The 144,179-nt window shown below is 41.0% G+C and overlaps 1 protein-coding gene and 2 pseudogenes across 1 annotated transcript; all 3 read left to right on the forward strand.

Annotated features, from left to right (window-relative positions):
- The first annotated feature begins 3,495 nt into the window (after positions 1-3,495).
- On the forward strand, positions 3,496-83,282 carry ITIH5 (inter-alpha-trypsin inhibitor heavy chain 5). The gene is made up of 14 exons (XM_054593925.1): positions 3,496-3,643; positions 14,725-14,769; positions 23,062-23,225; positions 24,086-24,184; positions 27,086-27,336; positions 47,288-47,457; positions 48,161-48,277; positions 70,150-70,318; positions 72,082-72,391; positions 74,767-75,326; positions 77,464-77,517; positions 78,883-78,999; positions 80,879-81,256; positions 82,328-83,282. The coding sequence occupies exons 1-14, from the start codon at positions 3,554-3,556 to the stop codon at positions 82,624-82,626; spliced, it is 2,823 nt and encodes a 940-aa protein (XP_054449900.1). The 5' UTR covers positions 3,496-3,553; the 3' UTR covers positions 82,627-83,282.
- On the forward strand, positions 19,009-19,457 carry LOC129087387 (calmodulin-like; annotated as a pseudogene).
- Positions 46,361-46,654, forward strand: LOC129087117 (protein S100-A10-like; annotated as a pseudogene).
- Positions 83,283-144,179: the final 60,897 nt, after the last annotated feature.

Raw genomic sequence — 144,179 nt, forward strand, 5'->3', positions numbered from 1 at the left:
GAGATAGTCATTGAGGGTAGGACAAAAATCTCAGAGCAAGCGACAGTTCTTCAAATTAAAAGAAGGCTTTATGAAAAAAGAAATACCACAACACCTTTATTTTTCTCCTTTTGCAAGAAGTTGGAGAAAACATTGTCATGAGACACCATTGGTCAGCAGCTTGGCATTTGGGGACACCTGCACTCTCCTTTCCCACCTTTCAGCTCAAGAAAATTCTACAGGTAACTTTCCAAATTTGAACCCCCCCCCCCCCAATATTTTGTGTTGTGATTTCTCCAATGTCAAAGCCTTTTCTGCTCGTATACCCTGTCCTTTCCCTGCCTCCTTGATGTTCTTCCTTCTCTATCTGGCTTCCAAAATCTGATTCATGCAAAGGATAATATCTATTTCTTTCAGAAAGACTTCTCTAATTATTCTAGTCCACAATTAAAATCTCACCCTCTTGTCCACTTAGCATCTCACATGTTTGTTAGTTATACTTTCAGAGCTAAATGGCAAGTTCTTCCATGTCATAGGCCATGCCTAAAACTTTGGTTATATCACAACACTGCTAGCACAGGACAGAATAATGGCAGATACACATTCTCTCATTCATCCAACAAACATACTTCATGTCGACTCTATTCCCGGCCATGTGCCAGAGACTGGAAATACAAAAATGTGTGTGAGATAATCCCTGCCCATGGGGATATCAGAGTCTAATTACACAGATAATTAAAATAAAATATGATGTGTTGCAGTTTGTGAGGAGTTGATAAATTCAACAAATCATCAGTCAGAAGAAGTTAGAAAACTTCATTCTCTGTTTCCTCTTCCACAAATCTTGTCTCTAAATAAAACTCAGTGGTTGGTAAAGACGGTGAAGAGAGGATGTAACTAGACTCCCAAGATATTGTGGGCTCCTGAGAAATCATAGAGCTACAGCCAAAAGGAATTCCTTTCCTTCTCAATCTCTTTGATTCAGAAGGGGAAAAAAGCCAAGGTTGTAAGTAACTATAGCAATTATGCAAAATTGTCAGGGGTCCAAGAGAAACACAAGGTCATATAAGTAGATAAAAAGGTGAGACTGCGGGGTAAAAGAACCCAGAATAGAACAATGGCCTCACAGACACTCAGAGAGGAGCTGAGGTAGGGGAGGATGAGTCTGGGGCGGGGGCCCAGAGGCCTTAGGGAGGGCTTCAGTCTTAGAGCAGCTAGATATAGAAACCAGGGTGCGTCAGGGTTTAAATTCAAGGGAGAGAAAAAGAAAACAAATGTACAAGCTTCCTTTTTCTTTGTCAGTCTCTGCCTTGGCTAGAGTAGCCATGGCTTCAGGCCCATCAATTGGCAGTCTCAAATGGGAGACCAGGATAAAGCTGGTAACTCTAAGGAGTCTGATTCTAAATTTGGGGATCCATGGCCCATCCTTCAGGTACCTGGGGAGAGGTTTCCTTGACAGAGCTGGCACAGAGGGCCTCTCTGACCCAGACAGAGAAGCTCCCCTTCATTCTTGCACTGGCTGCTGAGCCCTGGACTTAGATTTCTGTCAGTGAATGTTTGGGGCCTTGTGAGGCATTTGTCTCTAACTGGTGTGTGGTCCTGGGCAAGGCCCCTTAGGTGTCCTGTTGGAAAAATTAGGATTGAGCAGGATGTCCTTTACGGTCTTTCCCAGACTTGAAGTTCTAGGAGTCTAGTAGTTTCAAATGGAAAAATTAGCTCCTCCTGGACGTTAAATGAGAAACATGGCATCAAAGGATCAGTGTGCGGGGGGACACTTCAGCCCCTTTTTAGGGGACAGTTAATTTTTGTGTCCCTATTTATAAGGTCAATATAAATCATTGCCTAAGCTCAACAGTTTTGGAAAACTTTTTCTGGATCTTACTTTATTATCCCTACCCAGTTTTTTTTAAACATAAATATTTATTAGACAGAGGGGAAGGGAGGGAGAGGAGAGGAACATCAGTATGTGGTTGCCTCTCGTGCGCCCCCTGCTGGGGACCTGGCCTGCAACCCAGGCACATTCCCTGACTGGTAAGTGAACCGTGACTCTTTGGTTCTCAGGCAGATGCTCAATCCACTGAGCCACAACCGTCCAGGGCCTTACCCAGTTTTAAAAGACCACTTCTGCTTGATCATAGAAATGCTCAGATGTCATGTAGAAGTCTAAGCTATTACAGTTTGCAAGTCCTAGGAAGTTAAGAAATTCCCTCAAGCCATGTAGCTTGATAATAGTCAAGTTCAGACAATAGCCCAGTCCTCTCCTTCCATAGCGTAGCCAGCCCAGGCCCCCTCGTTCACACATGCAGATATCACCACTGACTAACACACCCCCTATTTTCGTTTTTCATGTTTCCCCCCTCGTCCTTTCGTCTATGCATTTGTATTTTTACCTAATTACAGTCATTCTGTTGATAATATTATGTAATCTGATTTTATTCTTTATTTTACACTACAAACATTTTTCATAATTTTGTAGACCCTGTGATTACTATTTAATGGCTGCAAAATATTCTACAGGATGGATGTTCCATTTTTTGAGTTAGTCATTTTCCTGTTCTTGGCCCTTGAGGTTGTATTAACCTGTCATTCAGTTCATCTATTTAGATGTGATTGTTCCAACACATAAAAATGTCTTTCAGGCGATTGTCTTGTGGAAGATGAAATAAACAAGCAGCTCAAGCTATCAGATAAAAAGATCATGCCTAGACTCTAAAAGGCCATGCGTAGATGGTTGGTGGGTAGATAATAATCCTTCCTATGACAGAATGGACATATCATCAATAGTTTATAAATAAGATAACAATGACATTTATTTCCATGGTTAATGACCAAAAAAGTAGAAATAGTACATGGTGCCAGTTCTAGCTTCCTCTTTCCTGTCCCTTTATGGCAGAACTGCATAAATGGGGTCAGCAATGTTAGTACTTTTTGCATTAAACTACTACTTAGCATTTCTTAATTTGGCTTCTAAGCACCAGTGCGTGAGTCCAAGAGGAACATGCTGTTCTCCAGGCAGAGGGAAGAAGGTCTTCCGTTGTGTTTAGGCTAGCAGGTGAGGGGCGGATGGGAATTGCAACAGGTGGGCACTGGTTTATACAGCAGGTGAGGGAGGTGGGCTACATACATATTGTCAGTCTGGACTTTCCTCTGTCCTCCTACAAAAATGACGCGAGTCCATGAAGCATATCACACTTTGCAGGGAAGGAAGAAAGTGTTAGGGGACGAGGTTGGCAGCTGTCACATGTGCTGGAGAGGGTTGGGCTGAAGGCGAGGGAGGGATGGGGCGAACTCCGTGGGCGATGAGTTAGGGAGCTTGGCTGAAGGGGACCCTTGGGACAAGTTTTGCTAGCAGCCGGCCGCCTGCAGGATCGCCTCCTAACAGCGGGGAGCTGTTAGGACCAGGGGCGGCGGGGCGGGCGGGGGGCGGGGCGCGCGAAGTAGCTGGGCGAGAGGGTTGGCGAGGAGGTGGGGCCGTGCACTTTTGCTGTCGGAGTCCTGGCGCTGTCCCCCGAGCGCGTCAGCGGCCCGAGCCCAGCGCTGTTCCCTGCCCGTCCTGCGGCATCCCGGCGCCACCATGCTCCTGATTCTGGGGCTGTGCTTGGGGCTGCCGCTCTGCGCGGGGTCGCTGGAAGAGGCGCACAGCTGGGGTGACGCTTCGGAGCAAGTAAGTGGAAATCTGGTGGGACCCAGGGAGGGCCAGGGCGCTGGCTGTTGTCCCTCCCCACGCCTCCTTTGGGCAAGTGGCCACTGGACAAGCTCCTTTGAGCAGTGGTGGCCGCCAGGAAGGGAGATACCACACCATATCCTGTCACTTCTTCCCCCCAACCCCCGCCCCTTTTCTTCTCCGTTCCCCAGCCTCCTGCGAGGGAGCTTCCCTATCGATTTATTGGCCACTTGTGGGAACAGTCTGAATGGTGAAGTTTCCTCCAGAACTGTGCCTGGGGCTTCAGAGTCCTGCAGAACGAAATCTGCTGAGCTCCTATTATCTGCGCAAATTTCTGCTAGTTTTTTGTTGTTGTTGTTGTTGTCATTTCTGAGCCGAAGTCCCCGTTAATGAATTACAAGGGTCTTCTTTAAGAGGCTGCAAGGGGTAGTGTGTTGTTACTGTTCCTCCTAGCTGTTAAGGGAGAAAGCACAATCTAGGGAAAGTTCCAAACTCCTGAAAGCCTTGTTTTTTCCATCTGAAAACTGGTAGAACATGGACATCCCACCAGATGGTCAAGGACCAAGAACCAAATGGCTTCAATTCTCCTAGTTAATATTCTGTGCATCTCCCAGGGTTTGTGTTTTAAATGGCTTGATCTCACAGATGGGTAAAACTTGCAAACATGAAACTTCAGTACAGTGTCTGATGAACGGAGAAGCTTTTTGCCAACTATCAAACAAATTCACAAGAATATCAATATAAAGACCTTATAGGGAGAAATGGCTCTGTCCCAAGCAGATAGTGCATACCTCCTGGTGCTGTTTACATGTATATCACTAAAATTATTTTCAAGCCTTTTCATCTAAAGCAGGTTGGGAGGAAGAGATAAGTGGGCATACTCCCCTCTCCCCCTTTTTCTTACACCTTGGTTTACAGAGTAGATTCAGAAGATGGAATCTGCCTAAACGTCAGATGATCATGTTCTTGTTGACTGCCTCATGGATGTGCTTCCTGCAAAATGGAAGAAATGGCCACTCTCTTGCAGGGTTGTGAGAAGGAATAACCCATAAAAATTCCTGGAGGCTGTGCATGGAGCAGGGAAAGTGTAGGCTGTGGATCCAGAGAGAAAGGCTGCTCTTGGCCATTTACACAGTTGTGTGGCCTAGACAAGGGGTTTAATCTCCTTGCCTCTTCCTTTCCTGTTGATCACAGAGGGAAGTAGATCTCCTTTTGAGAATATTTGTAATGATTCCACTGCTGGCCTGTGCAATGTATTCAGTAGGTACTCAATAAGTGGTAATGTTTTAGTAAGTGGTTAGGGTGTGTGCTTGGTGTCAGGCAGCCTGAGTTTGATTCCTGATTCTGTCACATAGCAGCTCTGTGACTCTGGGGAAGTTACTTGTGGCCTCAATGTCCAATTCTGTTAAATGTGGGAAATAATACACCTAAAGTGCTTGGGACAGTGTCAGCACTTACTGTTGGCACTGGCTGGTAGGCTTGGGCAGCTGAAGTGCTGAGGGGAGGAATTTAGGGTAAAGATCATAAAGCTTTTTGGGGGGATGGAGGAAGGAGAGTGTAGGAAGAACTGAAACAACGATTCTGTGTATGAACTGGGAGGAGGGGTTAAAGCTCTGACATCTGCAAGTCCAAGTAGGGTTCTAACACTCTCTAAACTCTCCCACATAAAACATGAAGGGTTTGGCCCATTTTAGTGGTTTCATACTGTCTACAACCCATGGCCCTATTTATTCATCTTGAAAATGACTAAGTCAGAAAAAAATCCAAGACATGGAGTCTTGTGAAAATGAACAATTTTACCTCTTTATTACTACCCTATTAAAATCTCTATCTATCTATCTATCTATCTATCTATCTATCTATCTATCTATCTATTGTGATGTAGGATTTAAGAGCACAGGTTCCAGAATCAGGCTTTCTGGGTCTGGGTCTGCACTCACTGGAGAGTTAATATCTACAAGCCTCTATGTCCCCATCTCTCAAATGCAGTTAATGGGATGATTTAATTCAAAGGATTTTGAAAATGGAGAAAATTAGTAGTACACTTAACCCTGAGAACAATACTTGGAAATGTACTTTGTGATCTATTTGCAGAATCATGGTCTTCAAATTTATATGTACACTTATTTTTTCTTATGTAACTGAAAACTGTATTGCAGTTTCAGAGAAGTTCTCTTATTTGTCTTTTACCTTTAGTTGGAGGTATTACTAATAACACTTTAGATTCAGATTCCTTTCTGACTTTCCTCCACCTCATTTGTAAACAATATTACTCATAGCAGGACAACTGTGAGCAGTGTTTTTCAAACTTTGGTGCGCAAAAGGGAACTCCAGGAGCGCAGTGAATATTCTCGTTTCTGAGACCTCCACTCACATCAGATCCATTAGGTTGGGTGGGGCCCAGGTGATTCTGAGGATGGTGATCTGTGGACCATACTTAGAATAATGCTACTTTCAGGCTCTTTCAGGAAATTAATATTAAGAGGGAGATTTCTTATATACAATCAGCCTGCTACAAATTTATGTTTTGTAAGTTGCAAGCTGACATGGTTGCATTCCTGTTATTGCAAAAGCAATTTTTAATTTACAAAATAATAACAATCATTAATTATTAGTGGTCTGTAATGTCCCGGAGAGTTTGCTAGGACCTCTATGTAAAAATAATAAGAAGCAATTAAGTCTGTGGTTAAGAGCATTTCACGTGGAGCCAGGCTGTCTGGGTTCAAATCTGGATCCCACCACTAACTGGCTGTGTGTACTTGCGCAAGAAACTTAACCTCTCCCTGGGTCTCAGTGTCATCATCTGCAAGACAGAGTTGTTAATAGTTGTTATCCATAGACAGTACGGGTAGACCTAGGTTCTGAGAGGGGAGTAAAGTTTACACAATTTGCAGGGCCCTCTTGAAGAAAAAAAAATCAATTATGACTACAAAACTAGGTGCTAAAGTGAACATTCATTTAGGATGATAAATGAATCACAACAAATGACACAGCTGAGAAGTTCACAAACATAAACAAGTATCACTTATTGATGAGGAACTGTACAAAGGAGGTTCCCTGAAGCTTATTACATTTTATTAGTGTCTAAATAATAATAAAATATTAACTAAAAATAGTACACCCACTTCTGCTCTTAAGATTGTTGTGAGGATTAAATAAGTTAATTCAGGCAAGCACTTGCCTATAGCAATAGTCACTATTTTTAGTATTTTTGCACAGCCTGGTTAAGTCCCCATTGCTCGGCAAGGAGCCTCAGTGCGCTACTGTACCAGGGAGCATGGACATCCCCGCCAAGGAGTCACATCTGGCGCTGCTGTGTGCACGGCCTGGGTCGGAGCCCAGGTGTGCTGGTACCCAAGGGAGCACTCAGTGCTTCCTCTGAAGACCAAGACACTTGCATATTTACAATCTGATGTCATTTGTTTCAATGCAATTTTCATTTGTAGTCCTTGGTCCATAGATAGTGTTCGATATATGCTGTGGTACCGCATTGATTGTGGAGACACATTTCTAATTTCCTGAATTGAGAATTTCTGGAATTTTTCATAATCTCTCACTCAGAACCAAACCTTAGCATTTGGGAAAACACACAAAACAAAGACAACTGTTTTTTTCTTTTTCTTTTTAAAAACTCTTTGAAGAGTAAGTTAATAAAAGATTTTGTGAGCTCCAGACCACTCAGTAATGTCTCCTTTATGTGCATGGGTGAGATTGCCGAAAGAGAGGCACAGAGCTGAACGGGGAAGGATGATATTGTGGGAGAGAGTCCAGAGATCTGCTCACTCCCTAACCAGCATGCCTTGTTTCTCAGAGGGAGATGAGAGTGAGGGGGCGGGGCCTGGAACCCTGAGGATCAGGAGATGAGTGGTACATGACTGTAGTCTTGCCTACTATGCTTGTCAGTTCCAGTGGGAGGGCCCAACAAGCTTTTTGTATCTAAGGAACCAGAGAGTCTGTTTAAGAAGATGGGGCCGTGGGATGGAGACCTGAGCTTTCTGGGGTAGGACAGTGGGTCCTGAACCTAATTATTTTCCCACAAGCAAGGTCCATCTCCCTTGTTTTTCACAGTTAAAAGAACCAGCAACTTTCCCAAGGCTAGTTGATTTTCTTTTTTAAAGTTGCCTGGAAATTGTTTGGAATTTAAGCTTTAAAATGAAGTTTCTTCTTCCATTACTGAATTTTTAGGCATCCGAATTGCAAATGGTTAATAGCTCAACAACCCAAAGCAAAATTACTCCAAAGGAAGAAAACTTTTGTGCAAGTGATATAGAATTATCCACATGGGGATCTTCCCAGGCTAACTGTCCTTAGCCCGGGTGATAGATGGCACCTTCAGTGAACCTGTAGCTTTCTGTTTTGTTTCAGGTCTTACAACACCCTGAGTTCCTGGATCGTGGATTCAGGATTTTAGAATGCCCTCAGAAGTTGGGGTCAACAGGTAGATGAATTCTCAGTACAGAACCCTCCAGGAACTCATGACCAGTCCCTTGATGGTATGTGGCGGAGCCAAGTGCAGGATCTCTTGGCTGTATTATGGGACCTACAGTCACAAACCCAGTGACAGCTCAGAAGGAAAGTAGAGGGCATGAACCCTGGCTTTCAGTCAGTCTGGGTCATCAAAGCATCCACACTAAAAGGCAATGTACATGTTCTATGTTTGCAGAGTGTCTTTCACTATGGGTGGACTTAGGCTTCACTGCTCTCCTCTCTCCCCCTGCTCTTTCCCATTTATGGACTTTTTAGAATGCTTTCAGGATGTTTCTCTTTTCTTCCGTTCATGATCCAACACTGATGGATCCTGGGAAAAAAATAAATCTCTGTTGCCTAACTTATAAACATTTAAGCAATGCTTGCTATTTTTGACCTATAGTTGGCCTAACTAATGATGGGCTAGTGGGAGGCGGAGGGGGTGTAAAGTCCATATCTACATTCCTTGTGCAAAGGAAACCGTTAGCCACCCTCTACCTCCTGGTAGTGAATGCTGCATGGTCCACCTGAGTTAAAGAGGCAGTGGCAGATCTATGAAACTGATCATTTCTCACATAGTTCCTGTATTGAACTTGATTCTCTTAAATTTCTCCTCCCCTTTCATCCCACTTCAACAGATGTCCTACACATAGCTAGATGTAGCCACTCCTTCATCACAAAACTTCCCATAGCCACTCAAGAACATAGTACATTCTTTTATACATTTCCTTTGTAACTTATAAAAATTACTTGGTCTATTAAATTTTCATGAGTATATTTCTTTCTATTAACTTAGATAGTATGGTCCTTTATGGCAAGGGTCACAGTTTATATTTCTCAATAAATGCTGTGGCCTGGACATCTTCTGTTCTGATGCTGGAGAGATAAGCTCAGCTCAGGAACAGCAAAGAATTCTATTCTATTTGTGCCATCTCCTAAGTCTATGATTTGGGACCCCAGGCAGGTTGGTGGAAGCTCTAAGACTACTATTCATGGAGGTCCTTGACATTAATCTGGAGTCAGTTACTTATCTGTTCTTACACCCCACTCCCAGATTCTTAAAATGCAGTGGGATCAGGAACGCCTGGCTGAAAACAATGATGGTGATGTTGGTGTTATTTCCACTTCAGCTGTGGCTGGCTTGAGGAATCTGTGTATACCGGGAAGTTTTGATTTTAGTTCAGTCTGAGTTTAAATTTGGACTGAAGTGTAGCCATAGGGATCCCCTGAGACATCAGATAGTCATCTCAAAAATGAAAAACCAACTTCTCTTGTTCTGCTTAAAGCTTATTTATTTTCTTGGAAAACCTATTTTACAAAGAAGGAAACTTCAAAGAAACTTTAGATCAATCAGAGAACATAATACCTAAGACGGGCAGAGATTTTCTTCTGACCATAGTTATGTTAAATGGGCCCCAGTCAATTCCACAATTTTAGGTGGAGAAGGCCAGAGACAAATCTGCAGAACTGATGAAGACCTTGTCCAGGATGTTTACTGTGGCTTTTCTTGAACAGTCTCATACATACCACTTCATTTTAGAAGTATAAACTAGTATTCTCTAGTGCTGTTTGGTTCTCATTTGGAGTCAGGGCAGATGTCGACCTAAGTCATATATTATTTTTTTCTCTTCCATGTTCTATAGAATAGGAGGTTCTCTAGTAGCTTATAATGATAATTTACAATAGTATATTTTTTGAGAGGAGGGAAGATCAGGGGGAAGATGGGCATTAAAACAGTTTTTGTTATACTTTTAGTTTACAAATAGAAATACCTTTCTTGTGTTTTCTTTTATTGAAAGTAATAATGACTAATTAACCAAAAACTGAAGTAAGGCAGCCCTGACTCAGTGGATTGAAGTAATGGTGTGGCTCAGTGGATTCGGCCTTGTCCTGCAAACCAGAAGGTCTTCAGTTAGATTCCAAGTCAGGGCACTTGCCTGGGTTGCGGGCCAGGTCCATGCAAGAGGCAACTGATCAACGATTCTCTTGCACATTGATGCCTCTCTTCTTTCTCTCTCCCTTCCCTAAAAATAAATAAATAAAATCTTTTTAAAAAACTGAAGTAATACAGAAAAGTTTAAAGAAAAATAATTCAGCCTCCCAAAGGCAACATCATTAGCATTTTGGTGCACATTCTACACGTATAAACATACTTACAACAATGAGGTCATGCTAGATATAGTGCTTTGTTCCTTGATTTAATTACTTAAACATGTGTCACTAATATATCAGTCAGGATGGGCTAGACTATACTGTGGTAACAACCCTCAAATCTCAACATCTCAAACAACAAACATTTATTTCTTGCTTATGCAACTTGTCCATCTTGGGTTAGCAGTGGAGGAGGTGTGCATGTTGTGGTCACTCGGGGACCTGGACTTGACAGAGCAGCTACCATCTCAAATGCTGCTAATTACTGTGACCTAAAGAAAATACATTTCTGTAGTATCACACACCTGCAATTAAATACTTGGTCCAGTAGTGACAAATGTGACTTACATTTATACCTTATTGGCCAGAACCAGTCACATGGCCCTACCTTGCCACGAGGGGTCTGGGAAATGCAATACATATAGCAGAGAGCTAGAGAAATATTTGGTGAACAGAATTTAAGTCCAGAAAAATGAACATTTATTGATGGCAATAAATATAGATCCATATTATTATGTCTATTAGTCGTATTCTAATTATGTGTGTATCACAATATATTTAACCAAGTCACTTTTAAGGGTAGTTTGTGCAATTTCCAATGATTAAAAATTGTTTTAAAAGTTGTAAAGAATTTTCTCACGCATTCATGTGGTGGGAATATAAAATGTTATAGTCACTTGGAAATCAGTTTGGCAATTTCTTAAAAGTTAAATTTACCATACAACCCAAGGATTCCACTCCCAGGTATCTACCTGAGGGCAATAAAAACATATATCTAACATTAAGACTTGCATGTGAATTTTCACACAAGTTCCACATAATACCCAAATAATAGCCCCTAGGTGGAAATAACCTAAAGTCCACGAGCTGATGAATGGATAAACAAAATCTAATTTATTCATACAATGGAATATTATTCAGACACACAAAAAGAGTGAGGTACTGATGCATACTACAACATCGATGAAAAGAAAAGATTATGCTAAGTGAAAAAAAATCAAGTCATAAAAGACTGCATGTGAATGATTCCTTTTATATGGAATTTCCAGAATAAGCCAATCTACTGAGAGAAAGTCGATTAGTGGTTGCCTAGGGCCAGCAGAAATGCAGGGGTTGTGAGATGACAGTTAAAGGATACAGGGTTCCTTTTGGGATAAATAAAAATGTTTTAAATTGATTGTGGAGATCATTGCACAACTCCACATATATTAAAAGCATTAAATTTTGTACTTTTTAAAAAATTTTATTTTATTTATTATACTATTACAGTTGTCCCAAGTTTTCCCCTTTTTTCCCCCTCTACCCAGCAATCCCCACACCATTGTTAACATCCACAGGTCAAGTGTATAAGTTCTTTGGCTACTCCATATCTAATACTGTACTTTGCATCCCCATGGCTATTCTGTAACTATCTATTTGTACTTCCTAATCCCCTCACTTCTTCACCCATTCCCCCACATCCCCATCCCTTCTAGCAATCATCAAAATGCTCTCCATATCCATGATTCTGTCTCTGTTCTTGTTTGCGTAGTTTGTTTTTTAGAATTCAATTGTTTATAGATATTTATTACCATTTCATTGTTCATAGTTTTGATATTTTTCTCAAATAAGCCCCTTTAACATTTCATATAATAATGGTTTGTTAATGATGAACACCTTTAGTTTTTTCTTGCCTGGGAAGCTCTTTATCTGCCCTTTGATTCTAAATGATCTGTTGGGTAGAGCAACCTGCTTTTCATGACTTTGAATACTTCTTGCCAGTCCCTTCTAGCATGCAACATTTCTTTTGAGAAATCAGCTGACAGTCTTATGGGAACTACCCTGTAGATAACTAACTGCTTTTCTCTTGCTGCTTTTAAGATTCTCTCTTTATCTTGAACCTTTGGCATTTTAATTATGATGTGTCTTGGAGTGGGCCTCTTTGCATCCATCTTGTTTGGGACTCTCTGTGCTTCCTGGGCTTGCATGTCTATTTCTTTCACCAAAGTTTTCTTGCATTATTTTTCAAATAGATTTTCAATTTCTTATTCTTTCTCTTCTCCTTCTGGCACCTCTATGATGCAAATTTTGGAATGCTTGAAGTTGTCCCAGAGGCTGCTCACACTATCTTCATCTTTTTGGATTCTTTTTACTTCTTGTTCTGATTGGTTGTTTTGTGCTTTCTTATGTTCTAAATCATTGATTTGATTCTTGGTTTAATCCACTGTACTGTCATTTCCCTGTAAATTGTTCTTTATTTCAATTAGTGTACCCTTCGTTTCTGCCTGAATCTTTTTTATGCTGTTGGGGTCCTCACTAAGTTCTTTGAGCATCATTGTAACCAGTGTTTTGAACTCTGCATTTGATAGATTGCTTATCTCCATTGTGTTTAGTTCTTTTTCTGGAATTTTGACCTGTTCTTTCATTTGGGCCATGTTTCTTTGTCTGCTCATTTTGGCAGGCCCCCTGTGTTTGTTTCTCTGTATTAGGTAGAGCTTCTATGACTCCCTGTCTTGGTAGCATGGCCTGATATAGCAGGTGTCTTGTAGGGTCCACTGGCACAGCTTTCCCTATCACCCAAGCTGGGTACTCAAGTTGTACCCTTCATGGAGCTTACACCCCTCCCCCCCGCTTGAAGTTGAGCCTCGATTGCCATTGGCAGGTCAACTGGACCCAGGCCAGTCAGCTGCAAAGACTGGTTGTGACCACTGACCTCCAATCTTCACTCTCCATCAGCTGTGCAGGGGCAGGGTGGTTGTGCTCCATCATGATTTGTAGCTCTCTGCTGCGTGCATAGACTCTGGGGTTTCCTGGGTGGTACAGGCCAAGGTCAGCCCCAACCTGTATTCTTCCCAGGACCACCCTGCATGAGCTATAAAGCAATCTTAGATGGCTGCTACTTGCGATGGGCTTGGAGATTCCCAGGTGAAGCCAAACTATGAATCTAGGCTGGCTACTGCTAGTGCTGAGCCTTGGGGCCACTTAGCAAGAGGTACAATGGCTGCGAGCTTAGTGAGGCCTCCTGTTGCTTGTTTGATAAGATTTAGGAAGTTGTGAAGCATGAGTCAAGACCAGCCATACATATGCAAAAATGACAGTTAACAGCTCTGGTGGGCCATAAGCTGGGTTGGACAAAGTCTCAGTGACCTGCAGGGCAAGGCAAACAATGTTTACCAGGTTGATGGAGCCTCAGATATGGCACCCACCTGCTTGCCCTGTGACTCTGTAGGGGGAGGGCTAAGAAAAGGGACAATGACCTCTGCTCACTTTTCTGTGTGGGAGAAAGCTGTATCCTAGCTCCCGCCTTGATGCTAGACACTTAAGTTCCTCCCTGTATGCCACTGGTGCCTTTCAAGCTGCTACCTCGGTGCTGGAGCTCAGAGGAATTGAGTCTGAGTAAGTCTATGTGTGGGTTCCTTAAGGGAAACTGCTTGGCACTACATAAATTTCTAATACTGACTCAATCACTGCTGGTTTTTGCAACCAGAAGTTATGGGAACTTACTTCCTGGCACTGCAGCCCTGGGCTGTGGGATGTGGATGTGGGACCAGCCCTTTCCGCATATCAGCCCCTCCTACCAGTCTGGATGGATGTGGTTTCTTTAATTCCATAGTTGTCAGACTTCCATTCAACTCAATTTATAATGGTTCTGAGTGATGGTTGTTCTATATTTTAGTTGTAATTTTGATGTGGTTGCGTAAGGAGGTGAGCTGTGTGTACCTATGCCACTGTCTTCACTGGAAGAATGCATTTTCAATTATACCTCATAAATCTGTTAAAATAAGATATACATAAGATCTAGGCATATTTTTCAAGTTTTTAATGTTCATTGTGAATTGCCCTCCAGAAAGGACCACTTATTACAGCAACAATAATTCACACTTCAGTTATTTAAACAGTGATTTTCTGTGAGTAAATTCCAACAAGAAGCTACGACTTTTTAATTAGTCCAGAGTGTCTCGTTCATTAGTATAATTTTTGAAAGTGAAGATCTTCTCATCTTCTTGTGATCCTCCTCTTCATGTGGGAAAGTACAGCAAGTCATTCAGAAAAACAAAAGAAAATTCAAGTTTGGTTCAGCTTTGCTTCCAGAGTTTCCTAGAGTTTTGAGTTGAATAATTGAGCAAGACCAAACACGTTTACTTATTGTAATGGAGACAATAGTGAAGAGCTAATTATTTTCAAGCCCAAAATAAAATGAAATAATGCAGATGAAATTTTCATCCTTGTCATTTTATCCTTACTCCTCTAACAGATTTAAAGACACTCAGGCGACGAGGTAGTGTGACATCGTAGGGTCAGCAGTCAATCAGGCCTGGGAGGGATAAATTCAAATTCTGGCCTAGAAGCTTTCTGATTAAAGATCAAAACTGTTTTTCAGGATAGATAGTAATTTTTGTGAATTTGAATTGACTTTAACTTCCTCATGTAACTAACTTCCTTAAAAATAATCTCACAATCATATTTCATGACTTCTCTTTTAGGTTGGACTCAGGGTCCCGAGGCAACCCCGGCTGTTGCAAAGGCTGGTATGTATATTCATTGTACATCTTACATCTGTCCCATATCTAGTCAGCGTATTTTGAACCAGGCACTAACTTTGCTTGCAGCTCCTCCAAAGCTTATGAAGCTGCTTGTAGAGGAATTCTAACATGAAACAGAGTAGGTTTTATAAGGCTTTCTTTAAGTGGATTTTTCTTTCTGGAAAGAAACTTGATTATTTTAGTAGGACTACAAGGACAAAGTATGAAGTTCTAAAGAACTTCTTACTTCTTAAAACACACACACACCCCCCCTCAATTCACCTTTACTTTTTTTTTTTTTATCACATTCTTACACAAAAATAAAGGCTTTCCTTTTAAGCAAACAACTAAAGCAAATGGAGAATTCACATTTTTAAAGTAAAGCTTCATGTGGTACATGTTGGGCAAGGCTCTCAATGCATGTTGGAGATTAATAGATGGGAACTCAGGCATTTATGCAACAAATAATTTTTTGAGTGCTTACTATCTGCCCCACACTGTTGTAGGCACTGGGAATGTAACAATGAACAAAACAGACCAAAGATCCTATCTGTCACACTGCTTCAGTTCTAAAAGTGTGCAGTGATAAAGTAAACAAATAGATTATAAGTATATTAGTAATGGGGAAGGTGACAAATACCACAACAGAGGAACATGGGGGCACCTTACATACATTTGCATCTATGAGATTTCTGATTATTGCTTTCAAACAATGGGATCCTATAATGACAGCTAATGTGCTCCGAGTGCTTACTGTGTGCCAGGCACTGTGTCATAGCTCTATCACCCTTGTAACAATTCTTTGAGGTATTGTACAGATGAGAATACTGAGCTTCAGAGAGATTAACTTGCCTTAAACTACACAGTTGGTAGGAGAGCCAGGATTTGAGTCCTAACAGCCTGGCTTACAAGTCCATGCTCTTAACTTACATACGAAACTGCCTTCTCAACTATATATTTTTTCTATTTATTATTATTTTCACTCAACAATGCCTCATCTGGCCTAGCTCTATGCATTCTTCTACATGGTGAGAAATATTCTATGTTGTTGGCACACCATAATTTATTAAGCATTCCATTTTTTTCCAGGTTTTTCCCTCTATAAACACAGCTGCAAAAAAACAATTCACTGTCATCATTTAACCTACCAATGGAAAGGGCCATGTCAGGCATCTCCTTCAGAGTGGGTATTCTAAAATTTGTTCACTGGATTTGTTTTAAGCAGGTTGGTGAGATATGTAGACATGGAAATGATTATGATCAAGGAGGAAGTTTATACTTACAGATTTGTCAGAATAGGAGGCATAGCGCACCACACAGAGCCACATCGGGGAACATCAGGGTCAGTCAGGAGGCAGATGAAGCAAAGAAGAACACGGACCAGAGCCTTTATTGGGTTTTTGCAGGAAGGAATTAGTAAATAAGCTTAGGATTGCATAGTTTGAATAATTTTGGCTGGCTCTGGGCTATAGTGGTGGTCTCTAGTTGTCAGGGGGGATTTAGGGCAGATGAATATTAGCTGGGTGTGTGAGAGTTTATTAAAGGAGGCGGTTAGAAGTATGGACTCTGGTCTGGTTGGTTGTATATTAAAGATGTGCTCACAGGGGAGTTGTTTGCTAACTATAGGAATTAGCTAGCTCTGGGATCAGGACCCCAAATGCCAGAGCATCAAGAATATAGATAATAAAAAACGATAGTCCATACAGCAGATAGCATGGTGCTGGGAGTCATTACCTCATAGAGAGTTGGTTATACATGTGTCTGTCTCTCTACTCCTTACTCTAAACACCATAGTTTATTTTTTTAAAATATTTTATTTATTTATTTTTCTAGAGAAGGGAAGGAAGGGAGGAAGAGAGGGAGAGAAACATTGATGTGTGAGAGATACATCCATTGGTTGCTTCTTGAATGCCCCCAACTGTGATCAACTGGGAACTGAACCAGAGACCTTTCTGTTCACAGGCTGGCACTCAATCCACTGAGCTACACCAGCCAGGGCACCATGACTTATCTTTTGTAGAAGGTGTACAGAGTGGGTTTTTCTTCTACATAAAGATGCTAATTGTGATATATAAAGGTGATATCTTCCCTCTCACCTAAATGTAATGAAATATTGTTAAATTAGTAGTATTACCACAGTTAGGCAATCCAGAGCTGATATAAAGGGGTAAATTATTTCTCCAAGGTGATAAATACAGATGTCTTGTCAAGGCGGTGCCTCACCTGCAGGTCTTCTGCTTCATGGGATAACAACACGGGTTATGTTGTTTTTCTCAGCCAACTGCCAAGCTTCAGACTTCTCCTTTATAAAGTGAGGGGGAGCTGAGTTAGACGATTTCTAAGGTTCTCCACCAACTTCAAAATTATTTCTCCTAATGATCACTGAAGAACCATGAGACCAGAATAAAATAACAAAAGGTTAATCTTCAGGGAAGGGACCTGACTTCTGCCAAATGCCGATGCACACATTCCTCAGTTATATTTCCAGATGGCATCTTGGTTAATTCAGGACATCCTCTGGGTAACTTGATGTTAAGTGACTCACATGAGTCACACAGAAACGTCTGGTCCCTTGAGAGGCTAATTAAGACACTCCCTGCCTCAAACTGCTTTTCCAACTTGTTAGCTTTTATAGGAAAATAATGAAGAAATTATTATGTCATAAGAAGACTTGATTTTTGCCCCCTATTTTCCAGTGGACATTCCCAAACGAAATGAGTTAAGTATAAAAATGGAAAGCGTGTTGAATTTTTAAGAAGTGTGTGCTGGGAAAAACTGAGGCAACTGTTTTATAGCTTTCCTTTTATGATACAGTTCCATGAACCTCAGCCATTCCAAATTCTGTACTTGGCTTTTGGGGTTGTCCATTTCCTGACAATTTGACATACATGTCCAACATTCTTCTCACAATGTACCCTTCATTCTAATTAAACTGTTCTGTTCTTTGTTCCAGGAATGTGATGTGATTCATTCCTACTTCCATAAATTCTGTGTTTCTAGAATGTTCTTTTTGTTCTCTTTCACCACATACAAATTCTATGTCTGTTTTAAAACTCTTTCTTACTTTTACAGACCTCACTAATTTCTCTTTTGACTGAAATCTGTAAGGACTTAGAGCCAATAAGTTAAAAAAAAAATATCCCTATACCTTGTAGCACTTTCTTCCAATATGATCATAGTGAGTACCTTGAGAGAAGGAACCATATGTAATATTTTTCCCAATCATTCATAGAATTTAGTCTATCATAGTGTTTAATAAATACTAGTTTATTACCATTTTATTTCCTTGGGATATTTATTTTTCTTTAATTATTCAAGAATCAGGAAATTCAATTTAATTCCATAAATGTTTTTGAGTTTTACTCTATGCTGAAAGCTGTGGGGAAAAAAAAAGTAGGCATTGGTCTCTGTTTTCCATGTGTTTACAATCTAGCAGGGGGCAGGGACAAGGGATTGGTAGATGGAGGGAAGTGGGGGACAGATTTGCACACAATTAATTTCAATAGATTATATACCAAGAGTGCAGTAACAGATGGGCAAGGCCTATAACTTCAGAGTCACAGTAGAAGCTTCTATGGGAATATAGTTATAGAAGGAGCCATAAAACTAAAATAGTTTCCTGAAACTTTCCTCAGTCTGTCTTTTGGATCTATACATTATTCCTCCTATTCATGATGTAATATTGTGAGAAATTCTACTATATCCATAACCTCAATTTAAGATAAAAGAAGATACCATAGTATATAGAGGTAAACTTAGTCTTTTATCAGGTGTCTCTAATTTTCACATTTTAAGTTCAATGAAATTATAATTAATAATTATCTCATAAATGACAACAAATCAACATAACATCAAAAATAGTCACCAATGTATCAAGTGAAGAAGATTTTTAATTATTTTAAAAATAGTACCGGGCAAGGACTATCTACTGAAGGCTAAGTATTTGGAATGCTATGCAGCTTGAGCTGTACACTCTTTCCTAAGTTGTGAATTTAAGATTTTTCCTTAATAGTACTTTACTTTTATGTAAAAGAGTTAAGCAGTAGGTTGATAAGAATTTGAGGGGTATTTGTACAGGGAGACTCCTGGCCGCAGCATGGTTGACTCTCAGTGGCAGAGGCCCAGGTGGAGGAGGGCAGCAGCCAGTGCCGGGGACACCCTGCTCCTTAGCACCTTAGCAGCCGCAGAGGCACCCCAACATCACCCTCGATCCTTTGGTTCTGCCTCCCTGTGTTCACACAGTGACTGATCGATCAGCTGATCCAGGAACAGATTGCTGAATTCAAGGAAGCTTTCTCCTTAGTAGAAAAGATGGCGATGGCACCATGACAACAAAGGAAACTGGCACTGTCATGACATCACTGAGTCAGAACCTAAAAGAAACCGAATTGCAGGATATGATCAGTAAAGCGGATGCCGACAGTAAGGGCATCATCGATTCCCTAGAATTTTTGGTTATGACTATTAGAATAATGAAAGATACAGACAGTGAAGAAGAAAGCCACAAGGCATTCAGAGTCTTTGACAAGGATGGCAATGGTTACAGCAGTGTGGCAGAACATCGCCATGTCATGACAAACTTAGGAGAAAAACTAAAAGGTTAAGAAGTAGATGAAATTATCAGAGAAGCAGATATTGATGGGGATGGACAAGTCAACTATGAAGAATTCATACCGGTGATGACTACAAAATAAGACCTACTTTCAACTTTTCCCCCTATAGAAGAATCAAACTGAATCTTTCAGATACCTCTTGTGAAAAAAATAGTAATAATAATTTACTCATTCTTTTTATACAACAAAACTGAATGTCAAGATTACGGTCTGTCTACACACAAACATTCTGTATGTATTGATTGGTGGTCTTCTCTCCTATAGATCAAGCTACACATTAGTTTTACAATATAAATACTTGTACTACCTTAATGATAGGGAAGCTCTTAGTGGACTCCTTACAGAAGACCCACTTGCTAATGATTAATACACTGTTTGAGATGGCCAGTTTTTCATACATACAGCTTGACTATTGAGCACAGTCAAGGATTTGTATTAAAAATGAAAAAACAAATTCAAAACTTATTCAAATGGGTTCTAGTTCAGTTTGTTAGTATAAATTGTCATAGCTGGTTTACTAAAAGCAAACACATTTAAAATTGGTTTACCTCAGGATGTGTGTAGAAAAGTGGGTGATGGATAAACTATCTAGACGTAGCCCCAGTAGCAGGATGGTCCTCTTGTGCGTCCATGTGCCCCGACTCTTGGCAACAATGACACATCCTGGTGGCATGCCCGCATGTGTTGGTTTGGCATTGTCTGCATTGTACTAGAGCAAAATGGGTGTCAGGCTGTCACCATTTTACCAAGGGAGAGTCTTTGGGCCCTCTGTTGGTAAAACCTTATGAACCACGGTTTGGAGCCAGCAGAGGTAGGCTGTGGCTATGGACTTTAGTGCAACATCAACATTTCTGTTTATAAAATTACGATTTACATTCATTCCAAATTGTAAATGATAGTCTTTTTAATTTTTTCCAATAAAAGACCATTAACTTAAAAAATAAAAATTTTTGGAAAATGTCAGAATACAACTACAGTGCAGAATGGGTTCAGCTTAACTTCCTATGTCTTGAATGTTGACAATTTAATGGATGATAACTGAGGTTCACAGGTAAGTTTTGAATTGGCAGCAAAAGCTGAGTTATATTTGGCATGCTTTTGGAGTTCTATATTTTAGTGGCCACCTACCAATGATCACCATGCAAAGCCTTGAATGGCCAGGCTTCTCTGTGAACTCTTCATAATTGACACAGGATTGAAGTCAGAGACTCCAGACTCCCAAGCTGGGTCTATTACCTCTTACCTTTGGTCTACATTGGTAGAGTGAGGGGACTGGACTTGAGGATTTTTTATATTTTGTCTTTATACGGTAACTTCTTTTGGTAGGATTTCAATGGTTTTTCCAATACACACAAATCTAGTTCACAAAACAAAACAAAGAAAACAGGTAAAGATCAGAAATAGCATAGAGTTAAGTGTAACTGACAAAATGACTAGATCTCACTCAAGTGCTAGTCACACTACATTAGGGTTACAAACTATAAAATGTCTTAAGAGATGAGGCAGGTGTTCCAGTTTTATTGCTGCATAAAAATCTTCCCCAAACTCAGTGGCTTTTAGGCCAGAGGTGTTATGGCACCATTTGTGGGACAGGGTTTGGGCAGGGCTCAGTTGAATGAGTCTTCTGGCAGCAGGATGTCGGTGGAGGTTGCTCAGTGCTGTTTAGAAGCAGATGGGCTGATTTGGAAGATTCACTACAGCTTTGTTCATGTGCTGGGCTATTGGGCAGGAAAGGCTGCAGCTGGGCTCCACTGCCACAGCGACTGCAGTGCCTACATACAGCCTCTCCAGCATGGCAGTCTCAGTCTAACATGGTAACTCAGAGCCTCCAGAGAACATGTTCTGAGAGACCTGGACAGATGTGGTGAGGCTCCTGTGACCTGATCTCAGAGTTCCAGGGCATCACTTCCAGTGAGCTCTATAGGTGGAACAAAGTTACTAAGGCCCAGATTCAAAGGAAAGTGAATTAAACTCCAGTTCTCAAAGGCAAGAAAAGCAAAGAATTTGTGACCATTTAAAAATATATATTACTTTTTCTTTCATTCTTTTGTATTATGATAAAATACCCACAACACAAAATTTACCTTAACACTTTAAAGTACACAGTTCAGTGGTATTCAGTACATTCACACTGTGATGCAATGATCATCACCATCCATCTCCATAACTCTTCTCATCTTGCAAAACTGAAACTGTGAAAGGTGGAAAAACTGAGACAACTGTAATAGAGTAAAAGTGATTTAAAAATTAAAAATTAAGAAGATAAACTGAAACTGTGTACCCATTAAACAGCAACTTCCCACTCTCCCTTTCTCCCAAATTCTGAAAAACCACCATTTTAATTTCTGTCTAGTAAATTCATATAAGTGGAACCATACAGTATTTGTCCTTTTGTGTCTGATTTATTTCACTTGGCATAATGTTCTCATGGTTCATTTGTGATATAGCATGTGCCAGAATTTTCTTCCTTTTAAAGGCCGAATAGCATCCTGTTTATGCATATACCACATTTTATTTGTCCATTCATCCACCAATGGATAAATTTTTTGTGAAAAATGCTGCTATAAATATAGGTGTGCTAATTGTGGCCATTTTTAATCTAGTAGAACAGAGGACATCAATGAGTGAAATAGGCTGGGAATAAGGAAAATTTCAGTAAAAACAGTGAAAATTGCCACTTACTCTCAGCCTCAGCATCAATGAGACAGTTCGGATTGGTAGGCCTGGGGAGCTGGGAGTGTGGGCTGTGGGTCTGGTCTAAGGTAGCAACCGCCATTAGTGACAGCAGCTCCTGGTCATGCTGGGATGTGTGGCCAGAGTGGCCCTGCTTCTTGTTTCAAGAAAAATGGGCATTATGGATTTTTATGTAATCTTTCCCAATTTTTATATGGTGTCACCTAAACTTGAAAAACTTTTAAAGATTGTGCAACTCAAATTAAAAAGTCTATAGGCTGTATAATTTGAGATCTCTTCCTAAAACACACCAATCAGTAAAGATATGTAATGATGGATATCAGGGCCCTATCTGTTTAAATAGTGTAGACCAGGGATCAACAAACCTTTTTATTTATTTATTTTAAGGAGCAGATACTGCCCTTATCAAAGGTTTTTAGGATAAATTGAATTAACTTTCATTTTTCTGGGTTCTGATTCCTCGAATACTTTCTTGAGCTCAGTATTGATTCCCATTTTATAATAATGTGATTGTAGTCCAAATGGGAAAGCCCAGAGTACAGTGTCTCTAAGTGGGTATTGAAATTATTTGAAAATGAGAAGGTCCATAGGCATGCTCTGATTTTTGATCAATTTGTTGATCCCATAAATGTGATCTGAACATCTGTAACAGAAAAGTATTACATACTTCACATACTCCTAAAATTCCAATAATTTATTAAGCTACTTAAGCAATGCATAATCTCTGTTAAATTGGAAATCTTAACTGTGTGCATTTGTTACTATTAGGTGAGAAGATTTGCTTCTATGTCATAAACTGGTTGTTCAGCCATGGTTGTTTTACAAGTGGAGGGAGTGAAAAGTGGGAATGTCAGGAAAGACAAAGAAAGAAGAATCACATGTCAAAATCTCCCAAATCAAAGATTATTTCTTAGGGGAAAAAATACCCACATCTATCCCAAATCATGCTTTCACACATCATTGAAAATACTGTGTGTCTTAATTTCAACAGAAAACTAAACCTCTGATGACAGAATTCTCCGTGAAATCTACCATTATTTCTCGCTATGCCTTTACTACGGTTTCCTGCCGAATGATGAATAGAGCTTCTGAGGACCAAGATGCTGAGTTTCTGATGCAGATTCCAGCTGCAGCTTTTATCACCAACTTCACTATGTAGGTGACATTGGTCAGAGACCCCAGAATGACAATATCTATGTAAGGTGGTCAGAGTGAGCCTGAGATAATGTGGCCCCGCTTTTGGCTGTGAGAATTTATTTCCCAGTTGATGGTATATGGGTCAGAAGGCTGATTCTTCTTTCCCTTCCTCTCTCCTTCCCTCCCTTATGCATTCCTCCCTCTCTCTTTTGTGTTCCTACTCCTTTCTATGACCTCTTCTTTTCCTCTTTCTTTCTCTCCTTTCCTCCAGCAAGGCCCGGCACTCTTCAAAGTGATTGTACACTCTTATGAAAAAGACAATGCTGTTCTGCTCCAGAAATTTTATAATAAGTAAACAAGTCAATAAATGAGATAATTTCAGTAGTAGCAAATGCTATAATGATGGCAAACAACTGAGAGGGGATTGTTTATGTAGGGAAGTCAAGGAGGTGGCTCAGAAGAGGCAATGTTTAAGTTGAGATGTGAATGATGAGACAGCGTGAAACCTTTGCTATATTAGTTATGTTTCTTCTTTTCCCAGTGGATGGTCAAGATATGCAAAAGAGGGGAGGTTGTTTGACTTGAATTTTAGGCCTAAGCAAGAGTCAAGTTCATGACATGTCATGGAAGTTTGAACAGATTTCTTAATTACTTCCTGAAGAATCACAGAGGCACTGTGGGCTGGGTCTTACCTTCTGTACCTGTTGAAAATTGCTTTAGAATGAAATGAATGATTCAGAGGTAGTGCCCTGATTTGGAATGTAGGTTCTGCATATCCAAGAGGCAAATAAAATATTTTTTACTATTGTCATGGTTATGAGATCTATGTTTGTATTTGGGAACTGAAAGCTGGTAACACAACTGTCTCTGGTTTTCAGGCTAATTGGTGACAAGGTGTATCAGGGAGAAATTACAGAGAGAGAAAAGAAAAATGATAAGGTAAAAGAGAAAAGGAATAAAACCACAGAAGATAATGGGTAAGTGCCATTTTATTAAGGAATTAAAAATTCGTTTTAGCAAAATGTCAAATTTTCTACTTCTTTGTCTACTTACCTTGATTGCTTTTATTTCTTTAGGTATTTACTTTCTATTTTATCATAATAATAATACATACATTTTTAACAGCATAGTAGAGAAGGATTTATAGTAAAAAAAAGGAACATTTTCACTCCCATTCCCCTGTTCTTACTTTCTAGAAACATCCACTTCTAATATTTCCATAGTTTTTTTGTTGTTTTCTCCCCAATTCTTAATATTCTGATAGTCTTTGTTTTTACAAATTTCTTGATAAAAATCAGATATTACCTATTGATTTTCTGCTGGGAAAACACAGGATTTAGCATAATTGCAATGTTCCCATTCTCCCTCTGCATTCCAAATTTTTACATAATTATTCCTTCTTCTTACATTGGTTTAAGCAATTACACCATCTTAGACTGGACCTATGATCTTTGATGATACTACTTCCTCTCCTGCACTTCACCTTACCTTTCTGTTTCCATTTCCAGTACCTATCTTTTCTTATGTAATCATTTACTATTGCATTGTCAGAGTTAGTAACTGTTAAATTCTGACCTGTTATGATATTTGTATTTTTTGTTTTGTCTGTAAACTGAACCTAAACACCGAAAACCAAGATATAACATTTACTTTTTAATGATACATAAATAACATTAACTGCAGAGCCATCTAGTATACTAAGACTCTCTTTCCCTCTCTACCACCCCATTTGGAAAAAAATGATCCTAGTATCTAGATAAAAATGTTGTGAAATGTTGTGAATGTGTTATTATTCATTAATAAAAGAATATAGTTTTGAGAAAGCTTGTTCTCTGAGATTATCGACTGTCAGAAACTTTGCTGTTGGAGATCCTATTAGAGAGAATGGAACGTGTGGGTCAGGGGTTCACTCCGATGATGAAAAGCAGTCAGGGTCCACAGCTTCAGATAAAGGGTTGTCTGCCACAGAAGTGCACATTTATCTTAATTTTGTAGTTCCTAAGGACAAAGAACCTTGAGTTTGTTTCTCAGTTCAGGCTGATACTAAATGTTTTACACACAGCCCTGGTTTTCTTTGAGCTTCCAAACACTGCTTCATTTAACTTCACCTACACTCCACCCTTCCCCAAATCCTGTAATAACCCTGTGTCTCCTTTGTTTGGCAAGATGCTCCATGATACTTCTGGTATGTATCTCCCTTGCCACAGCAGGTTATTAAATCCTAACTTTGTCTATAAGTGGTCTTTTATCAGATGCTCTTTATCAGGATTATCTTTTCTTATAATTCATAAATTGTTCAGAATCATGACATAGTTTTGTTTAGTTGGATCCCAGAATGTACATTTCTCTTTTCTCCTGGAGTTTCTAATCGATTTTCCTATGAGATAAAACTTAATCTCGTTACAATATCTAGCAAGACACATAACTCATTTGAAATGGTGGCTAAGTGAACAGCTATGACAACGACATTCATGTCATTGTCAAGAGCAACTGGAAGGCATAGCTGACTGGGAGACACATCTGATTTCTGAGCTGTTAAACAGGACAAAATAGGTGTCTCCATACCATGGAAGACTGTCATTGCTTTTCAGTCTTGACACATAATGTTTACCTTGGGATACCTTTTTATTTTTATCTGGGTTGGTTTCATTACTTCTTGTATTCTATATCCTCCTCCTACTTGATTTTCATCCTCACTTTGCTGGAGTATGTTCTGAAGTAACTTCCTTACAATGAGTGTGAGAAAGTCAGACTTTCTGAGACCTTGATTAAAGTGTTGACTGTGTATGGAATTTAAGAATCAGAATAATTTGCCATCCAAATTTTGAAGACATTGCTCCAATGCCTCAAAACATCCAGTATCGCTGATGATGCATTCAATGTGGTCTAATACCATTTCTTTTATTTGTTTTCTCTACTTGGTATTCTGAAATTTTACAGTCATAGGTTTAAGTGTCAGTCATTGTTTTTTTTTTATTGATTCTGCTCAGCTCTCAGTAAAATTTTTTCATTTTAATACCTCTGTCTCTTTTCAGCTCTGGGAAAGAGGAGTATAGGAAGCCTATCATCTTAGCCATTCACTCGTTTACATAAAAAACTTGGAGTTCTCCCTGAAATTGGTCCCCCTTCTCACTCTCATCTGTGGTGACCTGCTGAACCAGAGCCTGGAGTCTTTCTGGGATTCTGCAGATTGTGTGTTTTTCTACTTTATTGCAGTTCCTACCCATGTAGTCCGAGCTGTAGAGTTCTTGGTCTACTGAATTCCTTAAGTCTTGTTTTGAAATGCTCTACCCACTGATGGTTGCCTCTACCACTCTGATTTCTTTGATTTAATCATTTACTCTCTCTGCTACGGTCAGACTGCCACCTTGAATCAGAGAAGTCTCACTCTACATACTGAAAGCATTTAAAATTATTTGTATTTTTATATGCTTTGCAATCCTTTACTTTTTACCCTTTCCTTAACCACATCTGTCAGACTTTACCAAGGTGTAAAAACCTCATACATTAGCTATTTTAAAGTTAAATAAAATGTCTGGTTTATTTGGCCATCCCTGCAAAAAAGAGAATGCAATTTACATCTTGACCCCAGCGCTCTCTTTTCCAGCAGTTCACCTATTTCAGGGTCTCCTTTCCCCATTGTCCCCTTGGGTATGACTCAAGGAGAGGTAGGAGAGTTCAGTAGTGTTTGAATTCTCTCTTCTTTAGTATCCTTTGAAACTTTACAACCTTCCTCTAGTGCAAGCCTTTATTTCTTCCAATGCTAACTTTTACTTCTAATGTCTAAAGACTGTTACAGAGAGTTTGGCCGTGCCCCAAGGGGACTTGAGGGAACCTGGCTTTCTCTCACCCTTTGTTCCTATTTCTTTTCCTTACAGGGAGAAGGGAACTGAAATGTTCAGAGCCTCCACAGTTATTCCCAGCAAGGACAAAGCTGTCTTCCTCCTGAGCTATGAAGAGCTCTTGCAGAGGCGGCTTGGGAAGTATGAGCATGTCATCAGTGTGCGACCCCAGCAACTGGTAGGGAGGCTGACAGTGGAAGTGAATATTCTGGAGAGTTCAGGCATCACATCGCTGGAGGTGCTGCCTCTACACAACAGTAGACAGAAGGGCAGCGGAAGGGCAGAAGGTGAGTGGTGCTTGCTGGGGATGCTCAGATATTCTCGGGTAACTCCGAGCTGGGAGTTGGCTTTAGAGCAATTTATAAAACAAATGACACTTCTTCAACAAAGGCTCTAAGTGTTTTTCAGGAATCTGAATGACTGCAACAAAACAAAGACAGTGCTCTGTCTAAGTTTTTTATAAGTCAACCTTTATCAAGAAATTTGAAAATGTTTAAGTTATTTGACACAGTAATTTCACTTCTGGGAAACTAACCCAGGTGAAATGCCTAAAATATTGGAATTATTATATGCATGAACCCGTTTGATAATATTTATAGTAGGAAAAACATTCCATCATTCTAAATATTCAACCATACAGACATTATTAGTAAAATATTGTTATAAACATGATTCAGCATAGAATCTTAATTCAACCCCTGTGACTGCAAGGAAAGTGGCCCAAGAAGTCTTCTTGTGCAAGAATATTTAGGAATGAGATTGGAAGGGGACTGGACAAATGACTTGACAAATGCAGTAAGAGGATGTTGTGATTTAACATAATGCAAAAATAATCCAGAAACTATTTTGCATGAGAAGTGGTTAACTCTCAAACATTGGAGTGTGTCCTGGTCTGTAAGAGATTCAGGCCTTCCGCTTTGTGTTGATTACAAACATTGAGTTACACCCTCTCAATCCAGATTTAATTGAAATTTTAAAATATTGTCAAAGTATCTGACATTTGGAAATGGCATGAGATACAATACACCATTCTTATGTCATATAAGTGGTCGTGTATATGGTTAATGGATTCTAGTTATTCATGTAAACTATAACCTTGAAAAAATTACCTAGGTTATGTAAGACTCAACCTGCACATCTGCAAATCAGGACTGATAACTACCTCAAAGGGTCATTGGGAAGTGTTAGTGTGTATGAAGTGTCTGACCAAAGGAAAAGCTTAATAATTATTAAGTATTGCTATTATCATTATCATCTTATATTTACTTTTTTCTTTGCAAATCAACGCTCATTAGATCATAAATGTGATTTTGAAGGCAGGTCTTAGCCTGATTAACCTTTATCTCCTTAAAATGCCTTTTAAAGAGTAGTTAGCTAAGTAACTACAAATTAGAGAAAAAAGAATATATACACATGCTCATGTACATACATACAGGGTCTGGCACAAATAACGCCCCTTCTTTATGAGCTGGTAATCTATACCAAATATTTTATTACAAAATCATAAACATGTAATTCTGTAACATGACCAAATCACACTCAAGCACACCATATGGCATTTTAGATGAAATGTTCAAATTGCTGTCCATCTCATGCGAGATATTCACATACCCTACCAGCCACACTCAATGGTGTTACTTCTGCCAGACCCTGTATATATATACTAAAACTAATAACAAAGAATGTTCTTCAATTTCATTGATTCCTAGTCATAATTTAAAGGGATGTTTTCATATGTACAACTGTGAGAAGGAGATGTTTCTGAGGCAAGATTCTTTGAGAGTTTGTCAGATTTCAGAGAGGGCAGAGCAGCTGTGCCATGTGCCTGGAGTGAATGCCCAGGGCTCAATAGATGTGCCCAGCCCCTCGACAGGAAATTCTGAGGGTCATGCTGCAGTCATGAGATGTATGTGGTTTTGCCTCCTTTCAGAACTGCTGTAACTCTTCAGAGGTGTATGCAATTTGTAGTGTATGTGTTATGCTTAGAGAGGGTATGAATCCAATTCTTGGACTGAAAAGTTGATTACTGTTTATATTCAGGGCCTGAAAGGATCTCAGAGGAATTTTTCCAGACCATTGATCTCTTGGGACCTGTTTATTTTTAAGAAAATTGTTTTTCTAGCTCTTTGTAGCAGAGCAGTTATTTTTCCTCCAGAGCATGGAAGTTTCAGAAGCATATACCCAGGCCAGGTGCAGGGGACAGATTGCTTTTTTGCTCCTCATTCCCATGTTTCAGAGTTCAGCTGTTATTGTTCCTGCAAAATGGAAGCCTCAGAAGGAGAGGCACACATGTTGTGATTTTGTCTGGACACTTGTGCTTCCAAAAGAAATCTGGGGTAGAGATCAAACTTTAGACTTGGCTCTGTACCAACATGAGCTGTAATTGCGTGAATGTGGACCCACGCCAGTACATTCTTCTGTTAGAGCTGGCTGTGTTCAGAAGTCAGACTTCTGGAGTTTCTCTAAGCAAATCTCAGACCACTGGACCCATTTTCATCTTTAAGGAAGTAATCCTAGATAAGGATTACTCTGTGCTAATATACTAGACTGGGCATTTTGCATGAATCATTATCTCATTCGATCTTTATAATAACCCTGTTAGGGAGCTTTTTGTAAAATACTTCAGGTGTGCGTTCAAATTTTCAGTCTCTCCTTCATTATATAAAAATACCCAAATAAATAAATAAATAAATAAATAAATAAATAAATAAATTAAAAGACTAAAAGCAGTATCACCTATCTTTGCCTTGGTTTACTTTCCTGCTGTGTGAGGATTGGGCCCATGCCATTGAATCATAAATTAACAGGCTCCTTTTCAATCTATGAGCTAATTTTGCGAGATGTAATTTGAAAACCAAAGTGTTACAATTTCTGGATTATTAAAATGTTAGCTCATATACTCAGGACACATGTAACTCATGGTTCAGAATCTAAAAGATGACAAACTGACTTCCAGCCAAGATGGAGGTGTAAGTAGATACACTTTGCCTCCTGACACAACCAAAAGAAGGACAATAACAAATTTAAAAACAAAAAATAATTGGAACTGCCAGAAGATAGAACTGTATGAAAGTCTGACAACCAAGGAGTTAAAGAAGAAATATTGATCTGGACTGGTAAGAGGGGTGGAGATGAGCAACCTGGGCAGAGAGGACGTGTGGCAAGGCGGCAGCTGCCAGACTGGGCAGTCCCACATTCATGTGCAGATAAACTGAGAGGAACAGCTGGGGAGCAAGAAAGACCATGCAATCCAGGGTTCCAGTGTGGGAAGAGAAAGCCTCAGAACCTCTGGCTGTTAAAACCTGTGGGGGATGTGGCAGCGGAAGAAACTCCCAGCCTCACAAGACAGTTTGTTGGAGAGACCCACAGGGTCCTAGAATGTATACAAACCCACCCCAGGAATCAGCACTAGAAGGGCCCAATTTGCCTGTGGGTAGCAGAGGAAGTGACTGGAGGCCAGCAGAGAGCTGAGTAAGTGGCATTGTTCCCTCTCAGACCCCTCCTCCACATACAGCATCAAAAGCAGCAACCTGGGTTGCCCCACCCTGGCGAATACCTAAGACTCCGCCCCTCCCAATGTAACAGACTGTTGAGACAAAGAAATATGGCCCAAATGAAAGAACAGATCAAAGCTCCAAAAATAGAACTAAGCGATGAAGAGATAGCCAACCTATCAGATGCACAGTTCAAAACACTGATAATCAGGATGCTCACAGAAATGGTTCAGTATGGTTGCAAAATAGAGGAAAAAGTGAAGGCTATGCAAAGTGAAATAAAGAAAAATATATACAGGGAACCAACAGTAAAAGGAAGGAAACCAGGACTCAAATAAATGATTTGGTGCAGAAGGAAGAGATAAACATTAAACCAGAAAAGAATGAAGAAACAAGAATTTAAAAAAATGAGGAGAGGCTTAGGAACCTCGGGGACAACTTTAAAGATTCCAACATTTGAATCATAGGGGTGCCAGAAGGAGAAGAGGAAGAGCAAGAAATTGAAAACTTATTTGAATGAATAATGAAGGAGAACTTCCCCAATCTGATGAAGGAAATAGACTTCCAGGAGATCTAGGAAACTCAGAGAGTCCCAAAGAAGCTGGACCCAAGGAAGCACACACCAAGGCACATCATAATTATATTACCCAAGATTGAAGATAAGGAGAGAATTTTAAAAGCAGCAAGAGAGAAGGAGAGAGTTACTTACAGAGGAGTTCCCATAAGACTATCAGCTGATTTCTCAAAAGAAACCATACAGGCAAGAAGAGGCTGGAAAGAAGTATTCAAAGTCATGAAAGGCAAGGACTTACAACCACGATTACTCTATCCAGCAAAGCTATCATTTAGAATGGAAGGGCAGACATAGTGCTTCCCAGATAAGGTCAAGTTAAAGGAGTTCATCATCACCAAGCACTTAATTATGTGAAATGTTAAAGGGACTTATCTAAGAAAAAGAAGATGATCAAAAATATGAATAGTAAAATGACAACAAACCCACAACTATCAACAACTGAACCTAAACAAACAAACAAACAAAGCAGACAACTAGAACAGAAATAGAATCACAGAAATGGAGATCAGAGGGGAGACAGAGAGGGGAGAATGGGGCAAAAGGTGCAGGGAATAAGAAGCATAAATAGTAAGTACAAAAGACACAGGGGGAGGTTAAGAATAGTATAAGAAATGGAGAAGCCAAAGGACGTACATGTATGACCCGTGGACATGAAGTAAGGGGAGGGAATGCTGGTGGGAGGGGGATGCAGAGAAAAAGGGAATAAAGGGGAGAAAAAAATGGGACAACTCTTATGGCATAATCAATAACATATAAAAAAAAAAGATGACAAACTAGTGTACAGTGAAAGACAAGATTCCCTCTCCTGCTCACCAATCCCCCAGTTCCTCTCCCCTAAATGTTTTGGTAATTTATGGGCTCAATGAAAAGAATATTTGAAATTCAGACTTTCCTAGAACATCCTTGGGATGTGATATCATGTGAAGGCATACCGAGATAGATAGTTCACCTGTGCGATTGGTTCAAGGCTGCTTATTTCATTCTCTGTGTTAAAACTTCAAACTTCCTATTGTCCCATGAGGCTGAAATTACTTCCCCTTTCGTGAGTACAAACTTTTTTTTTGACAGAAAAAAAAGTCATTTGTAAAGAGATCCCTGATGGATAGGAATAAATAAAATAGATAAAGTAAGAAATAAGGTACCTTATCTGTTTTATTTATTCCCTTTTGCTTTATATCGATGACTCTCAAACTTGGCTATGCCTTTATAGACACCTGGAGAGATTTAAAAAAAAAAAAAAGAAATATAGATGACTGAGTTCTACATTAAACACTTGAATTAGAATTTGTCGCCCTGGCTGGTGTGGCTCAGTGGATTGAGTGCTGGCCTATGAACCAAAGGGTCACTGGTTCAAATTCCCAGCCAGGGCACATGCCTGGGTTGCAGGCCAGGTTCCCAGTAGGGAGCACTTGAGAGGCAACCACACATTGACGTTTCTCTTGCTTTCTTTCTCCCTCCCTCCCTCTCTGTAAAAATAAATAAATTATAAAATTTATATATTTATATATAAATATTTTTATATAGAAATAAAAATTTATATATATAAAATTCTTTATATATATAAAGAATTTGTTGAGGTAGACCAAGGTAGCTGTATATTTTGGGATGTGATATTCTATGAATTATATGAGAAACTAAGAATTTATATAGAGGAACTATATGAGTGCTTTTAACATGTTAATTTATTTGTAAAACTAGTACTGAATTTTTTTTTACCACTAAACAGGCATGGTATCATGTATGACTTTCATAGTTTATTAGAGCGCAGTTTTTCTGAGGTTCAGTTTATATAAAATGTGCTCATTTTAGGTGTCCAGTTCACTGATTTTTAGTGCATTTGTAGAGTGGTGTAACCATCATCACAATTTAATTTTAGAACATTTCTATCATCCCACAAAAATCCTTGTATATCGTTGTAGTCACTCCCTGTTCCCACCCCAACCCCAGGCAACTACTAACCCACTTTCTGACTCTAAAGATTTCACATAGCTCTATTTTTAAAAGCTCCCCAGGTATTCTGATACTCAGTAAATGTTGGGAACCCTTATTTTGGACTTTCCAGCAGAATTTAGAGACATTAAATATGTCAGAATCTTGATCTACAGAAGCAGCTTTTAAATTAAAAAAAGATTATTTCTTTAATTTCACAAGCCACCAGAATAACTTTTGATCCTTATTAAAATGTGTATTGTTCCTCTTTTTACCAACATTTTTTTACTACTGGATACAGGCCAACATAGAATTACTCATACAGTTGGTGTGAAGTAACCTTGTCCCATGTCCAACTTTTGCTCATCAGCATAGAAAGTTGAGATGGAAAGGTACCAACAGGCTGTTTCTATCAGGCTAGTGTATCTTTCTAATACAGCCTCAAGCTCATTAAACTAGTTATCTCATCTTCTTTTGGAAAAGACAAACATGATTATTCGATGCGTTTTGGTGTCAAAAGAAGTTCTCTTCTTTCCTCAGTTCCCACCATGGCTCCCTGGACCTGCGGGAATTGTTCTCCTGCTCTTCCCCTGCCTCTGTGAGAGAAGGTGCTCTCACCTCTTGAAGCCTGGCTTAGTGTTTGCCTTCGTCCTGTCTTTTTCACACAGCCTGACTCCTTGTTTTCAAGCATTACTTGGCGTTAGTTCCCTTTTGTTCTGGAAACTTTCCCTGGGCTGCTGACTTTGTTTCCAAGCCTCCCAGCTGGAGTCCCCAACAAATCTTAACTCATCAATCTCTGTAAAAACTGAGGGACCCATGTGATGTTACCCTAACTTGACATTAAAAGGAAATTTTAGTTTCAGGAATGAGGAGACTTTCATAACTGTCTTGATGTACTTTCAGTGTCCAGTTCATCATTGAGGGGTACTCCACACTCAAGAACACAAAAGAAAAGACAGAGAGTATCAGCTTGGTTCTTAAAAAAAAATTCTGAAAAGACAACCTACAGAATGGGAGAAAATATTTGCAACTTATACATCTGGTAAAAGTATGGTGTCCAGAATATATATAAAATTCTTACAGCTCAAACACAAAAAATATAAATAACCCAATTAAAACATGGGCAAAGGACTTGGATAGACATTTCTTCAAAGCAAATATACAAATGGCCAATAAGTATATGAAAAGATATTCAAGACCATCAGTCATTAGGGAAGTGCAAATAAAAAACACAATGAAATATGACTTCAAACTCACTAGGATGGCTATAATAATAATAATAATAATAATAATAATAATAAAAAGAAACAAATGGAAATGAGTTTTTAGCAAAAATGTGGGGAAACTGAGACTCATGTATATTGCTGATGGGAAGGTAAAATGATGTAGAAACTATGGAAAACAGTTAAATGGTTCCTCAAAATGTTAAACAGAGATTTACCACATGACCTAGCAAATTTTCTTAGCATACGCACAAAAGAATTGAAAACAAGCAGCCCATGTGCTCATTAGTAGATGAGTGAATATAAAAGCCGTGGTACATTTGCACAATGAAATACTATGTTGGCTGTAAAAAGGAGGAAATCTTACTTTTAGCAACAGCATGGATAGACGTGAAGAGTATTATGCTAGGTGAAATGAGCCAGTCAGTAAAGGGCAAATACCATGTGATTTCACGCGTATGTAGAATCTAATGAACAAAATAAACTAACAAACAAAATAGAAACAGACTCATAGAGGGGAAGGGGATAGGTAAAAAAAGGTGAATAGATTAAGCAAAAAGAAAAAATACCCCCATAGACACAAATAGTATTGTGATTACCAGAGGAAAAAGGAGGTGGGGGGAGGCAAGAGAGGGTAAATCGAGGATAAGAGGTGATGGAAGGAAACTTGACTTGGGGTGGTGAACACATAATGTACAGATGATTATTATAGTATTGTACCCCTGAAACCTATATAATTTATTAACCAATGTCACCCCAATAAATTTAATTTTAAAGAACAAAAACTGTTACAGTTTTTTGAGCTATTGCAATAGGGAATATTAGCTTAGAGATCCAAGTGATAGAAGATGGGATGAGTACTGGTTTTGTTATAGATACCTGGATATCTGTTGTTGTTGTAGATTTTCAAAATGCCTAATGTGTTGCTCCATAAGCACATTTATTTGCATTTCATGATCATGACAATGTAGTTTCTGATGTCTATTCTGAATGCTTGTTTGCTGCTCTGTAACACATTGTACGATAACTGTTTATCAGTCTTCTGGAACTTATTGAATAATTCTATAACAGAATTGACCTTTGCTTTCAAATCACTCTGCACCTAAGACAATAAAAACATCAAAAGATAAAAAAAAGAAGAAAACAGATATTCAAATACTTGCACACAAATGTTCATAGCTGTTCCATTTACAATAGCTGGAAGGTCCAAGCAGTCCAAATGTCCATCAGTAGATGAATAGATAAACAAATTGTGGTATATCCATACAATAGATTATTAGTCACCCGTTCAAAGGAATGAAGTACTGATATATGCTACAACATGGATGAATCATGAAAGAAGCCAGACTCACAAGATTCCATATTTATGATCCATTGATATGAAGTGTCCAGAATGGACAGATAGGTTCATTGAGATGGAAAGCAGATTGGTGATTGCCAGGGCCTGATCAAAGAAGGGATGGGGAGTGACTCCCTAATTGTTACAGAGTTTTCTTTGGGGGAGATAAATTTGTTTTAAAACTGAATAGAGGGGATGGTTGCACGACATCATGAATGTACTAAATGCCACTGAATTGTACACTTCTGATTGATTAATTTTATGTTATGTGAATTGTATACATCCAAGTGGTTAGTCTTATGTTATTTGAATTTTACCTCAAAAACATAAAATGATAAAACTTACATTTTAGGTTGTCAGAATCCCACTTCTTCAAGTGCCCTGGAAGTAATGTTCGCTGTGCTCTCCAGCAATTAGCTATTCATCATTTACATGCCTAGGAAGGCAAATAGTAAGGCCAGGTGGAACTCAACCTATGGCTTGCTTTTTAATCGTTATCACTCCTGTGTAAGCTTCCTATAAAATGTTAGCCTTCAGGTAATCTTTAAGACAGAGGAAGCTTAATTAGAAAGAAGAGAACTAAAAATAGTTTCCTTTCCTTTTATGTTAGAAGACGGGGCTGGTGACACTGCAGCTGTCTTTGAAAACAAGTTAATGGGTCCTACAAGGTCAAGTCACCTCTGACTCGAGTCCAGCACAATGTCTTGTATTTCAGTAGATGCCCAAGAAATTAAATTAATTTACCTTCAAATTAAATCTGTTTTAAAATCTTACATTTTTCTTTGTTTGATCTGTTAGCCTCATGACTATGCCTTTTTTTTTTGAAGGTTTTTAAGGATTGTATTCTAGGCACCTAAGATGGAGTCTGTCATAGAACAGGTGCTACCTAAAGATTCATGAGATGAACTTAGGAATAATAGTTGTTGGCAATGGAAAGGCTGTTAGGTTTTCAACATTTTCCTTGTTTAAATTTGTTAATTTTACCAGTTCTTGGGTGTAGATATTATTTTGTTTTGAAGTGGGTATGAGAAGACATAATTTGGTTCCAGAAGACTGGTTACAAAAATCTAGATCTCATCTTCCTTTGCTACAATTGCAGGATAAACGATAGGTTGCTCAGCTAAATTTGAATTTCAGATAAACAATATGTTCCATGCAATATCTGTGATATACTAAAAAAAAACAAACCCATTTGTTATTTATCTGAAATTCAATTTTAACTGAGCATCCTGTCTCTTTGCTAAATCTGGCATCTCTGCCCTATTAAAGGGCTGCATTGAGACTGATTGTTCACCCCAGTTCCAGTTCCCTGCTGCTGTGTTCTCTCCGAACCCCTCCCCCGCCCAAATCCAGTGTCCATGCTGCAACTGGAAGGGCATGGCCCTGTTTGGCCTCTGTGTGTTTGCCAGGAAACAATCTGGTTGTCATGTAGGATTTCCAGCATTGTTTGGTGCAGAAATTATTCAGGTATGAATCATTTGGCTCCACAGTTGGTTTTGTTTGGTATGGTTTTTAATGCCGACATGAGAACCCATTTTATCTTGTTTGTTCCGACATTGGCTGTAGTTAGGTCAGGGCCAGCTGTGAGCAGGATGACTCAGAGAGACCGAGGAGGGTGGCTCTCTCTCTATAACTTGACATTGATGAGCAACCTACTCTTCTCTGGGAGACCTCTCTGTTTCTTCCTTTTTCTTGCAGTCTTAGTTTGGTGAGTGAGATGGGATGTTGTCCAGGCCTCTGGCACTGTCCGCTACAGTTGTAGCCAAAACCAGTGGTGGGTCCAGGGCATATGACATGGGTTACTGAGAGCATCTACCACATCTACCAAAACACTTTCAAGGTGATCCCTTCAAGGAGCTCCTCTATCCATCCACCCAACTGCATGCCAATGTGTTGAGTCATCTCCATGTTAAATGTAAGACAAGCTTGTCTAGAGTTCTCACGCTGTTCCTGGCATTATGCTGGATGCTTGGAACCTAAAAATACAAAGATATGTTCACTGCCCTTGAAGAACTAAGAGTTGGCAATTTTTTAAAATTAAAAATGTTTTTAATTATGATTAAAAACACACAACATTAAATTTACTATCTTAAACATCCACTTCTGGGAATGTATCCTAAGGATCCCAAAAAGCTAATTAGAAAGAATATATGCACCCCTATGTTCATAGTGACATCATTTACAATAACCAAAGTCTGGAAATAGCCCAAGTGCCCATCAGTAGATGAGTGGATCAAAAAAGCTCTGCTATTTATGGGATGGAGTTCTATGTGGCTCTAAAAAAGGATGAACTCTTAACCTTTGTGACTGCATGGATGGACCTGCAGAATATTAATGCTAAGTGAAGTAAGCCAGTCAGAGAAAGACAAATTTCATATAATCTCACTCATATGTGGAATCTAATTTATGAAACAAACTGATGAGCAAAATAAAACCAGAGGCATGGATATATAGAACAGAATGACAGATCTCACAGAGGGGACTGGAAGAGATTAGCCAAAAAACATATATACATATATGAGAGAGGAACCAAAAAAATAATAAAATAAAATATTAAATAAATATTATACGCTTATTTATAATAAACACAAAATAAGAAATTGTATACTTATTCTTACATGTTTAAACTTCAGTCACCTTGAAAGTATTTTCTATTTGATGCAATACACCTATCAGGAAGTTTCTTTCCATTGCTCAAAGCAGTTTTGAACTTGTCAATTTTGATGCTTTTTAGTGTTTTGTGGTTTTTTTGTTTGACTTCTTTCACATTGGCAAAATGTTTCCCTTTGGGTAATTTTTCATTAAAGGAAACAAAAACAAATCACTTGGGGGTGAGATCGAGTGAATAAGAAGGGCAGGGCACAGGGGTCATGCCATTTTTTGATTAAAAGCTGCTGAACACTCAGTGTGGTATGGGCAACTGTGCTCATAAATCACTCATCATGAAATGGGCAAACATGTGGAGTCTTCAAAAAAATGCACTGAAGCCAAACTCAGCCTCTCACAACAATGCCAGCTGGTACACTGATACAGGTGAGTTCCTATAACACTCTCCTAGCAGGGGAAGCCTGTAGTACAAGGGGCTCGTTCTCCAGAAGAGAATTCCAGGTTTTTTGAGGTCCCCCTTTATATGCATAGCCCATAGACACAGATAACAATGTGGTGAAGAATAGGAGCAAGGGCAGGGGCCAGGGGGAGAGGGACAAAAGTGGGGAACCAGGGGACATCTGTAATAGTGTCCAAAATAAATAAATAAACAAATAAATAAATAACCATTTCTTAAAAAATATTTTTATTTTAAAACATTTTAAAATTACAATTTACATCTGATATGATTTTGTATTAGCTTTGGTTGTATAGCATAGTGGTTAACCAATCATATACTTTGCAAACTGTTCTCCTGGCATTTCCAGTACCCAGCGGGCACCATAATTATTACAATATTATTGACTACATTTCCTATGCTGTACTTTACATACTCATGACTACTTTGTAACTTCCAATCTGTGCTTCTCACTTCCTTCACCTCCCTGTTAGCCATTTCTAAGTTCAGTAATGTTATTTATTCACATTGTTATGCAACCAGTCTACAGAACTTTTTTGTCTTCCCAAACTGAAACTCTATATCCATTCAACAACTTCCTGTTCCTCCTTCCCTTGGCCCCTGGCAGCCACCACTCTATTTTGTGTCTCTGTGAGCTTGACTACTCTGAGAACCTCATATAAGTGGAATCACATAGTATTTGCTTTTTATGAATGGCTTATTTCACTTAGCATAACGTGCTCAAGGTTTATTCATAATGTGGCATGTGACAGAATTTCCTTCCTTTTATGGCTGAGTAACATTGCATGGTATATATAGACAATATTTTGTTCATCTATTTATCAATTGAAGGACACTTGGGTTGCTTCCACTTCTTGGCTATTGTGTATTATGCTACTATGAACATGGTATGTGGGATCGTTGAAATCCTGCTTTTAATTCTATTGGGTATATACCCCAAAAGTGGAGTTGCTGGATCACATGATAGTTCTATTTTTAATTCTTTGAGAAACTGCCATACTGTTTTCCATATTGCAATAACATTTTACATTTACAACAGCGCACGAGTTTTTCATATTCTCACCAACAACTTGTTATTTTCTGGGTTTTTTAAATATTTATAGTACTCACCCTAATGGATGTGTAGAGTTGACAAATTTGAATAATAAAAAGAGAAAACCCTCTGTAAGGGTGACTCTGTAAAACAATACCCATGTTCTCTAAATAATTGGGCCATGTTTTGCCTACATGCATGAGGACAATGTAGAGGAATTTAACAGAAATCTCTCAATCTTTTACTCTGCTGCTATAGTACTGCTTTTGGGGGGCTTCCATTCGGTTCGGTTTTCAGTGCTTAGAGCAGCAGCTTCAAGTATTTGAGGGCTTCAATGGACACAAAATGGTGTTTGGGAGAGAAATGTGTGTTTTTAGGGGTTAACTGCTTTTAGAATATGTGAGGTAGTTACATTGCTTTCATGCATATTTCCCTGAAGAAGTCAATCAAATAGGGAAAACAGATCTAGTAATGCATTATTTTAGCAAAATAGAGCATTGTGTTAGTGAAGAAAACTAATTGCTAAGAAATCTGGCCCTGCCCAGTGTAGCTCAGTTAGTTGGGCATTGTCCCACAAAGCAAAAGGTCACCAGTTCAATTCCTGATCAGGGCACATGCCTGGAGTTTGTATTCAGTTCCTGATTGGGGCATGTACAAGAGGCAACTGATTGATCTTTCTCTCCTTCTCTTTCTTCTTCCCTTTCCTCTTTCTAAAAATAAATAAATAGAATCTTAAAATAAAAGAAATCTGGGCAAGCACCACAACTATAAAGTGATAAAGTTGAATTTGAACTACTTCAGCTGTAAATTTACATTATTATTCTATGCTATATGTTGCTGTCATATCTATATGGTGCTATATTCCTAAAGGATCTAAAATACCAAATATCAATAAAGGGAAGAAAATCCTCTTTCAAGAAGAAAACTATATATCATAAGAGACTTATGAAGGTATTTAATGAAATTCTCTCTCATCTTCATTGCTTCAACTTTTCCACTTTCTTTTTCCTGATACCTAGCTAGTATTTTTTTTAATTGAGGTATAAAGGAATTTAACATTATATTAGTTTTAGGTAAATAACATAATGAATTGATATTTGTATACATTATAAAATGGTTACCATGGTAAGTCATTACCACACAGTGTTACAGATTTTTTTTTTTGTGATGAGAACTTTTAGGATCTACTTTCTTAGTAACTTTCAAATATGCAATACAGTATTATTAACTATAATCACCATGCTGTACATTACATCCCCACCACTTTTTCTTTTAATATTCTGCTGATTTGCTTGAATTATGTCTTTATTGCTATCATCAGAGGGTATTTGCCCAATTATTCACAGTATTTTTGACAGCTGTGTATTTAAAAGACCGCCCCACTGAAGCCCAGGTGAGCAGGTTACATAATCAAACATAGACGATTTAGGCTCTTTTCCAAGGGGAAATGAGCAGGCAGTGTTTTTTTGGAAATCTTTTTGTAAAATCACCAGGTGTTGGCTGCTTTTCTCCAACTGTAGGCAACCCCAAGGTCCACAGGAAACAGAAGTCAGGAAACCCCCCCTGTCATTTGACCCCAAGGGGAGTATCTTCCAGCTGATGTCCTTGTGTGTGGTTCTTTGTGTCTAAATCTTGTCACTTTTAGACATTTTACATAGCAGTTGGCTTCTTTTTCCCCATGTGGTTGTTTAGAAAGAGAATGTTTACTTGTTAATAACACCCATGTTCCAGGACAAAACTAAGGACATATGTTTTGTTCTCTTCGCCATTTATACAAATGGTGTAATATGAAGTGCCTTGTCATTACAAGACAGAATCAACAGGAGGAATGTTTAATAACACTTGTATACATACTTCTTAACCTATGTTGACTCCTTGGATAATCTGGTGAAAGCTATAGACACTCTCTCCAGAAAAAATAAACATGTATGCTTTCATGCAAAGTTATATATGTAATTTTAGGGGGCTATTGGAAAGATACTAACTGCATTATACTTTATAAAGCTTATTCTCTATATAAACATTCTTAAATTCCTGTTATGAATGTTTATTATGATGTACCGTTTTCCCCTCCAAATAATGATTATTTGTGCTCTCAGGGGTATAGAGAAATCTGTTATGGCACAAATTTAAATTGTATGTTACCAAAGAGTATTTTAAACTCATGAGTTGCCTTTCATCCTAGACAGAGAGGACAAGAAGCTACTTCTGAAGAGAAAGAGACTGGGAGCTAATATGTGTTCAGTGCTGACTGTGTGCCAGGCACTAAGCTCAGTTCCTTACATATGTGATCTCACTTAATTCTGACAATAATTCTATGATGTGATTTACTGCAATTTAAGAGCCTTGGAACTGAGGTTTAGAGATACAAAGTCAGTCATTTGGAGTTTGTCACACCGTTGAGCTCACTTTCTTCGATATTATGTGGCTTCTAAAATAATACATACTTCTTATTATAAAATCCTGGGCTTTAGACAGAAAGAGACCATCATGGGGATGTTGGCGACCTGAGAAGTAGGGATTCACCGAGGACACACTAGAGACAGATGTGTGCCACTGAAGGTTGTCTTGCCTGAGACCACCAAAGCCTGGATTAAAACAGGAAGATGACTTTAGAAGACTCAGCATCCTAATTCAGAGTAATGGCCACATTCCTGTCCCTAACCAAGTTGCTGTGGAGGAGAGAAAACCAACAGGAGGAAAAGATATGTGGGTTTTCATTAGAGAAGTAGGTCAGATTCTCAGTCTTTTGGTCTGCTCCCAACCTCTTCCTTTGCACTCTTCATTATCTTTAGAACATATCCTGTGACAGCTGAGGGCCGTGCTAATAAAGCTCATCGTGCTTATGAACTATTTTGTGGAAGTCAGCAACATGAGTTCCAATTCACAGTAAGGAAAATCTGAATAGTCTTATTCTGCTTTGGAATTTTGGTCAGTAATGGTGAGGCAGCCTATGCTAACCCCATTGATTTAAAGATTTATTTCCTCCTCTCATAAAAAGAGGATTTTTGTTTTCTACAGAGATTATTCTGGAATACTTTCCAGCCAACTTGTTTCTTTCTTTCTTTTTCTTTCTTTCTTTTTTTTTTTTTTTTTAAGTAAGAAGTGGAAAATGCACTGGCTCACATTGACTATTTGGTACATAATGGGTAGAAGTCAGTCTCAGTAGCTAGGCCTCTTGGTGAGTGACCAAATTAGGAATCAACCCACGATTTGGGCATATAAAATAAGCCCATTTAGAGGAATCTCATGAATTTTCATCATGGACTAGCAAACATCAGAGGTCAATAGGAAACCAAAATAATAATACACTATCCTTTCTCATGGATTATATCAAAGAGCCTAGTCAAATGAATTACGAAGAGAGAAATTACATTTTTTCATCTTCAGTGCTTTTTATTCAACCATGAATGGTATTAATTTAGCGTGGTTGTAAACCATCCTAAACTCAGTGAGAGATCTGAAACAAGAAAAAGTAGGTACATGCTGACAGCATAGAGTCAAATCTAATTACAGGAATGTCAACGTTAGTGCTGCCCAATTGCATACATCAAAAGCACATGACCGTTGTCTCTGTGCAGGAACTAGAATCATTTGGAAAACATGCTAAAATATAGCCTTCAAAGTCCCACCTCCAGAGCTTCTGATTCAGAGTTTCTAGGTGGGCCTAAGAATTTATGTTTCTAATAAGTTCTCAGGAAATGCTGTTGTTGCTGGCCCAATACCCCATCATGAATGGGTTGGCTCATGAATGAGTTGTGAAAGTGGTCTCTGCCAACAGGACATCTTCCTTAGAGCTTTTACTTATGCTGCCTGGAAAGTGCTTCTTGGTGACTCTATCCCTAATGCGAGTTCTGCCAGCTGGAATTACTCTAAATATACCTAATCTATTTTGCTATCCAACTCCCAATGACTTTAAACTTTTAAAAAATTGGGAAATACCTAGGATATAGTATATACATCTTATGTGTACAGCTTGATGAATTTTTACATATGTGTATACCCGTACAGCTACTTCCAGGTCAAGACACAGGGTGTTTCTACCACCCCAAAATGCTCCCTTATACTCTTTCCCAGTCAGTCTTCCCCCTCCCAAGGGTAATCAGTATTCTACTCCAATTTCTATGAATAAGTTATGCTGCTTTTAAGTTTTATGTAAAAGGAAGCATAGAGACTATATACTCTTTTATGTTATGTTTTACTCAAAATGACTGTGAGATTCAACCATGTTGTAAATAGCAGTAGTTCTTTCCTTTTCATTGTCTATAGTATTCCAAGTTTGGCATGTTGAATCGTCTTACATTTAATTTCCTGGCCTTTCTTCTATTTTTTTATGTATTTTAGGTTCATAATATTAGCTAGCATGACTGCATACTATGAATCAGAATGGTGCTAAGTACATTGCACCACTTAATCTTTTCAATAGTGTGAGCTTGGTAGTCCATTAATCCATTTTATAGATGAGATAACCCAGGCTCAGTAACTTGCCCAAAGTCACATAGATAATAAGAGGCAGAGCCAGTACTGAACACAGGTCCTTCTCATTCATTTATGATCCTGAGTTCTTAGCTAGTGTGTTACCATGCCTTGCACTCTTGGTGCTTTATCAATAATCACCAAAGAAATGAAAGATTGACTCAGGAGAACAAGCGAGTTTCCTTCTACTTCAAGGATCTTTCCATTTTCAGCCTCCTTTCCTTCTTCCTGTCTACTGGTTCTAAGGCATCATCAAACAGGCTGGTGAATTAGAGGATGGCATTTGACGACGTGCCATCGAGATTTTCCTAACTCCTTCTTCAGATGAGCAAATCTGTTGGAAACATGTGATCCTCCATGTAATTGTCGTTCTACAGCAATAAACTTTTCCTATCTGCTAGCTCTCTGGTTACTTCCCAAATTTCTGCCTCAATAAGTGCAAATAATAGAAGACTCAGTTTTGCTCTTTGGTTCCTGCTCAAGTTACACCTAAATTGTTTCTGAAAAACAATTGTCTGTTCCGTTGAAGGAAATGTTTAAACTTCCTTTGATTTTAATGTTTAATAAAACTTTAGCAGAAGGAAATATATTCTTAAATACAAATTACCACAGGTAATTATGTTTCATTTCCTTTTTTATTTTGCTAATTAGGGATGGAAAATTGCCAGTCAGCTTTCTCCATGGTATCAACTTGAATGGGTTTAAAAAGATAATCAGATGCTTTGCGGAAGTTTTAAACCTGGTTTTGAGTCAGTATCTGGATGAAAAGTCCCTGAATATACTGATATGTATGAATCCTCCACTTTATTTTCATATTCTTTATTGTGTAAGCAGATCTCAAAAATTTGGATTTTTGCTGCTGAGTATAAAGACATGGTGGTGTTTGGATTTGTAAAGGTGGGTAGTCTGCGCAGTGACTCTTTGTGTTCTAACAGGAAGTAAAGGTCGGGAGTAAAAAATGGGGTGGCTTTGCTTAAAGTCATGTCACTAACTTTTCTTAAATCACATAAAATACATTTATCTGTTTATCTTTCTGGAATTCTAATTTACATTCTAAGACTCATGCTCGGGAAAACTTTGGGACAGTTTTGTGTTGTTTTTTTTAAGAGCCATAAACTTTCTGGACAAACAGTATGGTAGGGCAACCAAATGATTGATGGGGGAAAGGTATTCTTTACGGAAGAATTCCACATGGAAGTAATGATAGAATCAGGAACCACCCCTTTAAAACTCTAATGAAATAGTGGATCTAAACAAACATTACCAGCAATTGATAAAACTATTAAGTGAAAAATTGATGAGGACTGCAACATGGGTGATCAGATTGACAATACCAGAGCCCACCATCAATCTTTCCACCACTAAAAGAAGACAAGTAGATATTACATACCTTCTGATGTGATAAAGCAAGCAAGTACTCAGCATCACCTATGAAGTGTTCTTGCAAATAGCATTGAGCCTGAGTCTAACCAAGCCTTCAGCTCTACTTACCAGAACACCAAGAAATACAGGGGATTGAGCTGTGGTTCTTAGCCTTGACTGCACAATGGGCTCACATGGGGAATTTTAAAGTCCTGATGCACAGGCTGTGTCCCAGACCAATTAAATGAGCTCTTGGCCTGGGAATCAGTATTTTTTTCTAGTTCTCCTAGATGTTACATACAGTAGAAGCCAAAGCTGGAAACCAGGGGAATAGAGGAGCAAATTAAAAGTCAGGACAAGAAAACAATCATGAAATGTAGACTGTGAGAAACTTTGTAGGACAAATTACCAGTGTTTTACAACACATATATGTAGTGGTAGAGAAAAAGGGGGGGAGTGGGTGACACAGATTAAAAGAGACTTAAGACATAAACGAAGTGTTATGTGAGGACTTTGTTTTGATCCTGATTCCAACAAACCAACCATTCCAAGATATTTTCCTTAAGAATTAGAAAAATTTAAATAGAGTCTGATTATTCAACCATGGCAAGTCATTGGGCATTAATTTTGTTACTTGTGATAATGGTTTTGTGTTTATGCTAAAAAATGGTTCTTATCGTTAGAGATTCATACTGAAGTATTTATGGATGAAATATGATGCCTGGGATTTGTTTTTAAAATACTCTAGCAAGTCACTGGCTACACGTCCCAGCCAGCCTAGCGATCCTGCCATGCCTCCGGCTGAGAGCTTACCAAAATGCCGTCTCAAATGGAACATGCCATGGAAACCATCATGTTCACATTTCACAGATTTTCTGGGGATAAAGGCTACCTAACAAAGGAGGACCTGAGAGTACTCATGGAAAAGGAGTTCCCTGGATTTTTGGAAGATCAAAAAGACCCTCTGGCCATAGACAAAATAATGAGAGACCTGGACCAATGCCGAGATGGCTAAGTTGGCTTCCAGAGCTTCTTTTCGCTAATTGCGGGGTTCATCATCACGTGCAATGACTATTTTGTAGCACACATGAAGCAGAAGGGAAAGAAGTAGGCCGGTGAGCAGTTACTTTGTCCCTGATAAAGAGTTCTCCCAAAGGGTCACTTAAGGAATCTCTGTCCCGCAGCTTCCTGCTGTATAAGGATTTCATGAGCAGATTGAGTCCTTTAGAAAATGTGCAAATAAAATTCCACCTGTTTGACAAGAGAAACAAAAACCAATTAAAGCCAGATAAACTTTTGATTGTTATATTGCTTGTATCCTCTTGCCCTCAATAAACAAATTTCTTTTTTAGTTCATAAAAAAATTAAAATTTAAAAAATTAAAAAAAATACTCTAGCAAAAAAATAGTGAGGTGATACATAAAAACAGATACAAAAAACTGGTAAAACGTTGATAATTATTAAAGTTGGGTGATGGCAGATGGGAGTTTATTTTACTATTCTCTCTACTTTTGTGTGTTTAAAAAGCTCTCATACTAAAAGATTGAAAAGGAGGCATAAAGGTGAACTATATGCTAACATCTCATGCACTGTGATACATTATCAATATGAAGCCTAAGAAGTTTATATGGAAATAAACTTGCAATACAATGAAGTCTAACCCTCTGTGTCCCTGCAAAACAATTCTTTTTTTTTAAGAAAAATATTTATATATTCTGTTATTATGTTTATATCTCGTATGCAGACAATGCTGGGCCGCCTCCTTCTACTCTTATCAACCAAAATGAAACTTTTGCCAAAATCATTTTTAAGCCTAGTGTAGTGCAACAAGCCAGGATTGCACAAAATGGCATTTTGGGAGATTTCATCATGAGATACGATGTCAAGAGGGAACAGAGCATTGGAGACATCCAGGTAAGGGTCTTTCATGTTAGTTGCTTGATACTTTTAGTTAGATTCAGAACTGGGGATTCTAATACCTAAGGCAGAGGGAGCTGTCTGACTTTTAGGAAATTCGTTTTAACCCAAAATGTGTCTCCAAGGAGACCAGTGGTATTCTCTAGGTGGAAGCTGAGGGTATATATTTCCTGCTTCAGTAATCTGGAGAGCAAATGAAATCTACAATTTTCCCTGTGGTGTGTTAGATGATGTTAGAATTTTAGTTCTTCTTCCATTTTAATTAAGAGAGACTGGTGCCTGGCTCATTTCCCTTTAGGCTTTATTGCTCCAGAGACAGGATGGGAATATTAAAATGTATTAATTTGCACCCAGAATGTAGACAGCCTTCTTGACATCTCAATTTGTAAGATGTTTGGTAAAAAAACAGATAATTAAGGAGGCAGGATTCTCAAGTGGCAGAAGGGGATGGGTAATTTAAATTGAATCAGTCCCCATAGTTGATAAAATTTTAAGGTATGATTTTACCCCTTATACAGATTAAATTAGCAATTCATTCTCTTGGAAGGATCAGGACCATGAATACCTTTGCTCTGGGTATGGAATCTGACCCTGTTTCATGCTACCTTTGATTTTTAGAAGTTCCATATAGTGTTCATTTTAATTAATTTTTCTACCTATCCTGGGTACTACCATTTACACTTTCTTTTCCCTCCAACAGGTTCTAAATGGTTATTTTGTGCACTACTTTGCCCCCAAAGACCTTCCTCCGTTACCCAAGAATGTGGTATTTGTGCTGGACAGCAGTGCCTCCATGGTAGGAACCAAACTCCGGCAGGTGAGTGAGTGACAGGTGCCCATTTTTTCCTCTCTCACTTTTGCCTGGGACAATGGTGTGGATAAAATTCAACTGAGGCCAAATGTCTGCTTTGCCATCCAGCTGTGGCTGCCTGCAGAAGGCCTTCCTGACCTGATTAAGTTAAACCACAGACAGAAACTATCATTTCAGCATGGTGGGTGCAGAGAGCAGAGGGACATGCTGTAGGAGCATCTTGAAATAAAGGAGGCTGCAGAGTGGACGATGTCAGTGAGACAGGACTATACCAAGAGAGCCACTCAACACCACCATTGTTGATGGAATAATTCTGTTCAGCAATGATGTCCTTTGAGAAAAATGGAATAGATTTATTGGCAGCTCCCTGGGGCTATTCTTAGAAAAAAGGACCTGTATCTCAATAATTCAAGACTGATATTTTCACAGCCTTAGGATGAATCTTAAAATTCTAGGAATGGGAGCAAGCTCAAGGGTACATGTAGTCTATACTGAAAATTTTAATTTACCTTGAAAATACAACTATATACTTTTTTAAAAAACAAACCATTGGAAAGGCTATTCCTTATCTTACTCTGGTATCCCAAATATCAGAAATTTGCATTTATAATATATTTTCAACTCATAGAACAGAAAACAGAAAGAGCTACTGGCTGCCGGACCAATTAATATCTCTACATTTATCAAAAACTTAGATCTCAGATTTTTTAAACTCATATCTATTTTTATCAAATAATAATAAATATAATGAGTAAAATAGTATCTTGAACCTCATGAGAACCTTCTATTCCACCTGTTTCCATTCCTGGGTCCATCCCTACAGGCAGCTGAAATTGATTCTAACTGATAACCAATGTACATATTTTCTCTATTATCACTTATAAATGGCTTCTTTGGCCATTGATGGTTTTAAAAGTATGTAGTATAATATATTGATCTCTTCACAGCATTTGATTTTTCTTTATCCCAAAGTAGTAAAACAAAATACCAAAATGTAATATAAAGATTGGGTTTAACTATTTTCTTTCAGAGGATAGACAAATATAATTTATAACCAATAGAGGAGGAAGATAACCTCATCTGGAAGTCAGTTTCTTGTAGTTCTTCAACATCACATTCTTGTACAGAATTCAGCCCACCAATGCCTCCACTTTTATCGCTTTGCTTTCCTTTCGCATATCTACCCTTCCATCTGGGGTTACCTTTCTTTCGCTTGAAGAACACTAATAGGTATCTTTTTAAAATATAGATCTACTGGTAAAGAATAATTTCAGCATTTGTCTAGAAGTTATTGATCTCACTCTCATTTTTTAAGGATACTTTTACTGGTATGGAATTCTAAGTTGGCAGCGGTTTTCTTTCGGTCCATTAAAGATAGATTCCACAGTCTCCTCTCCTGGCTTCCATTGTTGCTGTTGCAGTTATATGTTTAATTATTGTTCTTTTAAAGGTAACTTTTATTATCAACTGCTTTTAACATTTTCCTTTTTGTCTTTAGTTTTCTTACTGAAGTTTCCAGGACTTCATGAATTTGAGGATTCATGGGAAAATCCCCAGCCATATTTCTGAAATTGCTTCGTCTTAATTTTTCCTTCTGGGATTCCAGTGTTAGATTTCTCTCTCCATATGCTCTGTTTTCCATGCTCTTTTCTATTTATTCCAACTTTTGCCTTTCCATATTTTCACTTATAAATGGCTTCCAAACCTGTCAGTTCACAAATTCTTTCTTCAGGTATGGTTGATCTACTGTTAGATTAATTGAGTGATTTTAGTTACTACAAATTTTTAGTTCTAGGATTTTCATTTTTTCTCCCCAAATCTGCTCTGTTACTTTTCAGAATTTTCAGTTATTTTTCAAATTTTTATTGATTAAAAAAATTTTCTCAGGAACAGTACATGTAGTTATTCTAAAGTCTGTATGCTATTATTTTAAACTCTGGAGCTGCTTAGGAGATGTTTTTATTGTTTCTTATCTTCTCTCCTTCTGTGACTGGTTATCTTTGCTTGCATGATGGACATTATATTGTAAAAATTGTTTGGAGAAATATTTTGAGGCCTAAGATGATATTCTATGCCTCCAGAAAAAGTTTTGGTTTGTTTCTGTTGAGTATCTGAGGAAATTATAATCTGGGATTATTTTAGCCCATTTTCAGGGCTTGAGGTTTTTCTGGGTGGCTCAGGTGGCTCAAAGCTAGATTGAGCCTATCATTGGTGGTCTCTGTACCTCAGCTTTCAGATTCCTAAACCACTAAATGCTCAGACCTTCAGATACCTTTTTGGCCTTGGCAAAAATCCCTTAGACAAAGGTGATCCTAGATGCTGAGCCCAACTCTTCTATTTTATCTTCTCTCACATGTTTTTTCTTATTATTTTTGTTAACTCTCTGCTACCTCAAGATTTTAAAAAGTTGACATTTTGTTTAGCTTTTTCAGTTGTTCTCAGTGGGAAGGGTGAGTACAAATTACCTGTAGGTTTTCTTTATGAGCACCATTTTCTGAAGTTTTATCCACTCATAGTGAAGCAGTCTTTTGTACTGGTTGATTATTTATTGATGTTTGAGAGGTCTTACAGCCTTTCCATATTTACAAAGTGTGTTGAATTTCTTTGCTTTATGTACCCCAAGTTCTTAAGTGTCATTGTTGGCCAAGTTGTTTTTGTGCCTTTGTTAGCTAGATAATAGATGTTGACAGAAAAATAATCATGGATTCGTTTGAGACCACTCTTGGTCACAGAATACAGTGTTAATTAGGTCTTGCATCTGATCCAGCATGAGAATTCCATTTGGATTTTGAATCAATTAACAGCTACTGAGTGGGTACCATCTACTAGACTTTCCCATGTATCTCATTAAATTTCTATGCACCTCTAAAGCTTCAGATTTTCTTTTTCTTTTCTTTCAGACAATGAGCTTAATAAGGGCAGTGTTTGGGTTTTCTCTGGGGAAAAAAAACATAACTTGAAGATATCGATGATTAAAGTTACTGCAACCAATCAGAACTCCTGTTAACCACCAAATATTTTGTATTTGGACATTTTTATTTACCATCATATTGTGAATACCTCCAACATTGTTAAATGTTTTTTAAAAACCTGATTTTAATGGCCATAGAGCAGCATTATTTAACAGAAACTTCTATGAGAATGGGATGTACTATATCTATGCTATTCAATATGGTAGCCACTAGTCATGTGTGGCTGTTAGCACTTGAAATGTGACTAATGTAACTGAGAAACTGCATTTTACATTTTATTTAACTTTAATACAGTTGAATTTAAATAGTCACATGTGGCTGCTGGTTACCCTGTTGGACTGTAAAACTGAAGAACATTTACTCACTCCACCATCCCTGAGAGACTTTGAAGTTATTTCTATATTTTGCTGTTATAAATAGCATTGGGATGTTGACCTTTATGTAGAAATCCTTAACCACATGTTCAATCATTTTCTTAAGTTAATTGTTAGGAGTAGGGCAAAGATTATCAATTCATTTGTTGTTTTTACATGTGTTACAAAAACATTTTTTGGAAGGGCTATACCAATTTATAACTTTTAAAACTGTTACCACACTAAGAATTCCAAATGAAGTAAGCAGTTAAAAGTAACCAATGACCCACACTCCAAAATATGTAAGAAAATATAGGTGTATCTTTAAATGGTTTTAAAGTATGAAAGGCCTCTTTCTAAGCCTAAAAGCAATGAAAGTAACTAAAAGGGAAAAAAACTTAATAACTTTACCTATATAAAGATTATAAACTTTTGTTTCAAGTTAAAACAATAAAAGTGAACAAAGGATGGAAAAAATTATGCAGCAAAAACTTTTCTTTAATATATAAAGAGCTATGTAAAAAGCAACAGGAGTTTATCCTTAATATATAAAGAGCTATTCTAAATCAATAAAAAATAATCCCTTATAAGAAAATGGTCAAAGAATAGGAAGCCATTTACCAAAGAGAAATAGGAAGATTCAGTAAGATTATGAAAAAGAGTCAAATGTATTAGCAACTAAATAAATGCAAATTTAAAAAGTACTATTCTCATCTTCATATTGTCAAACTTTAAATAATGTAAATTACTTCTAATGACAATTTCTATAGTATGCATTTGTAGAACTCAACAAAATATTTACATTATCTCCCAATAAATGTTAAAAAAACACCAAAATGGTAAAATGTGTGGTCAGTTTCACTGCTTCTTCATAAAAAGGCATTAGTCACTCAAAGGCCACAGCAGCTTAAAGGACTCAGTTCTTTAGGTGCCTGAGTCACTTCAGGGTTTAACCTCAAACCCAGACTATACCAGTGCACAGAGTCTTCTTCCTCTTCTGATGGGAGAACTATCAAGAATTTTCTTACTAAATAACCCTCAGAGAGACAAGTCTCATCCCAAGTTGGATAGAGAAAACCAGTGAACTAAGTTGAAGTCTCCTAGATTTAGCATTAATGATAAAATAATTTGAGTAAGTCTTAAAAATATGGCATGGGATATTTTCAATATGTTAGACATTATGTTAAAGGTATTACACAAGTTATTGAATAAAAGGATATTTAGTCTTTGTAATGATTTTCTTGTCATCCTCCTTTTACTGATGCAAAAGCTGAGGGTTTGCAAAGGTATATAAGTCAGCTAGTACATGGCAGAAGGAGGCTTCAAAGCCAGGTCTGACTCTGAAGTCCATAAATCAAACCACAATGCTGTGGTGTCTCAGTACAAATGACGGTGTGATGAAGCAGTGCTCTGTATGTGATGATAGAAGTGCAAATGGGTACAGGGTCAGTGCAGTTTGACATTTCAAAACCCAATTGACAAGGCTGCATTTCAGAAGGAGGGATTCCCTTGCATTTTGCAAGAGCAATGTAATGATAGATGCCACTCCTTTGTTATTCTCCCCTCTTCCTTCATTCTTGGACATTAAAATTCCATTCCTTGCTAGGCACTTAAAGTCTGGCATGCATTCTGCTGGCCTCTAAGCTACAGCATGGCCTCGTTCCACGAGAACTATCCAAGAACAGCCAAACACATGTCAGAAGCCTCTACACAATTTCTAATGCTCATTGCTGCCTTGAGTGGTTTTGAAAACTGCTGACTATTTTAGCAGCTCTCAGCTTCTCTAAGGCCACAGCACTGAGTGAAAAGCTTAGTCGGCTCTTTAAGACTCTCATATGCGATATCATGTCCACTGGTGAAGAGGAAAATTACCCCTAAGCACAGGGCTTTTGCAATGTGTCAATGAAATTGACAACATTGGACAATAGTCACAAGTCCTCTCCAATTCTATGAAGGATCACTCACTGTTACACTGGATGTTCTTGGCTCTGCTCATCTCTGAAATACTGCACGGTGCTCGTCATGGTGTAGATCACAGATGGTGTTTAACAATTACTTGAACAATTGATTTATAAAGAATTGTAAAGGTTATTTAACCTTAAAAATGTATACTCAGTACCTGGAAGCACCCAAAGCTGTGTGCGTCTGACATTTTCTGGTTCTGGTCATAATCTCAATGGGAGTGTGAGTCTGGAAGCCAGATTTAACCAGCTGGGGGACAGATATCTCCCCCTGCCCCACCACCACTACACACACACACACACACACACACACACACACACACACACACACACACGTTGCTGACACTTGGCTTGATTGTTTTCTCTCCCATGTGCCTTTACTGACAAATGTGTTGAGAGATGCCTCTGTTGCTAGATCAAGCAAGGTTCCTGCCTCTCAATTTGAGTTTGGGAAACTCAGTGAGAGGGGAATTGGGAAGAGCAACAAAAAAATGTAATCAGGGCAGCCCTTTTTCTTGTTAGTTGCATGCTCAAAGCGTTGGCACCAGCAAACACACATGTCCTCAGGAATATTGAGGAGAATATGTGTCTATTGAATACATTTTTCCTTGATCAAGACCTATGGGTTCTTCTCTTTCTTTGTCCTAATCTGTATAATTAGATGTACTGCTTTTACCTTCATATTAAGGTTCCTGGCTAAGGGTCCCTCTTTGGCAACCCAGTAGTAACTGATGTATCATTTACAAGATGCCTTTATGCTATAACTTTCATAGATTCATTTTCATAATTTTCTATCCTCTGCCAATCCTAGAATCCCATGTAAGTTTTTGGAGGTTGCCTTCCTTTCTCCATATAATTTAGTCAACAGTTTCAGAGGGTAAAGAACAAGCATCATGTTTCTTTTTTTTAAGTATTTAAAAACTTTATTTTTATTATTTATGCTATTACAGTTGTTCCTGCTTTTTCTCCCTTTTCCCACCTCCACCCAACCCCATCCTCTCCCCTCCCTAAACCAATCCCCAAGTCATTGTAACTGTCCATGGGTTGTGCATAAATGTTCTTTGGTTAATCCCTTCACCGTCTTTCATCCTATCCCCCCACCATCCTTTCTGGCAGCTGTCAGTCTGCTTTATGTATCTAAACTTCTGTTACTCTTTTGTTCATTAGTTTATTGTGTTCATTAGATTCCACATGTAACTGAGATCATGTGCCATTTGCCTTTCACTGACTGGCTTAATTCACTTAGCATAATATTCTCCAGGTCCATCCATCCATGCTGTTGCAAATTGTCATAGTTTCTTCTTTTTTACTGCTGCATAGTATTCCATTGTGTAAATATAACACAGCTTTTTTATCCACTCACCTACTGATGGGCACTGTTTCCAAATTTTGGCTATTGTAAGTAGCACTGCTATAAACATAGGAGTGCATATATTTTTTCATATTGATGTTTCAGAATTCTTAGGATATATTCCCAGAAGTGGAATTGCTGGGTCAAAAGGCAGTTCCATTTTTAATTTTTTGCGGAAATTCCATATGGCTTTACACAGTGGCTGCACCAGTCTGCATTCCATCCAAGAGTGCACTCGAGTTCTCTTTTCTCCACAACTTCCCCAGCACTTATTTGTTGGTTGATTTATTGATGGTAGCCATTCTGACAGGTGATATCTCATTGAGGTTTTAATTTGCATGTTTCTAATGGTTAGTGATGCTGAGCATTTTTTCGTATATATATAGGCCCTCTAAATGTCCTCTTTGGAGAAGTGTCTATTGAGGTCTTTTATCCATTCCCTCATTGCGTTGTCTTCCTGGTGTTGAGTTGTATTAGTTCTTTGTATATTTTGGAGATTAAACCCTTACCAGATGTATCATTGTCAAATATGTTCTTCCATATAGTGGGTTCCCTTTTCTTTTTGTTGATGGTTTCTTTTGCTGTGAAGAAGTTTTTAATTTAATGTAGTCCCATTTGTTTATTTCCTCTTTTATTTCTAGTGTCTTAGGAGATACATCAGCAAAAGTACTGCTATGCAGGATATCTAAGACTTTACTGCCTATGTTTTCTTCTAAGATTTTTATGGTTTTGTGACTTACATTTAAGTTTTTTTATCCATTTTGAGTTTATTCTGGTGTATGGTGTAGGTTGGTTGTCTAGTTTTATTATTTTGCATGTACCAGTCCAGTTCTCCCAACACCATTTATAAAAGAGACTATCTTTGATCCATTGTATGCTCGTGTCACCTTTGTCAAATATAAATTGATCATACAGGCATGGGTTTATTCCTGGGCTCTCTGTTTTGTTCCATTGTTCTATGTGTCTGTTCCTGTGCAAGTACCAGGCTCTTTTTATTACAGTGGCTTTATAGCATAGTTTGGTATCAGAAATTGTGATACCTGCAGCTTTGTTCTTCTTTTGCAAGATTTCTGAGGCTATTCAGGGTCTTTTTTGGTTGCATATAAATTTTTGGAATATTTGTTATAGTTCTCTGAAATATGCCATTGGTGTTTTAATAGGAATTGTGTTGAATGTATAGATTGCTTTGGGTAGAATGGACATTTTAATGAAGGCATCATGTTTCTTATCTGTACCTGCCAAATTGAAATGAGGGGACATGGGAACTGGATTGGAGACGTGGCATCTGGACACTGCTGTACTTCATTCACTGGCTTATTTCATGCTTTAGGACATTAGTTTCTTATTCACTGTCCAAAACTGGGCTTTCAAGAGCTATTTGATATGTTATATGTAACTTGACAGGCAAGCAGTCTATAAACTCCACGCACTTGGGCACCCTCTTGTTTTTTATCATTATGGTACATATTTCCAGATCCTACACAGTACATGACACATAATACAATAGATAATGATTTTTGCTAAAAAAAAAAGTACTGGTACATCAACATTAAATGTAATATACATTTTTAAGGCATGGTAGCTACTACCATTGAGCAACAAGCACTCTAAAGGTTTGACATACATTCTTCTTGTAGTCTTTAAGCAATCCAATGAAACATCATCTGGACAAGATATCCCACTTTATAAATGAGAATCCGATGAGCAGGAAGGTGACACAATTATGCTGAAATTCACGAAGTTATAGGTAGAAAACTCCGTAGTCAAGCCCAGTCTCCCCGACTGGAAAGTTCTTCACCATAACATTCTTCACTGTTGGACCATAACATAACTTCAGACCACCTCTTAAGCTCTCAGGCTCTACCTGTTCTTATGCCAAATGACATAATGTGGAAAGCTGCCTATCTCAGGTGAGTGCCCTGAGAGGCCTCAGCCTGCCGCTTGGCGTTGTGAAAAACCAATGGAGCTGTTCTGCACTGATGCATAGAATTAACTGTCAGTATTTTATCATTTAACTTTGAGCACCTTGGGCATGTGTGGGGACACAGACTTCTTTCCACTTGACGACTTGGATTGGAGAGGCTGAATGCAAACGTGGTGATGGCACAGGTGTAGAATGAAAATTAGGTGGGTGACTATGAAATCTAATGGCAGAGTCACCCCAGCTGTCCTCTTCCAGAACATGTGACTCTGCCACATTTTCAAAGGGAGGATGTTGGAAAGTAGGGTATGGAGGAAGTAGCTTTTTTTTTTTTAATAAAGTTCATGTTTAATAGTCTTTGGAGACAAGTTGATCTGATGCCAGAACCCATTCAGCTTGAAGTGGCCATGAGTAGTATTCGAATGTTGATTTACAACCCAAGTCTCTTTACTATTCAAGGCAACATACAGCCCTAAACTCTGGCATCAAAACAGCAACAAACAAATTAGCATTATCCTTAAAAAACTCAAACATCCGCACCTAAAGCCTGACAGAAAAAGGCATTGCAGTGTACTCCAGGACAGCCTAAAATATAAAACTGGATTTGCATATTTAAATGGAGTGCAGCTTTTAAGTGATGGAGACCAAAAGGAGGCAGCCTGAGGCCCGCGGAGCCACCTGGAAGATGCTAGACAATGACAACAGAATCTGGAAGGGCCTCAGGGAGTTGTGATCTGGTCAGGAGGCAAAAACTCCTGAAACAAATGAAGGAGTTTACCAGAGGAGGGATGCAAACATAACAAATGAAATTGTGTCTAACACATTTGGAGGCAAGCCCTATATGGCTATTGTACAAATAAAAATGGACAATGTAAGTTTTGGGCACTCCTGGTTTACCTTTTTGGGTCACAGACCTCAGGCGCCTCTGACAGCATGGCTCCAGTTGATAACAGAAACATCTAGCTTCCCCTTCCCGGATTTCTACAGCAGGGCCAGCAGGCCTTTTCTAAAAGGACAGACAGTAAATATCTTAAGCTTTGCAGGCTAGATGGTCTCTGTCATCACTATACAACTCTGCCACTATAGCACAAAGGCAGCCATAACAATTGGAAAAGAAATGAGTGTGTTGTGTTCCAGTAAAACTGTATTTATTAACAAGGGGCAGTGGCCTGGATTTGACCCCCAGGCCATAGTCGGCTAACCAGAATGGTTTGCTGGTCTAGAGTGATGGCTGTTTGGTATATGCATAGAGACCATTTTAGTTGATAATATTTGTTTTCATCTACTGAGCTGCTCTTGTCTAAATATTGCCACTAGCAGACGTGTTTTAGAAATACATTGCAAAATGGGGATCTGGGACTTGGGGCAGTGAACAGCAGGCAATAGGGAAAACTGCTGTTTTTTGACGCTGACTCAGAATATGAGGAAATAAATGATAGACATAGGACATATTTTTTTCCAAGGCCACCAATGAAAACCTGCATTTTTTGTTTAAAAGAGCTTGCTCTTTAACGGTTATAATATAGATGATTTAAAATAAGTTGGAGGTACTCATTCAAAATTTTTTGTTGGAACAGTTAAGGTTTACCCAAATGGGATCATGTTTAAAAAATTTTGAGGATCTCTGAATGGAGGCTTTCTGTGGCTCTCATAGAAAGAAGAAGTGAACAACATAGAGCTTGAGTGCTCCTGCGTTATCTGTTCAGGTTGCAGACCTTGTTTTCAGCTTCTGCAACCCTTGAAGAGCCTTGCTTCCCCTTTCAAATGGCTTCCTAATTTTGCACTCAAGTCTGGAATGGAGATCGGCAAACTTTCCCTGTACAGGGCTGGATAAGGCCCCAAAGGAAGCTTTTGCTACAAGTAACAACGAGATAAACACTTAAGTCAAAGAGAACCGAATGAGATAAGGAATGTGGATATGCTTATCAGAGTGTCCGAGAGCAGCGTCATTCCTGGGATGGCATCCCCTTGGCCGGCTGATTGAAACTGCAGCTATAGGTGAGATTCCTAAGGGCTGCCGCGCCTGATATCACTGCCACTCTTCTCTTCTTCAGGACAACTGACTCTCCTTCAGGATCCCATCTTGGCTTTCAATCCAGACTTGAGATTCTCAAAGAATGCAATATATATTGATTACATACCATGGAAAGGCACTAGGCATAGGAAATAGGAAGATAAATAAAAGACCCAGCCTTACTTTCAGGAGGTCCAGAGGAGAAGGAAAGTTGGGTGAAAATCATGTGCAAAGTGCTGCTGTAATAGAGGTATAGTCAAGGCACATTTGGAGTGTTGTTAAGTTGTTTGTATGGGTGGAGTAGGGGATACTGAATGTTATCAGAAGAGGGAATAGTTGAGTGAGTTTCACTTTCGAAGTTAGCTAAGTGGGTGGAGTGAGAAGGAGGAGAGAGGTGGCTAGCATGTGCAAAACCATGGAGACAGGAGAAAAAGACATACAAGAAAATCATCACATTTAAGTCACTTTAATTAAGGACATTAGGACTTTTCTGGGGAAAGACACATGGAACACTCACATGTTAATGAAATCCAACATGTCACAGAGAGGGCGGGAAGAACTTTAGGGAGGGGAAAGAGCCCAACGTAGTCAGTAAAAGATGTACAATGGAGGTGACATAGGAACTGGTTCTTGAAGATGGAATACACTATTCTTGGCAGGAAATGAGGGAGTGAATTCTTGGTTGTAGAAAAACACGAAGAAAGATACAAAACAAGAGTGAATATGTTATAGCTGGAAAGTTCTAGTAATAATTGGATTAGATAACTTGAAAACCATCCTGATGCAGACATTCAGAGAGGCAGGTACATTGTAAAATCTTTCAAGTGCATGGCTAAGCTGGTAAGCAAGTAAGAGAGCAGCACAAATTCTAAGAGTGAAAAGGAAACAGAGAAGTAAAGTGCTGAACGCCTCAACAAAGTGATGGTTTCCCCCAGAGAGATGCCCATCTCCCTGTCCTAGGGCCTGCGGTTTTAATGCCCATGTGGAATGAGGAAGAGAGCTTCCCAAGAAGTGCCCTAGAAGTAGGGAGTTCATTCTGAGACCTTTGCATAAAGCTGGTTCCTTTGAAGGACTGCACCTTCAGTGCACTAGTGGGCAGAAGACAACTCCTGCCTGTCTCTATTCTGGACCCTCAAACTGTCCAGATCAATCTCCTACCACAAATAAGAATGGAGTGTAACCAAAACTCAAAAGAAAAAGTAACCAAAGATCCTTCCCAAATGCCAACAATTAAGTTCATCTGGCTTTAGAATTTCTTTTCTCCTGCAATAAAAGACTTACTTTTCAGACTCACAGTGTCTTGAAGAGTACGAGAAGATGGAAAGAGACAGATATTATCACTCTCCCCATCTGATGGAGGGTGACCCTGCTTCCTCTAAATATTTTCTTATATATACAATCTACAGGTACTGATACGCTATGTTGACTTCTTTCATAATTGTTTCCTATCTCCTATTTAGTGTGACTTTTTCACAACCCCCTTTTTTCTGTTATATTCTTGATGCTTGTCAAGGCACATCCCTGGGGGTTTACAGTGAGTGACATAAGATGCACTTACACCAGGGAAACAAAAATCATGAGAATTCATACATAAGGGAAAGTTGAATGGGTAAAAGGACAGTCAGAGAGTCAGTTACCAAAAAAAATTCTGTCAAAATGAAACAGGCAGGGCTCCAGAATCCAAATATGCCGTTGAGTAATGTGGACTTCAGACTGCAGACCAGGCACTGAGGACCAACAACTCAATCACGTTAGTCAGTAGAAGCGACAAAATATGGATGAAGGACGCCAGTTGCAAAGGAGACCTGTAAACCCAGGTGAACTTCTCTTGGTCAGCATCCTCTTATGTACTTCCTGTTAGAGCATGAAGCCGTACCTGCAGATGACTGCCTAGAGCCTACAGATTGAAGTGCTGAGGCTGTACTCTTGGCTCTGTTCTAGAATGAGAAGCATGAGACCAACATTGGGGGCAAATTCAGGTTATGTACTAATCTCCCACATGAAAAGAAGTAAAAAGGAGATTGTTTTGAGTCTTGTGTTGTCTACACATCAAGCATGAAAAAAATGGATGTGCTTCTTATGTTATAAAGAATCAAAGATGTGTTACTGGCAAAGAGCTTTTTAGAAAAATGTACAATGATATTATTAGGTACTTGTGTGATACATTTGTCAAAGCAAAGTCAAAATATTAGGTAATGAATCTTCACATTAGCCAGAATGGTAACATGAGGGAGAGTTTGCCTCTCAAGTTAGAATAATGTTATGCAAACACAAAGATTAATGAAATTTAGTTATGCTTACATTGCAAAAGATGTTCTAATATATAACTTATTCAGGCTTTTTCTAAAAGTAAGGTTGAATTCAGCCAGAATTTAGTCTTTAACATTCCCTTTTAAAACAAATCCTGAAGTAATACTGGTATTTAGATCTGAACCTTTACTAAAAAGGTGCTTATTTTTACTTGAAGAAAGAACTATTTTATATTTTTATACAGATTGGGTAAACATATGAAAGTAGGTCATCAGAACCAGAATTGCAATATATTCTAGTACAGTGCTGCATTAAAATAACATTTGAAATTACAATTGAAACAGAAAATAAAATTATAATAGCTTTAAAATAATATGTTTTGAATACAGAAGCCCTATGATTTTGCTTAATTTAGGAAATACGCTCTTTATAATTTGCAAACATTAAAACGTAGAAACTAAAGAAACAGTGTTTTCTATATTTAGTTCTAGGTGAAATTTTGAGCTAATATAAATCATTTGCTGAACTGTTTTAAAATATCAGAATATATAATGACTTCTATCCCAAATTTTCCATGAATGTAAAGAAAGCTTCTTAATTTCTGCTCTTTCTTCAAAAAGAACATTTTGATCTACAGCAGAGCTCTTTTTCAGGAGAAAAAGAGTTTCTTTGTCTTTCCACAAGATTCCTCAAATTTGAGTGAGGCACCTCTTTTGGATACTTTGTATATTATGGTATAGTTGTTTTTTTTATTTTTAATGTAAATTCTCTGACATGGTTCATTTCAGGAGATTTTTACAGCAGTAGCAACAAGAGGGACCTGGGCGCTGGGTGGGTGTTATGGCTGAGTCCCTTCAGGAGCGCACACAAGCTCAGGAAGTATAATTGCTCTGTAGTCAGTGGAGTAACATTATTTTTTAAGGTTTTGGTTTCTTTTCTGAAGCCAATCTGTTGCTAGATTTTTTAAAAAAATGTAACAATGATAGAGACATGATATATTGGAGTAATGGCCTTTTTCACTCAATTTATCACCTTGCTCCTAAAGTTGGAATTTTCAAAAAAAAAGTCTATGTGATGGGTGAGTCACAATAAGCTTTCAGAAAACTTTCTTTCCAATTACTGAAAGACTTACAGCATGTAGATATAAGGTTCTGCTACAGTTTACAGAATAGATTTTTGTGATACTGAAATGTTATGATCTTGAAATACTTGTGTAATCAATACCCACAGAGCCCAGGGTGACTTGGGGCAGCACCTTGTTTGGATGCCTGTGGAACATGTGGAGAGATGCCGGGATGGAGGGCGTATCACTCTCCTCAATGTGGACTTCGGTAGTTTAAGGTTGCAGTGAGGTTCTGATATTGCAGACTTGGATAGAGTCACAGGCTATTTTTTTTCTCCCCATCTGTCACTTCAAATAGAATGACTACAGTGCCATCCTACCACCTAGGAGCAGGATGTGCTGGGCACGGAGGGCTCCCCTACTGGCATCAGGAAGGACTACAGGCTAACGGGAGGACAATGTGTATGTCCCTCTCCCTTCCTCCCACCAGCGTCCATTATCTCTGCCCACCTAGGAAAAGGAGAAGGCTGAGCCACAGCTCAGGTTAATGTTGGGCGTATTCCCTTTCCCAATATCGTCTCAGAAACTTAGGATTGTTTTCATGGTCTGTATCTGTTGATCACTATTCTCCTTCATGGCTCAGATCAGACTTTCAGAAGGTCTTAGATTTCATTATTGGATTATTTTAAGCTTTTCATCACAGGCGATTTTTCTCTTGGATTCATTTAAAAGGACTGTGCGAATCAATGAAAGAGAAAATGTCAACTCCATGGTAAACATTTTAGAATGAGACAAGTGCTAGAACTGCTTAGGAGAACAGCACATCCGTTCTGCTGAAAACATGGGATGGCTCACATGTAATACCCTTGAACTTGAGTTTCTTCTATGATGTCATGGGTTTCCCATGTATTAGGCCCAACAACCCAGAGTTTGTGGTACAAAAGCCTTTTGTGTCAGAGTGTGGTTTGACGAAGATGCAGATGCAGAAACATTTGAGAAACGCTGCATCAAACGGGTACCCCGACGGAAGTGGTAGCAAGGAGTGGGCAGGCAGCTGAGTAGTTAATGGGCTCCGTTCACAGTCCAGTCTGGGAGTCTTGTTATGTGATGCTGCTCCACTTGGGAAATGTTCCACAGTCCTTTCCAACAGTGGAGTGCTTACCCCCTTGAAGGCTGTGCCAAGAGCCTGCAGCTGCTTGGGCTCAGTCAGTTTTTTTGGGAATGGGGAGAGGGAGGCAGGGGAAAGTACCCTCTCCTGTCCCAGTACAGCTTAATTCAGGGGCCCAAAGTGCCCAGGACAGCTGTCTCCCGGACACCCCCTTTCCTGGGAGTAGCACTTTAAGAGGCTGCATGAGTACAGAGTGGAGAGAGGACTGTGTCTCCAGGGCCCAGCTCTGCTCCTTCCTATAGACACCATCGGAGGAGACTACTTCATTTTCTTTCCTGAGGATCCACTAGAGCAAGGAGAGACGCTGCCAGCCCTATTGAATGAATGGAGTACCTGAAACAGAGAATTTATTTTTGTTTGTTTATATCCTGCCTTGTTCCTGAAAACATTTAAATAGCGATTAAAAGACTTACTTAATAATAAACCTAAGGCAGAGCTGAAATTAACTTCTAAGGCATTGTTTTTAAAGGGGATACTTTTTTTCTCCTTGTAACCCAAGGAAAGTATATATAAGAAGAAGAATTCATCACTGTAAAATAATTTTAAGCAGAGAAGTATCCCTATTATTTGTGATTATAAACAGACAGGATTAAAAGGACTCTTGTGTAATGCCTGTATTCAGGCCAAGGTACCTCTTTACTCCCTAAATAGTAAAAGAAATACGCGTAGGTCCTTTTCATTTATTAGTTGCATTTGCGTACCTTTTTTTCTCCCTCAGTCCAAACATAATTTGGATGTTGTAAAATCCCTTCTGATGACACATACGGACCAGTTCTTGCAGATTGCTCTCCTGGGCGGACGGGTGGTATGTGGTACCTGATGCCTGGGATTGGTGCTTTCAGGACTGGCTCATACACAGAGGAGACCCGCTCAGTCTCTTCGGCCTCTTGCTGGCTGATGTCTTTAAGGATTCTGTTTTCTTCCTCAGCTGGGCCCTTATGTACAAATTATTCTTCTTTTCCAAGGCACAGGGTTTGGTTTTCCTGTTTCGTCCCCATCACCTTCTCTCCCCAAGATTCACTAACTCCTCCTGGACAGGCTTTCCACATAGCAGTTGGATGCAGTGGCCTAAACCTGTCTCCCACATAAGCGCTCTCCTTGTCCCCACATAAAGGTGAGTGAGGCCGGTGACTTCCTGGAACCTATTCTTATGGTTCCAAAGAGTGAATGTAACCTTCCAATGTCAAACATGTAGCCCTCCTCAGTAATCAGACCCTGACCCCCAATTTTATTAACTTCCCTTTAACGCTATACAGTACATATAATCATAAATCTTATATGCCTATTTTCAAACATCTTCAAGGAACACATTTCCACAGACTCCTGCAATTATGTATTAACAAGTTAATTTCAGGGTCTCACTATTCCAAGTGGGGTATTTCGGGGCTGCTTGTCACCAGCAGGCCAACTTCTTCTGAAAGTGCAAGGCCACTAGGTGGAGCTTTGGGGATAGGGGAAGAAATCCAAGGGACATGGCGTGCCGGGGTATCCAGTATCTTTTCCTTCAGTTCAGGTTAGTTGGAGAGGGCGTTGTGGGCATAGGGGTGACCAGCTCACTTCATCACCTTCACCTGTAGAGTCTACAGCTACCATCCTGGGTTTGGGAGGGACCTTAAGGGGATGTAGTTCAACCCCTCATGGGATGCCCCTTTGCCTTCAGTGTAGTTCAATCCTAAATCCAACTAGGATTACACATTCTCTGCCTTTCTGGGCTTCCTCTGATCTTCCTGGAATGTCCTAACTCTGTTCTCTGGACTGTACTCTTGGAAAATATTTGACTCGGTTTCTGTTAATCTTAAGCATGTAAACACAGCACATTGAAATATCAGCTTAAGCCCACTCCCATTTACTCTTCTATCTGGACACTCAACTTCTGCTTACCTGTCAAACCTGCAACAGCATGCAGAGCTGCTGGGGCCTTCAGCCCATCCATCTCAGGAGAGTAGGAGCCTGGGAAGGGTGAGTGGGTGGTGGTGACTGCAAGTGTCAGTGGCAGCTTCTGTCTAGGCCCTTTGGGATGAAGGGTGGGAAGCCATCCAGAAGGCCCTAATGTAACTGGAAAAGGAGTGACTGTGAGCCTGTTGGCTTGCCTTTCCCGGTTCATGTGAGGTTAAGTTTGCAGCTGTGGCCTTACAAGGTCATAAGGAACCTGTAGTTACTGAGCTAAGGGGAGGAGGGTGGAGAGGCTTGAACAACTGCTCCTACAGCAGAACATCTATCACAATCAGGAAAAAAAAAAAATCAGCAAGGAGCAAACTGACCCTTCTTGAGGTCTTTAGCATACTACATGAGGATCCTTAAGGATGCCAGCAGCCAAACAAACAACAATCTTCTGACAAGTTTCCCCTTGTCCCAGCGTGTGCCCTGGGTTCCTGGCCAGCTCCAAGCTCAAACAGGGAGCAGTGGGAATATTTCCAAGCGCCTGCCTCGGAGCTGGGCTCCCAGTGGTGTTATCTCAGGGACGGCCACTGCTTGCTGTTGTCTTGCCACAGCTGTGGGCCATCAGACTTTCCAGAGGTCCAGACCCTACGACTGGGAGTGATGCCTGATGCTCATACTGGGGATGCACAGGCTCTAACTTGAAGGGAGGGTGAGGAGACAAAGTGTTGCCAGCTGCCTGGAAAATGCCATCAGCATCAACACTTAGGGCACTCCACCCACATCTGTTTATTATAGTTATCAGATTTGTTTATTTTCACTTGAACACTATCCACCAGTCAGCTCTAGGATTCTTACACATCATTGTTCTCAGTATTATCTGCCCTAGGTTCTCTAGGACAGGGGCTGTGTCTCTAACTTCCTTCGTGTTTACTCAGTAGAATTCTACCTCTCTCTCATTTACTCATTTACCAGATACCTACCGAAACCCTACAACGTGTAAAATACCATGTCGGGAGGGTGGGGAAGGGCAGGGGGATAGCTGCCTTGGGAAGCTTCCCCTGTCTGGTGTGACAGATAGATGACTTACTCAGGAAGTTTTCATCAAGCATCTGTCATGCAGCCAGGCACTGCTGGGTCTTAAAATACAGTGACAAAATGGGAAAAGGCCCTGTACACAGAAGCACAGGATTGAGTTGGATAGATAAGTAAATGCACAAATATGTAATTCCATTCTCTCTGTGAATGTGGTGAAGGCAAAGAACAGGGTGCCATGCTTGAGAGAAGAGCAGCATGTGGGTGAGGAGGTAAGAAAGGCTCCCTTGGGACATGGTGTGTAAGCCCAGAACTAAATGTTGAGAAGGGTTGAAAATGAAACTCTGGCAGCAATGTGAGGACAGGCTAAATCTTTTAGAAAGCAGAAGCCCTTTGTCACACTAATTCCATGTAAGGAATTTATCCTAAGAAAACAGCAGTGAGCACACAGATGTGTGAATACTGAGTCTCATGGAAGTACTGCTTAAATGCTTAAAAATATTTAATTATGGTATATGCATATGGTAGAATATAGTGCTACCATTAACATGATTAGACATTTATGTATGGGCATGAACACTGTATATGATATAGTAAATTAAAATCTTATAGCATGATATATGAGCCCATTTTACTTAGATTACATACATGGGAAAGTTTCTGAAAGGCTGTGTGGTACAACATTTTAATAGTGGCTGTCTCACCTTGGCCAGGGAGCTCAGTTGGTTAGAGTGTCATCCTGATATGCCAAGGCTGTGGGGTTCAATACCCGGTCAGGGCACATACAAGAATCAACCAGTGAATGCATAAATAAGTGGAACAATAAAATCTCTCTCTTTCTCCCCCCTTCCTCTATTTCAAATCAATAAGTAAAATTTTTTAAAAAATGGTGCCTATCTCTAAGTGAGGGGTATTTTGTAAGTCTTATATGTTTTTTCCCTGATCTTTTTTTAAGTGAATTTTTTGCATTAAGAAAAAATACACAAATAAAGAAACATAATCCATTGCCAATCTAGGGCAGAGGGGACCCAAGCTGAGATTACAGTCACAAGAATCTTTAGGGAGAGAAGGACTTACAAAAAGAGGAGGAACTGCCAGCCCCAGATGACCTAAGGACATGAGGCTTAGGGAGAGGAGCGAGAAGAAGGTGCAACATGATGTCTGGTTTCTAACCTGGATCACTGGGTAGCTGGAGGTGCCATTCTCTAGGACAGGGAACAGGAGACAAGAAAAGGTTTGGGTAGAAAAGCAAAGCTTCTGATCTTCAGCATAACGAATCTGAGTGCCTGCGGGACATAACAGATGGATCTGGATCTCACAAAAGTGGTGCGCTCTAGAGAGACGTGTGGAAGTCAGTCATCCAATGACTGGCTAAGGGAGGGTATACAGTGTTCAGGGGTGCTGATTCTGTCAGCACCCCAGGCTGGTCTGAGAGGAAGGTGCCAGTAACGGCAAGGAGAACCGTTCAGAACGGAGGGCACCCAGCGTGGTTCCGGGAAGCCAGAGTTGCAGAGCTTCACAGATCCTTTTTAAAATGGCTTCCAAATCAGGCTGACAAAATTGGGGTGTGGATTCTGCTTATTTTCACAAGATCCTTGGACATATTTCTTGAAGGTGGGAGTTAGGGTTGGGAGAAGACAGGAAACTCAGCTGCCAGTGAGTCTGGCCTCTGAACAACCCGGTGTGATGGGTCAGAAGGAGGGAGGGCCCAGCACCAGAGAAGAGAGGATCCTGAGAGAAGAGGAGGATTCCTAGACTCTGAATGCAAGTAAGGCCCACTGTCACCATTCTTTCTCATGGAAAAACCAGGGGCAGTTGGGAGGGCGGTGCAACCCTCCGTAGGATGAGAGGATGAATTTAATGAAACACGTTCATTGTTCTCAGCTCCGGGTGGATGCCCTCTGCAAGGATGTTATAGGAAATGAATCCATTAGTTGCTGCCAGAAACCAGTGAAAGAAACAAAGAAATAAACAGAGCCCGTCAATACTCAGGGACCTGGAAGGAATCCCAAAATGAGCTGCACATTATAAGGGTTATAACTCAGAACACACTCAGCGCCAGCAGTCTTGGGGCTGAGATTCCACTGCTGTTGGTGTAAGTGTTGGCCCTGGAGTCTGACTTCCTGGTTTTCATGCAGGCTTCCACGGGACATGATGCTTAACCCTTTCATTCCTTAGTCACTTTGCCTGTAAAATGGGAATATTGATAGTCACTTTACATAAGGTGGGTTGTGAGGATTAAATGGGTCCCTCACCTCAACATATGAAAAGCTCTGGCATTGGGCGTAATACCTGGGGGAGAAGAAGGCCCCCGGGAAATGTTAGCTGCCAATGTCCTTGTCATTACGCTACTATTGATACCATGACAATCCACTGCTTTCTCAACCTGGGAATGAAGGATGGGGAAATTGAGGCATAGCTTCATTCATTCAGTAAAGGTCTATAAGGAGAATGTTAAGCAAACACCCATTTGCTCAAGCTAGAAATTCTGTAAGTTTACTGAGAGAATGCAATATACAGATTTAAAAATAAATATATCAGATTGGTTTTCTAGAGTGGATTTTGAGGATCCTATGAAATTTAAGGGTTGGATGGTTAGATGTTTGAGCAGTTGGATACAAGATTGAAGAGTATAAGGAGAGGAAGGGGGAACATTCAGAAGGGAAAAGAAGTTGTGGCTATTTCAGTTAGAGAGGTAGAAAGCACAGCGTAAGGGGAGAGTATTGCCTGAAGCTGGTTATAAAACAAAAGCTAACAGTCATAGAATCTAGAAAAAGACCTACAAAATATTTTCAGCGTAATCATATAGTTCCTTAGCACACCTCATTCTGCGATCACTGCTTCAGGCTCTACTGTTTCTCGTTGACTCTGCCACCTCCCACCTCCTGGCAAGTAAGAGGAAACATGTATATATAATTTACTGTATGCCTTGCCCTATTATGAATACTTTCTATGTAGTAACTGATTTAATCCTTGTGACAACCTGATGAAGTAGCACTATTATTGTCCTACTTTTACAAGTGGGATAACTTAGGCACAGTGAGAAAAGAAAGATAATGATAGAACTTACTACCCAGAGCCACACAGAGAGGAACTGACAGATCCAGGGTCACACCCAGACCGCCTGCTCTGAAGTCTATGCTCTTAATCACTGTAAGAGGTGCCAGATGTCACTGTTAAGGCAATTATGTAGTGAGTGTTCCTTACTTCATATGATGCATTTCTTTAAATGTCTAACAACATTGCTGTTTAGAGAAGACAGTGCTTTCTTTCAATACATAGTTGGTTATTTTAGAAACTCTTGTCCACATTCCTAGTATTTTTCTGTTTTCAGTTTCACATGGTCTTTTTCTTCTTTCCACAAACTGTGTCTTTTTTTCCATGCCTCTTACTCACTCAGTGCCTCCAGGCTCACTCACGTCACCTCTTTGCTTTGCTTGAACCATTGCATGGATCTTCCTTGCTTCTTTGCAGAATGCCCTCTCTGCCTTTCAAGTCATCCAGTTCCTTTAAGCCTTGTGCTCAAACTCTTGCTTCTCTGTGAAGTCTTCTAAAGTTACTCTAGGCCAGTTGTTTCACTTTTTAAAAAATCCTATGATAGTTATTATTTGTACTTCTAATCTCCTAATTCATTCATTCATTCATTCATTCATTCACTAAACCTCTCTAGTACCTCTTGGGTACTGGGAGTTTACAAAGATGAGTGGAAGCTGCCTACAAAGAGCTTACAATATAGTAAAGAAAAGGGAAATAAAGCAAATAATCATATCTTGGACATTTATGCAGTACCCTTTACATAATAGGCACTTAATTTTAACCCTGACATCATTCCTGGTGTGCAGGAATTCTAAGCTAAGGGACATGTGGACTAATGCAATTGATATAACTGGTTTTGGTTTTGTGCTTGCCTAGACCAAAGATGCCCTCTTCACAATCCTACATGACCTCCGACCCCAGGATCACTTCAGCATCATTGGATTTTCCAACCGGATCAAAGTGTGGAAGGACCATTTGGTGTCAGTTACTCCCAACAATATCAGAGATGGCAAAGTCTACATTCATCACATGTCACCCACCGGAGGTAAATATGAGTCCTTCTTTTCACATTAGCTTTGACGTGATAATAAGTGAGTAGCTAAATTTTCTGCCAAGAGACAAGGATTTGAATGCTGAAGCTATCACAGGAAAGGAGATAACAGCCAAGAGCTTTCCCAGAAGCTTATGTTTCTCTGAACACCAATTCTGTAAATTCTCCTCTTCCAGGCCCCCGAGCTAAGATGGTCAAATAAGTTATGGGGGGAAATACCTGATAGGGTTTGGAGCCTTTCCTGGCTTATCTCACGGATCCCGAGCAATGAAGCCGTTTTTGTAAATTGTTTTAGGGTGTGGAATTAAAGCCAAATAGAAGAGTTAGTTTTGTGTGCTCAAATCTTAGCACCCTAGGAAGCAGCAGGTGGAACTGCCCAGCTGCACCCTTAGTCCCTTCGGCATGGCTGAAACAGTGTGCAGAGCAGGAATCCCAGGGGGCCGGGAGACACCGTGGATGGAAGGAGTGATGGGTCTCAGTTTCTGCCTGCCTAGCTTGGGAACGGTGCCCAGGTAAGTGTGCAAAGGAGGGAAAGGTCATAAAGAACTTTAAGAAAATTAGAGTATCAGAAAAGTATGCTAATGTTATACAGCTGTGCTAGATGTAAGTTCCTTCAACTCAGGACTTTGGTCTTACTCTTGCTGTCAACTTGATCATGACTACAGTAACACATGATAGGTGCTCAATGTTGGAGTGTTTATGGGCACTGATCCTGACCCCTCCCCACTTTATTAAAGGCCATTTATGGAGACACCATCTCTTGTTTTTGCCTCAATTACTGTGCTTTGGTGGCCACCTGGAAACATATAAAACACCCAACAGTCTTCTCGCATCTGAGATTTTTCATCTTTCTTATATTCATCATTTCCTATCCAAGACAAAGCTCTGATTTCCCACATGAGTTTCATTTGGAACCTTATCTTTCTTAGACTGAGCTTGAACGTACAATGGGATTCCCTACCAGCGTCTACAACAGTGAGATTTAGGAACTGTTTTACTAGTTGATGGGAGAAATAATGGATTGGATTTAATATAGTATTATACCATTGATCATTGACCTATGGCAGGAAGTGACAAGGTTGTTAAGTCCTCTCGAGAGAAGAAACTCTTACTCATCTTTGTATATCCCCTAGTTCCTAACATAGCCCCTGACATATAGTGTATGCTCAACAAATACTTGCTAATTGCATTTATTTTAATGCTATTGGCTTCGGTTAGAATGTTATGGGGAAGTGAGGATAAAGCTTTAGCAAACAATTGATGTGTATTATGTTCTTTTGGAATCCAAACCTTATAAACCTATGGTTTCCTTTATTGTTTTTCTTGGCACTTCATTGCTCCAACCTCTGTAGGTGGACAGAAAAATTAATCTGCTTCTCTCAAAGACATATAACATCAGGGTTGGGGGCATAGATTCTGAAACCAGATTGCCTGGATTTGAACCCAACCCCACCATCCACAATTCATTTATTTTCCCTAGGCCTCAGTTTCCTCATCTGTACACTGGAGATAATAATGGAGTTGATAGTAGGATGAAATGAGTTAAACTAATTAAAGTATTCAACAAACACTTGCCAAGTTTCTAGACAGGCTGTGTAGCCTAGAATCACCCCACATGCTTGGGGTCTTCTTCCCCTCATTCCCAGTGTCACTCTTGCTAATTCTTGAACGATCGTGAATGAACCACAACCATGAGTGTGCAGCCAGGGGAAGGAGGTGAGCGCAAGATTGAGCCGTCCTGTTCTGGTGTTCCACAGGCACAGACATCGATGGGGCCCTGCAGAGGGCCATCAGGCTGCTCAACAATTATGTGGCCCACAATGACATTGAAGATCGCAGCGTATCCCTCATCATCTTCCTGACGGATGGGAAACCCACAGTTGGCGAGACCCACACCCTCAAGATTCTCAACAACACGAAGGAGGCTGCCCGGGGCCAAATCTGCATCTTCACCATTGGCATTGGGAATGATGTGGACTTCAAGCTGCTGGAGAAACTGTCGCTGGAGAACTGTGGCCTCACACGGCGTGTTCATGAGGAGGAGGATGCGGGCTCACAGCTCATTGGGTTCGTTCGTCTTCTTGGGCCAATAATTGGAGGTTCTCAGAAGGGGATGGAAGGTAGGGTTTTATGAGGGACTCAGAAATGAGGATGGTTTGCTGCACCTTCATCTCAAGGCTACTGGAAATGACCATAACTCATTACACTGGGAGACATCATGTTGGGTTTTTAAATCCATTAGGCAGGTCTATCTGTAAATTCCAGTCCTGCTTTGTGACTTTAGGCAAGATTTTAAATTCCCTCATTACAAAGTGAGATTTATGTTCAGTTGACAGAATTTAATGGGAAAACCTTTATAAAGTATTGGCAGAATGATTGTCATGTGTTAGGTGTTCAATTAGCTCTTCTGGTTATAATTGTCTTCTTGACATTTCTAAGCACTTTCTGGTATAGTCACTCTAATTCTGACCTGTGCAGTAGCTAAGATAAGCAACTGTTGAGTAGTACTGATAATTAAAATGATCATATTTTTTTCTTTGAAAGTAAAAAGACCAATTGACACTAGTCACTGATTACACACACACACACACACACACACATTTAAGGTGAAGAAGAAACTAGAACTTAGGTCTTCTAATTCAGTTCAGTGCTTTCCTTTGATAGCATGATGACAAACATGGGGTATAACTTTGCTCTTGACTCAGTGATGTGCTGACTCCCAGTTCAGTATTATTGCTTTAGTCCACTTTGTGGCATATACAGTAGATACTTAAAAGGAACAGTGAGCTCTAGGTACATTTATGGGTGTTTCATAGCCATAATCAAAAAGCATACATCAATGATCAATCTAACTGGGGGTCTCTTTGATGGGCAATAAAGATAGGTCCTAGGGATAGAGCTAGTCACCATTGTTTCCCCAGCGTTTTTGTCAAAGATTTAAATAAAACACAGATTAGCTTCCCACATTTTCAAAATCATTCAAAATTATGTTTGATTTAACTTAATGCATTAATAAAATATGTGTTTCATAAGCAAAAACAAAGTACATTGAAACAAATCGACTGCACTACTAAAAGTATTGTCACTACCCAACATTTATTGAGAACTTACGATATGACAGACATTTTTATAAGCATCATTTCATGTGATACCCATGGAAGTCCTAGGTGTGGGTGTACTAGGGTAAAGACTAAATGCCACGCAGATGACTCTGTCTTGTAACAGTCTGGCAGGCTCAGTTCTGCTTCATGAAGTAGGTCATTCAGAGAAATCGGGTTCCTTCCATTTCACTGCTCTGCACCCATTAGATGTTGTCTTTAACTCCAAGGCTGAAATGAGGTCACAATTGCCTCTGTATTTCAGCACTAAAAGTAGGAAAAGAAAAGAAAGCCAGAGCAAGCCATTTTATTTCAAGCAAGCATTGCAGAAGGTACACATAACTTCCACTTATGTTCCATTGGGGAGAACATGGCCGTATTTGATCACAGTAGAGGCTGAGAAATGCAGTTTGTAGCTGGATGGGCATCACCAAGTTAAAACTGAATTATTATGAAAGAAGGGGAGATTGGGTCTGGGGAAACAGCTAACAGTTTACCAAAGTAGTTATTGTTAACGTTCCAACTTTATAGAGGAGGAAACTGAAGTTCAGAGAGGTTAAGTTATGTGTCCCAAGACATACAGTAGCAAGGAAGTAGCTGAGCTAGAAGTCTAACTCCACAGCCTATGCCCCCTAGATCTTTGGGAAGGTATTTTAATTGCCTCTTTACTCAGAAACTAGCAACCGTGTGACATAAGTAGGAGAAAAGCTAATGCAAGCAAATGCTGCATTACTCAAAAGCATAGTGGCAAAGTCAAGGTCAAATTTCTCAAGTATAATGTGCTAATTGAAGTACATTGGCAATAGGTATTTGGTTCTAAGAAAAAGGTTTTGAGATGCCCTTTGAGAAACTTGGGTGTGTACAGAGGAAAGTTACCCAGAGTGGTTAGGGAACCTTGCAATTTTATCACCTGAAGAATAGTTAATGAAACGGGATTGATTAGATTGAACAAAAGATGACTCCTAGGAGCAATGTTTGTCAATGTCCTAAACAGCTGTTATGATGAAGATAGATTAGGCTAATTCATGCTGGGCTGCTCCAGAAGCAAATGTGAGTGGGTGGAAATTGCAGGGAGAAGATTGTGATCTATTATGAGGTTCCTCCTCCTCCTCAGAGCAGTTGAAAGAGAGGAGGAATATGAGACAGTGAGTTCTCTGTCACCAGTGGTGTTCAAGCTACTCCTGCATAACCTCCTATGAGAAATGTTCTGCTGCGTAGATGTTGGACTTGATTGCTCCTAAGGTCAGGTTCACCCCTCCCACAGCCCGCAATTTCCTTTAGGTCCTGCCTGCAGTCAGGGCTAGGCTCTGACTCACATTATCTCTTTCTCTCTCTCCATTCCAGGTTCTACGATGAGATCAGGACCCCTCTGCTCTCTGACATCCGTATCGATTACCCACCGAGCCTTGTGGAGCAGGCTACCAGAACCCTCTTCCCCAACTACTTCAATGGCTCAGAGATCATCATTGCTGGGAAGCTGGTGGACAGAAAGATGGATAGATTGCACGTGGAAGTCACAGCCAGCAACAGTAAGAAATTTGTTGTACTGAAGACAGACATCCCTGTAGAGCCCCAAAAGGCAGGGAATGATGTCTCAGGACACACCAGACCCAAGGGTGATGGCGAGGAAGACCCCAATCACCTCGAGCGTCTTTGGAGCTACCTGACCATGAAGGAGCTGCTGAACTCCTGGCTACAGAGTGACGACAAGCAGGAGAAGGAACAACTGAGGCAGAAGGCCCAAACTCTGGCTGTGAACTCTCGCTTCCTCACCCCATTCACCTCCATGAAGTTGAAGAAACCTGCACTGCAGACAAAGAAGCTAGAGGACAGCTATGGCATGTCCGCTGCAACAGGGCCTGAAACAGTGATGCAGGACCTGCAAGCCTCCCACTTGCAGTCAGGTAACCAAATTCCGGGGATGGTTGGATATAGGAGCCTAACATATCCTTTCTACCTCGTTCTCAGGCCAAGGTCATCTTGGTAGTAGTCTGTTTTTACTTTGTTGTTTTACAATTTTTATAAGTAATCACCCCCACATGCCACTCCCAGTTTTCAGTGAGTGTGTTTAGTTGTTGTGTCTGATTTGTTATAAACTGTGGATCTCTGTACGGAAATTGGAAAAGGAGGCAGTTGTCTCAGGAATGCTGCTTGGTGAAGTTGGTCTGTCAATCAGTCATCAGTATGGAGTGCTTAACATTCACCAGGCATTATTGAAGACACCAAAATGAATAAACAAATATATATACAAATGTTCATTTTAAAATGCCTTTCCACATTTTTAAGTACTTTGGAGTTATGTCATTTGATGTGTACACTGGATTTTATTTTACTGAGAATATAGGTGAGGACTAATTTCTGGATTCTTGAGAGAATTCACCCTTTCCATAATTATCGCTCAGACTCTAAACAGCAACTGTCATGATTAATCTCAGTGCCATTTTGACAGGGGAATGAGTAGCAACGAGAACAGAAAAAAGAAAGGGAAGGTAGTTTAACCAAAGCAGAGGATTATGTTCTCAGTAATAGCTGTTTATGGAAAATGGCATCTTTTTAATGTATAACATTTTCATTAAATTTCTGTCAAGTTCACATCTCCTAAGTAGGGGAAACTGATGTTACCTCAGGACCTACAAATGCTGTCCCATTTATTCTTCACACTCTAAACTCTGAGAAGCCCCTGGGGTGGGGAAGAGAACATAAGTTTAGGATCCAGACAGAACTGAGGTTCAGCTCACCAACCGTCCTGACCAGCTGTGTGGCTTGGGGCAGGCTTCTGTCCCTCTGAGTTTCTATTCCCTCACCTGTAAAATAATTCCCCTGAAGGGCCATTGCAAGGATTAAATGTGTAAAGTCCTTGGCACACATGAGTGTTCTAGATGTTAGATACCCTTTCCCTTGAGGAACATAGATCTAAAAATTTATTGAAAGTTCAGACCCTGACGGAGAGGTTAAAACTGAAGCATTGCCTTTTTAGAAAGAGTGAAGCTTGTGTTAGGAAAACGAGTGCAATTTTAGTTCTGGTAAAAAAACAAGTTGTGTGATGCTATGAAATAACCATTTGAAGAAATGACCAACTGATAGCTCAAAACAGTAGTTTGGAACAGGATTTTCCTGAAGTGTTAGTACTCAAGACAATCTTTCTTTGCTTAAAGCTCTGATGATCTTTAAAATTTAAGTTTTGGTTTTTCTAAATGTCTGTGGCAGCTGCTACTCCCCGCAGCTTCTCACAGCAGCCGTGCAGATTGAGAAGGTGCTTCCTCTCTGTGGTCTGCCTGATTCGGCTGGTGTCCCGCTGAGTGTCCCGGAAAAGACATGGCCCCAGAGGCACATTGAGACAGTTTGATCTTTAATTTCTGTGAGGGGCAAAAAGCAGTGAAGAGAAGCATGATCTTTTAATACGAACAATTTGGAATAAGATACTAATTTTATTTTATTTATAGAAATTAATTTACTTTCAGGTTATTCCTTAATTGATTATTTTGCCGGCTGCTTTCTGAATTGTGTTCACACACATAGCGACAGACCTTGGATTCTAATTTATTTTTACATTTTTGCATTTTTCTGGGCTTTTCAAAATTATGGTACAAAAACATGCAACATTAAAATTTACCATCTTACCCATTTTTAAGTGTACAGTTCAGTAGTGTTAAGTATATTGATGATGTGAAACAGATCTCCAGAACTTTTTCATCTAGCAAATCTGAAACTCTGGATCTGTTAAACAAGTGTACATTTTCCCCTTCTCCCATAACTAGACCTTAACTATGATGGAATATTCTCCTCCATTATGTACACAGAAATTACAGACAACAAGAATATTACTTAATTTATAAAAGAATAAAATAATTAAGCCTCTATATGTTAGACCTTCATTTGTGTGTTGTGGGGCCAACTCCCTCTTTAAAACAGATGATTTTCTCAGTTGCAAAAAATGTATCTGAAAGCTACATTTACTCATCTCAACCCTCTCCTCTCTGTACCACTCACTTCATCTCTTTAATGAATAATAGTAATTGTTCCTTTCCTTGTCCTTTTTAGGACCTGCTCTCAAGAAACCATACAACCCAAGAATTAGAGTCTCCAAAACATCAGGTAAAGAACACAATGTATGTGATTTGGGAGTTGGTATGTTTAGAAAGTGGACAACCAGAAATTCCCTGAAACCAGTTAAAATACCAGCTCATATTAGAAATGTGACACCAGGTCCCATATTTTCTTAGCTCACGCCAGCAGCATGAGGCAGTTCTGGGAACTGGGACCATCATTAAACCATTATATAAACACCTTGGCTAATAGTCCTGAGGAGGCTGGCAACAGCCCTGATTGAAGGATGGATAACACTCATATTCTCCCCATTACGGACTTTAAAAGACATTTGTTTTAGAGACAGAAGTATGCGTGCTTCCTCTTTCTGGTGTTACAAATATCTGTGACATTCAGGTTTTAAAAAAATGATTGTTATTATTTCTTTAATCCTTGGTTTAGAGGGAAAATACCATAAAATTTCCATTGGCCAATTTTCTGGAATTATATAAAAATCCAGATGGAATAACAACAAAAGGACGGGGTTGGAGTTTTATAATGTACACATCTCTTTATAAGTCTTGCAGCTGATGTGCCGGATGTGCAAGTTCATAAAATGAGAGACACCCTCACGGTTAGCTGTGCAGACAGGAAACACAGTCTCCAATGGAGAGAATGTAATTCCTTTGAACACACACAAGCTTTAATGCAGGAAAATTTTCCTCTTGGTCCTACATGGAGTGAAGACTTTCAGACCGCTCCTCTATTTTTTAGAATAAGCAACAGCTTTCCTTTTAGAGGGACTTGGACAATTTGAGGACAAATGATGTGGTATGAGTCCAAGAAACTCTCAAGGAACTGTCACAGAGCTCTGTTCCTGTTGACTCTGTGTCCTTCACTTGCCACCAGCTCTCCATCAGGTTTGGTCATTATTCCAGTCAGACAAGAGTTGTGTACATCTGGCGCTATGAATGCCCCTAGTGCCATGACACTTTGGTCATAGGAGACGAAATGTTCTCCTCCATAGCTCTTCACTTGGGTAATCAAAGGAGAAAGGAAAGGATTGGCATCATGTGGGGAATTGAAGAAAGTGGACTCAGCCATAGTGGGGGTATCTGGCAATAATTCTCCTTTCCGTTTTCCACTTGCCTCCCAAAGCTTAGTTGCCTGTGGTTGGCTGAGGTGTGATGAAAGGGAGCATTATATATGAATTTAAGGGACCTGAGTTCAAATATTTGCTTTACCATCTACTAATTGGATAACTGTGGTGAGTCGTTCACCTCCCAGTCATCCTCCTCATTTAGACATTCAGGATCATTGACAGGATCAAATAAATAATACATGAGAAAAAGAAATAAGAGTACTTACACATGGAAGGCACTCAATAAATGTCTTTTCTTTCTGTTTCCCTCCCATTTCTTCCTGCTCTGGCAGCGGATGGAGACCCCCATTTTGTTGTGGATTTCCCCTTGAACAAGCTCACTGTCTGCTTCAACATTGATGGACAGCCTGGGGACATCCTAAGGCTGGTCTCTGATCATGCAGACTCTGGTAAGTTCTGCCCTCTGTAGTGGCCTTGGGCAAGAGCAAGTTAGACATCCTGTTTCCTCTGTTCCTAAGATGGATGTCCAGGTGTGTAAGGGGCACATCATAGATGCTCAATGAGAATCATTGATGAGTAATTAAAGCAAGTAGACTGTGTGCTGGACTTGGAGGCAGGAATATGTGCACTAGAAACCCTGCTGTCTGACCAAACTCATGTTGTGGCCTTGGATACTCAACCAGAGAGCTCCTGCGATCTCCCTTGTAAAACAGAGTGACACTCGCTGTGCCAGCCTCACAGCACTATATGAATTCATAACATTATGGTTATTATGTCTTTCCAATGGAAAACTGTGATGGTGGGATGTGCTGAGCTCATTTATCTCAGTTCTTCGGTGATTGAGGTGTTAAGCCTGATGTTAATTCCTCAGCTCCGTGCGCAGAGAACATGAATGTGAGAAGGGTTCCGATCCCCTTTGGTCTGTAGAGGGACCATGTAAAAGAGATTGGTATATAAAAAGCTCCTCTCAGTACACATAGGTACCAGTGCCTCAGGGATGACCATGTGGACAGCCACACAGTCTGACTTGGTGAGGACAAGCCTTGCAGTGGACGTTCTGGCACTTCTCCGTTCTGAGAAAATGAATTTCTTAGAAGGCTAGGTGACAGAGGGCCCCACGGCAAGATGGCACAGATGATGTTATTATGTAATGTTTTGTTGTGGGCTCCTTACCTTAGCATGCTCTCTTGCAGGACTGCATAGGCTTAGAGAAAAATCTTGGCTTGTCTGTAACTCAAAGGGCTCCAGAGTGACTGTATCCTTCCCTGGGGGTGCCCACCCCTCTCAGAGCTGTTCTGTCATTTCTGTATTCAGTGTGGTGTCCGTGATGGGAAGCTCAGAAGAAGATGCCTGGAGCCTTGAAGTGGAAGTACCTGACCTCTGCTCACGCTGGGGTTTTTCCTTTCCCTAACACTTTGTCCCAGAGAAAGGAGTTTTCCCCTGGAACATCCAAGGAGTTTTAAGTCAAGATGCATGGAAAGATTGTCCTTAAAGCAGAGAAAACAAGAGTTGATTACATGGCAATCTTTTATTAATGCAAATTGCCTCTTTGGCTGAGAACAAATACACTTAATGCACATAACCTAATTCAGCCCCAAACATCTGGTGTAGAATTGCCATCTGTTCGGACAGCACAGATTGCGAGAAGCCTGGCTCACAGGCCTTGCTCAAATCTAGAGGAGTTCCAGTTGTGTTCATGGTGGTGAGGGAAAAAGAAAGGGGTTCTATTTGTTGGCCATTGACAGCTTGTGTATATGCTGCCTCCTGTAATCCTCACTACAGTCCTGTAGGTTCCATTCCCCCTTTTTACAGACGAGAACATTGAGGCTTAGAGTTTTAAAGTGACTTTTCCAGAGATGCACACCTGGAAAGCGGAGGAACTTAAGCTTTTGGACTAAGCATAATCCTAATCTTTGCATTATGCCACACCGCTCAGTGGCATCACAGAGTCTCAAAATCAGGATCGGTGGCACTTGGTAGATGAGAAATATGTCTCTTTGTCCCTACAACTAGAGTGAAGGAAAATACTAGAGTGAACACAAACACATAAACCCTTTCTATGACATCTTGACCCAAATCTACATAATCCTTCTCCTCCCCCAAGATATTCATCAAACAGGGGAAGAAATTTCCTCATAACTTCATACATTTACTCATTTCTTCACTCATTCAATAGACACTGAGTGACCTCTACTCCCAAGTCAAAGTTCGTGGTGCAAGAGATACAAAGATGAGGCCAGAGGAGGAAGGAAATTCTGATCAGACGCCTTTAGCATGAAGGTGGGGATAGTTTTTCTAACCACTGCTCTCTTCTCCTTTGTCTTTGAGGTGTGACAGTGAATGGAGCATTAATTGGAGCCCCTGCTCCTCCCAACGGCCACAAGAAACAACGCACTTACTTCCGCACCATCACCATCCTTGTCAATAAGCCCAAGAGGTCATACCTCGAGATTACACCACACAGAGTCATCTTGGATGGAGAAGACAGGCTGGTCCTCCCCTGCAATCAGAGCATGGTAGTGGGGAGTCAGGGACTGGAGGTGTCAGTGTCTGCCAATGCCAATGTCACTGTCACCATCCAGGACACCATTGCCTTCGTCGTCCTCATTCACCTCTACAAAAAACCAGCCCCCTACCAGAGAGACCACCTGGGTTTCTACATCTCCAGTAGCAAAGGCCTTTCTGGCAACTGCCATGGACTGTTAGGTAAGCAGCTGCTCTTCCTGAGGTGAGAGGAGAGCAATCAGCTCCTGGCGTCCTGGAAGTGAAGCTGGTGTCGCCAATCACTTTAGGTTGATTGAGAACTTCAGTGGGAAGGTGATCTTTACACATGTCACAAAAATTGTGTGTCTTGCCTCTTCATGACTTTCAGGGATGGGGCTGGGCTTTATAAACTAATTCTTGCTGGCTTTCTGGGAAAGCAAGCAAAGAAGTTGGGAGAAATCCTCTGGCTTCTTACTCTCAGCAAGAAAATACAAAGAAAGGGCAGTTCCCAGCCCAACACCTGGTGTGACATGGCGTTTCTTCCACAGGAGTCACCCACACTGTGTGAGCAGCAGGTGATCCACTCAGGATGGCTTTCTTTGACGTGCAGTCTCATGTGGGCCCCTTGCCCACAAGTAAAGAGCCAGAGCCGCCAGGGCTCGATTTAGAAAGCAGGATTTCCTGGCACTTGAGCTGAACATGTTTCTGTATTGTCTGCTGGCTAAGCATGCGCTCCCTCTAACAGATGCAGACCAGTGTCCTTGTCCTCAGCGATGCCCTCATTTGACCTGGAGAATTCTGATGATATTTCTCAGAAACAAACTGAACTGACTGTTTTCCATACCCTCCCTCAGTCCTCAAACTTTGTAGTATGGAGAGTGCTACAACGAGACGGAAAGAGGGGGAGGCTTGACTCTTCCCTATTTATCTGCCCACTTTCTTGCCCTTCTAGCTCAGTAAGAGACTGTGGTTATCTCTGTGTGCTGGTTAGGGAGCTTTCCGGTCTTAGTAAGTGATCAGCTTCCAGATGTGGAGGCTGCTACCTATAAAACCTCAGGTCTCTTCTCTCCATTCACCCCCAAACACGTGTTCCATCACTTATGCTGGAGAAGGTGTGAGTGTGTCCTGACAGTGGCCAGCTAGGAGTGCGGTCACTGACATCATGAATTCCCCTTCCTCTGGGTACCACCTGTGCATTTGCTGGTCACCAGTGGCCTAAATTGAAGTTAGATTTTTTCCTACATGTTGTGACTTGCACTTGACTTAGACCTGATGCTTTTCTTGTCCATTCAGGTCAGTTCCTGAACCAGGATGCCAGACTCACAGAGGAGCATGCCGGGCCCAGCAAAAACACTACTGGTCCTTTACTCCCAAAGGCAGGCGAGATGTCTGGAACTGTCCTGAAGGTGAAAGGACATCAGGTCCCGGTAGTCTGGAAACAGAGGAAAATCTACAATGGGGAGGAGCAGGTCGACTGCTGGTTTGCCAGGAACGCAGCCCAGCTGCTCGATGGGGAGTACAAGGATTACCTGGCAGCCCATCCTTTTGACTCAGAGACTACCTTTGGCCTGGGAATATCCAGGGGACTTTGACACTAGCAGCTTTAATGTAAGAGTGCCTGACAGGGAAATGGCCTTCGGGAACACTGTGGTGTGGTTCTTGTTGCTGGCCTGTGCCTGGTCTCTTGGCAGTAAGCTGCAACCCTTGGCCTGCCCCTGCTGGCCTGTAGGTCTGATGTCGTCTTGAGCAAAGGGTAGGATCATGAAGCTGAAGTGACATGTTGTTTCCCCTGCTTCCTCCTCCTGCCAAGGTTTCCTTATGTACTATAGAGAAAGATGGTAGCTCCAAAAGGGGAAAGGCCATGATTAAAAGCAAGAAGTCTATGTCTTGTACCGACTGGCTTGTCCATCTCACGGCCCACCATAAAGTAACTTTGATGAAGGAAGATTGTTGTAAAATTTGTCTTCTCTGTGGAAAAAGCCAAGTTTGGGCACACTGCTTTTCACTTTGTAAGTGCTTAGGAATCTTTTCTTTTCATACCACTGCATTCTCCAGATGTGTGGCCCGCCTCTGCTTCAGAGGATCCTTTGATGGAGCCCAGACCACGAGTCATGCAATAGCCTGTAGAGTTGATCATTATAAACAATTAAGTCTTTTCTAGGAGAAGATTTTCTCCTGCTGTGATATCTTGCTCTTGAAAATTAGTTTTCATTTTTATTAAAAAATGATTAAAAATAGAAAATCTACATCCCAGCTACCCACGTCTTTCTAATGGGTTTTGTAAAACACTTTTACTTTGCCAATGAATATTCTCCTATTTATTCTAGTAAGCTGAATGCTAATAATAAAGAGGACAACTCCACATGAATGTTTTTAACTAGGATGTCTCGGTGCTGGATGAATGGAAAAGCTTTTACTAGGCACTCATCAGCCTTCATCATGATCATGGCTTTCTTTGTCCAGGAGGTGATAAGTTAGGCTCTTCCAGGACTGGACTGGGAGGTAGACACAACATAGGGAGAGTCTGACAGGTGACATACAGGAATCAACCTTCATGTTCTCAGCAGGAAGGGCGCACCTGCTTACAGAGTCTAAGGAGCCTTTCCACACCTCAAATAGGCAAAGCCAGGAAATCAGCACGAGTGAGGAGCTCTGGTTCCAGAATGTGGACATATCTAATCCCATAAGGAAAAGGTTAAAATTGAGAACAAGTGCTTCAAGAGTCACTGACTATCAACCTTCTCATTGTGGGTACCCTCTTTGTAGCCCATTCATATATCAAGGGATGCGTGGCTGCTGGTGGCATCGGAGCCTCACTTCCTTCCCTCCTCACCAGTTCTTGCTTTTTGTTCAGTTTGGTCTTCTCAGGACCACTGAGGTTGAGTAAGTCTGATCCTCATGGAGTAAGGGGCATGGTCAAGACACAGATGGATGCAGGGAGCACTTGTGTCAAACAGCAGAGATAGATTTGGGTCAGAGAAATAAAATATTTTGATGTGAGACTGAATGAAATAAAGGCCTTTGTGCTGGCTTCACAGGAGGTTTTTCCCAGTCAGGACTGACTCCAGAGCAGACTTTCATGAGAAATGAAAGCACACTTAGCAGTTGGAGGGAAATCAGAGCTACAAAAATTGTTTATCATACTTACCCTCCCGTGGGAACCATTTGAACAGCAAAATGACCTCCACATGTTCCTGTTGGACCAGGAGATTAAGTTAGTGACCGGGGACTTTTCAGTCCTCTCTCACCCTCAGTCTCTCTCCTCTTTGTGAAACCACTAGGCCATGGCCTGCCGGCTGTGTTATTTTTGACTCCTATCATCTCAGACTAGTGGCCTGTTTTCGTGCCAGCGTGTGAAGACACCTGCCCCGACGGACAGATGCTTCCATATTTCAGAGCTCAGAGGAAGATGAGGAGCATGAACCAGGGCCAGCTAGTGAGTGGCCAGGCTCCACGGGGACCTTCCTGTCATACAGTTGCAACCCCAGCTGGGTAGATGTCCCTTGAGCCAAGAACCTGCTGTGTTAACCCTCGGGGTGGTGATCTGTGTTCCAGGTGTAGGTCTCAGAGCTGTAGTGAGGGGGCTACTGCTAGGTGTTCCCCCTTACTACTGCTTTTGTAATAGCAGTGAAGAGTATTCCAGTGAGCAACCCATTGCTTACTCTCCTACTTAGGAAAAAAAAATTTTTTTAAAGCATCAAGATTGAGCTTTCATTTTAAAGTTTTTACTTGAGATAAATCCACTTTTCTTTCTCCTCTTCAGTTGCACATCTGTTTTTATTGATAAAAGTATTTACCATTAAATTTTCTCTCTTCAGCTAGAGACTGTGATATATGCGAGCTCGAAAGTCCACACCCGTGTTATAGTTAAGACCTTTTAATTTGATTGAAAAATGTAATATTTTCTGTTGGCCATGTGTTGTGAATAGCAAGCTATTTAGAAGTCAGTGCAGAACAAAGGAGGGCCTCTCTTCTCCTTTGGTAGGGAAACTGAGGCAGGGTACAGGTAGGTGATTTTTCCCATGTTATGTAAAAGACTCAGAGGGGGACCAGGCTGAATGGCCAGAACTCCTTCTGTTTGCTTTAACACATTTCTACCATCTGGGCAATAATTTATTTTCCTTGAGCATTGATAAATTGAGCGAGGGTAACTAAATGAGAAGTTGAATGAGATTGAGAAATATGTTGCAATTAGAGGAGATAAATCTCATGCTGTCATCACAGCTAATGTGAAAGAGTCATAACAATTGATTAAGATCTTCAAAGTTTTCATCTCTGGGTTCCCATTCCCTCCCACATCTAAAAAGAAAGGCTTCTGATGGGTCATCTTGATTCAAAATTTTACATTCTCCAAATAAATGGACTGAATGCTCTCTACCTATCCACGCTGGGTGGTTTATCTTCTTCCCTTTGATTTTTCCATGACTTACTACCTCAGACTTGAGGGAGTGTGTGTTTGGGAGGATCAGCCATCTTGACACATTGTCACAGCTGGGCAGTTGTGAGGAAGGCCTCACAACTGCGAAGAGCACCTCTTTGTTTCTATCAGGAATAACATTAAATCTTTCATTGAATCATGTACCCTCATAGGTCGATTAGGAACAAGATTAATCCCTTTAAATTCATCTCTTGTCCAAACTGAATGCTATGGACTGAATGTTTGTGTCCCTCAAAATTCATATGCTGAAGCCTAAATCGCCCAGTGTGATGACATTGGGAGGTGGGGCTTTGGGAGGTCATGAGGTCATGAGGGTGGAGCCCTCATGAAGGGGGTTAGTATCCTTATAAAAGAGACCCCAGAAGCTGCCTCTCCCCTTCCACTGTGTGATAATACAGGTAAAAGGTGTCATCTGTGAACCAGGAGGTGGACTCTCGTTCTCACTAGACACCAAATCTGCCAGTGTGTTTGTTGATCTTAAGCTTTCAGCCTCCAGAACTGTGAGAAATGAATGTGCATTGTTTAAGCCGCCCAGTCTATGGCATTCTTGATATAGCAGCCTGAGCTGAATAAGACACTGAATTCTTTTCGTTTCTTCAAGCTACACAGAATGTATACAAATAATGCTGTCATTAAATTTGAAGAACTCTTGGAACCAGAAGAACTTGATCCACCTAAAATAAACAGCACATAAAGTAACACAGCTAAACAAACCCTTAGAAATGTAACTTTAAATATTTATTTTAGTCAGTTTAAAATAATAAGTAGGATACAAGATGGTTCACATTCAAGAGACATTTTCCTTAAACAAAAATTTATATGAGACTGACATCTAAAAATAAACAACATATTGGCATGTTTATGTTTTGAGGGAAAACAGAATTAAGGCTCTAGAGAATAAGACTTGATGATTGTAATTGTACTGATTGTTTGTAGTAATCTATGAATTACATAAAATATATGTAAATGGAATAGTGAGTGACATTGGAAGAATAATATTAAAACACATGAATTACTATGGAGAACAGCAAATGTACAGTAGCCATTCCTGACCTTTATATAAAACTTCTATCGACCTGGCAAAAAAACTTCTCATAAGTAGAGAAGTGTCTTAGACCTCTCAGTACCCTATTTTCTGGAACTCTGGTATCTCAAAGCTTTGATCACTTTCTTATTGGGTCGCTCATTCATACACACTGGCCACCATCTTGTTTGGGAATTTTTCCATTTGGCTCTGGGTCATTTTTCTTCCTAAGGGGCATCTGCAGCCTGTGGTCTGGCATCCCATCTCCAGTTCTGAGTAGTCCTGTAGGTCAGGCTCAGATTCTGACTGGCCTATGTTAAGTTCTGAATGGAGCAGCACCTGATTAGAGCCAAACCAGACAGAGCATGAGTGAGACAGCTTTGGGAGGCTGTGTTAAACACAAGTGAATTCCTGACCTCAAGCGTACAAAGATGACCTCTTTGGGTTTGGGCGTCTTCACCTATAAAACAAAGGGACTGAATGAGATAACTTCTTAGGTCTTGTGATTTGTACCCTCTATTTGCAGACAAAGATAATTCCTGAACTTCCAAGTAATAAATGCAAAATGACCCATTCAGTGACTCCAGTGTATTTTGAGACCCAGTTTTCCGAAGCTATGGATTCAGAGAGAAACAATGTGCATGCCTCCACAGTTCACAGTTTCAACGAAGAGGCAGAATGAATACAAAGACTGACACAGAGTGTGGGAAATCCTGTGAGAGAACTTAGAAGAGGGCTGTTATCTGAGCACAGACAGGCGTAGCTATGAAGGTTGAAAGGAGGTTGGGAACCACCCCCAAGATGCAGAGCGTTAAGCTGCAAGGAAGAAAAGTCCGTACAGAGGCAACCACATGATTACTTCCTCTAAAATGTTTAACATCTGCGAACATCTTCCAAATTGAAGCAGTCTTCTTTCTCTGCTCAGTTGCAAACAGTGCACATAGTAGATCAGTGGTTACTGAAAACCCACAGTGGATAACGCATGGGAGGACCCCAGGTTTCTCCCTCCCTTGACCCTGTCCCAGCTCTGTCTTCATCACCTGCTTCCTTTACTCCCATTCCCGGGACATGGAAAATGCCTAGAGAAAGTCACAGGGCTCCCCAAGGGGTCCATTCAGTCAGCAGGGCTCCCACTAGCCTTGAGCAAACCTAATTCTTATTTTCCCCAGAATGCATTGGTCTCAATGTTTTCTAGACCACCTCCCCCCACCCCGAACGCACTCGCAGTTTTCCACAGGAAGTTGTCTCCTATTTTGCTGAGAAAACAGGAGTTCCCTTTTCATTGTCTCATGTCAAGGTGGCTCTATCATCACATGATTTTGTTATCTTCATACCTCTTTCTTCCAAGTATAACTGTCTACCTTCCTTCCAGTACCCCTCCATTCTCACTTCCTCTGGGCAGTTGCCTGAATTATTCCTTTTCATTCTAGAATCTCTCAGCTCTTGTTCCTTACCAGGTTCTTCCCTCTTGATTTCAAATATCATTCCAGAAGTCTCTTCTGGTCTGAAACTACTGTCCCTGCTCAGGCTCCCTTGGGCTTCTATCTTCCCTCCTGTATATCTATGTCGGGCTTGCTGTGACGGATGGTATTTGAATGCTAATTTTTCTTTCCTAACCTCCTACACGGTGGCTTAACTCAACAGATTCAGCTTCTGTCTTTACCACGCTAACGGAACTGTATGTCAGATGTCATGTTACTATTCTGAGGTCCAGTTCCAGCTATGAGTGTCTTCAATCTCACTGCATGCTGATATTGGCCTCTTCCTCTTTTAAAGCTCTGGATCCTTTTGCTTCTTGATTTAAAAAATGTTTTTATTTTCTAGTCTCCTCTGCTTTCCTCCTTCCAACCTGAAGACTTACTCTAAGGTTCATCCCTGGTCCTCTACACTTTCCACCGGGCACTGTCTCCCTTAGCGATCTCACCCGGCTCAGGGCCCATCCTGGGCTCTGCAGAGGAGACGCCAGCCCACAAATCTGCAGGGCTGACTTCTGGTCTCGGGACCCCTCCCTTTAGTCATCCCGGCATCCTCTCAAGCTCAGGAACAAAAGCAAATGTTACGTCTTCAAAGTGCCTATATTTTTATTATAAGTATTTGGAATTTGTGATCTCAGGAGATAGGAAGAAGATCCAGCACAGTCCTTTTTTATTTTGATTGTTGCAAATAAAGGTGAAAATATCTGTGTGTGTGTGTGTGTGTGTGTGTGTGTGTGTGTGGTGGGTACATTTCGTAGGCCAACTTAAAATTAATTTCTATTGACACAGCATTCTTTTTGAAAATTCTCTGTTGATCATACTATTTTCTCAAAACAACAGCTGTGTTTGTGTAAGAAAAGGTTCAGTGTCCTGATTGCTCACTGGGAATTTCTTGTTATATAAAATGAAAATCACATGCACTAAGTTTATTTATATATCATTAAGTCACTTCTTTTTACAAATAATTATTTTCAAAATGTATCAGGACAACATAGAAAACTCAATACTTGAGATACTTGAATGTGAATGAATGCATGAGTGGTACACATACACTCTTTTTTCCTGTTAAATTTCCTACTGGAAGCCTGCCTCGCATTTCCAGGATCTTTCAGCCGTGAAGGTAACATAAGCTCCATCAATGTTATAGAATGCTGAAACCCAGATTCTATTCTGAAATTTCACATGGAGTGTTACAAAAGAAACAAAACTTTCTAGGGGAAGGCAGAAACAGCTCAAAGTCTGAAGACTCATCGCAGCTATAAAGTGAATTTGTTTTTGAAAAAGGCTTAGAACATTCCAGGGACATTCTAGAAACTGAAAATTCTCCTGGAATACTCCAGAAACCAAAAGGTTTCTTATACAACTGGGAGACAACTATTTATTTTTTCAATCTCTTCATCTGCCTTCCTGTAAAACAAAAATGGGACACTTTGAGAACTTGTGATGAAAACACAGTATAAAACTTTGTATGTTATTAAATGACAATAGCATGTGAAATTGTTCATGCAATTTTCCCATGTAAGAAAATACTTTAACACAAATATATTCAGTTATTCATTCATTTAACTAATATTTAGTTGTCACTAACTATGTGGAGGGACCAGAGTGCTCTCCCTCCCCAGCCCTGGAGATAATGTTTCATGACTCTCAGAAAAGAGAGTCAGCAGTGTGCCCTTACAAAGGCTCAGATAAAATGTGGGGGAAAGGGGTTTAAAAAGGAAGAGACTTTCAGCCTGGGGTAGAAGACATGCTGGCATTGAATCTAGGTTTCACAGAACTGGTAAGGTTGGTGAAGAAAAATGTGTAGGAGTATTTTATCTAAAAACATATTTATTCTTAATTAACAAACACCATAAGGAAAGGAAAATAAATTGTATAGAAAAACTAAAAGTTAGCAATATAGATGTCTTGCTCTCATCGCAGAGCTCTGTGAGCTCAGGCTGGCCTGGCCACAGCTCCTTGGCCCTCCTCAGGATACTGGGATGCTTTGGACAAATGGTGGGCAAGGTGTGGCTTCTACTGAGACTGCCACAGACCGCTGGCCCCTGAGCCCAGGACCCCACCTGTGTATGTCAGCTGACTATCACAGGGCAAAGGAGAAAAGATGGCGATGGGTGTCCCCAGGGGCAGCCACTCCAGCGTTGCTTTTTCTCCTCTAAAAGCAGGTGTCCACTGTATGGAGTGTTGGGCTTTTGGCCTCTGGTCTGGGCCCAGAATGCACAGGGAATTCTGCCGGGGTGGAGGCCACATCTTTCTCCTGTTCCCTTAGAAGCAGCATCCTAGGAAATAGCTCTCTGTAGCAAATCATTGCTCTAAGGACATGGACACACATCTGGAGAGCTCAGCCAGGGAAGAGGGTGCTAACCCCAACCTAGTTACATACACAGAAATGGAGAGAGACAGAACTCACGTGAACATTCACTGGCTAATGTCACTTGTCATCCTTGGGAGATGCCCAGACAATGCGGCTACTGACATGATTAATGAGCTGCTGGCCCGCACCTGGCAGAGAGGTACTCTGGCTGGGAAGGCGGGAGCGAGATGAACTTCCCTTTTTCTCTGTCAGACACCCAGCGCTGGGCTGGGGTGACTGCCCTTGTTTCTGCGGAGGAGATAAGCAAGTTCCTAAGACAGCTCAGGCATCTGTCAGGGAGTAAGAAAGGAAAGAGGGGAGCATAGACTTAGATCTGGGGCCACAGCCACAGGAGGAGGGGAGGTGCTGCACAGAATCGACTGCCCGAAAGGAAATGCATCCTAAGTCACTGTCCGACCTTATTTGCACGTCCTCCAGCTCCACAGCTCAGGTGAATGAAGTAAAACTGAATTATGAACTGCCCATATTTGGAAAAAGGAACAGATTTCTAAGGTTCTGGGAGGTTCTGCTGGCCATTGCTTTTATTACCTAGGGAGGGCAGGCACACCTTCTGTCCTTTGTCCCTTCTTTCTTTCATGCTCTTTTTCTGTGGCTCCCTCACCCATGACCTGAGAGCCTAAGGGAGTTTCGGGCCTATCAGCTCTGCTTACCAGCTCTGCCGACCTGCTGGTGGTGCATGTCCACCAGCCCAGCTGTTCCCACTCCAGGCACCTGGGTCCTAGACTTCAGAGAAAGAGTGACTAGGGAAGGAACTGGGAGAAGTAAGGGTGCAACTTCCTCAGCATTACAAAGGGCCAAAAGGGATCTTGACAGGTCATGGCATCTATTTTTTTCTTTTGCTTTACTTTTATGAATTTATTTCATAAACTCACATACATTTACAAGGTTATGTATGCAGGCTGTTTATATTTTCTAACTGGGCAGGTTGTGCAATGGTTTATGGCTATGAAAAGCCAAGTAAACCTGCACATATTAATATAGAGCTCTAACATATAAAAGCAAGTTGCAGAATAGTATGTCTGGAATGATCCTACTAGATTACAACACCTTGATGCCTAATATCTCTCAAGTCAGGGACACTTTTGAGCACCGGATAAAATATGAAATCTAAAATATAATCTCTCACTTTCTCTTTAAAAAAACAAAAACAAAAACTAACCCAAAGGTTAATCTCTTACTAAATCATTCCAAAGCAGAAGGTCTTTTGCTGCCATATTTACATAGCACACAACCAGACTCAAACCCAAAACCTCTGTGCTGAGATTTAAGCCCAATTCATCTGCTAGAGTCCTTGAGTGACCCTCACTACCCTGGTTTACTCCCAACTGCCCATCCCTTTTGGGGAGCAGAGCCTAATTCTAGTCCTAATAACTAGAAAGGTTTTTGCTGCTGTTGTTGTTGTTGTTGTTGTCCCCTCTCCCCCAATTCTCCCTTTTCTCCGCAGGATTTTAACATTAAGACTAAAGCATTTTCCAAGACCTCCCTGCAAGGTCAGGCTGAAGCAAGCTTATTCTTTCCTGTTTCTGGGGTCACAGTGGCAGCTAAGACCCGGGACCCGCTGATGACCGCAGTCTGCCCAACCCGGCCTGAGTTACAGGTCCCAGCTGGGCTCACTCCCAGGAGCGAAGGCCCTGGCGCCCCTCTGCCCGGGGCCTGCTAGGATTACAGCTGAGTGTCCCCAAAAGAAAGGGGAGAAACGATCCGCGGGTGCAGTAAGGCCAGCGTGTCCCCACGCGGTGGGTCCCGGGTTGCTGTAGCGCGGAGCCTGCCGGAAAGAATGGGGCTTATTATGTGTGGGGCGAAGAAGGGAGGGCTAGCGAGGTGTTAGGTAGAGAAAATGGTTGAAATTCAAGTCGCCCCTATGCTGGCAGCCCGGCGCCTGCTGTTAGACAGTCCGATGAACTCTGATAAACCCGAAGGCACTTTCCCCACACAGGCGTGATCCGCCAGGGGGAAACTCTAGCACCCCGTGGAGAGTGGGGGCGCCGGCAGGGTGCGGGCGGAGGGGCTCCCGGCAGCCAGGGCGGGGCTTCCCGCACTCACCGAGGGGCAGGCGGAGGCCAGCGGCACGGTGGGGTCCTCAGGGGAAGGCGCACAGCTGGGAGGGGGATCTGCTGCTGGGGCCGGCGCGGGAAGAAGCAGAGGGAGGGAGCCAGGCAGCAAGGAGGGCCCAAGTCCACCGGGGCTGTGGATCAAAACAGGCTGGGGACCGAGGAGCCTCCGGGGAAAGGGCCTTCGCCAAACCCTCGTAGACCAGCCCGTGACAAGTCTTTCCCTGGGGCGCAGCGCCAGCCAGCCTCACAAACACCCTGCAGCTCAGGAGTGTTCAGCTCAAGCCTCGATGGTCTATTGTTTGAGTTGGCTTCTGATGCCATGAGACGGCCGGGTGCTATCCGATGCTAGGGTTTGGGGGAAGGTGCCAATCGTAGGTGCAGAGGAAACCTCCTCGCGTTTCTATCTTTCCGCTCTGCTGGAAATGAAGAGTGTGATTCCCTGGTCCGTGTGCCAGGGAGAGAGTTAGGATGTGCCTCTCCTGAGAATGGGGATGAATGCCGCACTTCTGCACTGAGTGCTGTGGGAGACACTTTATCCCCACACGTTGTTCCTTCTGCGATAGGGCGGACCTAACTTTTGTTTGCTAATCAGCAAGGAGGAAATCGATCTAGCCTGGTATTGAAATAGAGGAAAGTGCGATGGGGTAGGAACAGCGGACTGAACCTCTGCCACCTGTGCCTACCTCAGGACCCACCTGGCCTCTCCCTTTCTACTGTTTAAATGAAGACACTGAACCTTGTCTCAGTTTTGTTCAAGTAGCTGGGAGTTTTGATGCCTCCATGAAACTGCTGTTTGTTTCTCATACGTTAGCGCTGAGACTTCCTGGTTTCTCTGTATGGTGGTGTTGTCAGCTCTGGCTGCCCTAACAAAATACAGACCGGATGGCTAACAAAACAGATGTTTATTTCTCACCATTCTGAGGCTGGAAATCCAAGATCAAAGTGCTGTCCAATTCAGTTCCTGGTAAAAGATAGAGAGCCTTCTAGTGTCTTTTCTTATAAGGACTCCAACCCCATTGAATTAGGACTCTACACTTACAACCTCGTTCAGCTTTAATGCCAACTTACTCCAAACATAGGGGGCCTGAGCACAGGTTCTGCTTGGTTTTCTCAGCCCAGCAAGTGGGTTATCACTATTAAGCTCTGACCCCACGAGTTAAGAGGGGAGGGAGGCTGTGTGCACACCTTGGGCAAGAATAGCTGCCTTCACTCAGGTGAGGGCATTGCTGTGATCTGGCCTCGCAGGCACAGCCAGGCATGCAGCCCGGGCTGCTCCCAGACTTGGGGCCCCTCCAGAGCAAGGAACCTAGTTTTAGGGATTTATTATCTGCCAGTGATTGTCTCAATCACCGCTTTACTTTTTAGGAATAGAAACTGAGGCCCAGAGAAATAGAGTGGCACAAGCTTGTCACACAGGGGCAGAACTTGAACTTGGCACTCCCAACACTAGTCTAGCCTTCATCTAATTTCGGGAGAACCCCAGTCTTCTCTGATGGGCAATCATTCCTTCCTCAGCATTGTTAAGCCTTCTCCAACTCGCCCTGGACTCCACTTGGACCCCTCTAGGGTCCATTAGACAGACTCACACCCAGCAAAAGGGGCAATTGTTCACTGGTGGTGGGAGGAAAAATTGGTGCCATCTCTCTGAAGAGCACCTTGGCAGTAAGCATCACCTTAAACGCGTGTGTACTTCTTGACTCAGCGTCCTGCTTCAAGGGATGCTGTCTATGGATATCAAGATACGGGCAGGAGATTCATGGACAACAATTTAGCCAAACTAGAAACGCCTCAGGTTTCTAGCCAGAGGGGGTTGGTGACATTGATCATGATGTATTTATATGCAGGCATCTTATGATGCAAGAATATTTAATGACACAAGAGAATGTTCACATATATATATTTAATGAAAAACAAAACCATATATAAATCATAAAAAAGAAGACAGGAAGAAATGTGCCAGAAAAATAATAGTGGTTATCTTTCGGTGATAGGATTATAATGATTATTATATCCTCTTTTAAACTTAATAGTATCCAATGTTTCCACACTGAATATATATGTAAACTTTCTATAATAAATACAGAAGTCACAGATACAATTGCACACTTTCTGTACCCAGATGCCTCACATAACGCATGTTAACTCAGCTAAAGATCGTGTTTAAAGCCGCATGGTCACCTGTACTCAATACTCTTCCTGCTTTGTGACTAGTAGACTGCCCACCCCCCGCCTGCATTGAAAACTGTCAGTATTGTTTGTCTTTTTTTACATCTACATGATCAAGTTGTCTGCCATCCAGAACACAATGAACTCAAAAAAACAGAAAACCATGTAGATTATCATTATTATTATTAGAGATAGAAAATAATTTTGAACAAAACCCTGACATGAGATTGTGAAAGATGGGGAAGCACGTGTCTGTACAAGGTCTTGGTAGGGAAAGGGGGAAATGGCGACAGAGTGGACTTGTGTTCTGCGTTCGGTGTGCTTCCAGCTCTCTCTCCTGTGGCCAGGCTCACTCCCAGGCCCCCGACCTCTTGCTCCTGGTCATCTGATGATGTGCCCCTAGTGAAAGAAGATGAAGGAAAGGTAAGAAAGGAATGTAGGAACAATTTGTAAGATTAAAACTACTTGGGGAGAAGGGAAGTGATGGTGGGTATGGTGTGGGCTCACAGCAACGTGAATGAACCAAAAATACCTAAATGTTCCAAGTAGCTAAAGGGTCTTTCTGTTTCTAACTGATGCATTTGGGGTTGATATAAATAAACGTTATTTTCCATTTCCAGTCATTTGAACTGAGTCCATGACAGCACTAGCTGTCTTAGTCTAAACTTCCCATTATGACTCCTTAAATTGGAGCTGAATCTGAAGAACAGGAAGCGCCACAACCACATTCAAGTCACCAGAATTTCCAAGCGGTTTGCAGAAAGCTGGGATAGACTATTCCCTGAGGGGAATAGTTTGAAAAGCGAGCAAAGGGAAACTCCTGTGTGGAACTTCTGAGGTGCAGACCTCATGCAGTGTACCCTCTGCCCTCTAGACATGTTCAGTTGTTCTCTTATAACTTAAAGGATGTTAGTTTGTTTCTTTCCGGTTTCCTTGGGGGAAATCCAAATCTTTGAGATTACTTCCTTTGCCAAGGGCGACACAGTACTGTTGGTCCCTCCCCATCCTGAGCTGGTGGGCTCCAAGACTCGGTTCTTGTGCTGACTCACATACCTCACTGTGCTATCTATTTTGTTCTCAGAAACCCTTTGAGATGCACTCATGTTGACAGAGAAAGACACAGTATGCATCACTAGGACCAGCTCCAACTAAGGGTCTAAGATGTAGTCCAACAAAGCCTTCTGGGGCTGGAGAGAGAGTAAGATCACCCCACAACAATGGAGTAGAATCCATTTAGCATCTTTGTTGTGGACAGTCTGGCAACCTTCTCACAGGAGAGCTGAAATCCTCTGTGCTCTTACCTGTTACCAGGATGCATGGAGGAAAATGAATATTAAGTGTATAGCTCACAATTATATGTGACCAAGGAAAGAGTGATGCTGGGCGACAGTGAATTGAAGTCAAGTAGTGGCAACTGTCAATTATTTGTGGCAATGAAAGCACAGAGACAAATCTTTATCTTTGCCTTTTATTTGACTGCAGTGTTTAAATTTCAGAAGACATTAATAAGCAACAGCAATTCTAAGCATAACTTTATAATACAAAGGTCAAATAACGCATTATTGGGCACAATTTTTCTTCTACTTTTCATGTTTAGCTATAAGGCCATAGAAAGTAAAAACACCCAAATAAAGATGGCAAAACAGTTAGGTTTTGGTAAATTACCTTTCCCAACAGTTAAAAGTACTTTCAAACAAGTATTTGCTCTAGCACTGATAAACTACTGAGAATATTTGAATTCCAATAAAAAAAAACTAACAGTGAAATTGATAATGACCATTGATAATGGTCAGTTCTACCCACCAATCTAAATCAATGTTTGAATTTTTTTCCTGTACTACACAGAAGTAGGTGGAGTTTTTGCTGGATAGGGATAGAAGAGCTGAAGCTGAAATAGCAGCCATGACTATTGAGAGACCATGAAGCCAAAATTTAAATATGTTTAAATCAAATCTTTTTCACTGTTCTTGCAAAAATAGAAAATTAAGAATACACAATTTTTATAATTCCCCATCTCAGACAGCTAGGCATAGCATATCAGCTTGTAAAGAAGTTTGAGGGAAATAAAGTATAAAATGATATTTTGTCTCTTGGAGCTGACAATCCAACAGACAAGGAACTACTTGTAGCCATTGTAGCTAGAGGTCATTAGGGAATGTTTTGTGGGAACAGTGAAGATGAAGTTCTAGTAACTAATGAATAGATTTTATGACAGAAATAAGGACATTCTAAGAACTGAAAGTACAAAAAAGCCTTGAAAGCTATGAAATTCCCCCAGCCTCAAGGGAACTCTACCAAGGTTTAATTTCTGCCCTAATATGTGTTTTGCCAAAACTGCTTCAGGGTGAGTACAAACGACTGGCTCATGTCCCCCCAGAGGACCAGAGATATGACTCTAATGTCCAAGGTAGGTTGAATCCCTATAATTAGTGCTTGAGTAGCCAAGAGTTGGCCAGATCCAATCCTTCTGGTGCCAAACAGCACCCCTCTCTCAAACATCAACTCACAGAACTGCCAGATATGTCCCTTGAATTCTTATCGTGCCCCAACTGAGGAGAAGCAGAACAAGGCTGGTGGCCACCTCTCCAACACCACGGTCAGCAGGTTCAGAAGGTCCTGCTCAGTCCGGGCCTTGTTTAGGAAAGCTCACCTGGGAGGACAGAAAGAACCCAGTGGGCACCGCTGACTAGGGCCCAATGACTAATATCTCCCTGGGGTCTCCATGGGGATTACAGCAGGCCATTCAGTGAAGCTGGACGGTGAGTTCAAAGCTCAGCTTGTCACCGAGACATCACTACTCCCCGGCTTTGGAACTTTAATGATCGGCGCCACCTGGTGTCCCCCACTGACATTCCGCTTTTACAGTCAGCAGAAATAGTGGAATAGAAAACAATTCTTGCCCATTTGCTCAGCAAGTGAACTCTAAGTGTGATCACTTCCTGTTTCCCTCAGTGTTAGAATACTTTGTTAGGGTGATACCTCGGGAACCACTTTTTTCCCGTTGCTGCTGCTTATCCCCAGAATCTGATTCAGGCGACTTCCTCGTAGACCCCACAACTCTCCATGCATCTCTCTGTTTTGTTTTTGTTGTTGTTTTTTTTTATTTTAAATCAAACTACACAAGCCCCAGAGGACAGTGATTCTTTGTCTTCCTGGCTCCAGTGTGTCGCATGGTATCTGATACATGGGAGGCAATGAATACTCACCAAGTGGACGGAAGAGCATACAGGGAGGGACCATGAGACTGCGGTAGGACTGATTTTAACGCTGATTAGTTCTCTTTCCAGAACCATGTTTCTTACACCAAGGAGAGAAGCAGTGTATTGATCAAGGGGGGCCTGCTTGACCTTGCTTCTTTGTCTTCTGTTTTCCACCTTTCTCCAACTTTCCTCTACATAATCTGCCACCACGCGACCCACATTATTATGCTTGGATAGCATTGTTTCTCAAACAGAAGAATGCACACCACCATTTGTTTAGGTTTTATATAGGCATGCAAATCAATAATATGGGATCTCATAGAGAAAAAGTTATTCCCTGTTCAATTCTCTTTCAATCCTCCTGATTCTGATGAGAGAGAGAGAGACAGAGAGAGAAGTCTCCAGGTCATGTTACTGTTTTTAACACCTCTCGAATATCCATTTTAACAAGGAAATCACAGGAAACCATCATAGGCAAGACCATCAGCAGGCAAATGATATCCATCTATAACTGAAAGTTTAATTATCCCCACCACAGAAAGGAAATGATCACTATGTGACAGGATAGAGGTGTTAGCTAATGCTACAATGGCACTCACATTGCAATATATAAATGTATCGAATCAATGTGTTGTACACTTTAGACTTACACAAAGTCACATGTCAATATATTTCAATAAAAAATTAAAAAAGTTTTTATTTCCAAACCAGTAAGACCAATCTGTTTACAGTGGTGATTGAAGTTTTTTTCTTTTGTTTTTGTTTTTTTTTTTTTTGCAAAGTAAACACATGAACTGTACCAAGGCAACCAAAAGGAGAGTATTAAGTAAATCATTGTAAAGGCAGCACAGTTACGGCAAGAAAAACAGGAAAGCGGCATATGGTATATGAATGATGTATTCGGAAACACTTGGATAACAGACATCTTTCCCTCCTCTCACCCCATCTCTGCACATCCCCACGGGGTCTGCCCCTCCAGGCCCTACTTGCTCTCTTCAAGAAGGTTAGGAAACCTGGGGAAGATCTAGGCAGAGGGGGGCGGTGCTCGGATGGATGCTTCTCCCATCAACATGCCGTTTCTGCATGATATCCCCGCACTGACTAGGCAAGCCTGTGCACCACTGTCAACAATTCAACCCCTAATTTGTTTTCCCTGGGGCTCCTCCACTCTGCAGCGAAGCCTGTGAGGCAGGCTCAGCTTCATGGAGTCTCATTCATCAGAAACCACTCTAAGGCTAACAAGCAGGCCTCTGCCTGGGTCGCATGTGGCAGATCGGGTATCTGGTGGCTGCCGGGCAGGCCAGCACCAACACAGAAACATGTGGTGACTAAAGGTCTCAGGAAAGAACCAGGGTGTCCATTATCCTAGGCTTTCTGGGTAATGCAATCTGAAAATCAATTCTCATTACATACAAGTGATACGAATACCTCTGACAGGTTACATCTTAAGTGATAATTAAAAGCATATTTCCTGACGCTTAGCTGCTATGAAATGCATCCCTATTTATGCCACAGAGGGGGTCTCATGCTAAGACCCCATGGACAGTCATTAGCTCCCCCAGGAAACCTCATAGTTCCTGGAGTGTCATTCATTATTCTAATCTGATTTTCTTTACTCAAGTGAAATAGAACCTGGCACTGGCGCTCTCTCTCTGCAACTCCAGCAACAGTCCTTAAAAAGCAATTAACATGATCATGAACCAGGGAGTGAAGACTGATTGTGCATGATACAGTCTTCAGCACAATTTGTGGATGGAGTTTATTAATCATTAATAGCATCCCACTAAGTTTTATAAACCTCTCTCAATTAATAAAAGGAGACAGGGCAGCTAAGATGTGAAACCCTTTACTTGAGGTGTCACAATGAGGCCCTAGAGTGAGAAGGGAGGCTGACAGGAGCCTCCGACTTTCAGAAAAGCATGAGAATTTTTACAACGGCTGATACTAGTTACTAATTTGGCCTCTGTTGAATTTTCTCTCAAAAACCGCTTATTAGAAAAAAGTAGGAATGTTTGATATCTCTTCCTTCTGAACTGGACTTACAAATCATTAAAACACACCATTAAGACATAGGAATAAGCAATCAGGTCAAGAAAACAAAGAAAACGTCCGTTATTGTACGTTGTTTTTCTTTCCTGGGATTTCCGTTGCAAAGCGCCACAAACTGGGTGGCTTAAAACGATTCAAATTTATTGCCTCGCATTTCTAGAGGCTAAAAGTCTGAAACTGAGGTGGTCGCTTGGAGGCCTGAGAGCAGAGCCTCCGCCTGGTGCCTTCCAGTTTCTGGAATGTGGCAGCATCGCTCCCATCTCTGCTTCTGTCTTCACATGGCTGTCTTCTCTATGTCTCTGTCTTTTCATCTTTTTATAAGGACATGAAATATACTGGACTAAGGACCGCACCCAGTTCCAATATGACTTTATCTTAACTAAGTATATCTTCAGTGACTCTATTTTTAAATCAGGTCACATTCTGAAAGGCTGGGGGTCAGGACATCAATGTATCTCCTGGGGGGGACACAATAAACTCTTAAGATACATAAAAAGAGAGATTAGTCAATAAATGATGCTTGAATAACTTGCTGACCATTACAGAGAAAAATGAATTCCTTAATTCCTTACTTCTTATGCTGAAATACCAAAGGGATCTAAGCTTTAAATGTGAAAAAACCAAAGTATTAGAATCATAGCAGCCAACACATAAAACACATGTTCAGGCATGGGTTGAAGAGCTGTACACCCATCAGAACCGAAACCTCACAACAATTCTGCTGTTATTTCCATTTTACAGCAGAGGAAACTGAGGCACAGAGACGTTAAATAATTTTCCTAAGATCAGATACCTGGTAAGCAATAGAGCTGGGCTTCAAACCCTGGCAGTTGGTTTCCAGAGTCTGTGTTCTTAAACGTATATGATTTATACAATCTTGGAGGAAGGCCATTCTAGTGTCCATTTTTCACTTTATGCTCTTACATGGTATTACAAATTTTTAGAATAGATACGTATTATTTTTAATTAATTAGAAAATTATTGGATCTCTCTCCTTTGTTCTTTTTCCTGCCCACCACTGCCTTCCTCCCACTTGTTCCCTCCCCTACCAGGGCCTAATCCGACTGCTAATGTGCCAGAGATTTGTAACTCAAATAATACAGTAGCTCCTATAATGGAATGTTTGTGTTAGAACTACACCCTTATTTCTATATCCTTCTGGAATCTGTCTTCCTTGGTGCTGAAACAAGTAACTATTTCTGATTTGGTCAAGTACACATTTTCTTTCACAGTTCTGAAGACAGCTGCTTGGGCTTTTCTCCAAACCGGTCTTCTCAAGCATGAAAGTGCTTGTGAATCACCAGGAGAATTTGTTGAACAGTAGATTCTGGTTTTGAGTGGGGAGGAGGGATGAACCTGAGATTCTCCACTTCCAGCAAGCTGCCAGGGGTGGCCCAGGCTGATGAGCTTGGACCACATGGTCGGTCCCAAGGGTGCCCCGCCTTTTGGCGTCTCTGGGCCACACTGGAAGAAGAAGAGTTGTCTTGGATCCCACATTAAATATATTGCAACACGTAATCACACACAAAAAATCTCATAATGTTTTAAGTAAATTGACGATTTTGTGTTGGGTCACATTCATAGCCATCCTGGGCTGCATGTGGCCCGCCGGCCACAGGTTGGACACCCCTAAACCTTTTCCTTCTCCCCCTAGTTTACTTTGTACTTCTATTTCCCTCTGAAAATCAAGACCACAAAACTTGAACTAGAAAGACTGAGGCTAAAATCTCCTAAGAATCTGTCCCAAAACCTCCTCTTGGGAGCATGCCCATGGAAAAAGAAAACGAGGGTGGTGATAAGAGCTTTCTTGATCAACTTGTGGAAACTTGGCACTCAGAAGCTTCCATGTGGAGGGCAGGACTCAAAGAGGGGGATTCCCCCAATGTTGGGCATGTGCCCAAAGGAGCCCGATGGCCAAAAAATGACACACTACTCCACTGATAGCTGGGGAGCTTTGTTCCTTCATTCACTCCAGAATTTTATTGTGTATCTGCTACGTGTGAGTCCCTGTACCAGACACAGGTTAATTTTGTTAGTAACAGTGGAGAGAGAGATGGTGTAGGGTCTTGAGTCCTCTCTTCTTCTGGGAACACAAAGTGCTTTAAATATAGTGTCTTTTTCCTTTTTATACCCATCAAGTTTAAATTAGGTTTCTGAATTACTTTGTGTTCTTTTGCAGAAAAGGCTAAAATCTCGAGGCTGTGGAAGCTGTTGGCCACGGCCTGTGCCCTTGCCATCAGCGCACTGCCTCCTCCTCGCCTTTTGTTCCCTCTCATTTTCCTCTCCGCGGCTACCTGCATCTCCCAGACACAAGGATGCCTGCAGCTCAGGCACTCTTTGCACCCTGCAAACTCACAAAACTAATGGAAAGCAAAGGAGGTAGACTGTATTCACTCCCTGCTGAGGCACTACGTGTCTTCCTCCCGGGCCATCCCCGTTAGACCTCAGGATGGTGCTCCTGTCCGTGCCTGGTTCTAGCCAGAGTTAAACTTTCACAGGCAGAAGTCAGAATACCAATCCCAAAAGGTCCTTGATCACTTTCCAGGCTGAATAGCATCATGCAGGGCAAACTACCCAAGCTGGCTTGCCCAGGCTGTGGGAAGGCCGTGTTGTGGAAACACTGCATGGTGCCATGGCAACAGCACAGGAGCAGCCCCCATGCCTTCAGGGTGGCCGGACGTGTGTCTCAGACATGACTGCAAAGGACCAGCCACAGTCAGAATCCACCTTATTTTAGGGAAGAATTCTGCCTTCATGTCCTTTGGATAATGAATGACTGCAGATTCCAAGGACCATACCTGTAGATACAGTCATGGGAAACAAAGAAAAAAGAAAGCACCATGGCCGATTTTGGTTCAGCTTTTACCTGAATATAACATACAGTTCTGTCCTTATATAAGGAGGAGAATTTATCTCAAACTTTTATTCTGTTCAATTGTACATGTTATTATTTAGGCAATACAGAGAAATTGTAATATTACATAGAGCACATTTTGACATGAAAACTGCACATTATATTCTAAATCAGAGAGAAATAAATTTGGGGTTCTTATCCCCTGGATAAGCGACGGGACCCTGTCATCCCTCTACAACGCATTCCGGCTTAAACCGCTCTCCGCTCCTCAGGCCCTTCCTTTCTTTCCTCCAGGGCCCACTCCTGCTGAGCACGCCTCAGGGTCTGCTTCGCCCTTCTAATCAGGACACATTCTTCAAGTTCTTGGGGCTGGAGGGAGAGTCTGCCTGCCCCCTCTGCCAAGGACATTACTGAAGACAGCTGGGAGCAGACTTCTTAAGCAAAGAGATGGGAGAAGAACAAATACAAAGTCCCACTGGGCTTTTCAGATTAAGAAAGATACATAACCTTCAATCAGTAGAGAAAACACAGCTTCAGAAGTCAATGGAAACTGCCTGTGAAAAATCGTAAGACTTACATTAGATAGAGCTGGAGCATTTTGGTGGAAGGACTTTTAAACTCCTTCTTAAACAGATTAATGCCAAGACTCACCATCCCTTACTTCCCTAACTCTAACCAATATTAACTTGACCTGATAGTGAGCTTATCCCCGCCTACTCTCAGTTTTTGGAACAACTTGAAATAGTCATTTCTTCTGCCCTTTCACCATCTGCTCTTCTCCCACACAAAGGGAGAAAGTGAGGAGGGCCCAACCAAATTCCATTCCTCCTGACCCTTCCCAGCTGCTTTTATCTTTAACCACCCCCAGGGCTAAATGCCTCCGTTCTTTCATACTGGATTCTGGGCAACCATGAAGCAATTCCTTTTGTCCCCAGAGGTACAAAACCATGGTGGCACAAAGATCCAAAAAAACGAGAGGACAAATGTGACTTTTTTTTTTTTTTTGTCTTTGAAGGGCAACCCAGCAGTTAAGTGAGATGTCACATTTTTAAATAGGTAATAAGGCTGCAATTTTCTTCCATGTTGACATGTTACCCATGGAGACGAACGATGCAGTGATATAATGAATGTAGACTCTAATTGAGAACTCTTCTTTTTTTTTTTTTACTGAATGCTCTCTCTGTATAAGGCAGTGTAAGAGGTGCCAAGAGGTTACTATCTAGGTGAGAGGTAAACATACAAGAAAATAAACTCACCACAGAAGGAGGTGCATGGAGGGCTCTGTCGGTGACAGAGAGAGAGTAAAAGTTCAGAGAAGGGGCGGGTATTGTGAACTGGGGCAGCCAAGAGCGGCATGGGTGTGGGTGTGGCCGAGCCCTGATAGGTGGTAGGCTAGCCTGCGTCAAGGCTTTGAGAGATGGCAGTGTCTCTACGGTTGAAAACTCACTGGATGAAAATGGCACTGGATGCAGGGGTCCACGGTCCTCCTGTTCCTTCCTGCCTGTAGAGCTGTAGTTGATGAATTCATTCATTCCTCTTTCATTCTTCTATACGTTCAACAGATGCTTGAGCAGATGTCCTGGGCACAGGACCTAAGGTGGCCCTATTTTGTGACACTTCTGTGGAGTATAAAGAAGTACATGCCACGGTCCCTTCCTCTGAGGAGCACACATGGTTAAATTGACACGATTAGGACCTTAGTTCTTAGGGTTGTTCCGCCCAGAGTACCAGGAGGCCTGTGTGGAGAGCATGTTAAGAGCTGAGGAGGAGCTGATAAACATCAGAAGGGCTTAATTATTAGAAAATACAAACTAAAACAGGATGGAGACAAGGAAAAAGAGGTGGGGGAAATAAACTTTACATTTAGCACACACTTCTGATAAGAAAACAGTTCAAACTAGTATATTAAAATAGAATTTTTACCAAGTAAGCTGTGGTAAATTTTCTCAAATTTCTGTCACAAAATGTAAATTTTCTGGTCTGGCGATAAAGAAGGAATGTCTAACAAGCTATTGCAAGACGTTTCAGCCATTCTGAGAACCTTGTTGCCCCCTTGTGGGACTGTTTGAGAAAGTAAAACTGAGGGAGTAGATTGGACTATAATTCAAATATACACCTCAAAGATATTTCAATGGGAGTGAATTTAAATTAGCATTTGGCATATTTCACAACCCACTTGAGCTAGCTCAAATAGGATGTCATGAACCAAGGCTGAGAATTACTTACAAGCAACTGTCCTGTTGATAGTGTTGGAGTTGTGGAATATAGGCTGGAAAGAAACTTAGGGAATTTGAGCTACGAAATGAAGTCAAATTGGAGTTGCATGAGGAGAAGCAGCTTGCTGCCCCAGGACTCATAATTACTGTGCTCCACAGAGCAAAACACTTAACGTGTCTGACCTTCCATTTTCTTCACCTGAAAAAAAAAAAAGAACCTCAAGGGTTGTCATGAAGACCAAAGATTACAACACATATGAAAATATTTCAAAATATAAAACACCATACAAAGTGAATGATTCTTAATTATGTACTTATATCAGTGCCTGCCTACCCTAAAGTCTTGCTCAACGGTCAAGACAGTTGATCTGGTCACTGCCAGTGGGAGAACCAGAGATGTTCTCTCAGAGAGAAGGCATTTGGCTGAAATTTTGAAACTATAAAGTTGGCCACATTATATTGATTTGGGGAAGTGGACATAAATGAGGAGACTTTTACATCATTCACTAGGAAAGATAGAAACTTAAGACCATTCATTTCAGAAACCCCTGTGAACACCCATGAACTAGGACTAAGAGAATCTTTTATGTAAGTTCTTGTTAGCATCTGACCTTGATTTTTATTACTATTTTTTAGTAGCCTAAACAGTCATGCTCATGCTGGAGATATTTTTTCCCCCACATCTAGGACAGAATTTAAATCAAGTTGTTCACCTTACACTAAAACCAGTAACAGTAACAGCAATACTTTATCTTTGATTTCCAAGAATATTTGTGCATAAACTTAGAAGAGTTACTCTGATTTCACGGGCATATCTTTGCACACACTCGCAGATTCTGCAGCCTGGCTTCCACACACCTATTCCAACCTCCTTCTGGGGCGCTTTCCCATCTGCAAGGAGGAGTGGGGACACATTTGTTAGACTCTCTTGCAACTGGGCACAGGATGGTTAATTTTATGTGTCAGCTTGGCTGGGACACGTGAGTGCCCAGATATGTGGTCAAACATTATTCTGGATGTTCCTGTGTGTTTTATGAGGCTAACCTTTAAATTGGTGGACTTTAAATAAAGTGGATTGCTCTCCATAATGTGAGTGGGTCTCATTCAATCAGTTGAAAATATAACAACAGGCTTACCCTCCTCTTGGCAAAGGAAAGTCTGCCAGCAGGATGCCTTTTGTGCAACATCAGCTTTTCTTGGGTGTCCAGCCAGCCAACCCACCCTGCAGATTTTGGATTTGCCAAGCTCTCCTCATCATGTGAGCCAATTTCTTAATATAAGTCTCTTACTACATGTATACACATCTTATTGGTTCTGTTTCTCTGGAGAACCTTGACAAACACAGGGCACTTATTGAGACTTCTGTTCCACCAAAGAGAAGCGCTCGCTCAAGACCCGAATGTCTAATTGATGTAGAGGAGAGAGAGACAGGGCACCAAGGTCTGTGTTGTGCTGTGCGGACACAGCAGAAACCTGGACTCCCAGCCCTGCAGGGGCAATGGCAGGTGGATTTTTGATGATGACAGAATCACAGCTCCTTGGTAGATTATTTCTGTGGTATGACTTTGAGAGTAGGTCCTGGAAACTCAGCCTAGAGTTTCTTCAATTTCTCAGTCTTGCCAATGATTCTGGGAGACACTTAATGCCCCGTAACAAGTCCTTCTCTGCTTAAACTAACGGGAGCAGATTCTGCTCTTCTGCAAGTGAGCCTTGGCCATTGTGGAGCATTGGTCATTTTAGCTCTTGAAACTTCTGTTGTTAGCTGAACACAGGAGAGGCAGTGATCTGGCAAAGGACTTTCTATGAAGGCCCACATATGTGAGGGATATTAAGCTGAAAGCTCTGAGTAAACAGAAACTCCTCGGCACTGTCCCTTCCTATGATGCAGAGTCTCAATTTGATGTCCATGCTGGAGTTTACCTTCAGACGCCAACAGGAATAATCCCATCATCCCACTACCCAGGACGCTGATTTCACGCCAGACCATAGGGGTAGCATTTCCAGGGTGGTATCCAAGATAAAATTCATCGGGTCATTAAGCAAAGAGGGCAGGAAAGAGGAGCAGCTAAACTGACATGTGCAGGCTTTGCCCATCAAAACAAACCCACCAGTGAGTCTTCATAGTGGGAGATGTGGCTTCTATTTAACTGGCCGAAAAACATTTAAGGCTTTATTTGGCAGCCGGTTTGTACTGGAGTCCTTCCCACAATTCATTCCCTGACTAAAGAACACAGGCACCATCATTTTTACAAGAGGAAGGCATGGTCTCTGCCCTCTTGGAGACAATGGTCTGCAAAGTAGTAAGGATTTCAGGAGGCCACGATATTATCCTCCACCATTTTATTCACTGTACAATATTTTCATAGTTTCTTACAACAGAAAGGAGATGAATAAAATTTGTATTATTTACTCGTGTCCCACTGGCAATTACTCCGTCCCCAGGGCTATTGGTCTTTTCTAGAAGATGTATCATAAGGGCTAGGCCAGCAATGCTGCAACACAGGCCCAGTAGGAAATACACTCCACACAGAAGGCGTCAAGGCACGCGTGTCTCCCTGCTCCCACCCATATATCACACACCCTTGGAGCTATGCCTCCCCCAGGGCATGCTTCCACATGTTAACTGCACTGCAGCCGTTGAGAGCTTTTCTTTCTTAAATTTTTAATAGTTTATTTTCTTTAACCTCAGTTTCTCAACTGTACAATTTATGTTTTGGGCCAGAGATTTCCTTGCCATGAAGAGATAGATCTTTTCCAAATCAGGGTCCGCGCATGGCACCATTCCATCCAGAATAATTCCGACAAAACAAATGGGGTTCGACTCCTGCTCTCCTTCCTCCTCTAGAGTTGCACCAGATTGTGCCCTCTGCTCCCGTCACAGTGTCTGCCTCTTAGTCCCTCCCCAACCTTCAGGTCCCAGGCCCAGTTGTCCCCTCCTCTTCACAGGACTCACAGCACCCACCACCTTTCTCCTTCACAGCATTCGTCAAGGCTAGGGTTTTATATTTGCTCGTTACAATTCTTTAACATCTCTGTCCCCCACTGAGGTGTAAGCTGCATGAAAACCAGTGCTGGCTTTTCTCCCCCTTCTATCCCTGGTCCCCAGCACAGAGCCTGGCTCATAGTAGGTACAAAGGAGAGATTTGCTGAATGAGCAAATGAATGAAAGAGTGAATTTAAAAAGGGACAAGTGCTGAGTAACTGATTATAATTAGGAATAAACAGGAACGGATGGGCCCGGCATATGCGTCCGACAGGACAGGAGCATCAGATGGATGTGTTGTTTACGAAGCTGCAAGTGAAGAGCAAAGGCTAATTAATTTCTGTGCATCCTAAACCCAGCACAGTGTCTGATATGTAGTTGTCTGTACCAATCAATATCTGTTGTATTGAACGCTATTGTGCCAGCTTGTCTTATTTCTGACAACCACTATCTCTCCAATAGCCTTCAAAGAAACTGACTGATCCATTTCCACAGGTCAAGACAAAATGCAGTGCAGCATATCCAGTGAAAATGGATTGAGCTGTTTTCCCAAATATGTGTTCATTTAATATTAAATGCTATTAATCAACTAAATAAGGTCTGAAGAAAAGGAAAAGCTTATCATCATGACATCAGGTTTTCCTGCTTAAAAAGAGCCATGGTGACAAAGAAAGACTGAATATCAATTAAAGATTCACTTAACACTGCTAATTGCTAGCTAAATCTGTGTAACAATTAGTAATAAGTATATATATATTTATATACAGAAGTCAATTAATTCTACTTACAAGGATAATGGCATGTTTTAGAGAGAGAATCTGCAGGAGCCTATTCTCTAAGAACTGATAGGGGAATGTTAACAAAGTGCATAAAAGGGCTCCTATTATATGTTTCAAGGTCTCATAGAACTGCGAAATAAGGTGTTTTAAGTTCATTTTAAAAATTTATTTTCTTTAGAGAGAAGGGAAGGGAGGGAGAAAAAGAGGGAGAGAAACAACAACGTGTGAGAGAAACATCGATCGATTGTCTTTCATGTGCCCCCAACCTTGGACCTGGTCTGCAGCCCAACCGTGTGCTCTGACTGGGAATTGACCTGGCGACCTTTCAGTCGGCAGGAAGATGCCCAACCCACTGATCCACACCGGTTAGGGCGAGAAATGGGTTTTTAAAAATGCTACAGTTTCATCATACCATTCTAGGTGACATTGTTCCGTTCCATGTCAGACATTTCCAAATGCATTCACTAGCATAGTTGTCCCAATGACTCCAATGGAAGAATTAAATTCCCATATTTATATTTTATTTAATTTTACAATAATTCAAAAGTAATTGTGATATCTTATTTTTGCAAAATGATGAAATAATGTAAAATTTAATAAATGTCCTCAGACTAATCAGCAGGAAAGTAAATAAAGTAGGAATTTGGACACATCGATATGCCCAATCAATGGTATTTTAAAAATAAACTGAAGTTAAAGAAAGTATTTCTGAAATAGTTTTGTGCTTTTGGGGTTTTTTTTTTGTTTGCTCATTTCTAAAAGTTTATTTTTTTTCCATTACCATTTAGTCCCCCTCTAACACCCTCCCTCCAGCAGTCACCACACTGTTGTCCATCTCCCTGAGTCCTTTTTCCTTTCTGCTCAGTCCTTCCACTACTAACCCCCTGTGCCCGTTAGCTGTCATTCTGCTCTCCATCCATGAGTCTTTCCCCATTTTCCTTGTTATTCCAGTTTGCTCATTAGATTCTACATATGAGTGAAATCATAGGGTATTTGTCTTTCTCTGACTGGCTATTTCACTTAGCGTAATGTTCTCCAAGTCCATCCATGCTTGTCACAAATGGTAAAACTTTTCTTCTTTTTTACCCTTTGTGACAGCATATGACTATGGTCAAGTAGTTTTCCACTATGTAATTGTCCCATAGTTGTCTTATCCACTACTGATGGACACTTGGGGTGCTTCCATATCTTTGTGATTGTAAATAACAACTATAATAAACATAGTGGTGCTTATGTTCCTTCAAATTAATGTTTTGGGTCTCTATGGATATATATTCTCAGAAGTGGGATAGCCGGGTTGAAAGACAGATCCATTTTTAATTTTTTGAGGTATCTCCACACTGCTTTCCACAGTGGCTGCACCAGTCTGCATTCCCAAAAATAAAGCAAAAGGGTTCCCCTTTCTCCACATCTTCACCAGCACTTGTTGTTTGTTGATTTATTGGTGATAGCCATTCTGACAGATATGAGGTGATATCTCATTGTGGTTTTAATTTGCATTTCTCTGATGATTAGTGACATTGAGCATCTTTTCATATGTCTATTGGCCATCTGTATGTCCTCTTTGGAGAAGTGTCTATCCAGGTCCTTTGCCCATTTTTTAATTGGGTATATATATATTTTTTTGGTCTTGAGTTTTCTAAGCTCTTTACAAATTTTGGATATTAACTCCTTACCAGATGTATCAGTGAATATGTTCTCCCACTCTGTGGGTTACCTTTTTATTTTGCTGATGTTTTTCTTTGCTGTGGAAATTTTTTTTTTGATGTAGGCCTATTTATTTATTTTTACTTTTGTTTCTCTTACTTGGGGAAATATATCCAATAAAAAATGGCTATGAACAATGTCCGAGATTTTGTTGCTTATTTTGCTTCTAGGATTTTTATGGTTTCAGATTTAACATTTAGGTTTAATCCATTTTGAATTTATTCTTGTGTGTAGTGAAAGAAGGTAGTCTAGTTTCATTTTTCTGCTTGCATGTGTCCAATTTCCCCAGCACCATTTATTGAATAAACTATCTTTAGTCCATTCTATGTCCTTGCTTTCTCTGTCACATATTAATTGACTAAAGGTGTAGGTTTATTTCTGGACTCTCCATTCTGTTCCATGGGTCTATGTGTCTGTTTTTATGCCAGTACCATGCTGTTTTGATTACTGAAATAGTTTTGTGCTTTCTGGATAAATGTTTGGTTTATCTCATTTGACTTTCATGTGTGTTCAGGAATAAGAACAACTTACTTTGTGTAAGATGTTATTTTATAAACTAAGAAAAAATACCACAAAATGGGTGATGTTTGGAATATTGAGAAGCAAAAAGCGACATGATTACAAGTCATCAGTAGAGAAAAAACTCTCTGGAAACTGGTCAAATCTATCATATTCTTTAGTTCCACATTAAAATGGTCAAATCAGACCACATTCTCCATGATGTCTTTCCTTCTTTAGTTCCTTAAAGTGTTCCACTAGAGGAGAAGGAAAGAGAAAAATCAGAATTCCACCACAGTGTTTTCAGATTCAGCGAGGTAAGAAAAGTCATAGACAAGGATGTAAAGAAGAAAGACCTGGACCTGCACCCTCTAACTGTGTACACTTTTTTCTTATTGTTATTAATCACAAAACCAAAACCTTTGAAGCAATCTCCATTTTCCCCCGAGGGGGCATTTGCATAACCTCCCTGTTACTGAGGGTCTCCCTGGGGCCTGATCCGTTTCAGTAAAAATATTTGAAGCATGTGGCATTGTAATTAAGTGGGCCCATTGTATCTAAACCAATCCATAAAACAACAAATCTGTTGTTTGGGGATCCCTTTTACAAAGCAGAAGGGCTAGGGGGACCTGGTCTTAATTAATCATTCTTATTTTTAAAGTGGCTTATTCAGGACAAGTATACAGACCTTAGGGATGCATAAATCACTGGATGTGTCTAAGACCGTTAGAGAAATTTGTAAGAGCATTTTCTAATGTCAGCTCAAGCTGAATATTTTAATTTCTGAACAAAAGACATTTGACGGGAGGGCATAGCTCTATCAGTTACGCCTTCCCATCAAAGTAGCCCATCTTCCTCCAACAGTGTTCTGTGGAGGTCTCCTAAGACTTCTGACATTCAAAGACAGAGTAAGGGCTGTACTTCTCGTTCTGCCTCTGTATGCTTAGTCTGCGCTGCCGCCAGCATTTACAGAGGAAGGCCCTGCTGCTCCTGCAGAGCTGCCCAGTTCCTCCACGGACGGAGCCAGGGGCTGCCCCAACACTTCCCCGTGTCTGCAGCGCCTAAGTTATCTCCAACTGGAGGAGGAATCTGTAACTCATTTTACCAAAGATATGTAAACAACTCACTTTGTAACATTATAGAATTTCTCTATGAGGTAAACGAATACATTATTACTGTCTTTTGTTTGGGTTACCTTTATAATTATGAAAAATGAACTGGAGTATAAAGTATCTCTAACTATCTGTCCACCTATCCATCTATCTAAGTGATCTATCAATCATCTACCCATCTACCTATGTATCTATCTCTATCTCTATCACCTCCTGGGTTAAATAAAATGAACCTAGTCGCCTGCTTCTTCCAGTGACAAGTTAGACTGGAAACCCCCACCCCGTGCTGCACTGGCTGCGCACACTCACCCCTCATTTCCCCACAGCCTTCCCTCGCCTCCAACTTAAAAAATAAAAACAGATTTGGAAAGCTACCTAAACGAGTGCTTCTAGAAAACTTGGACTGAAGTCTGCCAAATGAATGTAACAAATATCGCTAAGGCACCTCACTCACGTAGCTGAAAGCAGGAGATGCGGAGGACAGGGCCCGTGGCATCGGACCACCTGAATGGAGGCGGCACAAGAATGGAGAGGAGTGGTTATTTGCCCGGGTTCCTCTCCTAAGTCTGTCCGAGGTGCCTCCCTGAGGAGCTAAGATGCATCGCCATCTTAACGCTGATATTAATGCAAATGGACACGCTGCAAGGTGGTCTAGGGAGAGCTGTCACCCTGCATCTCATCAGCTTGATGGCCTGGCACCAGGGAGCACCCCTTCCTCAGCCTCCAAGAGCCCACTGCCCCGACTTCCAGTCTGGAGGGGTGGTCACAGGCACAGATGGGTCTGGCCAGTCATAGCTCATCAAGGACAAGTGTGGTTTTTTGTGGATCTGAAATAGTCCCTACACATCCCCATACATATATATGCAATTTTAGAAGAAACTTGAAAAATAAAAGGAAAACTATAAAAGAAACAAAGTGGCAGACAGTTCTGGTCAGAGGTCAGGAATCGGGTAAAAAAGCAAGAACTTGGTAAGAGAGTCAAGGAAGAAATGAAGAGCTAATCGGCTGCTGGGGTCCAGGCGGGGGAGGGACAGGACTCTGGCTTCCCCTCCTGGCAAAAGCCACCAGGGCACCTCCACGTGGCTTCACTGCGCCTGCCGCGGCCCTCAGAGCTCAGGCCAAGGAAAGACCTTGACACTCGAGCACCGGTCACGAAAAGTGACATCAAATGTTTCTGAAAGTGACTTTATGACTTCCAGATGCCGGACTCTCTTCCAGACATATGGGAACAGAGTCTGCTCTGCTCTCACTCCGGGAGAAAACACCCAGCCCGGCCAAATTTTCCTCTCCTGGTGTGCAATCGATGGGAGAGAGCACACAGATTTAAGACCCATTTTCTAGGCAATGGGATCTTAACGTCGTTCTTTGATGCCGCCTGTCCACCTCTAGAAAAATCACTGCCCAGGCTTTTTACAAAATCCCCTCGCATCTATCGCTTCCTTCCTGCAAGCTGAGCCTTGCTGCTAAAAAACTGGGACCTTCGTAGGCGTCTTGTATTCAAAGGGATCTTTATTTTACTTCTTTTTAAAAATCCATAAGTTATTTCTAAGGAAATCTTGCCCCCTAGCTTTTAAATCTCAAAATTGGATTCAACCCAGTGGAAGACGCGCACAATGGCAGATAAACAGATGCATAGCACCATCTAGTGGATTATTGCCATACTGCAAACTAGATCAAATTTTTCAAAACGAGGAGAAAACTGACAAAAACATGGACATATTTTTTCACTATCAATGTTTTTCTCATTTCACGTCTCTGAAGTAGAGCTACTTTCTGTTGCATCATATATGTGTGCATCCTCTCTCCATAAATGAGGAGGAGGACTCAGAGTGCAGCTCCTTGTCACTTACTAAGATAACATGATACATCTCTAATAGATCTTTTTTAAATTCTCACTTGAGGATATGTTTATTGATTTTAGAGAGAGAGGAAGGGAGAGATATACATATACATATATATATATATGTATATATAAATAAAAATATTGATGTGAGAGAGAAACATCCATCGGGGTCCCATGTGCACCCCAATCGGGGATAGAACCTGCCACCCAGGTATGTGCCCTGATGGGGGAATCAAACCCACAACCTCTCCAATAGATTTTTAAAATTCACTCATTTGTCATAAAATTATAAAGTACCCAAGTGTCATCTTCCCAGTAATTGCCATTGAGGATAAGGGAGGTCAGAGAGCACAGAAAGGTCATATATGGCTGACATGGGCCCAAATGAATCCATCTAGTAACCCATTGGTTCATCAGGAACTTACAAAGACAGTTGCGACCTGTGATTGCCAGGCTGGGTCTGAAGTGGTACAAAGAGGAGCAGGTAGCTGCTGAGAGACATCTGGCCTTCCTGCTGTGTATCTGATTCAATCATTTACTAAATCTCATTAATTTTTTTTAACTGAATACAAGATGTGATTCATTCTCAAGCTTAAAAGTACACTGTAGGAGCTGGAAATTAAAAAAAAAAAAATGCAACCACTTTATAACCCAAACAGGAAGGGACAGTGAGAATGAGTCTTTTAGGGAACGGCCACTTCCAGATATCAAAGACCCTCAATTTCACCCCCATCCATTAGTGACTGCTCCCCTTTTTTATTTCCCTTGAACTTTGGAACCAGAGGTACTCAGGTAACTGTGTTGAAGTTGTAGTTATTTTTATCTTGTTTCCTCTTTTGCAGCTTAGACTCATTTTTGTAGTTAATAAATTTAAGACTATAACAATGTGACTATACCTAACACTACTGAATTATACACTTAAGATGGTTAAAATGGTAAATTTTACATTATGTGTTTTGAAACACAATATTTAAAATTATATATCTACTAGGTTCTGGAAACTTTAAAAATAGTACAGGAAAAAATACCCTATGTGTGAATAACAGAAAATTCCTAGTCTAAACAACAAAGTGAACTTGACCTTTTCCCACTTCCTCTAGCTTTGCACATTCTTCAGGTAGGACATATACTGAATAATTAAATACATTGGCCTCTGATTCCTGTGTAGCAGGAACCCCAGAATTGAGCTGTGTGCCTGGTTGATCCGCCTGTTTCTGGGGGCTCTCAGGGGGATGTGGGCAGGGACTGCTTTCCAGAAGGAGCCTAAACACATTTGCTGTGCTGTCTCCTCAGATATTCTGGACTGTTCTTCTCCTGATCTCATAACTGCCTCCTTCTCACCATTTGGGACTTGGATTAAATGTCATCTCCTCGGAGAGACCTTCTTTGACTTCTTATCTAGCATGGATCTCTCTTTACCCACCACTCTGCGCAACTCTCCACCACAGTATCGTGTTTAATTGTCTTCACAAAATTTTATCATCATTTCCAATTATCTTTGCACTTATTGTCAAGCTGCCTACATGGGAAAGTACGTTCCAGAACTGCTCCTGTCCACCAGGGTCCCCACTGCATCCTCACTCCTTGGAACACTGCCTCAGCTTCATACAGTGCTGGTGTGCAGGCAGAACTGAAGGGAAGCTGACCTTGCAAAAATGCAGGCACATTGACCCTTTGATCCAGAAATCCCACTTTTGGGCATTAATTCTACAGGTTCAATTGCACAAGTACAATAACATGCACATAAAAGTATTCACAGTGATATTGCATTACAATAACAAAAGATTAAAAACAATCCATGCCCAGCAATAGAAAACCACATGAGGAAAGTCTGGTACATACAGCAATGGAATACTATACAGCTATTAAAAATATTGAGGGAGATAAGTATGGAGAGATCCTGGTATAAAACAGTAATACATAAAGTGCTTTCTTATATATTTGTATTTGCTTACAAGTAAAAAAAGTAATGATTATCACCAGCAGGGAGAACCTTCTCAATTTATATATTGTTCATCTAATTTTGAACTTTAAGTTGTATAAATATATTATACATAAAACTATGCACCTGGCACATGGCAGATGCTCAGCTAATTATGTTGAAAAAGAGAATGAATTAGTGACTGAACATATGAATTTTATAAGACAAGTGACTAGACGGGTTGGGGCCTCTAGGATCGCCCACTGTTAGAACTGCAACCTCACTCTGCCCGAGGGAATGAGGGTTACTCATTACTCAATGTTCTGGAGAGTGTCCCTAACGGAGGACCTTATGATGGTAGACGTGGGTCCAAGTCCACACCTGTGGGTGAGGATGGTCCTTAAAGTCAAAGAGGGGGACTACTAGACACACATTCATTCATTGTTCGTTCACTCACTTGGGAAATGCTTGCTGGTTCTGACTTGGTGAAAGGTCCTGCACTGAGTACTGTGGCCCTAAGGAGGATGGGGCAGATGTGGTCTCATCCTCAGGGAACTTACCGTCGAAGGCAGACTGGGATCTCAGGGATGTTCTGAGCCAGCACACCTCCATCTGACCTCTAGCCTGCCCAGCTCTCTTTTGGGCGAGTGTCCTAGGGACAAAATATCCGTGTGAAGTGAGTACAGAGCAGTGGGACTTTGTCCCCCTAGAACAGGGCACTCTAACTCCTGGGGGCCAGGATCTCCCACTCTCACTTAATTTCTTTGTGAGAAAAAGAAACATCCAGGTCATTGGAACAGACTGGAAGGAAGCCACAGTGACTATGCTGGGGAGCTCGGAGCAGCAGTGAGGAAACGAGGCTGTGGTTTCCCGGGGGCTCCCAGCATCCTGGGGGCTGGGCCCTGTGGTGACATGAACACCCACTGCTGTCGACATCTACGAAAAGCCTGTAAAGGCCCTGCCCCCACGATCCTCTGCTGTGCCTAAGGGTGGGATTTTTGAGTGTGACAGTCCCGTGGTCTTTCCAGATGTGGAAGTTTGTTTGTTGTAACCTGATTGAGCTCACAAGATGACAAACTGGGCAATATCCGTGACAAATGTCTTGACCTTGAATCTTCCAAAAATAAAAGAAATCTATCTGTTTGGATGAAAACTGACCTTCTGTCAAAGACTTGTGCTTGCGATTCATTTTATACCAATAAGATGGTAGCCTTTCCTGTGATCTTGCTTCTGAAGTTCATTTATGGAAACAGACTTACAAAGAACTTGGAAGTAAAGCAAGAACATGGGTATAAAAAGTGGCCCAGGAAGAGATGATTTTCTGCATGAAGTTGCAGTTAGGCTTAAAATTCAGATAGAGCAAATTTAATTTTAAAAGCATCTGTTTTTTATCTAAAGTAACTATTTTGGTGACTCATAGCCCAAGGAAATTATCAAAATCAATAAAAATATTTTCAGTAGGAATTTACCACCTACAGTTTTCAGATACTTTTATCCTTTTACGTCTTTATGAAACCCTGGGAGGAGACCTTACCTTCCACATTTTCAGGGCACAGTGCTCACAAGGGAGGGAGCGAGAACTTGAACTCCATCCCCTGGCACCAAATCGGCACTTTCCGCCGCACAGCAGGCACCTCACAACGGTACCTCTTATCCGTGACTCTCCTCCCCCTCATTACACTTACTCATGGAAAGGTCAACATGCGTAAGTACTTAGAACTTTGATCTTGACCTGCTATAGATGTGCCAGGCATTACTCCGGGCAATGGAAAGGTAAAAGTGAAAAGTAACTGACCTTCTGCTGTTTTTACCCGACTATCGTAATCCTTCAGTGGATCACTCTCACTGCGAAGATGCATGTCCTAGGGGCAGAGAATTTCTCTGTCTCATTGGCCATGGAGCCACCGCCTAGAACAAAAGTAGATGCCAAATAAATAAACAACCCCCACCAGGCCCCCAAGAATGACTTGGGAACGATACAATAGAAGATGGGTGGCAGTTACATAGAGCAGGGAAGAAAGGAAAGACATGAGGAAAGAGACTTTTGAAAGCGTTTCTTGACACTCTGCTGCTTTATACCCCAGCTCATTTCAAAAGTAAAGACATTGGTAGCCTAGAGAGCAATGAAATCATTTAACTTTCAAGACAACCCTCAGAAATATATTGTTTGGGATGAAAAAAAAAAAATAGGCTCAGAGAGGCTATATGGTTTGCCCAAAGCCAAACACGCGGCGTGCACTTAGCAAGACTGATCCAGTGCCTTTCGACTAAACCCAGTGTCCACTGCACTGCTTCTCACCGTTTCTCTGCCAGGGACTCTTGGGACAGAATGTTAGAGCTCCTGGGAGCAGAGGATGAGAAAGCAGAGGACCCTGCCTAAGGATCTTATTGTTAGGTAAGTCGAAAACTGATTTATACTGGAGGCCCTTCAGCCAGGATTGTGGGCAGGATAAAATGCAAGGCTCTGAGGGCCCCATCCCCAAGTTTATTAAGTACCACAGCTAATTGACCTGACAGCAGGTCACTTCACACCATTTTGCCAATGGCAAGTGACAGGTTAGTGTCTGGCTGGTGATACAGTAATTGAGTGCGATAAGATGGCAAAGAGGCAAGAAGCTAATGATGTGTTGCCTTGTTAAGCAGAGCTTACCATGCCTCATTAGGTTTAAAAGAGTTATCAAGACAGAGTAATTATCAGAGACGGTCAAACTGTTGTATTAAAAGATAAAAAAGCCAGTATCAAAGAGAAATAATTAACTGCTTAATAGGGCAGCTGAGGAGCGGCTTGGTCTAGGAATCAGACTGAGAGGCTGTGTGGGGGCGGGGGGGGGGTGTCTCAGCTGGGTGGGGCCTCATGCAAGATGAGTCATTTTGGGCGCTATGATTTTTAGTTTCTTTTTTTATTGTGGTAAAATGCACACACCATAAAATGCACCGTCTTCATCATTTGTAAATGTTCAGTTCAGCGGCATTAAATACATTCCCATCATTACCACTACCATCCCTCTCCAGAACTTGTTCATGTTGCTCAATTGAAACTGTCCGCAAGGAACAGGAACTCTCCCTTCCCACTCAGACCTCCGCCCCTGGAAACCGCCCTTGTACGTCCTGTGTTTATGAGTTGGACTACACCAAATACCTCATATAAGTGAAACCATACAATTCGTGTTATTTTGGGTGCTGGTTTATTTCCCTTAGCATGATATCCTCCAGGTTCGCGTGGTACATGTCAGAATTTTCTTCCTTTATAAGGCTCAATAATCTTCCATTGTTTGCATTGATCACATTTTGCTTATCCATCGTCTGCTGATGAATGCTTGGGTTGCTTCCCCCCTTTTTCCTTTTTGTGAATAACGCTGCTACAAACATGAGTGCACAGATGTCTCTTCAAAGTTCTGCCTTCAATTCTTTGGGGTACATATTCAGAAATGCAGAATCAAATGTTAGTTCTATGTTTAAGTTTTGGAGGGGCTGCGAATTCTTTTCTAGAGCAGCTGCACCATTTCGCGTTCCCACCAGGAGCACAAAAGCGTTCCAATTTCTCCACATCCTCCCCAACTCTTGTTATTCTCTGCTTTTTAATACTAGCCATCCTAATGGGCGTGAGGTGGTTGGACTACACCCTTTTTAAATGGGCTGCAAATGTATACAGGGATCGAAGTGAAGGGATCCACTTGGGGAAAAAATCAAAGTCAACTTTCATAAACTCTATGGATGGAAACTTCAATTCTGTTTCATTCACGTATGTATTGATTACCTCCTGAATGATTACGGGTGAGGGAACATATTCATCTACATCAGGGAACTCTCAGTTACGGGGAGGAAAACTGGTTAGGAAGATCAAAACTCCTCTAAGGAACTACGTTTATTACATGGGAAGCTGTCATAGCCATGGAAGCATTTCATAAAGCAGAAGTGCCACCAAGCTGGATTGGCCCTGGTCACAAGCATGTATCAAATGGAATAAAGCGACTCCCTACTCTCTCTCTCTCTCTCTCTCTCTCTCTCTCTCTCTCCTCCTTGTCCTCTTCCTCCTCCTTCTCCCATTTCAACACTTCACACTGCCTTCTGTTTTACTCCCCCTACACCATACCTGTCCAAACCTTCAGTAGGCCATTGATGCCATAGGTAGGGCTTGCCCCTGGAGGTGCCTGAAGTTAAGGGGATTCTCATTCCTTCTGCAATCCACCCCTTTCGCCCCCTCTTTCTCTAGTAGCTATAGTACCAGTAAGAATAAGACTCAGCCCTTGCTGCCATCAGCCCCAGGTCTCTCCCTTCACCCCATGTTTCCCCTCGCTTCTCCAGGCCAGTTCTATTCCTTCCCATATGTCCCCTCACTTTTCCCAGGAGAGCCTCTGCTGTGCTCTCCAGTTTCATGTGCTTCCTCCAGCTCCTGGGCCACATACAAGTATAAATTTAGAAATCTTCTCTTCAGCTGTTCTAGTGCCTCTAATTCAGTCCTCTTCCAACTTCCTGTTGAACTAAATGAGGGTGTGCTTTACAACTGGACTGTGCAGTCCACACATCGTTCCCTTTCTTCTTCATGTGACAAATCTTAGCTACGCAGGGAGACTGAAGGCCCCACAGGATGAGGCGCTGTAACGTGGACTTCCTCAGTATTTCCCAGTGTGCCGCTCTGGAGGGGACCAGTAGATGAACGAAAGGAAACTGAAGTTTCCACGAGGAAAGGTCATCAACAAGATGGCTTTTTCCCCTCTGGGTTCCTACCTTAGGTCCCAGTATGCACTTGGAGTCCATTTAAAAGAGCATAGTCCGAAATGACTGATGCAGCTATATTAACGTGATTAATTTTGTGGATACTGGATAAAGAAAGAGGAAACTTCCTGGCATCAATTATAAATAGTGTTACTTTATACACGTCAGGTTATTTCACTAAATCTCTTCATTTTTACTCAGTTTCTGCCAACATTCTACCAAAAGACATTTTATATACCTAATCTCCATCAAAATTCAAAATTAAGGGACAGGAAGAAGAAAAGGGAAAGGAAAACAGGGATGTAAAAATGTCACTAAAGTGATCTGATTTGGTAGCTCAACTGTAGAGCCAAAAAGAGTCTTTGCAGCTTTTTGCTTGCTTGGTAAGGAGAAACAAGAAACATATATAACCATCTTTCGAAAAGACTTGCAGTTTTAAAAGGCTTACGGGCCCTAGGATATTTAGTCTTGTAGATGTTCATTTTACAAAGGATTTTCTTAAGATCAATAAATGTAGCACGTTAACTTTGTATCAAATGGGTCACAAAGAGATACTTAGTACAGAGTACATGGAATTCCCCATCTCTCTGGACCAGTAGAAGATCTTATCTACAAAGCTGACAGTTTGGAAATTTGGGTAATTTTTAAACCTAAGGCACTTACCAGTTCAAATGAAGACCTCAGTTCAACTCAGGTCATCTAGCTACCATCAGCCAAGCAAATGGAAAAAACCAACTCCAATACTGTCAACAAGTCAAGTCCTATAAATTAATACCTAGAACAACAGTTCTTACCCTTTTGAGAGTCATGGTCTCCTTTAAAAATAGAATGAAAACTCTGAAATTTCTCCCCAAGCCAAAAAACAAAACAAAACAAAACAAAACAAAACAGGTAGAGACATTCACATGAAGTGCTTTTGACTCTATTCAGATGATTCAAATGATTTTATACCATTCAGGAAAGAATGCATAGTAAACTCCCTGGGAGGGGTCCATAAATCCCAGGTTAAGGAATGTTAATCTAGAAATAGCCAGAAAGAAGGTAGTAAAGGAAGCCCTATTTCATTCTGTTGTTTAAAATTTACCCAGAGTTGAGTATAAATAAGGAGAGGTCAGTTTTTATTTAAAACAAAATAAGTTTAATTAATTAAATGTAATTATTCTAAGACTTGTGTGCTGAATTTTCATCTTTGGTTGGATAAAATAATGATTTTTGAAGCAGAAAAAATGAGTAGGTTTTCTATCTCACAAACATTGAGGAGAAAAGAAAGTTGCTCCAAATTTAACACTTTTTGCTTAATGTTTGGGGAATTGCAGCTTGAAAGACTGGACGCACTGGTACTCAAAATGGAACTTCAAAAAATGACCCTCTTTGTCTCTTGTGTCACTTCCATGAGACAAGTAAGGGAGAGTAACATTTCCCAAGCGGAAAAACCAAGACAGAGGACGATCTGGTAGATAAAGCTTTCAAGTGCTGTGCTTTCTTGATGATTCCTATAGAATTTTCTTTATAAACCTACTTGACCCACATATTTCCCCCATTGCAAATTATTAACATTATGGAAAAAAATGATTTTTTTTCCATTTTACCTATAAATTGCAAATTGCACATTTAAATGTACGCTCTTTGTCCTGTGGGAGATGAAACCAGAAATCAGGAAATGGTAGCACCTCTAAGACCTGTCCACCTAATTCAACCTCTTCCTTTATATAGGTGAGGAAACAGGTGGAATGACCTGCGGAAGTCACATAGCCACTTAACACCAGAGCTGGGATCTGAGTCCTGGGCGGCCCCCTCTCTCTACTGTTTTCACGGCCACGCTGGGCCTGGTCCGGCAGTCATACATTCCAGACACTAACTTCATGGCTTTCTAAAAGTCTGTTTCTGTGTTCCTCAGTCTTCTCGTATACAAAATGAGAGCCCAGACGATGACCGTGGTCACAGCATGAGGGGAATCCATTCGAAATATCCCCGACGACTCCTGAAAAACAATTGTTTTGTGTGATTGTTGATGAGAAGTCATTTGACAAGCATTCTCAGGTGCCCCTGTCATGGGGGCTGCGCAAGTCCAGTCTGGAAGAGGAAATGCCGGCACTGAAACTGAATCAAGCTTCAAAGCCCAAAGAACGGCGGTCTGAGGGTAATTATTACGGGTGGAATCTCACTTTCTCAGTCATGCAGGGCAGCTCCCAAATTTTTCCTTGAGAGCCTTACTCCTCTGAAGAAAGCACTTGAAGAAATTGGGAGGGAGGAAGAAGTGGACGGTTTAAGAAATGAGAAAGAGCCCTGACCGGTGTGGCTCAGTTGGCTGGGTGTCGTCCCACAAAGCAGAGGGTAGCTGGCTCCATTCTGAGCCAGGGCACATGCCTGGGTTGCGAGTTCGGTTCTCTCTCACATGTTTCTTTCTCTCCTTTTCTCCCACCCTTCCCCTCTCTAGAAATAAATTAAAAACATCTTTTTTAAAGAATAAGGAAGGGACATGAACGGTGCCCCCGCAATATCATAAGCTCACTGCAGCCTGAACAAATCAGGATGTGAGTGGAAAAATTTCTTTTTTCCCCCTTCTGTTTAATAATGCAGCAGAATTTATTGTGCCCAAGTTTTAGAATTTGTCCCTGAGCTGTCATTGACGGGCGTCAGGGCTTTAGCTGAATAGTGAGGCCAGGACACCCTATGACAAAACAGAGTCCTGGTTGTTAAGGCAGCTGGGGATCCAGGTGAACGGTGCAGCCACCACTACAGACAGCAACGGCAAAGGAAATGATTCTGATCGAAATTAGGCTGAGCTCACATTTGTTTGAAATCCACTTAAAAAATGACTGGTAGGGCTCAGAATCCTTTGTCCTGGCTGGCTTTTTATTTAGGATTGTGGAGGAATGGGTTTCGTGAAGAGATATCATCTCTGCCTCCCAGGAGACACCAATATTGACTAAGACTAAAAAAGCAAATAGTATCAGATAACCTACTAAAATAAAGCAGGGAAAGTCATTACGCTTTTACTTTATTGATCCGCTTCCAGGCTACATGGAGAAAAAAACAACTTACATTGTGGAAGCTGGAAATCTCTAAGGCTACAACAACATGTTGTTAAAAAGTGGTACATTTATCTGCATGTGAGAAACAAGACGTGGTATCGGGCAGTCTGGGGATACGCTTAACACCAGACGAACAGTGCTAGGCTGGGCGAGAAGGAAAACACCCTCACAAGGACGGTGTCCCTGTGTTGTTTCTGTTTCATTACTGGATGTGCTTTCTGAATAAAAATACATTTTAAATGGCAATCTATCTACCCAGTACACAGATTCAAATGCTCGTCTCCACTGAAAACACCCTATAGACACACCACGAAATAACGTTTAGCCAAATATCTGGGCCCTGTCAAGCGGACACATAAAATTAAGCATCACTGTGGTCGTGCGGCTTCCCTGCTTAACACATGTCAGTGGCTTTATGCTGCCTTTAGGATGTGAATCAAGCTCTCCCGGGGCTCGCACACTTCTCAGGCTCTCAGCTGGGCTCTGACTGCAGGCTCACCTGTGGCCTCCGGCCTCGGTTCACACTGCGACTCCTAAGGCCCCCGATTTGCTCCTCACGCAGCCCGCCGTCCTCCAGGCATCAGCTTTACACCCCCGCCCCCCCCCCCCCCCCCAGCGCCTCTCCTGGCCTGCGGGGCAGGGCCTCCGCTGCCTGCATCTTAGCCCCACCTTCTCTGCGATAAACTGCGTCGCCCATTACTGTATTGCTTCCTTTACCGTCTGCCTTTCCCACTGGACTCTAGGCTCTGCACGTACAGGGGCCTTGTGTCGCCTGGCACACAGGAGATATTCAAGAACTATTCATCGAATGAATAAACAAATTAGGATATACACAGTACAAAAGTAAGATTTCCTCCTTGTGACTTCACATAATTAAAATGTTTTGTCTCATTAGTTCCAGGTGTAAAAGTTGTGCTGAATCTGGTATGACTCTACTTTTCAGACTGTGAAGTCACTTTCCGTCTTAAAACAAGTGCCGCCTCTCCCCGCATCAACACACAGGTGAGCCTTCCCCAGGAATGGTAGACAAGCTTATTTTGATCAACCGACCGACTAAAAAAAAAACAAAATAATAAATATTTTAAAAATATTTAAAATGGATGAACATTGTTAAAAACTTTATTCTTTAAAAAAAAAATAGCTAAGAGAGAACAAGACAAGAAAGAATAACAAGGCCAAAGAGAAGGGAAACCTAGGGAGGCAGGCCAGCATGGCAGCTGCCTTTGCCTTGAGGTCCTCTGCCAACTGTACAAATAGAAACCTAAAGGCAGCAAAAGGCTGGAACCTGGAGTAAAAAATTGCAGCAATGAATGGAAAACACACCCCCGTAAAAGAGGAGACCTAAATGGACAATGGATGTAGGAAAAGGGTCAAGAGGTAAGTAATTGGTGAAGGGCAGCTGTAGACACGTGGAGATGCTGCGATACGCCCCTTTCTCTGGCAATGACGAGGATAGGGGAGGCAGTGGGATCATCTGTACACACCATGAGAGTCTAAATTCGTTGCCCACTTCGGATAAATTTGCATATATATCCTGACCTTCCTAGACAATCAGTTCCAAGCTTAGATCAGGATAGATATTCCCTGGAGCAGTGGCTCTCAAGTTTTGCTGTGCTTCACCATCCCCTGGAGAACTTGTTAAAACACAGGTGGCCAGGCTCCACCCCCAGAGCTTCTGATTCTGTAGGGCAGGAGTGGGCCTGAGAGTATGCCTTTCTAACAAGTTCCCGGGCAATGCTGATGGTGCCTTTTGGGACCACATTTTGAGAACCACTGCCCTACAGAAATGTTGCCTATAAATTTCCTTAGCAAGAGACATGAATGTGTTTAGCAGCATAGTTGGCTATAGCTCCAAACTGGAGATACCCAACATCCATCAATAGTGAAATCAATAACTAAATGGTGGGATATTATAGAACAAGGAAAATGAACAAATGACAGATACACAGAAGACCTTGGCCAAATCTTAAAAACATAGTATCGAACAAAGTCAGAAATAACACATAGTACATGATTCTGTTTATACGAAGTCAAAAACTGTACTTTTGGCTGTATATTTTGCAGATGCTTACGTGCTACAACTATGTAGAAGGTAAGCAAGGAAAGCATACACACATAGGCCTCTAGTGCGAGCCACTATCGTGACTTCAAAAACTATGAAGTCGGGATAGTGGCTCGCACTAGAGGAGACAAAGAGCATTGCGACAGGGCAGGGGCGTGCAAGACGGGGGGGCTCTGGGATGTTGGCAGTTTCTGGCGTTAGACTTAAATGGTGATTAAATGGGAGTGTGCTTTATAATACTTCATTAAACTGTACATTTATCTGAAAGATATTAAGTCTTCCACTCCATAAAGCCAGCTGAAAAATTCTAGCAGCCAGTGATGTCACAGCCATTGTGATGTCATAGAGCAATGCATTACTCACTGTCAGCGGTGACGCTGGTGTAAACAAACCTACTGCGCTGCCCGTGGTATAAAAGTGTGCTGTTATTTCAGTGTCCTCTTTCTACTTATAAAAAAAGTTTGCCATAAAACAGTATGCCACGTTACACCAGCAGCAGCCACACACCTCTTGTGTTTATTCCATCTCTCGACTGCATCTCTTTCTCCTGTGCTTGACTCAGCCTTGTGTTGTTTTGTACAGTAACAAGCTGCACAGGCTCGTAGCCTAGGAGCAATAGGCTGTACCATAGGGCCTCTGTGTGCAATAGGCTATACCATCCACATTTGTGTAAGTGTTCTTTACGATGTTCTTTACAAAGATCAAGTGGCCTTAGGACACATGTCTCAGATTGTCTCCCTATTGTTAAGCAGCCCGTGACTGTAGTAGAGTTCCTTCGCCTGCACCTTACAGAACGAGGGGACGCAGTCTGATCCCCTGCGTGCCACTGATTCACTGGAATGGCTTGCAGCCCATTTCCCACCTTTGAGCCTTCCTTCCACCGGGGAGAGAAGAGAGTGTATTCCGCCCACCACAGACTATCAGATGCTATGCTGGCTACTCTAAAGCATTGAAGTATGAAAATAGAAGACATGACTCAGGCCACCAGAGAATTTGTAACCTAGTGAGACATTTACAACCAACCAACTGCATAATGAATGATTATCCTTTTGCTCAAGCTAGAAGCCCCGTGCTAGGTGCAGAGGAGTGTCCCACCCTCAGCAAGCTTACAGTAAAGTGACGCAAGAATAAATCACAAATACGGTCAATCGCTAACTTCTCAGCCAAAGAAAGTATTGATTTAAATAAAAGCTTAAGTCTTGGTCTAACATGAGCAAAACTGGTATCACACTTTGGAAGTATATTACTGTACTGAATACACTGCTCAGAACTGTAGTGCTGGGTTTACTCACAGGCCTGCACAATGAATACCCACGTGGATGGTCCAGAGATGAAAGTCAACGGGACTCTGTGCCTGCTCACAGGCCTACAGCCCAACTGCTCCCTCAGTTGTCTGCTTTGCACTCCAGTGCCATGGGGGTGGTGGTTGGCTGGGGAGAGGATGGGAAATTTGAGGTGGTGTTTTGATACTTTTCAGAATGAGTAAACTGATTAGTTATGATGTAGATCCGTGACATAAAGGAGAGAGAGGCACACGCCTCAGTGAATCTTTCCATTTTTTTCCCCTTTTCTTTTTTAACTTTTCTTTGCAGTCACAACTTTCCAATCTGAGCATTTAATAGAGTCTTTTGAGAAACAAGCAGGTCAAAGACTTGAGGAAACATATGCCAATACCATTTAGCACATTTCCCTCCCACACACGCTTGCAAGCCAGCCATCTGCTGCTTGACAGCCAAGGAATATTTTTATTGTATTTTTTTTATTACTGTTTATCCCCTTATTCCTCCTCCCCCTACAATCATCACACTGTTGTTTATGTCCATGAGTCCTTTTCCTTTTTTGCTCATTTTCTCCACCCACAAATTGCTCCCCCCAAAGCTGTCATCCTGCTCTCTATGTATGAGTCTGTCTCTATGTTGGTTGTTAGTTCAGTTTGTTAATTAGATTCCAATTATGGGTGAAATCATATGGTATTTTTCTTTCTCTGACTGGCTTATTTCACTTAGCATAATGTTCTCCAAGTCCGTCCATGCTGTCACAAAGGGTAAAATTTATTTCTTTTCTATGGCTGAGTAGTATTCCATTGTGTAAATATCCCATAGTTGTCTTATCCACTCATCTAACGATGGACACTTGAGTTGCTTCCATATCTTGGTAATTGTAAATAACCTTGCAATGAACCTAGGGGTGCTTATGTTCTTTTGAATTAGTGTTTTGAGTTCTTTCAGATATATTCCCAGAAGTGGAATCACTGGGTCAAAAGGCAGATCCGTTTTCATTTTTTGAGGTACCTCCACACTGCTTTATGCAGTGGCTATGCCAGTCTGCATTCCCAACAATAGTGCAAAAGGGTTCTCCTTTCTCCACATCCTCACTAGCACTTGTTGTTTGTTGATTTATTGATGGTGGCCATTCTGACAGGTGTGAGGTGATATCTCATTGTGGTTTTAATTTGCATTTCCCTGATGATTAGTGATGTTGGGCATCTTTTCATATGTCATTGGCCATCTGTATGTCCTCTTTGGAGAAGTGTCTATTCAGGTCCTTTGCTCATTTTTTAATTGGGTTGTTTGTTTTTTTGGTGTTGAGTTTTATAAGTTCTTTATATATTTTGTATATTAACTCCTTATCAGATGTATTGATAAATATGTTCTCCCATTCCATGGGTTATCTTTTTATTTTGTTGATGTTTTCCTTTGCTGTGAAAAACCTTTTTAGTTTGAAGTAGTCCCATTTGTTTATATTTTTTCTTGTGTTTTCCTTGCCTGAGAAGATAGAGCAAATAAAAAATTGCTACAAGCCATGCCTGAGATTTTGCTGCTTCTGTTTTCTTCTAGGATTCTTATGACTTTTGGCCTAACATTTAGATCTTTAATACATTTTAAATTTATTCTGGTGTGTGGTGTTACAAGGTGGTCTAGTTTCATTTTTATGCACGTATCTGTCCAGTTTTCCCAACACTATTTATTGAATAAACTATCTTAGCCTATTGTATATTCTTGCTTCCTCTGTCAAATATTAATTGACTATGAAGGTGTGGGTTTATTTCTGGCCTCCCTATTCTGTTCCATTGACCTATATGTCTGTTTTTATGCCAGTACCATGCTGTTTTGATTACTATAGCTTTATAGTATAGTTTGATATTTGGTAGCATGATTCCTCCAACTTTGTTCTTTCTCAGGATCACTGTTGCTATGAGGGGCCTTTTGCGTTTCCATATAAATTTTTGAAACTATTTGTTCTAGTTCTGGGAAATACATCATTAGAATCTTGATAGGAATTGCATTGAATGTATAGATATTTTAATGATGTTAGGCTTTCCTATCTGTGAACACGATATGTGCTTCCACTTATTTGTATCTTCTCCAATTTCTTTTTTCAATGTGTTATAATTTTCCAGGCACAGGTCTTTTACATCCTTGGTTAGGTTTATTCCTGGGTATTTTATTCTTTTTGTAGCAATTGTGAATGCGATTGTTTTAATTTCCTTTTCTGTTCATTCATTATTGGCATATAAAAATGCAACTGATTTCTGGATATTAATTTTGTACTCTGCTACTTCACCGAATTCAATTATCCGTTCTAGTAGTTTCTTGGTGGACTCTTTGGAGTTCTCTATGTATAGTATCATGTCATCTGCAAATAAAGACAGTTTTACTTCCTACTTTCCAATTTGGATGCCTTTTATTTCTTCTTGTCTGGTTACTGTGGCTAGGACTTCTAGTACTATGTTGAATAAGAGAGGTGAAAGTGGACATCTATGCCTTGTTCTCAATCTTAAGTGGAAGACTTATAGTTTATGTCCATTGGGTATGATGTTGTCAGTGATTTTGTCAACAGCCAAGTATTTACAGCCTCACTTTCTCCTCCTTACCAGGCCCTGCTTTGCAATGGGATTCAACATTGTTTGCCCCCTCTCCAAAGATGCACAGGATACAATTGACTTCCAGTCATTGTATCATTTCCTTCCATTTCAGATATCATGACAAAGTTACTCTTATTCCTGAAAAGATATAAGTTATTTCTGATCAATAACTTTCCACTTACACAGCCTCTGTAGAACAAAAATCATTTCCTGATTTTTCTCCTGTCATTCTGAGATCCTCTTAGATGGACTTAATATCATAATTCAGTAGAACAGTGTATGTTAAGCTATTGCATTCAGTCCCATTTTTAAAAAAGATTTTACATATTTATTTATGTTTAGAGAGATGGGAAGGGAGGGAGAAAGAGAGAGAGAGAGAGAAACATTGATGTGTGAGAGATACATAGATCAATAGCCTCTCCCATTCCACCAGCTGGAGATCTGGCCCGCAACCCAGGCATGTGCCCTGACTGGGAATCAAACCAGCAACCTTTCAGTTTGCAGACCAGCACTCAATCCACTGAGCCACACCAGCCAGGGCTGGTCCCATTTTTGATAAAGCTGGCTTTTGTTCACAATTTGGTAAATAATATTATTGACCTAGAAAGTCACAGGACTAAGGACAAGAGATGTGAGTGCTCACAAGTGTAATTAAATCTATTCATGCTGTAACCCGAAGGCTCTCTTCTCTAAAGAGAAAATCATGCCTCTAAATTTGGGACTGACCAAGAGACCCTGAGTTTGGAAAGTTTATAGTAAACTTTCTCAATTCGCATCACAAACCAATTTACATCACAAACATCACAAACAAAAAAATTCACATCATAAACAAACCAATTCACATCACAAACAAGGAAAGTTTATAGTAAACTTTCTCAATTCACATCACAAACCATCTGGGAGACTCAAGACCTTTGACAAGGAACTGGCTTCCTGATTAATCCTTTCCTTTGCTGGAGCCCTAAAAGGCCCAAGTCCAGCTGGTTCCTCGGTGGGTCAAAGAGAAACTTGCTAAGTAAAACTACGCTTACCCGTGCCACCCTCACCGCCCCTAATCCTAATACAAACTTGACCAACAGCTCCCTACCTCTTGTGAACACATTTGCAAACAGCCCAAATTTAGGAGGAACTTTTAATAAACTCCAAGATCCCTTATCCGATGTTTGGAGTTTTAATGTAATAGGTCTCCTGAGGAAGACAAACCAGGGTTTCCTACTGACACCACAAGGTGACCCAGGTGCCAACAGCCAGGAATGCACAAGGTGACTTCAGAAGTGGTCTAACAGCACCCCATTATTGCAGCCGAGAGGTGGGGAACATACCGGAAGCCTGTGAGGAAAAGGATGTGGAAGAGGGCAAGGCCCTCGGGGTTAGCCGTCTCTGGAAATGCCCCCGCCTCGTCTGTCTGTGGGGCAGACAGACATGAAGGACAGGTCCCAGCGCACAGACGTGCCTTGTGGATGGGACAGCGGAGTCCACGGTGTGTGTGTGGGCAGCAGTCCCTGGGCCTCAAAGGCCCCCACGCCTGTGCTTACAGGGCGTGGACGCAGACTTCTGAAAAGGATGCGGGATATCCGTGTCCAGCTCTGTCAGCGCCCAGACTGTAAACAGGCTCTCTGAGGCCATGGGACCAGATGATCATGGAGGTGGTGTGGGAGCCCATAGTGGCTGCAAGAGTGAATCCCCAAATGCTGGGAAACCTGGGACCCCACGGTGAGAGTGTCCCCTTCACTGTGTGCCAAGCCATCCAGCTTTTCCATAAAGCTATTTGCTGGTAACATATTACACTGCAACTGTTTCAAAATGGTCCCCCCACCCCAATCCAAGTCTCTGTACTCTGGGAAGGTGTACTAAGCAAAAATAGACATGGTTATTTATGACTTTTTTTTAAAAAGAAATAATCTAAATGTCCAACTACAGGGAGGATAATTCAATAAATTATGGCAAGTTGTGCCATTCTGAAGGGCATAAAAATGTTACCCACATAGTTTTTAGTGATGTGGGGAAAATACCCAAGAGGATATTAAATGAACAAAGTAGCTCTCTTCTGGCAAACAAAGCATATTGCCAATCATGGACCTAGAAAGGGACAAATTACCAATATTCTATTACCTGTGGTGTGTAGCAATTGTAAGGGATTTTTTTTTCTATTATATTCTGAATGTTCTAGAGTTTTTATAGACATTGCTATAATTTCTTTTTGTTGTTGTTTTTTTGTTTGGATATTTACTGGTTTATTATAAAAGGATATGCTAAATTATACAGATGAACACCCAGGATGGAAAAGACACATCAGGCAAAGCATGTGGGCAGGGGCAGGGCGCCTCCCGCCCTCACGGGGCACGCCGCTCTCCCTGCACCCCCACCGGTTCACCAGCCTGGAAGCTCTCTGAACGCGAGCCTTAGGGCGTGCGGAGGCTTCCTCACGCAGGCACGATCGCTTCTTTACTTCATTTCCAGCCCCTCTCCCCTCTCTGGACGGTGGTAATTGGGCTGAAAATTCCAAGCTACTAATCATGAAGAAATTGCTATAATTTGGGTAAATTACATTTATAATTGGGAAAAAAAAGGATATTTAAACCTGCTCTGATCATACCAGTACTATCAACTTCATCAAAAATTATAACCTATAAAAATGACTTCTTATTACTATAGAACATTCATTATCAAATTAACACGCAAAGGACTGCAGTGCAGACCAGGCAAGATGGTGGAGCAGGCTGTCCGCACACTTAGTTCAGATGATCTGGAGCAACTCACATCATCCCCATCATATGACATTGGATTGGAACCATTGCTATGAACAACCCAAGTAGCTTCACTCAAGCTCCAAAGGGAAAATGCTTACAGATCGCATTAGTCATTTGCATCATGAAGGGGGGGGGAGGGTGAGAGGGAAAAGGGGGTCAGATATACAGGGACAGAGGGAGACGAGACTTCAGACGGTGAGCCCTCTACAGAGTCTATAGATGCCGTATTATGAAGTGTCATATCTGAAATTTATGTAATGTCATTAACCAGTGTTACCTCAATAAATTGAATGGAAAATTATACTATTACTGACGTATGAAGAGCATACACTTCTCACTCTTGTTGTACTTACAACAAAAATAAATTTATAAATTAATGACAAAGAAAACTGGAAAATGAACTAGAAAAACTTGTTTAAATTCCAGCTCTGTCATTCCTAGTTGGTGACTTTCTGAACCTTATTAATCACCTCTCAGCTTTGGTTTCTTTCTTGGTCAAATGATATTAATAATAGTACTGATATGGGAGGGGGGATTTAGGAGGGTTAAATGCTGACTTGCTAAGTGTTTGGTGTAAAATTGGTCCTTGTTGTTCTGGTGGATATCAAAGCAGTGAGAACCAGGGAGAAAGGCGTTCTCAGCTTTTGCCTCTTCCCTCTGAACTGTGAGTGAGTCATGGCACTGAGTTGCTTGGTTGGATAAAGCCCTCTCATCATTCAAACTAGTTTCCCATTTAAAAAAAAAAATGAAGTTCTGTGTCCTGAGAAAATTGCAAGCCATCTTCTCCCTTTGACCCAGTGCTTACATGGCTTACTTTGGCATGGTTTGGAATCTATTGTTTTTAACTTCTTTTCTTTTACACAAAAGTCCCATAGAGATTGTATATTGTCAATATCCAAGTAATGTTGGAAAAGGAAATTGGAAGAATGGTGAACTAAAGTGAATAACTTTGCATAAAACATATGGGGAGCTTCCTAATGGAGCTAAGAACAGAATTATGCCGAAGCTGTGAACTCTGCAGAATACCGCTGCCTGTGGAGGCCCCTGAGTTCAGACAAGCAGCCTATTTTTATCTTTATGCCCTGAGCACATGCCTCTGGCCAAGATCATTAGTCTTGTTTTATATGAAGTCCTTTGCTCAATTTTATAGAAGATAAAGCCAAATGGAGCTCACGGGTCAGAACAGGGGTTTTTTTTTTAGCATTTTAAAAAGCACGCAAATCCATGTAAACACAACAAATAAAGAAGGAAAAAAGCATATGACTTAAGGGCGCAAGAAAGGAAAAATAAGAAAAAGCTAGAAAATGGAAATAAAGCACTGCATTTTCACCTTTGGGGTTTTAAAATTGTTTCAAACAAAATCCTCTGTTTGATATCTACACAAACTTGTGAGTTAAATCCAGCAGAACTCATTATCTCTGTTATCCCCATCTCTGAGATGTGGAGAGATGAAATCATTTGACCAAATTAACCACCCACTTACACACACACAGCATGCTGTCAGAACTCCGAATGGAACCCAGGGGTCTCAGCTTCTCATCTGCTCCATTAGGGCAAGGATTTGAACTGGAAGAAAAGAAAGAAAAGAGTTTCTGAACATCGTTGGGGCTGTCCAGGAGCCTTTATAGGTTCCATAATCTATGGCTGACAGGGATGTAAGGTCAGGGTCATATGACAGTTTTCTCAGTCAGCTTAGCAAAATCCTGGGGCCTACGGGAAGCACATGCTCATTTATGTGTCAAGGCTGTCCGTGCTGTGTCTACTTCGTATGAAAAACTTCTAATGCTCCCAAGGATTTGCTTTCAAGCCACAGATCAGCAATTTCCCTGTGTCTGCAGTCACTGATCTGCTAAAAAATATGCCTTTGGTTGGCACAGTGGCTTTTTCCAACAGGAGGTTAAGAGGCAGTAAGTGCCCCCTCCTCGTGCACACATCCAGATTCGAGACCTGAACGGTGTGTCCATCAGGCAGTCTCCTACTCTGCAATTCAAGGGACTAAATCCCCACACCATCATCTAAAATTGTCCCACGATGGAGTCTAGCCTAAGCACCTAAAAGTTGTGTCTTTGTCCAGTATCTGCCCAGTCTCAAATGAGTGTCATGATGTTACTATTTTATTGTGCCTCTTCCCTTTCCTCTGTCAGTAGAAGGATGGTGGAAGCATGGAGGGAGAGAAAAGCAGGGAGTCAAGGATCGGGGATGCTTCAGGTGTGACTTCCAGCACCCCAGGGTCACGGGGCCGACAACTGTGTCCTCTCCCCTGGCCCCTCCCAGATGTCCAGGACTGTGTGCAGCAGAGTCACAATCTAAGAAACTAAGTTTTTTTTTTTATATTCAGGGCTAAAAGGAGTCTCTCGGAAAGACCTTGTCTCTCAAGATGAGAGCTGGGGCATGGAAGAGCTGGATTTGTTACCAAACAAAGGTGATTATTATACAGGTAGAAGAGAGAATAAATGCAATTGTGCTAGTGGCCACTGGAGCCCTAATTCATTCAAAACTTTAATAAATACCTTCCTGGTGTCCAGCACTATGTGCTATGGCCTGAATGTTTGTGTCCCCCAAATTCAACATGTTGAAACCCCAACCCCCAAGGCGAGGTGTTCAGAGGTGGAGCCTTTGGGAGGTAACAAAGTCATGAGGGTGGAGCCTTCATGATGGGATTCATGCCCCTTATACAAGAAACTTCAGCAAGCTCCCTCCCCTGCCTGCTCTGTGAGGACACAGGGTGAAGTCACCATCTACACACCAGGAAGCAGTTCTCACCAAACACTGAATCTGCCTGCACCTTGATCTCAGACTTGCAGCCTCCAGAGCTGTGAGCAATGTTTGTTATCTATCAGCCGCCCAGCTCATAGTATTTTTGTTATGGAAGCTCAAATGAACTAAGACAAAATGGTACATGGGAAGAATGCAAAGAATAATAAGATATAAACCTCCCCTCAGGGCCTTATAATCAAGCTTGAATTCTAGAGAAAGGGTCCTGTGCTGATAAAAAACACATAAGTTTTGAAAGAGTTCTTTTACTAAAATTGCTGCAAATTTCACTTAAGATAGTGAAAGCACAAGACATCCTTGTTGAGGCAAGTGTGTGACAAGGTGTTCAGGAATTGGACAGGATGTATTTGGAGTACTCCGGAGCGTGATGAAGCAGTGACTAGAACAAGGTAGAGCAAGCCAGACCTCATAGCTACCTCCAAGGCAGCTTCAGGGAGCCGGAGAACAAGAAGGGAAAGTGTCAGGCAAAAGACAGTGTCATGTGCAAGTGTGGTAAGTGCCTCTTGGGACTTCTAAAGCTAGTGGAAGAGGAATGGAGAGGTGGACTATTCTCATTTTTTCTTTTTTTTAAAATTTTATTTTAATTTATTTTTTCAAATATATTTGTCTCTGCCTACCCCCCACTCATTTTTTCTGATCCTACATTTCTCTTGGTTTGGGGAAACGACTGCTACATTGAAAGCACATTGACTTCTTTCTATTTCTTGGAAATCTGATAGCAAACCAGAAAAAGCATGTGTAAAAAGAAATGTGTCTTAATCAAATAAATCATGCTAAAACAAAATTATCATTTAATGATAGAAGAACTGTCAGCATACTTGATGTAAGTAATTATAGGTGGGAAGCCATTTCCATTCAATTGAGGTTACTTGGAGGGCAAAGGAGAATAGATTTCTTGGTTAGTTAAAATTAAGTTTGGTCACACACAACAGAAAACCACAAAATAACAGTTGTTTTAGCGAGGTAGAAATTTGCTTCTCTGTCACTGCAGATGAGCAGCACAGGGCTGCTAAAGTGGTCTTGAGGACCCACACTCTGGCGTTTCCAGTCAGACATTTCCAGTGCATGCATGGTCAGTGACTGAAGATGTCAAAGGCCACCTCTTGGTCCAAAATAGCTGCTGGAGCTCCAGCTATCACATCTTCAAGGAAGGAAGAAGAAAGAAGTGCATCAGAAATGCAAAGAGGACCACTCCCAGTAGCCTATGCCCTTCAGGGAAAATTCCTCGAAGTCCCACTCAACATCTCCACATATCTTATTAAACAAAACTTAGTCACATGAGCACTTCACACTCAAAAGGAGGCCAGGAAATGTAATGCTGAGTGCCCAGATAAAAAACAGTAGATCAGTCTTCAAGAAGGGGGGAGTGGATGGATAGTAAGTGGCAGTCTTTTCTCCCTGTCCTTCTTTCTTCAGAGCTGTGCTGCCCCCAACTTCTCAGTCCCACCGCCCTCACCTCGTCCCACCCACAGGCCGCTACTCCCTAACTGCCCTGGAGGTTGTGTACCACGAAAGTCACATTCCCACCAGAGAGCACAGTTGTCACTCAGATTGGATTGAAATTTAACAAAAACTTCTAGAACACGTACAGTGTACCAAACACTACGCCAAGTACCTCCCTGTACTTTGTACTCAGGGCTGTGGCCTACAATCTGTGACAATGCAACTCCTCAGATGTTACATTGCTCTGGAAAGATGCTGCCTTTTTCATCTCTTCTTTGGCACATAGGAGCCACTGGAGAAGGTGGGGTGCCAGGAGTACTTGCATGTATCCTCTTCCTTCTGCTCTTTTCCTCTCTCCTCACCCTTGCTCCTCCTTAGAAGCAGAGGAGAGAGACCTGATGCACAGAAAGCAGAGGTGCACAGAGAGGTATTTCAGCTGCTGTGCTCAGTGGGCTTAAGAACCAAGGCCTTTCAACTTTGTCTCTCTCTGGGATCCACTCTGGTTGTTAGAGGCAGAAATCTAATTCCACTTGGTTCACTATCATGTCAGCATTTCCCTGCTTTAAACTATTCAAAGTTTAGGCAAAATACGATCCCTGACACTTTCTCCATAACTTCCCCAAAATTTCCTCCTTCTGCAAATGAACAAATTATTTTGACTGCCTTTTCAAAATTTTGAATACCCCGCAAGAATAATGAGAAATAATTCTTTGGTGGGTCCTTGGTGCTCTAAGCAATGATGGTACGCACATAAGTAAGGACAAAAGAATATAAAAGAAAAAGAAAGGGGGAGCCAATGAGTGGAGGGCACAGGCAATAATGGCACTGCCTCCAGTTTAAAAGCAAATGCCTGTGAGGGGGCGGCATCTGAAGCATTTTCAGTGGTTAGCATTTCAGTGTGAATTCTTTTTAGAATTGCATTTAAATAAAGCTGTAAAACCTTAATTTCAGGCTTATTTTTCACTGATAATGTAGGTAATTTTGAATAGAGCAGCTGATACTTTAATTTTTCACAAAGTGAGCATCCTTTGAACTGCTGCTCGGATGTTTTGCAGAGTTTGAAGCCTAATTGCTGCAGAAATGGTGACGTATGTTGACCAACTCTTCCGCGCGTCCTCTGATTTTGGTCTTGGTTCCTGTGTAGATTGATTTCAAAGTACAGTTATGAAGATTAATCTCTTCCACTGAGGAGCAGTTAGGAAAGAAGATTATGGCATTGGCAGGCAAAGAAACAGCTGTTTGTTTGTTTTTTTAAGTGCCACAAGTTGTCACATACTGTATTTTTTAAATGGAAAATCCCCCCATTTCAGAGAGTGTTATGTGTTCTGTGGTATCTTGAAACTTTGCTTGGGACTGAGCTATCTGAATTTTTCTGTGGTCCTCTCAAGTTTCAAAATAATGATACTTAGAAGGTATTTTGCAGGGTTTGCACCAGGCAGGGGCACGCAGTTGTGAAAATCCTGTGCTGTGAGGGCGGACAGCATCGTTGGCAGTCTGCCAGTGGATTTGTGTTGTTTGCCGTTTAACTCACAGCTCTGGAAATTCTGATGGTGTCAGCAGCTCATTGTTTTCTAAGTACCTGTCCCTCTGCCTATTTGAAATGCTTCTTGCGGGCTGGTGAAGTTTTAGGAACTTGCAATTTCTTGCTTCCCTGGTTACAATAATTAAGATATATCTGTTGAGTTTAAGTCAACTCAAGAAACAAAAATATATAATCCTGGAAAAGGCTGTCTGAAAAGGATGCCGTAGCTCCCTTGTGGCATGATACAGGGCAATAAACACTGGCTTTAAACTAAATTTTAATCCTTTATGTTAAAAGTGGCTTTGAGCGAATTCACATCACCTCTTTGTGCCTCAGTTTCATCATTTGTGAAAGGGTGATACGAATATCTATCTTGCAGGTTGTCAGTGAAGTTTAGAGATAACATGTGTCCAAAGTGCAAAAATAGGATATTTAAAAATCATCCCTTCATTGTTAGATACTTTAGTTGCTTTTTGTGATTCATTACTATAAATAACAGACAAAAGTATCTGGGCATAGAGATTCCTCAATCCAAACGTACCAAACTCACTCTAGGTCGAGTCCACCCCAACTCCTCGAATTTCACCTTCCCCAGTAACCAGCAGAATTTCTTCCTTTGTTATGGAGTGCAAGGAGGGAGGAGAGAGAACAGTAATCATATGAAGGAACAAATCAAGTTTCATTAGAGGCATAAGCCCAGAGTCCTTTTCTGTCACGGGGAACCATCCCGCCATGGATTCTGTTCAGTGGCTGGAGTGAATTTCATGAAGAAGACCTTTGCGCTTAATGTCCTCCACTACAGAATGAGGACAGTGACAGCAACAGCACTCCACAAACCTGTCATTTCATGGGTCTGTGGCTTTTTCTCTGTCTTAGTGTGCCCTCTTTGTGACTGTTTTGCTTTGTCAATCTTTTCTCTTTTTCTGTGTACGTTTTTCCCATATCTACTTTGTCTATATGTGTGTATTTTTCTAATTCTTTCTTTTCTTCTATTACTGATCCAAAACATAAAATCAAAGCACTTGAAAATTTTTCTCTAGTTAAATATGGCAGGTGGATCTCAAGTATTTCTCTTCATTGTCTCCTAAAACCTCCCAAAGCCACCCTAAAGGGGTTAGCGAATAACAAACAGTCATCATAAATTGTAAATCCACACAGATATGAACAGAAGGAAGAAAAATGATGGGGGAATTTGCAGCTGGATAACAGAAGGCATCTCTTCAGCAGAAAGAGATACAGATCTAAGAAAGGTGAGTTATAGCCTGCAGTTAGGAAAGACAGGAGGCAGAACCCCAGAGCTCAGGAATTGGCTGTGTGGACACCCCTAGAATTGTGTTGAAAGTGGTGGTAGAAGCAAGAGGATTCAATAAAAAGTCAACATAAGAAGCAGTTGAGTCCCAGATATCCACTTCTTCCTCACCTGACAGAACATGAGGTGCACATTCAACAAGCCCAGCTACACACAGAGAGCCCCTCATCAGCCACTTAATGCTCCAGCCTTAAGTATGGGCAGATAGCAGAAGGTCATCAGTCACCTGTGGAAAGCCTTCATCATAAAAGAGAGAGACTGCAATGAACTGAATGCTGTGTCCTTCCCACCCAAATCCATACGTTGAGTTCTAATCGCCAAGGTGATGGTGTAAGGAGATAGGGCCTTTGTGATATGATGGTGTCAGGAAAGCGGAGCTCCCATGATGGGATTAGTGTCCTTATAAAGGAGACCCTAGAGAGCTCTTTTGAGGACGCAATGAAAAGACGGCCGTTTTTGAACACAGGAGCGATCTCTCACCAGACAGGAAATCTTCTGGTGCCTTGATCTTCTTGATTGGACTTCCAGCCTCCAGAGCTCTAATAAACGATTCTTGTTTATATACCACTCAGTCTATGATATTTTTGTTACAGTAGCCCAAACAGACTAAGAGAAAGACCAAAACAGATGGAAAACACAAACTTGAAGGAGACTAAATGGGGAGAACAAAACCAAGACAGAACACTAATATATGCAGAGAAATAAAAGAATATATCACACCCTGTGAAAAAGCAACCCTTAGAAATCACAATATGGTAGCAACAAGCTCAATAGAAGTAGTAGAAAATAAAATGAAAAAAAAAAACACACAAAACAATAGAAAATAGGAATGAAAAGATAATATGAAATTGAGTCCAGATTGTCCAAACATATATATAATAAGAATGAAAGCAATCATCAGAGAAACAGCTCGGAATTTTCCAGAACAGATGAAAATAAGTTGACAGATTGAAAGGGACCACTGAGTCCTTGGCACAGGGACGAAAACGGGTCCATGCCGGGGCCGGTCACTGTAATGTTTCAGAACACTAGGATGAGAGGAGATTCTTTGCAAATCTTTCCGAGAAAGAAAATGGTTTCCTATAGCCACATGTATCAGAATGGCATGGATTTCTCAAAGTAACACTAGAAACTAAGAAAAGAGTAAAAAAAAAAAGGGGGGGCTTCAAATTTCAGAAAGGAAATGCATTTCTATCTTGATATTTACAACCAGATACGTAATCATTTACATATGAGGATAGATTTAAAAATGTTTCTAGCCAAGTAGAACTGCCATTCATCCTTTGAAGGGAATTTCCTAAGACATGCCCACAGGAGCGCCAACACGGTGACAGGGAAGGGAGCGCCCAGGGCGCCCGGGAAGGAGGAGCGGGGCAACGGCCGGGCGGTGCGCCTGGATGGCATGGGATGCCGTTGGCGCGGACTGAACAGCCCAAACCCCAGCGCTGATTTCCTCCAGGGAAAACAAAAAGTTATGCAGGAAAAGAAATCAGAGTTTCTCCTTGTCTCAGCACTGAGTGTCATTTACAGCGTCTGAATAAGCACCAAAATTAAACACAATTAAAATACAACCTCATTGGGAAGACGGAAAGCTGGAAGTGTGAATGTATGCAAGTGAGTGTGTGTGTGTGAAACGGAGAGAAAAAGAGAAAGAGAACACTAAACACAAAATTTCTAGAGTGAGAAACCAATAAAGCATAATCTGGAAAATCAGGCATCAATACTATAAACATAGTCCTAGAAATGCAACATTAATTCCAAGAGGAACAGCTTAAAAGAGTTGAAAGTAGTTGTTTCTGTGGAGTAGAAGACTCTAAGTTATTTGCATGTGTAACTTCAATTTAAAAAAAAAAGGGAAAAAAAGCAACCAAGTGGGGAATATTAATTATAATACTTTTCAAGTAAACATTCTTTAAAAAATAATAACTTTCTTAAAAAGATAAGTTGTATTTTATTTACTGATTTCCATTTTCTTGTAAAAAAAAAAATTACTGTCCATAGGAAAAGGTATTTCTAGTCCTAAAAATAACACAACTAAGACCAGATTCAAGAAACTACATACAATGAACATTAATAGTCTTGGTTTCTTTACTGAGGTATAATTTACATAAAATAAATGCACCCATTTAAATTTCATTTCACTTTGTAACTTCTACCATAATCAAGAAAGAGATGTTGTGACACTTCCATCATCCCCAGAAATTCCCTGGGTCGCATCCCAGACAATCCCTATCCGATGTGTCTTGAGCTTCATCTAAATGAAATGAAATACAGAGCATGTACTCTTTTGTATCTGGCTTCTTCCTAATGCATGTAAGTTTCATTCATGTTGTATGTATCAGTGGTCCTTTCCTTTTTTTTTAGGGAATCATATTCCAGTGTATTTGTTTAGGTAAAAGTTTTTGACAAACGGGGGCTGTTAATTTTTTTTTTTAAATTTCTCAAGCTTCTTGATTACCAGCTCTCCCTCTCACCAGCAAACTATCTCCGTAGTCAATTATCAGAAAGAGAACAAGGATCTGACAGTGGAGTGAGATTCTTCTGGGTAACCCAGCTTGGTTGCTTAGCAACAAACAGAATAACTGTATTTGTTTAGTGTATTCGGAACAAAAAGGTAACCATCTTTTAAACGCAGATAGTGAGGAGACAATGTCATTCCAAGTAGAGGAAAAAAATAAAAACTGTAAGAATGAAAAGAACACACATCTAGTAAATAAAATCATAATGACACATCCTCTGCTCATACCTTTGAGTCCCATCAAGTGTTCTGTTTAAGACCAAGGAATCCACGTTTATAGCAAATCCCATGATGAAAGGCAATAGTGTACAAATTTTTAAAGGGCACAAATAAAAAATACTAGAGATAATTGTAATTTATGACCAAAATAAAGAGAAGCATGTTAACCTTTATTAATATTAATACTTAAAAGATTAGATTGGAGGAGAAAAATTGTCCTATATTTATGTCTCTTCCAAATAGAAGAAAAGAAATCCATTAGACATTCTTCTTCCACTCCCCATAGTAAGGAACTGCTTTCCATAGTGAAGGTGATAACTTGTATTTGTTTACCTGATTCCTTTTTTAATATATTTTATTTTTAATTACAGTTGTTAGCGATTACACATTTATCTAACTTACTAAGTGTTCACCTGATCCCTTAATCTCAAAAAGAATGGCATCCATTTGGCAGATGATGTTGCTAACAGAAGTGTTTTTTAACTTCCTCAAGAGTTTTGCCAACTTGGTACTATTACTTCCTTCTCATTATCTGTGCCCCCCTCCTCCACCCTCTCTGCCCCCGCTGTGGTATAATCTGGCAGAAATAGCTCTGCTAAGAATCATGGATTTAATGAGCAGAATATCCCCCAGCCATTTAATGCAAAGTGTTTAATAATCAATCAGAGATCGGTTTCACTTAGTTTTGCAGGGTTGAGAGGGAGACAAAAACCCTTCACCATCATTTTTCAACTGTCCCCGGAGCTGTTCCCCACTTGCCTCCTGACGACAGATTTCATGGTTTAAATCATGCCCCAGGGGAATGGATATGAAATTCTGGCCGCACAGCTTTCTGTCAGTGCCTGGGCATCTGGTAAAAGACAGCTTTGCGGTTTCATTTATTTTAGGGGCAAAGTTGACTACCAAATAATTGGGTTCATATCCCTGCTTCCCTAGGATGGCAAGGATGCATTCTCCGTGAATATGTTTAATTGTCGCCTTCAAAGTGAAAGGAGATAGGGACACGCATCTTCCAGAGCTACTATCTTTTTATTTTCAGTCTAATGACAAATGTTCTGGTTTTCTCTGGTTTTGAATTGTAAAAGCCCTCCACTGGTATTCTGTGTGTGTGCTGTAAGAACACACGGAAGCAGATAAACAGGAAGGCAGGACCTGCCAAAGAGCTTGCAAAACCAAAACACATCCTGGGGCCCCACACAATTAATGAAAAATCTCACAGCCCCACAGCTCCAGCAAGTGCGGCTGCCGCTGTAGAACAGAGGTGTAATGACTTCTGAGTTACTAAGGGCCCACAGTGTTTTATTCCTTGTTGTGACATTTTGTGGCTGTGGTTTCTGCTCAGGGGAGATCTATCAGTTAAAAGAATAGACTTGATGGAAAAGTATGGTTTTGCACATTAACAGATTCTGGTTCACAACTGCCATGTTTACAGCCCTTTACTTAAATTTCTCCTTTGAGTTAAAAGGCTGATACACCTAAAAGAATGTGTCTATGTATCTACATTTTAAAGTAGACAAACCAGGAGCCAGATTTCAGAATTGTTAATTTTCAACAGTTTTCTCAAGGATAGATAATGGTGAAATAAAAATAGCTAATGGCTTTTTAAAGAATATTTTATGTATTTATTTTTAGAGAGATGGGAAGGAGGGGAGAAAGAAAGGGAGAGCAACATGGGTGTGAGATCAATCAGTTGCCTCTCTTATGCATATGTGCCCCAACCAGGGACCGAACCTGCAACCCAGGCATATGCCATGACCATGAATCAAACCAGCAAACTTTCACTTTGCAGGATGAAGCCCAACCAACTGAGTTACACTGGTCAGGGCACCAAAGGCTTTAAATCAGAGTGATGTCCTCCAAGATTCAGATCTGGAGACAGCAGTGACACTAAGACTTCCCATTGGCTTCCATCTCATCCCTTCTTTAGCTTTCTGGGTTTTATTTTTTTCCTCCTCCACTGTGAATTCCTGGGAAGAGGGCAGGAAACTAACAGTGATAGGAAAAAGACATGCTCTCTGTACAGTACTAATGAAATGGATACTTTAAAAATGGTACACAGTTGACTTTCCCAAGACATAAGCCACTTATGACACAGAGTGGCACAATGCTATTATGTTTTTCAGCCTCGCTGATTATCAAACCTTGTTAGCAAATATTTTGTTCAGCATCTTCGAAGTGTGAGGCACCAGATATAGTCATTTGTGGGCCTTAAGAAATTTCTAGTAAATTTTTTTGAAG

Source organism: Pteronotus mesoamericanus, unplaced genomic scaffold (assembly GCF_021234165.1).
Source record: "Pteronotus mesoamericanus isolate MK-2021 breed Mesoamerican mustached bat unplaced genomic scaffold, CSHL_Meso_final contig_130, whole genome shotgun sequence".
In the NCBI taxonomy this organism is placed as follows: Eukaryota; Metazoa; Chordata; class Mammalia; order Chiroptera; family Mormoopidae; genus Pteronotus; species Pteronotus mesoamericanus.

What these genes read in the sequence shown, in the direction of transcription:
- ITIH5 (XM_054593925.1), top strand. Translation starts at nt 3,554, where the DNA reads ATGCTCCTGATTCTGGGGCTGTGCTTGGGGCTGCCGCTCTGCGCGGGG. An exon ending in AGCCTCCCACTTGCAGTCAG is followed by an intron (nt 75,327 to 77,463) that starts GTAACCAAATTC and finishes TGTCCTTTTTAG; the next exon opens with GACCTGCTCTCAAGAAACCA. An exon ending in CAACTGCCATGGACTGTTAG is followed by an intron (nt 81,257 to 82,327) that starts GTAAGCAGCTGC and finishes TTGTCCATTCAG; the next exon opens with GTCAGTTCCTGAACCAGGAT.